At 40.4% G+C, this 144,179-nt stretch overlaps 1 protein-coding gene across 1 annotated transcript; it reads left to right on the top strand.

Moving 5' to 3' along the window:
• Positions 1 to 34,942: 34,942 nt before the first annotated feature.
• On the top strand, positions 34,943 to 99,685 carry RP1 (RP1 axonemal microtubule associated). Its single transcript, XM_057532169.1, has 7 exons — positions 34,943 to 35,063; positions 41,002 to 41,141; positions 47,632 to 47,725; positions 51,675 to 51,827; positions 90,428 to 91,066; positions 91,740 to 91,914; positions 94,059 to 99,685. Exons 4-7 carry the CDS (start codon positions 51,708 to 51,710, stop codon positions 99,683 to 99,685), a joined length of 6,561 nt encoding a protein of 2,186 aa, XP_057388152.1. The 5' UTR covers positions 34,943 to 35,063; positions 41,002 to 41,141; positions 47,632 to 47,725; positions 51,675 to 51,707.
• The last annotated feature ends 44,494 nt before the right edge of the window (positions 99,686 to 144,179 follow it).

The following is a 144,179-nucleotide window of genomic DNA, read 5'->3' as shown; positions in this document are numbered from 1 at the left end:
TTATGTTGTGTTTTCATTTTCATGTGTCTTGAATAATTTTCTAATTTCTCTTGTAATTTCTTTTTTGATTCATTGGTTGTTTAAAAGAGTATTGTTTAATTTATACAATTTGGTGAATTTTCCAGTTTTACTTTTGTATTGATTTCTAAGTATCCTGCCATGGCCAGATAAGAAACTTTGTATGATATCTATCTTTTTAAATCTCTTGAGGCTTAATTTGTCATGTAACATATAGTATATCTTGGAAACTGTCCCATGTGCATTTGAGAAGAATGTGTTTGCTGCTGTTTTTGGGTAGAGTGCTCTGTATATATCTGTCAGGTTTAGTTGGGTTTTGTGTTAAGTCCTCTATTTCCTCACTTATTTTCTGTCTGGTTGTTCTATTCATTATTTTAAGTGGGGTACTGAAATTTCTACCTATTGTTGTAGAACTATTTCTGTCTTCAATTCTGTCAGTTTTTGCCTCATCTATTTTGATGGTCTGTCATTAGGTGTGTAATTTTTTTTCATTTTTTAATTTAAGTATAGTTGATGTACAATATTACATGAGCTACAGGTGAACAACATAGTGATTCACAATTTTTAAAGGTTATACTCCGTTTATAGTTACTACTATAAATACTGGCTATATTCCCTGTGTTGTAAAATACATCCTTGTAGCTTATTTTATACATAATAATTTGTACCTCTTAGTCCCCGACCCCTATACTGCCCCTCCCCACTTCCCTCTCCCCACTGGTAACCACTAATTTGTTTACTATATCTATGAGTCTGTTTCCTTTCTGTTAGATTTCCTAGTTTGTTGTATTTTTTAGATTCCACATATAAGTGATATCATACAGTATTTGTCTTTCTCTGTCAGACTTATTTCATTTAACATAAGTCCATCCATGTTGCTACAAATGGCAACATTTCATTCTTTTTTTTTTTTTTTAATGGCCAAGTCGTATTCCATTGTGTATATGTACCACATCTTCTTTACCCATTCATCTGTTGATGGATACTGAGGTTGATTCCACGTCTTGGCTATTGTAAATAATACTGCTATGAACATTGGGGTGCATGTATCTTTTCGAATTAGAGTTTTTGTTTTTTTCAGATGTATACCCAGGAGTAGAATTGCTGGATCATAGGGAGGTGTGTAAATGTTTTTAACTCTTATATCTTCTTGCTGTATTGAGCACTTTATTAACGTATAATGTTTCTTTTGTCTCTTTTAACCTTTTTTGATTTAGTCTATTTTGCCTGATATTAGTGTCACCACTCCTGCCCTCTTTTGGTTGCTATTTGCATGGAATGTCTTTGCCATCATTTCACTTTCACCCTGTTTGTGTCTTTGGATCTCAAGTGAATCTCTTGTAGGCAGCAACTAGGGTCATGTGTTTTTATCCATTCTGCCAAGGCTGTCTTTTGATTGGATAGTTTAATCCATTTACATTTAAATTAGTTACTGATAAGGAGGGACTTCTGTCAGTGTGCTATTTGTTTTATATATGCCATATAGCTTTTTTGTTTCTCATTTTCTGCATTACTGTTTTCTTTTGTGTTTACTTATTTTTTTGCAGTGAAATGTTTAAGTTCCTTTCTCATTTCCTTTTGTGTATATTCTATAGCTGTTTTCTTTGTGGTTAACTCTTTAGGATTTGCCATCCTAGAGTTATAACACTCTAATTTGAGTTTACGGAAGATTAACTTTAATACCACTCAAAACTCTGCTCCTTTACAGCTCTGTTCCCACCTCTTCAGTTGCTGATATTACAAGGTTTTATCTTTATACACTGTGTGCCCCTGAACATAAACTAATAGTTCTTTAAAATGCATTAGTCTCCTAAATTACGTAGAAAACAAGGTTTGAAATTACAAACCAAGGACTTCCCTGGTGGCGCAGTGGTTAAGAATCCACCTGCCAGTGCAGGGCACATGGGTCCAATCCCTGGTCCAGGAAGATCCCACATGCCACAGAGCAACAAAGCCCATGCACCACAACTACTGAGCCTGCGCTCTAGAGCCCGTGAGCCACAACTACTGAGCCTGCGAGCCACAGCTACTGAGCCTGCAACGAAGAGTAGCTCCCACTCGCCACAACTAGAGAAAGCCTGTGCTCAGCAACAAAGACCCAACACAGCCAAAAATAAATAAATAAATTAATTAAAAAAAATAAATTACAAACCAAAGTTACTATAATACTAGCTTTTACAACAATAAAGTTTTTCTTTACATGTATTAGTCTTTTAAATCATGTAGAAACAAAAAGCACAGTTATAAACCATTGTTACAATAACACTATCTTTTATAATTGCTCATGCATTCACCTTTACTGAGATCTTTCTCCATGTGGTTTTGAGTTACTGTCTAGTGTCCTTTCATTTCATCCTGCAGGACTCCCTTGAGCATTTTTTGCAGAGCAGGTCTAGTGGTCATCAACTCCTCAACTTTTTGTGTATCTGAGAATATCTTAATTTCTTCCTCACTTTCGAAGAACATTTTTGGTGGATATAGGAGTCTTGGTTGACAGATTTTCCTTCTTGGCCTACTGTCCTCTGGCCTCCAAAGTTTCTGATGAGAAATATACTCATAATTTTATTGAGGATCCTTTGTATGTAATTATTTGCTTCTCTCTTTCTGCTTTCAAGATTTTCTCTTTGTTTTGGCTTTTAAATGTTTAAGTTGAGCTTCTTGGATGTTTATTTTCATGTCTTTCATCATATTTGGGAAGTTTTCAGCCATTATTTCCTCAAATATTCTCTCTGTTCCTTTCCGTCTCTCTCTTCTCATCATGGGACTCCCATGATGCATATGTTGGTCTGCTTGATGGTGTCCCACACTGGTCCCTGAGGCTGTATTCACTTTTCTTTAATCTTTTTTCTTTCTGTTCCTCAGCCTTAATAATTTCCATTGTTCTATCTTTAAGTTTACTGTTTTTTTCTTTGCCTGCTCATATCTGCCTTTGAATCCATCTAGTGTATTTTTCTTTTCTGTTATTGTATTTTTCAGATACAGAATTTCTTTTTTTTCTTTTGTTTAGCTTTTATATCTTTTTATAGATATTTCCATTTTATTCACACATCATTTTCTTGACTGTTTCCATGTCTTCCTTTGGTTTTTGAGCATCTTTAAAACAGTCATTTCATAGTTTTTGTCTAGTATATCTGCCATTAGGCCTTTTTCAGGGACAGTGTCTGTTGATTGATTGATTTATTTTCCTTTGAATGGGTCATAATTTGCTTGTCTTTGTATGCTTTGTGATTTTTGTTGAACACTAGACATTTGAGTAGTGTGGTAGCTCTGGAAATCAGATTCTCCTCATTCCCCAGGGTTTGATTTTTCAAAAAATCAATTAATTAATTATATTAATAATTAATTAATAATCTATTACTATTAATTATTATATTAATAATCTTCATTGCTGCACATGGGCTTTCTCTAATTGTGACATGCAGGGGCTACTCTTCATTGTGGTGTGTGGGCTTCTCGTTGTGGTGGCTTCTTTTGTGTGGAGCATGGGCTCTGGGTGCGCGGACTTCAGTAGTTGTGGCACACGGGCTTAGTTGCTCCATGGCATGTGGGATCTTCCCGGACCAGGGCTCGAACCCATGTCCCCTGTCTTGGCAGGCAGATTCTCAACCACTGCGCCAGCAGGGAAGCCCCCCAGGGTTTGCTTTTTAAAAAATGTATTATTATTTCGTTGTTGTTGTTGTTTTTTGATTGTTATAAGCTGTCTTTGTGCTGAAGATCAGCCTGAGGTGTAAGCTGAATGTCTTCTCAGCTCTTTCCTGAGCCTTTCCTTGGGCATATATGGTCATTTTCTAATTTTTCATGTATACACAGTTGATTTTGAATGTGTTAGTCATTCATGTCTGGCTCCCAAAAGGAAAAAGCAAAAAATTAAGGAGGGGAAGGGGCACTGGCATATTAAATCTCCCAGAAGTCATTTCAGCCAGAGGGAGAGGGGTTTGCACCAACCAGGGGAGGTGGAACAACAAAGGTTGCCAGCTTCATTGTCTTACCTCTGTGATCAGAAGGAGCAATCCATGATCTGAGCACAGATCCCCAATATCTGTAGGAAAGAATCCTTTTGTCCACCCTTGCTCCCACAGGCTGTGTGTGAGCTGCTCCAGGAACACATGCACAGCTGTCTGCAATGGAGGAGGGGGATGGGCAGCTAGTACTGTGCCAAGAAGTGAAACTGACTGAAATTAATAGCAATTTACTGTCCAAGTCTTCCCCTGGAAGTAGCAAGCTTTTAATAGATTCCAGAGTTCAAAAATAGTTACATCAGATAGATTTGGCCAGTGTCGTTGTTGTCTAAGTGGGGAGACAGATTCCTGATGCTTTCTACTCTGCAATCTTCCCAGAATCCCCTCCCTCAGTTTTTTTTTTTTGTGGATTGTGCTTTTAGCATTGTATCTAATAAGTCTTTGACCCAGGTCATGCAGGTTTTCTCTATTATTTTCTTCTAGAAGTTTTATAGTTTTAAGTATTACATTTAGGTGTATGATCCATTTTGTGTTAATTTTTTGTATATGATGTGAAGATCATTTTTTTTTTTTGCCTGTGGATATCAAATTGTTTCAGACCATTAGTTGAAAATGCTCTTCTTTCTCCACTGTATTGCCCTTGCGCATGTATCAAAAATCAGCTTTCTGTATATGTGTGAGTTTATTCCTGGATTCTCTATTTGTTCCATTTATCTATTTATAAAAATACCATGCTGTTTTGATTAATGTAGCTTTGTATTAAGTCCTGAAATTAGATTATGTTCATCTTCAAACTTTGTTCTTCTTCAGAAATGTTTAAGCTATTCTAGGTTCTTTGTATTTCCATATGTATTTTAGAATGAGCTGGTGAATTTCTACAAACTAGTCATCTGGGATTTTCATTGGGATTGCATTGAATCTGTGGGTGAATTTGGGGAGAATTGGTACTTTAACAATATTGAGTCTTCAAGCCATAAACAATACGTATCTTCCAATTGATTTAAGTCTTCTTTAATTTCTGTCAGCAATATTTTCTAGTGTTCAGAGTATAGGTCTTTCACATGTTTTATCAGATTTCTCTCCATCATATTTTTTTTTTTTTTTTTTTTATAAATTTATTTATTTATTTATTTATTTATGGCTGTGTTGGGTCTTCGTTTCTGTGTGAGGGCTTTCTCCAGTTGCGGCGAGCGGGGACCACTCTTCATCGCGGTGCACGGGCCTCTCACTGTCGTGGCCTCTCCCGTTGCAGAGCACAGGCTCCAGACGCGCAGGCTCAGTAGTTGTGGCTCACGGGCTTAGTTGCTCCGCGGCATGTGGGATCTTCCCAGACCAGGGCTCGAACCCGTGTCCTCTGCATTGGCAGGCAGATTCTCAACCACTGCGCCACCAGGGAAGCCCTCCATCATATTTTTGATGCTATTGTAAATAATATCTTTTTAAATTTAAATTTCTTATTTTCCATTGCTAGTATATAAGAATACAATTGATTTTTGTATATTGATCTTGTAACCGGAAATCTTGCTAAACTCACTTATTAGTTCTCTTATCTTTTCTGTAAACTCTGTTAGATTTTCTATATCAATGATTATGTCATCTGTGAATACATAAAATCGTACTTCTTTTTTCTAATCTGGATGATTTTATTTCTTTTTCTTGCATTATTGCACTGGCTAGAACTTCAGATATCATGTTGAGTGAAAATAGTGAGAGCAAATATTCCTGCCTTGTTTCTTATCTTAAGGGAAAAGCATTCAGACATTCAACATTAAGAATGATGTTAGCTGTAAGTTTTTTTGTATATGTCCTTCATCAGGTTAATAATGTTCCCTTGTAACCCTAATTTGTGAGATTTTATATTGGGAATGGATACTGAATTTCATCAAATGCCTTTTTTTTTGGTATATGTGAGATGATTATACAGTTTTTCTTTTTTAGTTTGATAATATCATGAATTGATTTTTAAATGTTAAGATAGCCCTGTAGAGCTGGAATAAACCCCACTTGGTCCTAATGTGTGATGCATTTACTGTATTGTTGAATTCAATTTGCTGAAATTTTTGTTTAGAATATTTGCATCTATGTTCATGAGGGATATTCATTTGTAGTTTTCCTTTCGTATAATGTCTTTGATTTTCGTATTGGGTAAATGTGACTTCATAGACTGAATTGAAAAAAATTCCTTCTTCAATTTTTTGGAGGAGTTTGTTTAGAAGTTGCATTCTTTCTTCTTAAAATTCTTTTGGTAGAATTCACCAGTGAAGCCATTTGATTATATAATTTTCTTTGTGGGAAGGTTTTAAACTATAATTTCAATTTCTATAAAATATTTAGGATATTTAGGTAGTCTATTCCTTCTTGAGTGAACTTTGGTGATTTGTGTCTTTCAAGAAATTTGTGTATTTCATTTAATTTGTCAGAAATATTGGCCTAAAGGTGTTTGTAATATTTCCTTATTATCTTTTTAATAGTATCTATAGTAATAACACCTGTCTCATTGATATTGGTAATTTATGTTCTCTTTATCTCTCTTTTTCTGATCAATCTGGCTAGAGGTTTATCAGTTTTATTGACCTTTAAGAACCAGTTTTTGGTTCAATTGCTTTTTTTCCTATTGTTTTCTGTTTTTCTAGTTCATTAGTATCCACTTTTTTCCTTACTGCTTCCTTTCTTCTGCCTACTTTAGGTTCAAGTTATTCTTCTTTTTCTAGCTTCTTAAGGAGGAACTGAGGCTTGGTTTCTGACTTGGAAATTCTCTACTATCTTAGCACTCTGTTGCCTTCAAGTAGAAATGCTGTTCCCGATGTACCTAGTCTGTAGTCACTAGAAATGGATGCCCTAACTGCTCTCTTTCCACATCTAGGACTTCAGGTGTTGGAGGAATAAGGCTTTCAGGTTTCTGTGTCTTGGGAAAGAGTATCAGAATTAAACCTCCAGATGATACAGAGTGATGGAGATGCCCGCTTAAGGCAAAAGTGGAGATGAAGGAGAACATTCTCCTGTTGCCGATGACCAGAAGCTCCAGTAACCCTGCTTTGCTGCCAGGGAAGAAGCAGGTGGAAAGAAGGGCACCCCTGCCTGTCCCTGGCCGGAGCCAGGCCTCTTTTAGGCATATATTCTCACATTCACATATGTAGCTGTTGGTGGGTATCTCTTTAAACAGACTGATGGTTACAGAAGAGAACTTGAATGAAAAAATATTCGGAAAGCTGCTGCTTGCCAAGTTTTAAAAACAATGAGAGAACCTTGCAGAAAATTTCCAGCGTAAGTTCATTGTTCAAATCACCAGCATTTCTGATTCTGAATCTTCAGCTCACACAGAGGAGGTGATCCCTCCTGAGCCCTGCCTGGGGAGGGCGGCTGGGGTAAGAGTGTGAGCGCGTCAATCAGGAGACCTTTGAGCTTCACTCCAGCCCTCAGACATTTTGCCTCTGGGTCCTAGGAATCACGCTGGGAGTTGTGTCCGCCAGTATCTAACCGTGCTCTGCCTTGAACGGCTGTGAGATAGGAAGGGAGAAAGCAGGTAATCTTGTTTTAAGAGCAAGAGGTTAGGAGATTTTTAGGTGTTTCCAGACTTGACTGCTTATTCAAAATACCCAATGAGCTTGTAAAAAAATACAGCTGCTTTAAAAAAAAGTTTTTTTATTGGAGTATAGTTGATTTACAATGTTGAAAAAATACAGATGCTTGAGATGTACCCTCCTCCTGATGTTTCCACCTCAGGCCCCAAGCTCCTGAGTCAGACCAGGTATATGTATGTGTGCGTGTGTGTGTGTGTGCATGCGTGTGCATATATTTCTGCTAGTGGTGTACAACAATCACTTATTATTATTATCATTACTATCACTACTATCTTTTTGCAGTTCTGGGGGTAGACTGAGCCCAGCTAGGCAGGTCCTGCCCTGGGTCTCTCACGTGGGGCAGTAGGAAGCAGCTGAGGCTGGGGTCATTCTGAAGGCTTCCTTCCTCACATGTCTGGACCGTGGCTCAGGACACCGACACTCGGCTTCTCCTTGTGGCCGGGAAGGAACCTAACATTTTTACCAACTCCCCAGGGTGATTCTTGATAAGCTAGGCAGTGATTTATGGTTACTTTTGGGAACTACTGGACAACACGACCTTTTTAGTCCCTTAAAGTTGTAAAATTCTAGAATTCAAGCCATCGCTTTTCTTTCGACCTAAAGAATATCTTCTAAGAGAACGCAGGTGTTTCTCAAAGCAAAATGTCTTGTTAAGACAAAATTTCCAAATATAAGCTTATCAGAAACTCTAACAAAAAGCTAAGAGAATGCAGTCTGATGGAATTCTGTTTACTCAGTTGGACATGCCTTTACTGAGTCATGCCCATGACAGACACTGTTCTAGAAGAGGGTGTAGCATTGTACTTATTTCATGGCTGCTAAAAAGGTTACACGTTATCCAGAGTAGTAACACATTGAAGCTGGTTCTGTATTTCCTTGGGACTCCCACTCCTCCTGCTGCCTGTGGGAATTGTGAGTCTGGGGCAGAAGAGGAAGTGAGAGCCTTTATAGCGAGTGGAACTTCCTGTGGGGCTACCTGCTGTGTTTGGCTCTGGACTGACTTGTATGTTGGGCTGAGACTAGACATAACTATAAAAGCATCAAGTCTGGGGATGTTTTACTCTTCAACATTGTCGGGTGGGGTCCACATGACCAGTGCATTCGCAAGTTTGTGTCACCCACCTCACAGGCATCTGCTTCACTGTAACATGACGCTTAGCATTTGGGTCCGGTTGATATCCTCACTAGATAGACATTTTGGACCTTTCTAGAAAACACTTTTAACTAGTTCCTAATTAACATATCATAAGGCAAAATCTGGTTCTTCTTTGGGTCTTCTGGTCATTTCAAGCATTAAAAAGAAAATTCAGGGAAGCATAGTAGTCAATTGTTACTTCTCATCTCATTAGTTTACAAGCATAAGTTGATGGCAGATATCATAACCTTTTTTTTTTTTTTAATTTTTGGCTGTGCCACAAGGCACATGGGATCTTAGTTCCCAGACCAGGGTTCGAACCCGCACCCCCTGCTTTGGAAGCACAAGTCTTAAACACTGAACCACCAGGAAAGTCCCTGTCATAACCTTTTTAAAAAAGATGGACAGCTCCCAAATTGATTCTTACTGAAATGAGTTTTTAAAAAGAGAAACTAGAAGCTTCCTTATATTAAATGGAAATAGGGCCAACTTAGTAAAACCTAAGTAAGGCCGAGTGATGAATAACAATGTTGTGGTATTTCATGTAAACAAACAACTCTGTTGTTTAATGATTCTCATTTCCTAATTTAGAATTGCCACAATATCTAGGAATTCTCACTTTCTGGTGTAGAATGAGACAATTTTATGGGTTTCCATGATTCAGTTTAAAGCAAAAGGAAATGTGTTATAGACATTTTCCTTGAACATTTTCCTTCTGGGCAGGAAGTGGACAACGTCAACCGAAAACGCGATCATCAGATGGAGGAAAACCTGCCAGGGTGACAAAACATCTACCTCCCCTCTTGATGTGCTTTCTTCTTTAACGTTTCTTACTTAAAACTCAACCAAAGCTCAGTGGCCCTTCAATATCAGGGAGAAAGCGGTCGGACTGCAGCTGAAAGTGATTAGGGAGGGAATTGTGTGCTCGCACCCTAAGCCCTTCTTACTGAGATAAGAGCTTCAGGAGCTGCTTTCTCTTCACAAACAAAAGAGAGTCCCATCTCTAGGAGCAAAGGTTAGATAACAGCAAGCTCTGTGGCTCACCTTTGGGTGCCTTTAGGTAAATTTCATCTGAATTTTTCCATCTTTATAATGTAGATAACAACATTGAAATTTCTGGAACGCTAACATGAGTTAATTTATTGGAAATTTTCTTAAATTCTCAAAAAATACTGTACACATCTAAGACAGCAGTACTCAAACCATCCTAATAAAAAATGATTTCTGTTTTATTTGATAACAGTCTCATATTTGCAAATAATTCTCTATAAATTCAGGTCACTGAAAGCAATGCAATATTGGAGGAGCTCAGTTTGGGTGTTTAGTCTGCATTTCTATGTGTTCTTAATTCTGATTTTTCGTAAGTTTCTTTTTCTTTTGTTGCTAAAAATACAGCTATTCATTAAATAAATAATTATCAATACCTATTATGTGCAGGACTGTGTACAGTTCATTGTGGGGCACACAAAAATGATAAAACACTGTTTCGATCCTCACAGAACTATTCACATTTTCTGGGAACTTTACAGTTTGTATCATTAAACTGACTTGTAGATTGCATAGGTATGCTTCCTGAAATCATTCCTTGTGTCATGAAGAAAACTGATCGTCACTTGTCAACCGAGGTTTTCAGTGTAACAGTTTTCATCAGATGTGTTTCTTAGAAAGGAAGTTCAAAAGGACCAATTCTGTTAGATTGCTGACCTTGACCTCCTGTGGCCAAAAATCCTGTTTCCCTGTGTTTTTAAAGGAAACACGTTTTGAGAAAAGCTCCCAATCCCAGATTCAGTGGTTTTCCTTAAAGAGAGACAACAATGGAATTCTGGGAGAGATCTGACATAAGCGGATTCATCTGACCCCTCTCAGGAGAGAGCAGTGTTTGTTTACTCTGCTCAGAGAGCTATATTTCTATGCATGTGCTATTATTAGAGCCCTTTGAAGTAGAAAAGTCATATGTCACAGGCCTCCTTGTGATTAAAAACTTTAAGGCTGTTTATCTGATGTGTACATAGAGTACATAGGAAAGGAGAAACACCTGTTTGTTGAAAATGGACTCAGAGGAATTAGTGAGCACACATTTGCAAATGTTGATTCTCCGTACAGCGTCACATTTGTTTATCTTACATCATAGGCTGCTCTTTGGATATAGGTGGTTTTAAAGAGGAAAATATGAGTGCATCAGGAAACCAAGAAATGTATATAAAAAATTTGTGTGGTATCTGAAACTGTGTTGGGCTGGAAGGTAACCAGGCCTAATGCCTGCCCTGATTATATATATTGTGAACATCCAATGAGAGAAGCCATATGAAGTTGCTTTCAGGGCATAGCTATTGAAAAACTAAAAGATTTCTTATTTCTCTGGCTCAATCATCACTAATTTATTTTATTTTATTTATTTAAAAAAAGTAATTAATTAATTTATTTTTGGCTGTGTTGGGTCTTTGTTTCTGTGCGAGGGCTTTCTCTAGTTGCGCCAAGCGGGGGCCACTCTTCATCACGGTGCGCGGGCCTCTCACTGTCGCGGCCTCTCTTGTTACGGGGCACAGGCTCCAGACACGCAGGCTCAGTAGTTGTGGCTCATGGGCCTAGTTGCTCTGCGGCATGTGGGATCTTCCCAGACCAGGGCTCGAACCCGTGTCCCCTGCATTGGCAGGCAGACTCTCAACCACTGTGCCACCAGGGAAGACCCCACTAATTTATTTTTAAACTCTTTTAAAAATTCAAAACAGAAAAGCTCAAAATACTTTTTAATTGTTTTAACCTGATCACAGTGTGTCTTAAACTTTTTTGCACATAAATTTATATCTCATTTTTGAAGGGCCTATGTACTATTTCCTTGTGTGAAAGTAAAAATCCATGTCCTGTATTGATGGATATTTAAATAATTTTGTTGAACTACTAAAAAGTCAGAGCCACAGTGAGTATTCATCGTCCATATACTTTTTTTTTTTTAAAACCTTTTTTTTTTTTAAGTATTTATTTATTTATGGCTGTGTTGGGTCTTCGTTTCTATGCGAGGGCTTTCTCTAGTTGCGGCAAGCGGGGGCCACTCTTCATCGCGGTGCGCGGGCCTCTCACTGTCGCGGCCTCTCCTGTTTCAGAGCACAGGCTCCAGACGCGTAGGCTCCGTAGCTGTGGCTCACAGGCCCAGCTGCTCTGCGGCATGTGGGATCCTCCCAGACCAGGGCTCGAACCCGTGTCCCCTGCATTGGCAGGCAGACTCCCAACCACTGCGCCACCAGGGAAGCCCCGTCCATATACATTTATTCATTCTCAAACATCTCTTATTGAAGGTAAAGTGTGTGAAAAGAAAGGAAAGATTTACTCAAGATGATATGCTGTTGAAGATGGGGGCTAATTATGTTTATAGTTATGGAATAAAATTTTGTATCAGGCAATAAGAAAGTTAACTGTAAGGGTAAATACATTTCAGAATGTTAAAGACAATCTGTCTTAACATCTGCCTCTAGGAAGATGGAGTAGACAGCTTTTTCCCCATTCCTCTTGCTAACTAAAAGCACCAGACATTTTATATAACAAATATTAGAAGACTTTGAAAGATGGAGAACAAAAGGTAGACTGGCTAAGGACCTTGGGACCTAGGTTTTACTTTGTCTCTTGTATCCCAGATCAGGCATCAGAGAAACTGGCAACCTGGAAATACCAATGGACTCAGACTAAAAAAACCTCAAGAAAAGTCTGCAATCTCTACACAAAGGACCAAGACAAGGGCACCCTAGCAAGAAAACTGTTAGATAATAGCTGCTCTACTGCAACCAAACACCACAGAAAAAATTGTCGTCTCATCTCCCCTCCGTCCCCCCCATTGCCCTGCCAGCAGAAGCCTAGACTTCCATCCTTGCCATGCTGTAACAAGGTGCCCCACCCACTGATGTGGCTTGAGTGAGGGCTGAGTGGGGTGTTGGGACTCTTACACCCCACCCCCACTCCCCTGCAGTGTCAGTGGAGACAGCACGGGGTGACTGGATTTCCACCTCCCTCTCCTGTTGGTGTGGTGTCAGAGGAAGCCAGGTGAGAGTCAGGGCTTTCACTACTGCTAAGTGGTAATGAGCCCACCGTCCACAGTTTGGATGCACACCAAGTGGGGAGCTGGCCTGAAGAGCCTTCCCCCCAGGTGTCAACAGAAGCGAAATAGAAAACTTGGTATTAATGAGTGGCACCTTCCTTCCTCCACCAGAATGGTGTCAGAAGAGACCTGCTAAAACATAAGGTTTAAATAAGATCCAGACTCTATCAAATAATACCCAAAATGTCCAAAGTTCAACTAACTATCACTAATTATAGCAAGAACCAGGGAAATCTCAACTAGAATAGAAAAGGCAATCAAGGAAAGCCAAAAATGAGTTGATACACATATGAGATTTATCTAACAAAATTTTTAAGGCAGCCATAATAAATACGTTTCAATAAGCAATTGCAAAGATACTTGAAACAAATGAAAAAAAAAAGTCTCAGCAAAGAAATAAGAAATCTCTGAAAAGAAAGAGAAGATATAAAAGAGAACCAAATGGAAATTCTGGAACTGAGAAAGATAATAACCAAACATTTAAAAAACAACCAACCAACCAAATAAACAAACCAACAAAACAACAGCAGAATAGGGTATACAGGTGGAGGAATATATGAACTTGAAGACAGAATGATAGAAATTATTTAATCTGAATAAAAAATAGAATGCTAAAACAATTAATAGGGCTTCAGTGGCATGTGAGACTATAATAAAGATCTATTATTCATGTCATCAAAGTCCCAAAGGGAGAGGAGAAACCAGGTGAGGTTGAAAAGTATTCAAAGAAATAATAGCTGAAAAGTCCCCAAATTTGGCAAGAGACCTAAACCTACAGATTAGAGGAGCTGAGAAATCCATAAACAGGATAAATTGAAATATTTCTGTGCCAAGACATATCCTAGTCAAAATTCTGAAAACTAAAGACAGAAAACTTGAAAGCAGGCAGAGAGAAATGTTGCATTACCTATAGGGCAGTAACAATCCAAATGACAGTGGATTCCTCATGAGAAATGATGGAGGCCAAAAAGTGTCACAGCATTGCCAAGAGCTGAAAGAAAAGAACCACTAACCCAGAATTCTATCTCCAGTGAAAATATCCTTTAGAAATGAAGGAAAGAATACAGAGAAAACCACTGCACCCCAGACTGGAGAGACAGACAGATGAATACAGAGCATTATGGCTTCTTGGAGCAGAGACTTCAGTGCTAGGGAAGGAAAACCTGAAATGTAATTGGCAAATTGCAGGAGGCTCTATGTGATGACTCCAAGAGTTAAAAACTCCAAGGAGACCCACGATTTTGTGAGATTTACCTCCAGGAGCTTGATTCCCATCTATCAAAGAAAAATCCCCTTGTGCTTCCAGCAGAGGAAGGGAAAGAGGAACCATTCTGAAATACACCAGATCACTCTGATTTCTTTCCAAGACCTGCCCTCAGGGGAAACTAGTTAACTAGAGCCTAACCAGATGAGATATTATCAGAGGCTAACTGACTGGGGGAGGAGATATACCCAACTGCAGCCTACTCTAGCCATCCTGTCTCGTCTAAGGGGAGAGAAAAAAATGAGAAACTCTTGTGAGGTTCATGGTCCAGAGGCATAGGCTCACTAAAAAACTGAAACCTAATCATGAAACTATAGAACACTTCTCTTCTTCCCACACCTCACCACCACATTACTAAAGGTCTATTTACAGCAGTTACTTTCATCCAGTACGTCATCGAGCTATCAAGAAAAAATTACAAGACATATTAGAAGGCAAAAATATGAACAAAGAACAAGGGCAACAAATAGAAACAGTGACAAGTATGGTGGATATTAATCCAACTATATCAATATATGACTTGAACGTCAGTGGTGTAAATGCACTAATTAAAAGACAGATTATCAGAATGGATCAACTATATGTTGTCTACAACTATGTGTTGTCTACAAGAAACCCTTTTTAAATATAAAAACAAACATAGATTAAAAGCAAATGAATGGAGAAAAATATACCATGCTGACACCAATCAAAAGAAAGCAGGAGTGCTATATTAATTTCAGTCAGAGTGTAGACTTCAAAGTGAGGAAAGTTATCAGGGATAAAGAAGGGCATTTATAATGATGAAGGTGTCAGTTCTCTAAGAAGACATAACAAGCCTTAACGTGTATGCACATAACAACAGTGTCAAACTATGTGAGACAAAACCAAATAGAATTGCAAAAAGAAATAGATGAATTCACTATCATAGTTGACAATTTCAATACCCTTCTATTAGAAATGGACAGATCCAGCAGGCAGAAAATCAGTAAGGACATAGTTGAATTCAACAACACTATCAATCAACTAAATATAATTGACATCTATAGACTACCTCATCCAGCAACAGCCAACTATACATTCTTAAGTTCACATGGAACATTCACCAAGGTAGACGATATTCTTGGCAATAAAACACAGCTTCTCAAATTTAAAAGAATAAAAATCATGCAAAATCTTCCCTCAGAAGGAATTAAACTAGAAATCAATAACAGAAAGATAACTGGAAGGTCCCCAAATATGTGGAGATTAAAAAGCACACTTCTAAATAACATGTGTGTCAAAGAAGAGATATCAAGAGAAATTTAAAAAATATTTTGAACCAAATGAAAATAAAACCACAACTTATCAAAATTTGTGGGATGCAGCAAAAGCAGTGCTTACAGGGAAATTTATAGCACTGAATGAATATATTAGAAAAAAAGAGAAATCTAAAATCAATCATCTAAACTTCCATTTTAGGAAACTAGAAAAGAAGGGCAAATTAAATCCAAAGTAAGCAGAAGAAAAGAAATAAGACTTAGAGCAGAAATCAAGGAAATTTAAAACAAAATCAATAGAGATAATCAATGAAACTAAAAACTTGTTCTTTGAAAAGATTGATAAAATTGATAAGCCTCTAGCCAGGCTAATTACGGGAAAAAAAGAACACAAATTACTAGTACCAGAAATGAAATAGGGGGACATAACTACAGATCCCATGGAAATTAAAGGATGATGAAGGAAAACTATGTACAACTCTATGTCCACAAATTTGATAATTTAGATGAAATGAACAAATTTCTTGAAAGACAAAATCTGCCAAAATGCACACAAGAAGAAATACATAATCTGAATAGGACTATATCTGTTAGATAAATTAAAAAATTTAAACAATAATTAATAACCATTCAAAACAGAAAGAACCAGGCCCAAATGGGGTTTGTTGGTGAATTTTACACCGGACACTTAACAAAGAAGTTATACCAGTTCTCCACACTCTCTTTCAAAGGATAGAAGCAGAGGAAATACTTTCTAACTAATTCTATGAGGTCGGCATTACTCTAATACCAAAACCAGACAAAGACATTGCAAGAAAAGAAAACTACAGACCAGAATTTCTGATGGACATAGATACAAAAATCTTCAGCAAAATACTAGCAGATCTAATCCAACAATCTATAAAAAGATTTATACACTATGACCAAGTGGAATTTAATCAGGTATGCAAGTCTGGTTCAGCATTCAAAAATCAATTAATGTAATCCATTACATCAATAGGCTAAAAATGAAAAATTACATGATCATAGCAATAGATGCAAAAAAAGATTTGACGAAATCCAGTGCTCGTTCATGTTAAAAAATCTCAGTTAACTAGGAATAAAGGGTAATTTCCACTTGATAAAAGAGTATCTACAAAAAACCTACAGCTAACATCATACTTGCTGGTGAAAAATTTAAAGGCTTCCCACTAAGATCAAGGAAAGTACAAAGCAAGGAAGTCTCCTCTCACCACTCCTTTTAAACATCGTACTAGAAATCTTTGCTAATGCAATTAGTCAAGAGAAGGAAATAAAACATATACAAATTGGAAGGAAGAAATGAAACTGTCTTGGTTTGCAGATGACATGGTAATCTATGTAAAAAACCTGAAAGAATTAGCAAAAACAACTCAAAAAACAACAAAAGAAAACAAAACAAAACAAAACTCCTGAAACTAGTAATCAATTATAGCAAGGTTGCTGGGTATAAGATTAATATATAAAAGTCAATTGCATTCCTTCATCAAGGAATAAGTGGAAATTGAAATTAAAAACACAAAATCATTTATTTACTTTAGCACACCAAAAAATAAAATAGATATAAATCTAACAAAATATGTACAAGACCTATATGAGGAAAACTATAAAATTCTAATGAAAGACATTAAAGAATAACTAAATAAATGGAGAGATATTCCTTGTGCATGGATTGGGAAACTCAATATTATATTGTCAGGATGTCAGTTTTTCCCAACTTGATCAACAGATTTAATGCAATCCCACTCAAAATTCCAGCAAGTCACTTTGTGGATATTAACAAATTGATCCAAAGTTTATTTGGTTGTTTAGTTTTTCCCTTATTATTTACCTATCCAAACTTCTAAAGGTGGTTAAGCCCCTCCCTAACTAGATCCTAGCACATGAGCCCTGAATGAATACATTGTAGGAATTTGATACATTTCTGAATAGAAAGTGAATATAGTGATAAATAGTTGGCACTTTTTAAAGAAGAATTTAAGTTCTTAGAGAGCAGGGATGACTTTAATAAATTGATACATATTTATTGAATGTCTTCTTTAAGCTCACAATTATGATGATGTGAGGAATAAAAAGATGTTAATATATAGTTGAAAGTTAAGATGGGGAGGAAAAAGTATTACATATAAAGCACTGATAAAGAACTCAAGGAAATATACAGTGAATCTTCCTATTATATGATATTGTGTGGATTTTGTATGCTTTTGTATAATATGTATTTAAGAAATTGCTTGTAACAATTGACACAACATTTTTTCTAACATAAAAACAGAATCATCTTCCAAATCATATGCTAGATTATGATATGACTGTTGGGAAGTGGCATTGTTCAATATGATCAGCATTATTATTTATATTTGAGAAAAGAAAATTTATCTTCTTATTGTTGAGCTTTTAGGTCACATAGAACATTAAATCTCATGAAATATTTAAAAAATTGGACTCAGAATTGGTATGCACCTTATTTTTTATACTATCTTTTTGTAGTGGTCGTATAATATTACACAATGTTGCTAGCCCATTAATTTATTAAACCATTTCTCAGTTCCTGACTCATAGGTGGTTTCTAGTTGTTGAGTTAAATTTTTATATTATTCCAGTTAAATATGACTATTTAAATATAGCACAACTAGGTAGAGTTTATGGAAGAAATATAAGATGGTTCATCACTAGAAAATGTATGAAGTTTATTCATTATTTAAAAAATTTAAGGGGAAAAATCATGATTATATCAATAGATGACAAAAGAAAAGCAAATAGTCAAATTTAGAAGCCAATTTTAATTCCTTTTTTAAAAAAGGTTTAAGAAAAATAGGAACCAAGGAAAATTACCTTGGAAAGAAAGAAACAAGTTATTAGTTGCAGATGATATAACAAATTTCCTAAAAGTCTAATAGATTCAACAGAAATTGTTAAACTATTAAGAGAATTAATAAGGTGGCTATATGTAAGACAAAATACAAAATAAATATTACTTTCCTTTTTATTAGCATTGAACAATTAGAAACTGAAATGAGAAATTTATATTCAAGATACTATCAAAATTAGCCACTAAAACACCTAAGAAGTATTTAATAAGAGAATTATATATTTTTATTAAAGGAAATAAAAGGACTAAAATAAGTAGACATATCATAATTCCTCATGGAAAGACCAGTAGCATATAGATGCTGCTTCCCCTCAAATCAATGTACAACTATAATGCAAATCTGACTAGTATCCCAAGGAATTATTTTGGGAAATAAACAAGTTGATTCTAAAATTTATTTGGAAGAAAAAGTGTTTGAAAAGAAGAATCATGAGGAGGAATTTGCTTTCTAAAATATTAAAATATATAATTATTTACATCAAAATAGTTGGGTCATCGTACAAAAGCAGATAACTATATCAGTGGCACATTAAAGCGAATGCAATAGACACATTTGTATATGTGGGTTTAATATTATGATAATGAAGGTATTTTGAAGAAAATAAAGTTACTCCCACATTGCACACTTATAAAAATTGTAGATGAATTGAGCATCGAAATGTAGAAGAAAAACTATATTGTTATGTTAAGGTAACTATGTTTAGCAGCAAAAATATCTTAAGATCACAGTAGCTTAACATAGGAGAGCATCTTGATTGTGCAAAGTCTGAAGTGAGTTTGGAATTCTCCAGGGCACCCCTTCGGGTATTGATATTGAGGCTGTTTCCATCTTCTATGCAATTTGGAATATGTGGTTTTGAGCTGTGCTACTGAAGGAGAAGAGAGAGCTGGAGGGTCAGACAGGGGTACCCATGGTCAGGGGTAGAAATGGCAAAGACTGTGTGAGTAGCTTCTGTCCACATCCTGTTGGCTGAACTAGTCATATACCTAAAACCTAATTCTAAAATGTGCTGGAGCCCATGGAGATTTAGTCAGGATTAAATGTGTACATCAAAAAAGTATTATAGTCAAATTTAGATACACATTTTTATAACCTCAGGGTTGGGAGAACATTTCTTATGATTGTCTGGAAAAGCAAAAACAATAAGAAAAAAATAGATTTGACTACAAAAGAGTTTTAAGGCGTTAAACAGTGAAGGATGGCAAAAAAAAAAAACTTAAAAGAAGCGACAGATTGAGAGAAGATATTTGGCACATACATAAATGGCAAAACATTAAAAATTCCTACTGTGCAGTTTTTATAAAGAAAAAATGACAAACCAATTAGAGAAGACAGCAAAGGATATTAAAAATTTAAAAATGCAGATGGTCAGTCACATATGTACAAGGAAGTACATTGCAATATTCTTGGTAAAGGCATGAAAACTGAAAATAATTTAATTTTCAGTTGGAGTCTGACTGAATTGCATATGGTGTACCTGTACAGCAGAATACCATGCAGTCATTAAAAGAGAACAGGCTAGGGGCTTCCCTGGTGGCGCAGTGGTTGAGAATCTGCCTGCCAATGCAGGGGACACGGGTTCGAGCCCTGGTCTGGGAAGATCCCACATGCCGTGGAGCAACTGGGCCCGTGAGCCACAACTACTGAGCCTGCGCGTCTGCAGCCCGTGCTCCGCAACAAGAGAGGCCGCGATAGTGAGAGGCCCGCGCACCGCGATGAAGAGTGGCCCCCGCTTGCCACAACCAGAGAAAGCCCTCGCATGAAATGAAGACCCAACACAGCCAAAAATAAATAAATAAATAAATAAATAATCCTTCCCTCTACTTAAAAAAAAAAAAAAAGAGAACAGGATAGATCTCTACACTGACATGAACAGATGCCCTTGTTTTACAAGGGGAAAAAAAGAGATGTAGATCACTATGGGCAATATGATTATAATTTGGGGAAAAATTAAAATTAATTGAAAATGTTAATAATATAGATAGATGATTGATAAATAATATAGATAGATAAATTAATAATACAATATAATATGACAAAAGAATATGGGAAGAATATGGACAAAACTATCAACATTTTTTTTTGAAAAGCAAAGGAGGGGACATTCACTCTAATTCATACAGTTTTCTAAGTGGTAACTTTGATCTTTTTGAGTTTTTCTGCATTGTTTAAATAAAAACCCATCAATGATATTAATTAATTAATTCATTTATTCCTCCACTCATGTACCTGTCCATCCATCTATCCATCATCTACCCATAATTCCATTCATTTGTTTTATCGTAACCAACCAACAGTTAATAAGGACCAATTTTCAGACATCGTGTTCGCTGTGCACGTTGCAATTAACACTGGGTTGAGCTCAGCTTGGAATAAAGAGGATGCCCAAATGTTGTTTCCTCTTTCTTGTTGACCATTGATTTAAAAACAAACCAACAAAACAAGAAGAGTCTGGCCCTGGGCTTCTTGAGCGCACCATCTGGCGTAGCTTCCCTCGCTTCTAACCTTTGTCTGCCCTGTTCATGACAGATTAGTGGGGAACATCCTTTATAGTAGGAAATGGAGGTCAATAAAATTTGCACCAGGCTTTCCAATTTAGTATCATCCCAGTCAGGACATCCCAAAATAAAATTTGTTTCAAAAATAGATCTAGGAGGAGAAAAAGTCAGGATTGAAAACAAACAATTAATCCTCTTATGTCATTGATTCTGTGAGAAAGCCAGATTTCAAAAAAAAAATCAGTTTCTTGTTCAGGTGCAATGATTTTGCTGGTCGAAAAAAAGCAAAAGAACAAAAATAGTGCAGAGGGTCCAGTGTGGTAAACGATCCTATAGAACAAAACAGGAAGTTGTTTAATGGAAGAGAGTAACTGACCTAAGAGCCTGAGATGTGAATGGCCCCTTGGATGCAAAGGTTTTTGCATTTCCAAAGTGTTGTAGTGATGCTTTATTGATCAGCACTGAATTGTACACCATGTGCTCTTTTGTGGCGATCCACTGGCTTATCAAACAGGTGAAGAGGTGGAGTATCCACTATGTTGAATTATAAAGCGTTCCAGCTGTTACATAGGAGAGGGAAACACATCAGTCTCTGTTCTAATACATGTATTCAATACTTCTGCATATACATATTTTTGTGAGTGCATGCATGTGTGCATGCAATTTTGTACTGTAGGGATATTTTTTTAAACTGAAGTGTAGTTGACTTGCAATGTCATGTTAGTCTCAGTTATACAGCAAAGTGATTCAGCCATATAAATATATATACATATATATATATATGTACATATATATATATAAAACTTTTTCAGATTCTTTTCCCTTATAGGTTATTACAAAATATTGAGTATAGTCCCCTGTGCTATACAGTAGGTCCTTGTTGTTTATCTATTTTATATATAGTAGTGTGTATATGTTAATCCCAAACTCCTAATTTATCCCTCCTTGCCCTTTCCCCTTTTGGCAACCAGAAGTTTGTTTTCTATGTCTGTGGGTTTATTTTTGTTTTGTAAATAAGTTCATTTGTATCACTTTTTTTTTTTTTTTTTTTAGATTCCACATATAAGGGATATCATATGGTATTTTTTTTTTTTTTTTTTTTTTTTTAATCAGGATCTTGAATCAGATGCGTATGTTTGATTGATTGATTGATTGATTTTGGCTGTGTTGGGTCTTCGTTTCTGTGCGAGGGCTTTCTCCAGTTGTGGCAAGCGGGGGCCACTCTTCATCGCGATGCGCGGGCCTCTTTCGTTGCGGAGCACAGGCTCCAGACGCGCAGGCTCAGCAGTTGTGGCTCACGGGCCCAGCCGCTCTGCGGCATGTGGGATCTTCCCAAGCCAGGGCTCGAACCCGTGTCCCCTGCATTAGCAGGCAGATTCTCAACCACTGCGCCACCAGGGAAGCCCTATCATATGGTATTTGTCTTTCTCTGTCTGGCTTACTTCACTTGGTATGATAATCTCTAGGTCCATCCATGTTGCTGCAAATGGCAGTATTTCATTCTTTTTATGGCTGAGTAATATTCTATTGTATATATATACCACATCTTCTTTATCCATTCCTCTGTTGATGGGCATTTAGGTTGCTTCTGTCTTGACTATTGTAAATAGAGCTGCAATGCACACTTCTGTCTTGAGTATTGTAAATAGAGCTGCAATGCACACTTCTGTCTTGACTATTGTAAATAGAGCTGCAATGCACACTTCTGTCTTGACTATTGTAAATAGAGCTGCAAGTCACAATTACAGTATGCTGCACTGCATACTGTAGGGATCTTAATTGGTTTTATGTGCAATTGGACAGACATCCAATACCAACTTGATTTTTTTTCCTTGTTATAATCTTAAAAAGAATAGCTTCATTATAGAAATAAATATATTTTCCTATTTTTTCAAACTGTTGGGGAATGTACGTTCAAAAGGTATAGGCTTGAAAGGGAGAAAAATATTTCTTCCCAATATTCCATATGGTTGGTTCTTCTTATAGTGCTAATCTGGGAAAATATCCACCTAGAGTAGTTTCCTGTCAGAGAGCTTGTCTCAATGCCAAGAAAAACTGTCACTCTTAAAAATTCTCCTCACACAACAAAGAGAATTGGATATTTTAAGTCCATACTCTGATAATTCAGGCAAAACTTCTCCTTAAATGAAGCAAAGGCGAGTCTGTAGGAAGCTGCTAGGAGAGGTTTTATTTTTATCTTCTTTCCCGTTTTCCAGGGGAGCAAAGGAATGCTCCACGAGATTCTGTAACTTGTGCAAGATAGAGCTGGTTAGTAGCAGAGCTGATCTTAAACCAGATAACGCCAACCTCCAAACTCTGGCCAAATGTGCTCTTGAAGTATGATCCAAAAAGCTTATTTATAAGATCTGTCGACCTCTGTCCCCTGTGATCTCAGCTGTCTGGACTGACAGACTCAACTTGAGCTCACGTAGACAGCAGGGAAGTGATTCCAGGATTGAGGAGTTAGGATCCTTGGAAGAGAAGGGTGCTGCTTTGTTTTGTTTTGTTTCGTTAGTTGTTGTTTTCCTGGGGTTGGCCCTTGTCATCACTTTCAAATACACAGAGGCTGTCTTCTCTAAGTTCGTCCCTGAGAAGGACCTTTCTTGCTTTCTACCTTGCTTTTCTGGGGCTGTGGGCAGAGCCTTTGCTGGAGGGGAAGGGGACCGGGCATCCCTGAGGACCTGCCCTGTCCAAGGAGAGAAAACCAAGCAGATGGCAGCTGACACGTACAGGGCACTTTGTAGGAACACTGGCCCCGAGCAGGCTTCCTGAGCTGCAATTTGGGGTCCCTCCCTTGCAAGGCAGCCCAGAGGCGTCTGATGACTTGGCTGAGAACCAGCGGGCTGGTAGCCAAAGGGCAGTAAATCAAAGTGAAAAAGAGGTGATATTTTAAAAGCAAACGACACTTTTGTTTGTTTGTTTTAAAGGGCAGAGAGAAATAAGTTTTTGTAATGGTAAAAGGGTAGAAGATATAAAACAACACTGCTATAGAATAATTCAAAGTTATTTGTTTGTAAAAGCCCTTTCTGGAATGAGTATGCTCTATTTTTATTAAGCAAGATTCTCAACATTTCTCTAGATGAGGATGTGATTTTTACCTGGAAATTGGTGATCCAGTGTTAATGAGGTTCTTACCACGTTAAATTAAACAGAATACTCTATTTCGTAATGTCCTCGGGGAGGTTAAAATGTTTTCTGTGTAAAATTTCTGGAGCCAAAATCTTTCTTTTTTTTTAATCCTAATTCAAGGTATGTTTCTTCTGTCCTTGATGAGTTTTTTCAGTTGGACACTCTAAGGTTGGAAACATGTTTCTAAATACTCACCTCCTGCAGTCCACTGAGGATGGCTCTGTGTCCCAGAGGAAGACTCTTGGGGAAATCAGAACTGGGTCTCAAGAAGCAGCATCACAGGACCGTGGATCTGGGGCTGCATTTCCACAGAACCCAGGCGACACCTAGGCATTCACTTGTTTATTGTGATCATACCTTTAAGAGTTTTTAATTACAAGTATAAAATGTTTCCAGAATATAAAAAATGTGTATAAAGAGTAATATCATGAACACGCACTCACCACCCTTTAGTGAAATACGACATTACACTAATTATAAGGGAAAAATACAAAGTCACCGAAGCATAAATTGAGAGCAATACATGACAGAGTGAAAAGAACACTAGCTTTATTGTTCCTTTAAACTTACCAGTAACCTTTATTGAGCTCCTGCTTGTGCCAGGCATGGAGGTGGCAGAGATGATGAATACCCTTGCTGACCCAGGTGTGATGGGAGACTCATACAAAAAAAAAGAGAAAAAACCACAACGTAATACACGCCAGCCAGGAAGGGCTACGGCAGGTAGGCGCTCTGGGAACTAAGGGACCACAAAGAAGGAGAATCTAACTGAAAGCGAAGGTGGGGATGGAGCTGAGAGGTCAGTAAAGGTTTCCCAGGGAAAGTGATCCTTGAGCTGGGTCTGGATGAAGAGGGTTTAGCCAGGACCCAGGAGGAAAGCTGTGTCAGGCAGGGAAGCAGCATCTGCAGGCTCAGAGGAGCGCTCACTGGCACGCAGAGCAACTGCTAGGACTTAGGTTGGCTGGAGGGGGCTGTGCTACGAGCTGGAACCATCAGAGGGGGATTCAGATCGTCCCATCTGCACGTTAGAACAAGCCCTCTGCTCAGAGATAAGGTGGTGGTTCTTACCTGGAAGTGTCCAAGGAGGGCTTCAGAGGTTCTGTGAACCCTTTGAAATTGTATGTAATACGGTAGAAATATGTGAGCGTGTGTGAGTGTGTGTGTGTGTGTGTGTGTGTGTGTGTGTGCGTGTTTTCCCCTGGGAAGGTCCAGCTCTCTCCTTCCATCTTACAATGTTTCTTAACTCTCAAAGAAGGTAAAGATCTCTACTAGGCTGGAAGAAGGTGGTCCGATTGGAGGGTTATTGTAATAGGTGCGATGACAAGTGATGAAGTCCTGGATTGAGGGACTGACCCTAGGGCAGAAGGGAGGACAGTTTTGGAGATAATTAAGGGACCTACTGACAGGATTTGTTATCTGATTGGATTTGCAGGGGGAGGAGGAGGGCGCAGTCCAGCGCAAGGCCTCTCAGACTTTAAGGGGGTCCCGTACTAGATTCTGACCAGTAGGTCTGGGGAGGAACCAGAGACCTTGCATCCATGGCAAGGTGCTTGGTGCTGGTGGCCATGCCGTGGTCAGGGGCTACCCTGTGAGCAGAAAGACTCCACGTCCAGGTTTCTCAGCCTCGGCTGTTGACTTCTGGGGCCACACGATTCTTTGTCGTGGGGGGGGGTGCATCCTGTGCATTGCAGGCTGTTTAACAGCATCCCTGGCCTCTGGCCACTGGACGACAGTATCACCCCCCCCAGTGGAACAACCCCAAATACCCTGGCATCACTAAATAGGGGGTGTGGGGCACTGCTCCAGGGGTTCACAGCCCTGATAGATAAATATTAAAATGGTCTGGGGAGCTTCAGGACTTATCAATGCCTGGCCTCACCCAGACCGATTGTATTCTAATCTCTGGTGGAGGTGGGACAGGACACTCAGGCAGCTTTTGGAAAACCTGACGTTCAGCCAGCCCTGCAGTTAGAGGCTGTGCATCAGGCCAGGTGCACAGCTGATCCCTGTGCAGGGGGCAGCAGGTGGAGGGAGGGGTGAAGATAAGATTCCAGATTTAAATGCTGATGAGCCTGACGTGCCTGGAGGTCATTTAGAGGAAGAAGATGCTCATTTCGATTTTCTTGGTCACTGACAAGCTGTGTGTCCTTGGGCCAAATATATTCCCTGGCTTTTATTTTCCTCATCTGTCCACTCTGATAATATCTACTCCGTCTTAAGAGTTGATGAAAAATAAGATACATTAATGGATGTGGAAGAAAGTAAAAGCCATCTCACACTTAAACACACACACACACACTCAGTTTAAGATGGATCTTAAGAATTTTATTTGAAAAAAACATGGGACAACATTTTATCGTATCAGGGCAAGGAGTAATTTTTGGGGAAAAAGAACAACAAACACAAAAAGCACAAATCATAATTAATAAATTCAAGTAAATTAAAAACTAAAATTTTAGGACATCAAAAGGCACCATCAGCAGAGTTAAAAGACAAACTAAAAACTGGAAAAAATATTTGCATTGCACAAATTGACAAAGCTTTAGTATAAAAAATATGCAAGGGCTTCCCTGGTGGCGTAGTGGTTAAGAATCCACCTGCCAATGCAGGGGACACGGGTTCGAGCCCCGGTCCTGGAAGATCCCACATGCCGCGGAGCAGCTAAGCCCGTGCGCCACAACTACGGAGCCTGCACTCTAGAGCCCGAGAGCCAGAACTACTGAGCCCACGTGCCACAACTACTGAAGCCCGCGCGCCTAGAGCCCGTGCTCTGCAACAAGAGAAGCCACCGTAATGAGAAGCCCCCGCTCCTCACAACTAGAGAAAGCCTGCACGCAGCAACGAAGACCCAATGCAGCCAAAAATAAATAAAATAAAATAAATTAATTAAAAAAACATATAATAAGTTCCTAAAAGTCAAGAAGAGAAAGACAAACAACCCAAGAGAAAATAGGCAGGAGATATAAATAAGAACCAAGGAGAGGGTGTTGGAATGGCCAATAAACATAATGCAAGAGGCTCCCCCCGCCCCCCTCCAGTTTTTAGGTAAATAAATGCCAGTTGAAAGCGCAGTGTGTATTATTTCTCATCCACCAGATGGGCAAACATTTACTGAATTGTAAGGCAAAAACTCAGGCTGCTGGTGAGGGTATCAATTGGTACTACTACTTTCTGAGCAATTTGATAATATTTAATAAAATTAAAGATGCCCAATAGCCTATAGGTATACTTTTATGAAAATAAATAAACTATAGCTTTAAGTATTAACATAGATAAATACCAAAGGTGATGTTGGGCAAAACGGTAAGTTACAGAAGTGTACAGTCTCCTGTTTATTTAAAGTGTAAAAAATACAAAACAGAATTATATTTTATTTACAATTATATGTATTCTTACTTAAAAAAATGCACACATGGGAATATTTGAAACCAAATTGGGGATATTGGGTCTCTGCAGGGGAGGGAGAGGAATGAGATTGGGAGGGTGACACAGGGTGAGGAGGCTGAATAACTTGCCCCTTCCCACCTCGTCAAACAGCGAGAGAATGGCAGAGCCCGGATTCACCCCGGGCTGTGGTCCAGCCCCTGCACTCTCATGCACTGCATCCCTTTTGCTCTGTGGTACATCCTTCTTTTAAGCTCTCATCCCCATATTTAAAAGAAGAACTTTTTCTGGAGGAACTGTTGTGCTCAATCTGTTTACAGTGATTTAATGGAGGGAAATTACTGGCTTTGCCAAATAATCTTTTCACTTGTGTGACTTAATTTTAAAATATTTAAATATTAAAAATATTTCAGGCACAGCATATCAGTACCAGCATATGGTGTAATTGTGACTACTACATTTTTAAAAACTATATTTAATGTATAACATATTGACAAAGATGTAATTCCCTATCACTGAAGGTTAAAGATTCAGTACAATTATGCTTCTTAAGTTTTTAAAAAAATCATCTATTTATTCTTTTTTTATACCCAGCTTTTTTATTTTCCTACTCTCACAAAATTCTAGTCTAATGAGGTTACATTTTATGAGCTTTACAAAAATTTTTTGTACTGGACGGAAGAAAGAGGTCCGTAAGTCTTCAGTCTGAGCCCATGATATGGTTTATTGGCCCCTAAAAGTGTTTGAAATGGGAACCAACATTGACATGGAGCTTCACTATTTTGAAAATTTTCTTGAATATGTTCTAGCCCTTGAGACTCTTTGAGGTCAGCAGGTGCGTATCGTTACTCTCATCAATTTTCGAAGAGACTAAAGCGCAGTGGTTTTAAGTGATTTGCTCTGAGACCCACCGATCTTGTGGGTCTGACTTCCATGTTCAGCCCCCGCTGAATTCAATGGCAGCTTCAGGGGAGATCTCACAGGAGAGCCGCCCGGAGGAGCCCAGTCGACCCACGGAGCTGCGAGATCATGTTACATTGTTGTGTTAAGCCACTAAGTTTGGGGGTATTTGGTTACGCAGAACAAAGATGGCAACGTGGGATTTGCTGACCACGGAGCGATCTCAGTGGACCAGCGGGGATGGAGTGGAGTGGGGTGCAGAGGGCGAGGGGTACGGCGTGGAGTCGGGGACTGTGGACCCCTCTCTCAGGAGCTTCGCTGCGAAGGGGACAAAGACATGGGGGGAGAGCTGAAGCCGGACTTGGGAAGAATTGAGGGGTTTCACTTCCTTATTAAAGATAGGTAATTCCAGAGCATGTTTGATACGACAAAGGAAGAGGACAGCAGACCTAGGCTGTAAATGGAATTCCGAAGTGGAAAGGCACCGGGCCTTTGATGGAGTATTTCGCTGAGAGCAGGAGGTGGAGCGTCCAGGATGGTACAGAAGCACGTGCCTTGCTCTTTGGTGGTTGGAAGGTGCGATCCCCCTGCGTGATGGTCCCTGTTTTCTCCATGACGCAAAGTTAACATCCGATGGGGAAGGGATGTGTATTTTTATAAGAAGTTTGAGCCAAGAGGGACAACAAAAGGAAGGAAAAACTCTCCCTATTTCATTTTTATTGTATGAGTTGCTCAGGCTCCAAAAATACTAGTGGCCATTTTTTTTTATATCAATCAAAAAATATTAAAATTTGAATCAGAGCGCAAATATATTTTTCTTACACTTTTACTAAGCTAGGTTTCTCAATTTACTGTATTCTTAAGATTCATGTATTTTCAAATTTTTATGTTCAGTGAAAAAAATATGTAAGTACATTCCAAATTATAGTGTTCTGAATTTTTAAAAATGCAGTTTATTAAGAAATTATCACATGGAAGGGCTTGTCGTTTATGTTTAGTAATTAGAATCCCAGCCCCTACTACTCTTCATTTTAATGGGGTTTAGAATGAGATTTTCATGAGAGCCAGTGCAGTGTTCATACTTGTCTATGGACACGTTTGAATTGTGTAAAGGAAATACCCATGGATCATCAGGCTTTTAAAAAATCATGTGTGTTGGAATACCACCGCTGAGTCAGGTAAGATACGCTAGAGGCCATTACGTGCATCTTAGAGTATTGTTTTCTCCTTTTTTGTGTGGGATTTGAGATGTAGAGTTTTGTTGGATCGCTTGTAAGAGTTGGTCAGAGTATAAAAGTGTCACGGTAAGTAAGAAAATACTCATGAAACAGTACATTCACGTCCTTGTAACTTTCTTTTTCTTGTTTTTGAAGATGTTTGTTAACAGAGATGAGGATTTTAACATGCTTTATTTGGAAGGAGGAAAAACAGAACAAACTAATTTTGGTTTCCATTAGTGCTCATGATGAGGGAGAGTTGTCTGTGTGCAATTCCACACTTCTGGTCCCCAAATAAGCTACTCAGTGACAGGCTGCAGCTGTGTGAGCGGTTAGCCTGGTCCCCTGCGAGCATCCTGTTGTTGTTTTTATGCTTTCAGGGTTATCCACATGGAGGAGGTCTGAGGAAATCAGACTGCACACAAGTGTTCTGAACGGCTTTTACTGCTAGAAGGTCTCAAGGTTCTAAAGCTTATTTTTCTGAGTTAATATTTTTGAGAAAATGGAGTAGGGTTCTAGTTTTGACCCTGAATGTGATACTGCAGAAGCCACTTTGTAGAATGAGGGGCTGTGTCTCTTCCACTTCTGTGATTCCAGCCCTGTATAAATCAAATTCCATATATCACCCAAATACCGGAACTAACTGCCAAAGTTATTCTGCATTTGCCAATCTGACTCACACTAAAATATTAAAACCCAAAAGTTGTTGAGCAAATAAAGTATTTGAAATAAAAGACTGGAACGAAAAGGGGAAGGACATCTTGACCAGATTCATCAGAGGAGCTCTAGGGTTCCACTTTTGAAGGGTATAAAATGATGTCTCATTGGTATTGTCTCAGGTGATCATGAATTAGCAAAATCGAGGAAGGACCCGTGTGTCTGACAGCCTGTGTGCCCAACCATGGCATCCAATAAGGTTCCTCTTTGAGAGAAGCAAGGGCCATGGAGGCCCAGCTCTCACCAGGCACGTGAGCCAATTGTTCAGTTTAGATTTTACAGACTCAAAAACCCGAGGAAGATCCTGAGACTTATACTGTTGCTGTTTTAACATTGCAGTTTGGAGGATTTCCTAGTATGTTGCTTAATTATGCCTCAGTTTTCTCACCTGAAATATTATGAAGTTTATAACATAAATATTATAAGGTAGTGGTACCTACTTCATAGGACTATTTTGAAGATTAACTGAATGTGTTTGTACTATAGGTAAAGTTTTTAGTATTAATATTATATATTATTATTGATCCCCAGTACTATTTCCTTCCTCTTTGAAATAATGTGTATTATTGCATCATTCTTATATAGGTTTTTGTGTACCTGTAAACAATATGTGCTTTAAAAATTTATGTAATTGTCGTAATACATATTTTTTATAACGTTCTCAGTCTGCAAAATGTTTTTGAGATTTGTTTATATTGATATATGTACATCTAGTTTATTGATTTTCCCTAACGCATGACACAGAGTTTACTTACCCATTGCCGTATTGATGCACATTTAGACACTTCATTTATTTGAACTCAGGGTACCAATGGTTATCTCTAAGCTGTCTATCTAGAAGTGGATTTGTTGGGTCATAGGAATTGCATATTATCAACCGTAATAGAAATTGCCACATTGCTTTCCAAATTAATCAAAGTCACAATTCCAACAACAATGCCTGTTGGAGAGTTCTATTCTCTCCTCTATCAACATTAGTATTGTGTTTTTGCTAATTTGATAGCTGTGACAAGACAGCCTGTGGTTTTATTTTGCATTTTCCTTATGAATGGAGAAGGCTGGGCATCTTTTCATACTTACTGGCCTCCTGGTGTCTTCTGTGTCTTGCCTCTTTGTCTGCTTTGCCATGTTTCTATTTAGTTGTTTCTCTTACCCTTTTGATTTGTGGATCTTTATACTCATGAAAGTATGGTCAATTCTCATTATTCTCATTGTTCTAGAAAGTCACCGCGAACACTGAATTAGCGAATACAGAACCATTGCTTCTAGAAGAAATACGGGGTCAGGTTCTTGTGAGCCTTTGGCTGCTACATTTTGGTCAGCAGATCAATACATAACCTTGTTTTATGTGTGTTTTTGTTTAAAGACACCCCATTTATATTGTTGCTTCATTAATATTGAGCTCACAAGCAACAGCCCCATAACTCATGCCTGAACAAAGCTTCTCTAATACATGTATTACATATGTTTTCTCCTTAAGTCACATCACAGCCTTTTTGCACCTAGGACACTAGATAGCACTTCAGCTTGGGAGACACTTAAAAGAATGAATTCACCAACAAAAGTCACAAAATGAGAAACTATGGCACTAAATAGACTTCCAAAAGGACTCACGTACGGTATGAGTGTTGAAGCAAGAAGGCGGAATGTAGCCTCGTTTGGCCTCCGCTGGGAATGCATGTGTCAGATGAGTCAGAATGTTCACTTCTCTGTGCATGGCTGGAATGGCTACGGAAGCACCAGAAGTATGGATTTGCGGGTTACTAATAAATATTAGCAAGCAGGTGCATTCACAAACATGGAATCTCCAAATAGCGAGGACTGACTGTAGTTCTTTGTCCATTGTACACAATTCAAATATTTTCTCCCAGTCTGTAATTTTTTTACCAATGTTTATGGTGTCTTCATATGGAAGATTTTATTTTCACTTTGTCAATTTTACTAATCTTTCTTTTTTATGTTTTATGAGTTTCATCTTGTTTTAAACAACTTTCCCTACCCTGGTGTCAGGGATGTATTCTCATATATTATGTTCTAAAAGTTTTCATAGGTTTGCCTTTCCCATTTAGATCTTTATTAGGATTCCTTCGAGTAGAAAATGAGGTAGGAATTGGCTAAACCATTTCCTGAAACGATATATTGAATAAAGCTTTTGATTAGATTTGCAATGCAATTTCCATTATATACCAAGTTCCCGTATATACAACAGTCTGTTTCTAGTCCCTCTATTCTTTTTTTTTTTGTTTTTAAATTTTTATTTATTTATTTATTTATTTATGGCTGTGTTGGGTCTTTGTTTCTGTGCGAGGGCTTTCTCTAGTTGCGGCAAGCGGGGGCCACTCTTCATCGCGGTGCGCGGGCCTCTCACTATCGCGGCCTCTCTTGTTGCGGAGCACGGGCTGCAGACGCGCAGGCTCAGTAGTTGTGGCTCACGGGCCCAGTTGCTCCGCGGCATGTGGGATCTTCCCAGACCAGGGCTCGAACCCGTGTCCCCTGCATTGGCAGGCAGATTCCCAACCACTGCGCCACCAGGGAAGCCCTAGTCCCTCTATTCTTTTCCAAGCTTATTTGTGTATTCTTTCATGAACTCTACACTTTTTAAAATTTATTATAGCTTTATGATACGTCAGTATTTGGTAGGGAATTTTCCTTCTTTCTTCCTTCACTTTACTCTCCAAAATTGCATCTTACTTCTTCAAATGAGTTATTAGAGTTGTCTTTGAAAAATGTGGTTAGTATCATGATTAGAATAACATTACATTTATAGATCTATTTTGGGGAAATTATCATTGTTATGATGTTGAGCTTTCACGAACATAGCATTTTTCTTATTTACTTAGGTCTTCTGTAATAGCCTTCAAGAAAGTAACTGCAATTTTTCTTAATACATATCTTATACATCCTTTTTTAGATTTCTTTATGGGTACCTTGTAGTTTTGGTTGAACTTTGAATGAAGTTTTTAAAAGATGACATTCCTGATAGATTTTTGCAAGAATTTAGTAAATCATGAACTTTTATTCAGCAATATTGCTGAAGAACTCATTAGTTCTAATAGTTTGTCTATAGATCCTCTTGGATTTTTATGTAGACAATTATATTGTCTATAAATAAAAATACTTGTGTTTCCTTTTCAGCACTTGGTAATATTTCTTATTCTTGTTTTATTCTGTTGGCTAATATTTTTACTTTGGTCCAGCTGTGCACCTGCACTGTATCAGCTCTATGTCCTCAAATGATCAGTTGGAACTAGGGTTGTCCTCCACTGATGGTCTGCATTGAGCTTCACTACTACAGAACTCTGGAGGACTCTTTGAGTTCATATCACACGCAAGTTACTTAACTACCTGTGCCTTAGTATCCTGACTGATAAAATAGGCATAATAATACTGTCCTCTTGATAAGGCTGTTTTTAAATAAGTTAGTACTTCTAGTACCCTTAGAGCAGGGGAGGCGGGAGTTGTTATTTTGTGGGTATAGTTGCAGTTATGCTATGAGTTCTAGAATCTGCTGTACAACATGGTACCTGTAGTTAAAATATGGTGTTGTGCATTCAGAATTTGTTAAGAGGGCAATACTCATGTTGTGTTCTTACCGCACATACACACACACACAAAATTAAAAAAAAACACAACAACAAAGGGATACAAGAAAACTGGAAGGTGATGGATGTGTTTATTACCTTGATTGTGGTGATGGTATCATGGTGTTTGCATATGTCCAAACTCATCAAATTTTATTCATAAATATGTGCAGTTCTTTGTATATATATCAATTATATCTCAATACAAAAACAACCAAAATGCCATTATAGCAGCACCTGACATGTATAAAGCTCTCAGTAGATTTTATCCATTAGTACTATTGCAACTGCCACAACATAAAACTGAGATCAGCCGACAAGCTTCCTTTCTCATGCTATTCCATCTGTTTTTGATATCAAGGTTTATAAACGTCAAAAAAATGAGTTTAGTCTTCATTCTTTTTCTGTTTTCTTGAGTGGGTTAATGTAAAGATAGGAATTATCTATTCCTCAAAGTTTTGGTGAAACTCGCCTTTAAAACTGCTTAGGCCTGGAGATTTTCTGACATTGATGACTCATTCAGTTTCTTTAATGTTTTATGTCTATTCATATTTTCAGTTTCTTTTTGAGTTAATTTTGGCAATTCATATTTTCCACTCCATTTAAGTTGTCAGGTTTATTGCCATAAAGTTGTTCGGAGTATTCTTTTATGATGTCTTAAAGTTTTACTGTATCTTTTATGACCTGTTTTTTTCATGGAAAGAGTAAAATCTGTTTTATTGGTTTGTTGCAAAGATTCAGTCTTTGCTTCTATCTATCCCTCTTTTCTTTAATTTCCTCTTAGTTCATCATGTTTCATTATTTATTTCATTTTCCTTTCTTTGGGTTAACTGTGTTCTTTTAGGGACTCCTAGAGTTGTATGCTTAGCTTGTTCATTTCCATTTTTCCTAGTATTTATACTTAAGCATGTACATTCTCTCTGAATATTGATTCTGTGGTAGCCCACAGAGTATTACATGTATTTAGCTTCAAGTATCACCAAGAATTTTAATACAAGAAGCATTCCCTTCCCACCATCCCCATCCCTATTCTCAGCCCACAAGGGCAACTAGCTTTCAACTTTTTAAACAGTTTCCTTCGTGTTTATCTCTTTATTTCTAATTAACGTGATGTATTCTCATTGCTTGATGTTTCAGTTTATTATCTACTGACCTCCTGCTGTGGAAGATAATAGGTGCTCCCACATCCTTCCTCTCCCTATGTCCTCCTAGAGAGTCAATGTCACCATTTTACATTAAATCGATACTCAGTGTTTACACTATTGTATGGATATATAAGTATGATTCACGGAAGAGCTATGCAGTATACTGTGATTACATTTCCTGTTTCGCAATCTTTTCCCTCCCTCAAGTTAATAATAGGCTTTTGATTTTTGTTTTCCTTGGTTTTCTACTTTCTTATCCTTCTTTCCTTCCCAAGGTCTCCTCCGTAAGTTTAAATCTCTTCTCACTGGCCACACACATCAGGTATGTGATTGATTTTATCTCTTTCTCAGAGATAACCCTCCTAGAATCCCGTCTGCTTCTTCCAGTCTTTACTTCTTGTGCTCTAGGCCTGCTCTGGGGATCCTGTCCAGGGATTTCTTCTCTTCACTGTTATGCCAGGGACCAGTGGCTTGAACACCAGAGAAAGGCAAAGGGGACCTTCTCCAATGTTCTGCCACTGGTCCCTGCATCTGGTTTTCCCCCTCTGTTTATGCTATTGTTTTGATAAGACCGCATTCTTCAGCAGCTTCCTGAGAGGGGTGCGTATTATTCCTGATCATTTCATGTGATTCTTAAAAGTGTCTGAAATATATGTAGTTTTTATCTGTCTCTATTACCTGCCTTGGTGTGGGTCTTTTTCTTTTATTGTCCTGGGAACTTAGTAAGCCCATTCAGTTTGGAAACTCATTTCGTTCAGTAGTAGGGAAATTTCTATAATTATTTCTAGGATAAAACTGTCACTATTTTTTATGTCTTTATGGAAAAACTATTATTCAGATGTTAGCACTCTTGAACTCATCCTCTGTTTTTTCTACGTTTCTTGTCCTTTCTCTCTTATTTTCCATCATCCTATTTGTGTGAGTGTGTGTGTGTATATATATACATATATATGTATATATATTTACATATTTAAAAGTATGTATTTATATTTATATAACACGTTTATTTGTGTGTGTGTGTGCATGCACGTGTGTGTGTATATGCAAATGTGGTGATGGAAAAAATAGATATCACTTTCACCCTCACTTAAATCTAAATATTTAGTAATTTTTCTTATGATTTCTCCTTTGGTCCATGAATTATTTAGAAGTGTGCTTTGTAGTTTCTAAAGAAAAGTATGTGTGTTGGGGGGGGCATTGGCAACCTTTTTGTTACTGATTTTTATTGTTACTGAATTTTGATCCAACAATGTGGTCAGTATATAATTTAAAAAATATGTATTGGGGCTTCCCTGGTGGCGCAGTGGTTGAGAATCTGCCTGCTAATGCAGGAGACACGGGTTCGAGCCCTGGTCTGGGAGGATCCCACATGCCGCGGAGCGGCTGGGCCCGTGAGCCACGGCTGCTGAGCCTGCGCTTCTGGAGCCTGTGCCCCGCGACGGGAGGGGCCGCGATAGTGAAAGGCCCGCGCACCGCGATGAAGAGCGGTCCCCGCACCGCGATGAAGAGTGGCCCCCACTTGCCGCAACTGGAGAAAGCCCTCGCACGAACCAAAGACCCAGCACAGCCAAAAATAAATAAATAAATAAATAAATAAAATTAAAAAAAAAAAAAATCTGAGACTCAAATTTCAAAAAAAAAAAAAATATGTATTGAATTTCCTTTTGACTTAATGTGTGTTTATGTTTAACTTTCCTAATATCTCATGTATGCTTGAACCAGAGAAATATTTCCTATTTGCTGGGTGCAATATTTCACATGTACTTCCCTTAGATCAAGCCTATCAATGGGGAAAACATTTATTAATATTTTGTCATCTTGATCTGCCATTTTCCAAGGAGACTTGGTTCGGTGCTCCCTTAATAGTCCCTGTGTAGCCCCTTCAGTTAATCACTCCTTCTACCTTTGACTCCTGGAAACCACTGATGTGATTTATGGCTGCACCGTTTTGTCAGAATGCCATAATCTTACAGTATGAAGTCTTTCAGGACCGGCTTCTTTCATTTAGAAAAATTTATTTAAGGTTTATCCTTGTTGTTGCATGAGTTGACAGTTTGCCCTTTGTGTCCGAGTAGTGTTCTGGTGTGTGCACAGACACAGTTTGTTTATCCAGCCACCTGTTGAAGCACATTTGGGTTGTTTCCAGTTTGGGGATGTGAATAAAGCTGTTAGAAACATTTGCACAGAGGTTTTTAGGGGAACACATGTCTTCAGTTCACTTGGGCAGATACCTAGGAGTGGGATTTCTGGGTCCATGTGGTAAGCATGTATTTAACACTGTAAGAAATTGTTAAACTGTTTTCCAAAAAGGTTGTGTCATTTGTGTTCCCACTAACAATGAGTGAGGGTTCCTGTTGCTCTGCATCTTCACCAGTCTTGCATGGTTAATTTTTAAATTTTAGCCATCCCAGGTATGTAGTGGTCACAGTTTGTGATTTTAATTTAACTCTTTTTTTTTTTTTTTTTTTTGCCTCACCATGCAGCATGCGGGATCTTAGTTCCCTGACCAGGGATCGAACCCAGCCCCTTGGCAGTGAGAGTGCAGAGTCCTAACCACTGGACTGCCAAGGAATTCCCTAATTTAACTTTGTTAATGCATCATTTCATATGCTTATTTGCCATCTGTATATTCTCTTTGGAGAAGTATCTTTTCATGTATTTTGCTCATTTTTAAAGGGGGGTTGTTTCTTATTGTTGAGCTTTAAGAGTTCTTTATATATTCTGCATGGATATGAGACTTTTATCAGATATAGGATACATAAATAGTTTTCTCCAAGTCTGTGGCTTGACTTTTCATTCTCTTAACAGTGTCTTTTACAGAGCAAAGGTTTCAAAATTTTTTAAGGGTACAATTTATCAAATTTTCTATTATGACCCATGTTTTTAGAATCACATCTAAAAACTTGTCACCATACCCAAGTTCACACAGATTTTCTTCTCTGTTTCTTCTAGAACTTTTAAAGTTTTAGATTTAGAATTAGGTCAATGATTTATTCTGGGTTAATTTTTGTACACGGTATGAGGTATGTGTCAAGGTTCTTTTTAAAAAAAATTATTTTTTAAATTTTTATTTATTTATTTATTTATTTTATTTATGGCTGTGTTGGGTCTTCGTTTCTGTGCCAGGGCTTTCTCCAGCTGTGGCAAGCGGGGGCCACTCTTCATCGCGGTGCGCGGGCCTCTCACTATCGCGGCCTCTCTCGTTGCGGAGCACAGGCTCCAGAAGCGCAGGCTCAGTAATTGTGGCTCACGGGCCCAGTTGCTCCGCGGCATGTGGGATCTTCCCAGACCAGGGCTCGAGCCCGTGTCCCCTGCATTGGCAGGCAGATTCTCAACCACTGCGCCACCAGGGAAGCCCCTAAAAATTTTTTAATGAAAATATACATATATTTTTAATTGGGGTATAATTGTAAGATTCTTTTCTTTTTTTTTTTGACTTTTTTGTACATGGATACTCAGCTGTTCCAGAAACATTTGTTGAAAAGATAAAACTTTCTTCATTGAATTGCCTTTGTACTTTTGCCAAAAGTGAACTGTGTTTGTGTGGGTCTATTTCTGGGCTTTTTATTCTGTTCCATTGTGAAATGCACATACTCTTTCACCAATATCATACTGTCTGGATAACTGTAGCTTTATCATAAAATTTGAAATCAGGTAGAGTGAGTCCTCCAACTTTGTACTTCTTTTTCAGAGTTGTTTTGGCCTTCCTTTTTCCTTTGACATTCCATCTAAATTTTAAAATTAACTTGTCTACATTTACAAAAACTTGCTGGAATTTTGATTTGGATTGTACTGAATCTATTTATCAGTTGACAAGATGGATATCTTAAAATACTGAGTCTTTCAATCCATGAACATCGTAGATCTCTTTATTTAGATCTTCTTTCATTTCTTTCATTAGTGTTTGTAATTTTTAGCATACAGACTCTTTTATTAGATCTACACCTAAGTATTTCATTTTTAGTGCTATTAAAAATGGTATTGTTTTTGGAATTTTAAATTCCAATTGTTTATTGTATATAGGAAGATGACTGACTTTTATATATTGGCCATGTATCCTGTGATCTTGTTAAATTCACTTTTTAGTTCTAAGAGATGATTTTGTAGATTGGGATTTTCTTCAAGACCGTTATGCCATCTGAGAATAGAGGCAGTTTTATTTCTTTCTTTCCTATTTGTATGCCTTCTCTTTTTCCTGCCTATTGTAAAAACTTCCAGCAGAAGTTCTAGGCTTCGAACAAGATATTGATACGGAACAAGAGTGGTGAGGGAAGATATCCTGTCTTTGTTCCCATCTTAGAGGGAAAGCATTCTTTTTTTTTTTTTTTATCATTGAGGTTAGTTGTAGGTTTTATGTAGATATGTAAATGCTTTCCATAAGGTTAAGGAACTTCTTTTCTATTTCTACGTTGCTGAGAGTTTTTATCACGAATAGATGTTGAATTTTGTCAAATGCTGTTTTTGGAAGCTATCAAGATATCTATATGGTTTTTCTTCTTCAGTCTCTTAATATCATGAATTACATTAATTGATTTTAAAATATGTTGAACAAGCCTTGTATTCCTGGGATGAATCCTGCTTGATTGGCATGTATAATCTTTTTTATATATTTCTGGATTCAATTTTCTGAAGTTTTGTTGAAGAAATTTACATCTAGGTTCACAAAGAATAGTGGTTTGCAATTTTCTTTTCTTGTAATATCTTTGTCTGGTTTTAACATTAGCTTAATTCTGGCCTCATACAATGACTTAAAAAGTGTTTACTACTCTTTTTTTTTTTTTTCTGGAAGAGATTGGGTAGATTTGGCATTATTTTTTTCCCTAAATGATGGTGCAATTCACCAGAAGCCATTTATGCTTGGGGTTTTCTGTGTGGAAAGGTTTTCAATTACAAATTCAATTTCTTTAATAAATATAGTACTATTCAGACTCTATTTCTTTTTCAGTGAATTTTGGTAGTTTATGTCTTTCAAGGAACTGGTCTATTTCACCTAAGTTGCCAAATTTATGAATCTACAGTTGTTTGTTTTATTCTCCTGTTATCCTTTTAGTGTCCGTGAGGTCAAGAGTGAAGTTCCCTCTTTCATTCCTGGTATTGTTATCTATGTCTTCTCTCTCTTTTTTTTCTTGGTCAGACTCACTAGAGGTTTACCAATTTTATTGATTTTTTTTCGAAGAATCAGTCTTTGGTTTCATTGGTTTTCTCTATTGTTTTTCTGTTTTTTAAAAAAATTTCTTTAAAATTTTTTTATTTTTTAAAATTTTTGGCTGTGTTGAGTCTTCATTGCTGTGCGGGCTTTCTCTGGATGTGGCGAGTGGGGGCTACTCTTCATTGTGGTGCATGGACTTCTCATTGTGGTGGCTTCTCTTGTTGCGGAGCATGGGCTCTAGGCGCGTGGGCTTCAGTAGTTGTGGTGCACAGGCTCAGTAGTTGTGGTGCATGGGCTTAGTTGCTCCGTGGCATGTGGGATCTTCCCCGACCAGGGATCAAACACGTGTCCCCTGCATTGGCAGGTGGATTCTCAACCACTGTGCCACCAGGGAAGTCCCCTGTTTTTCTGTTTTTAGCTTCATCGATTTCTGTCTTCATCATTATTCTTTTATTCCTTCTGCTTGCTTTGGGTTTAATTTACTTTTCTTTTTCTAATTTCTTAAGGTGAAAATTTAGGTCAGATCTTTGTTCTTCCTAAATCTAAGCATTTAGTGCTATGAATTTCCTCTGAGCACTGTTTTAGCTGCATCTCACAAATTTTGATGTGTTGTGTTTTAATTTTTATTCAGTTCAAAATAATTTTCAATTTTGGTTGAGACTTCCTCTTAGAACCATTTCCCCCAGTATTTGGGGTTTTGCCCAAATTTGTTTCTGTTATATTGTACTTTTATTTAAACTATCAATGAAGAATATATTGTTTTCTTAAACATTCAATTATCTTTAGAGCAATTAAAGTAAGAAAAAATATTTTATTTTAACTTTGTATTTTCCATTTCTCTTTTTTTGGGGGGGTGTATAGTTGTTTTACAATGTTGTGTTAGTTTCTACTGTACAGCGAAGTGGAGTGGAGTTCCCTGTGCTCTACAGCAGGTTCTTATTAGTTATCTATTTTATACCTAGTAGTGTATGTATGTCAATCCCAATCTCCCAATTCATCCCACCCCATATGGTCCATTTCTAATACTCTTCATTTCTTTGTGTAGATCCAAGTTTCTGACCTATATTGCATTCCTTCTGACTGAAGAACTTGTTTTTAACATTTCTTGTAGAGCTGCCACCCTGCTCCATCTGCTGTCTCCAGGGTCTCCAGGTCTCCCTCAGCCTCCACACTCAGCTTTTAGCACGTTATTACAAGTATCTAGCTGAATCTTCTTATTGGCTCTACGGCCTCTGACAATATCTGCCCCAGGTAAGGAAAAGCATGGGTCCTGTTTCTCACTGCAGGCACTTGCCTCTTCGAAGATTTCCAGTTAGCTATTTGCTCTTGTGACCTTAGTTCTTTAAGGGGGACAAGGAAAGTAATTAATTTGCAGTTTGTCCAGCAGTTTTCTTGTTGTCAGGGTGGGTGTGACTCTCGTTCCAGCTCTCTGGGTCGCCATGCTGAATCTAGAAATCCAAAGAATCATTTTTTGAATTCCTACATTTCATATTTTTTTTTCAAATATTCTTGATCTTTTAGAATGCTGTCCTGCCTTTTGTTATTGCTTATGTTCTTTTGTTAATCCATGCAAGTTTAAATGTACCTTTTTTTAGTGGTGTCTTTCAGGTTTTTCCATTTCCTCTCATTCTTGAGTGCTGATTCTTCCTGCGTCGAGTCTGCCCATCTGTCTTTCACGGTGCTTCCTCATGTAGCTTCAGTGGCATTTGCGTGCGGAGTTTCGATCATGTCACTTTGAATTTTGATTTGCTGTCAGCAAGGACTATCCTTTCTACGGAGGATCCATAATGCCACGTGTTGTGCGCGTTTTCCTACGGAACAGCTTTTCATTTGTTTTTGCGGGGGTCTCAGGATTTCACTGTCCTGGACCAGTCCTCATGTTTAGCTCTTGAGTGCAGCTCCTGCTCCCTTTGGGTGGTATACATTCACGTCTGCACAGGGTATAGTCCGAGGTTTTGATTTCTTGCAAGTCATTTTTTTAATACAAGGTACCTGGAGACTGGAAGTTTCCTTGCTGCTTCCTGGGACGAGGACACAGAATTTTCTTGTCTGCCTCTCAGGCTGGCCAGCCTTTTGACACATCTGGGTCTTGAGCAGCTAGCTCAGTACCAGTTCCCCCTTTCTTTCTTCTCCAGTCCTCTCCCCGGAATTAAAATCCCAGCTTTCAGGCCAAGTCTGAAATCCTTGTGGGTCTCCATGACAACAGCGTCTACACTCTGTTCTGAGGCTTCTCTTCGTTTCCGGAGCCCAGGAATTTCTATCCCCCAAGTACACTGTTAAGAGAAAGTGATATGATACCAGACAATTCTATTAGTTTGTTTCTAGAGGGTCCTTCCACTCCTCACCCCCAGCTCCTCCTCCTGTCAGCTCAATCGGCCATGTGGCTGGAAGCGGACTAAGCACAGCTCTCATGTGACTAGAATTTGGGTGACCCCCCCCAAATGCAGTGTGTCTCCCTCCAGTTTCCTTAAGAAAGAGAGATTCAGGTCAAAGCCAGTTTGAACCCTCACCCTCCTTAGTTATATGGATTATAGAATTTAGTGATATCTAATTTCTCTTCTTGACCACTTGAATGATTTGTAAATACGATGGCTACACACGTTTTTTTTTATTGTCCGTATGACAATGAAACCAAGGCATTTTGCTTTATATTCAGGGAGTTCATATTAGATCTTTAGTTATTTTAATGCACATTTAAGTACTACCCATGCTTACCAAAGTCAACTGACTTTCTACTTACATTAAGAGGAAATGTATGAAAAAATGTCACTTCCCCAATATCACCGGCAATTCCTACTGGTGATGCTTTTTCAAATTCCCAAACAGTCACCAGTTGAGGAGCATTCTGAATTAAGCATCTCAAATTTCTGCACTTTGCTTTCAAGAAGAATGCTCTACCCCTCGATGATGTTCTAGAGATGCCGCCAATGGAAGATGAAATGGAGGAGAGACTTAAGATATTCCTAGATCATTACCTTAAGTTCCCCAGTGAAATAAAAAGAGAAATGTTAAGTGAAAACATTCTCCTTAGTAAGGGATTGCATTTCTTGTTATTTCATTAATTACTAAGGTACTGACTGTATACTTTTTACTTTAATAACTTTCCTCCAGTAAAGGGCAGACCTCCAAAAGGAATTTACTAGGTAAAGTGACCGCTCTTTAATATGTAAGATGTGGTTTATTTCTGTGACCCCTCGAAGCAGTTTCATGGAGCGGTAAGCTGCAAGACAAGCATCATAGCCAGCTGGTGTAAGAAGTGGAAACACTTTGCACGAAGATGCTGTTTTATCAGCCAGTCTTTTTCTCATCTGTAAAGTTAAGGTGTTCTATTACATTCACTCTAAGTTTGTTTCAAGGCTAAGAAAGAACTATAATCAAAGTTCCAGAGGCGTTATGGGGTTGAGATGCTCCAGTTTGGGAGTTTATAAATTGATGGTAGAGAGGATTGTCAGATAAAATGCATCCATTTGGTTCCTGAGAGGAAGTCACACCAGGTCTCACTCCTGCCTGCTCTTCTTTCAAAGCATCCATCGCAAGAGTTTTAGGAACACGTACAACTACTTATTCATACATCAACCTCCTTCCAGACAGTGAACCTCTGGGCAGGATTCCATTCTCACTGTTTTCGAGACATACCACCGCTGTGTGTGCGTAGGCCGTGTAAATGACGGCACGGTTTTTCTCATATTTGCCCTTTCAGGTTTTGAGCTCTGAGTTTGGTTTAGGAAACACAGCCATACTCCTGATATTACGATCCCAGGGGACTGCTGCTTCTCATTCTTCTTATTGCAACTTTCAGCTCCCTCTTACCACCTCAGCCCCGACAGGCCCTACCTGTACAGCCTCAGCTGATCCCTACCCCCCAGCTCAGACTGAGACAGGATCATTTAAACTCACATCAAAGACTCATGCCTGATTGTGTGTTTGAAACACATCCTTGGTCCCAGCTGTCTCATACCCTAGAAGGGAGTAGAAATCTGAGTGGATTGGGGAAGGCAGCATCACGTCACACCTGGAGGAGGTGGGATCCAGGTGTGGGAGAAGCAGGCCAGCGTGACCATGGTGTTAGTGCTGGCATCGGTCCTGGGGATCACGAGGAAGCCGCCTGGCTAGGGCAGCACTGCATCCTTCTTTATAGACGCCCATATTAAATCCAGGATTCCTTAGAGCTAATTTCCAAATCATGAGCAAAAGGAAAGGGAATTTTCATTTCGGATGTAGAACTACGGATGGAAGAAAGTATTATAAAAATTTTGTCTCTTTACCTAGGTAGCTCATTAAAATTTTTTTTTTCTGGGCCATGCAGCGAATGGGTGGTGTTCCATTGATTGAATTCACAGTGGTGAGCCAAAGGAACAGGGCCAGTCTGATTTACTTTGAGACATTATGAGGAGAAAGGATTCACTGTTCAGATCCAGAGAGCGAGGTAAATACCCTCTAAGCTCGCAGGTGCTGTTTCGCCCTATCTGTCCGTCCAGCCTTCCGCCCGTTCAGCATCTCCGCGCTGCAGGTGCACTGACACGTGTGCACCACAAGATGGAGCCCTCACAGCAGCTCATCTCCCAGGGCTTCCTTCCACCCCGTTCACGCTTTGGAAAGCGAAGCAAACAGGGCCGTGAGGAGGCGCACAGGCCTTGAGTGGATTAGAGACTGTTTTAGTCATTGTTCCTGAGAGCAGATCTGTCCTCGGCCCGATCTCCATCAACGTCCTCATCAGCGTCTTCCAGGAAGACACGCTTTAGCAGGAGGGCGGGTGACGCAAAACCAGGGAGGAGCATGGGGGCCTCTGGACATATCGTAGAGATTCGGGGGGCTCTTCCGTGGGCTGCCAGTGGACAGGGATGGAGGCCCAAGTTTGCCTTTGATGGAGACGCAAAAAGAGCTTTGGACAGTGAAAGGGCAGGTCTGGACGGGCGCGTCACGATAGCTGTGACGCCGATAAGCGCACCGTCTCACGCAGTGCTCCTCAGCGTGTGGGCCGTGGACCGCCCGCGGGAAGCGGCGTGCTGTCTGTCCTGGATGAGGGCAGCCGCTCCTGCCAGGTGCTACTGAAATTCATCACGAAGTACATCGCTTAGTGGAGCCAAACAGGTAAAACTTACCTGGTGAGGGAAGCAGGGCACCCACCTGCATCCCAGCACCAACTCTTCCTCTTGGGAAGGGCCTGCCTTTGAGCAGCACTGAATTGCAAAGGCTCCTTGGTGTCAGTACTGGGTACTTAGTACTAACGGTGCTAAATAGGTTAAGCGCATCCTCACCTTTGGATAGCGGCACAGTGGACTAGGGCCAGTGTCGTGGAAGGTGGCCGTTCACGTGTTGGACCAAACTGCCTCGCTTTGCTCATCTGATGGGTGGTAGCAGTAATATCTAACCCGAAGCGCTGTCACGCTGGAGGTCAGAAGCATAACGCAGGCAAAGTTCATGACGCGTTTCTCGGCACGTGGTACAAATGTGCTTAGTCCCTGCAAGTGAGAATGAGTGTGCTTCTCCTTAATACCTCTTGGAGGAAAATACTGTTGTTTTCCCTGTTTCGTAGATGAGGAATTGAGCTGAGTTTCAATGAAGCTTAACAGCGTCCTGGGGTCATGCCGTTCCTGCGTGTCAGGGCCCAGGCTTAAACCCAGGGATTTTCTGACTCTAGATTCCAAACAGGTGCTTGTTGATCATAGCACACTGCTCGTTCCTGGCTGGACTAGACCAGTGGCTTTTAAATTTTTTGACCAAAGCTCAACTGTAGTCATAACCTAGTACCACCGTCGCCCACCTCCCCCCAGGTACACAGACACATATATAATCTGAAACAAAACTTACGTGAACTAATACTTGCCATTCATAAATGCAATGCACTCTGATATCTTCTAGTCCATTTTATTTCATTTTTAAAGAAAAAGCTGGTGGTGACCTATTGAATTGATTTCCTGGCCCACAGATGGGCTGGAACCCACAAGGTGAAAATGCTGTAATAGCAATTTCTATGAACTCTTCAGTTCTAATTTTTTCTGATTCTCCAAAAAACAAAACAAAACAAAAAACACAGACAAAAGCCTTCAAACCCAGTTCCCTTCATCCAGAACAGAAGACCTGAACTTGGGAGCAGTTCACATGGGAAAGAATAAGGATTTTAGCCAAGGCTGAGTTGCGGAAACACTGAAAAGGTGAGGGCAGAAGGCTTGCCTTCAAGGCCCCCGCAGGAGCCCTGCATTCCCTCTGGGTGCCAGGTTTTAGGAGAAATCAACCACCTGAACACATTCGGAGGACAGGCAAGGTGGAGCCGGGTCTGAAATTGTTCAAGGAGCCAGGCATGTTTAATCTGATTTTGATGGGAAAGAGTCTCTAAACCATAAAAAAAAAAGTCTATTATGATAATAGGTCTCTAAGGTAGTTGAATAAGTCTTGGCCCGGCTGATGCATTATATCACATCAAGCTTATTTTTATTGGGCTTTTCGATTTTGGTGTCTAAACTGAGAGTCATGCAAAATGATTGTTACTGCGCTTCCGTCCTGGGAAAGGCAGGCAGGAAACCGTCCCTCCCAGGGTAAGTGGAGGAGCTCTCAAGCTCGCCCTTGGCCAGACGTTTGCCCAGCTTCAAAGGGGTTTCAGAGGGCGGGACCGACTGCAGCCCCGGCCGTGCCTTGGGACTCAGACGTTCCTCTCCTGGAACCTGGCCCGCCCGGCGGGAAAGCCCCCTGTTCCTGATGCTTTGGGCTGGTGGGAAGCTCTAGCTCGGTTGTTTCCCTCCCTCCTGGGCTCCAGCCGAGAGCCCATTCCCCGTGAGTCAGGAAAGGAGGGAGTGAGAGGCTGAGCGGTCCCTCCCCGGGTTTCACGGGGCCTCGGGAGCGCCCGGGGCTGGAATTCCCCCTGGAAGGTGCCTCCAACAATAGAGGTTTGCGCTGTGTGGCCCGGTAGGGCGTTCTGCTGGAACAAGCAGCAGCAGGTTTGTTGGTAGTTTGTTAGATTCAGGAAGGAAAGGGGAGAGGGGAGTCGAGAATGACTCAAAGGCTATGTGGTTGGGAAACCTCGGAGCAAAATCAGGCCACCAGAACACAGTGGGAAATCTGAAGTGGTACAGACCCGGGGCGGGGGGAGAGGATGCAAGTTTGGACGGTACTTCGTTTGTGGCTTAGAGTCGGAGCTGTGTCCTGAAAGTCTGTGTTCATGAAAGAGGGAGGGGTTAAAATAACCTGTAGATCTTGCTGCCCAACTGTTTACCGTCCAATGTTAAATCCTGGTCCTTGGGGCGAAACGTGGTCATAGTTAAGGGTGAAGTGGGTCTTAGGGATGTTGGAGTTGGGCTGCTGTCCTGGATGGCATTCATCTGCTGGCATCCTGGATTGAGTTCCACTTTTAGGATATAATTAACACATGCATTTTTGGTGGTTCTTTCAGTAGACTTAAAATGAACGGGTTAACGAGGTGCTCTCTGAAAACGGCTGTCTTCATTTTATTCTGCTCTCTCAGGTGGGGAGAGAACGGTGGCCCCCCGCAGCCCTGCACCCATCTAGTTGATGGAGATGAAGGGAGGGGCTGCTGAAGCAGAGGAAGTTGTGCGCATGCGCGCCTCGGGGCGGAGTCGGGAGGGACGAACTGATGGAGCGAGACGCTGACAAAAGCATCACTTGTCACCTATCGGGCATGCCCTATGCACTGAGCAGTGTTCTAAGCACTGTATATGATGGTCTCATTTGATTTCAACAACCCAATTAAATGATTACTATTAATGCCCTCCTTTTATTGTTAAAGAAACTAAAGCACAGAGAGGCTAGCGGATTCGCCCAAGGTTGCAGAGCTGGGATGGCCTGACCACCAAACGGCACCGTGAACACTTCCCAGGCAGGTACTGTCCTCACCTGGCTTGATAAACCGGCAGAAGGCAGGAGAGTCAGAAGCTGGAGAGACTGTTTTCTAGGGGGGACAGTACTGCTTCGAGTGCCCGGGGGGTAAGTTGTGATCCAACATCAGGGAAAGACACACGCTTCTCTCATTTTCCAAAGGCCATGGGGAAGTCAAGGCTTTGGGTGCTTCCACGGGGAGCGCCATGGCCCCCTGAGAAGCTCCACACCCCGGAGCGCCGGCAGCCCTGCGGTCGAGCCGCCCTCAAGCGCTCATGAGCAGTGGATTTCTGCAGGGAAGCGGGGTGGACCATTCCGGGGGATGGCAGAGGAGGGCACTTAGGAACTGGCCAAGGACCAAGGTTCTGCAGCAGCTCAAGGGACACCATCCAAGCTAGCCGAGCTCAGGAAAATGCAACCTACTTGTTTCCACGGGCAGGTGAGGTCCGGAGATGTGCTGAAGGGGTGAGGAGCCTCCACTCTAGAAACAAATCTTTATTCAGTTTCTTTCTGTCAGTTCCCAGAACCTGTTCAAAGCACAAAGGAGGGGACATTTTCTATCAGGAAAGTAAGCTCACCTCGGTTGTCAAGGGTTTTTGGAGGGACAAGAACTGTTTGGAGTCTGCTTCTCAGCCAGTCTTGTGTCCCCAGAGTCAAGGGCACAAAACAGATGCTCAACCAGTGTTCCCCAGCCTGAGCATTTCACACGCGAGAGGAACAGGCCGTGTCCGGTTTTTAGGGGACAAATGTAGGGCTTTTCCTTGAAGCTGTTTAGATGCTACATGAGGAAATGCAAATAGGAAACATCTGACAGTAAAACAACAAGCAATTATTACATAAAGATGAAAAATTCAGTCCCTGGAATAGAACTGCACATAGAGATGAGACGCAAAGCTTAAAGCCACGAGAAGGAGAAGAGAAGCAACGGCACCTTCAGATACTGCGGAGAAATGGCCTTGGAGGAGAATTTAGGTTTTACAGTCTTCACCCCAAATTCCAGTGTCCCCTCTTGCTCTGACCCTCTGTCTGTCATTTTTCAGTCTGCAGCCCGTCGGTGTTGGTGATGCCGCCACTGCCTGGACCGTGAGGGGCCTCGTACCCTCAGTGCCAGGGCTGCGGCGCGGCTGGACCACCAGGAGGGTGGGTACGGGGCAGCACGTTTTTGGTGTCTGCGTGGTTCCTTTGCTTGGCAGGTTGGAGTACAGACCAGAATGTTTTCCGTTTACTTTGCTTGTTGCCTCCTTCTTTGTTTGAGTTGCCCTTGAGATTCTGACTTCACTGTCTGGTGAAGTTGCTGATTTTTTAAAGTCACAAGTTATGCGTTATGTAAGAGGACGTGGAAGCATTTTACTGGGAACTCTTTCAAATAGTCACTAAACGACTAATTCTAATTCAGGGAAGATCTAGTGGGCCTGCCCTCCTAATGATTGATACTTTGCTGGGAGCTTTCGATTATATTGTTCAAGAATCAGAAAAAAAATTCCTGCAGGGAGGGATTATTAGCCCCATTTGAAAACTGAAGTTTAGAGAAATTAATTGTCTAATCCTTTTACTGAAAGAGGCAAATGGTCCACATATGTGATTTCTTTAACAGCTGCAAAATAGATAAATAGATGAATAAATCCATAAATACAAATATGTTCAGTACCTAACACAATTAAAAATATTCTTCAGAACATGTCTGGAAAATAGGTCAGAAATAGTGTTTCATTCTATATCTTGTGGTACATTTCGGACAAGGTGGAAATTAAATTGTTTGCACACCTGCATATCAATGGAAAAACTGAACACTTGGAGATTACATTCTTACAAATAAATTAGTAATATTGTTTCAGCAGCACTAAAGGCTCCAAGGAGAATAAAACAGAGTGACCTGCTGCGCAGTGACTGGGGTAAGGTGAGCTGACATTACAGGGTGACCTCAGAAGGGCTCTTAGCAGAGACATCAGAGCTGAGACCCAGCTGGGGAGGAGGAAAGAGCCCTGTGTGTGACTGGGGAACAGCACCGGGGCATGCAGAGCCCTGATGGGGTCAGGACTGGGCAGGGAGCGGGCTGGGCAAGGAGGGGATGAGAAGACTTAGCACCATTTGAAACAGTGTTACTTGTGAAATTACTTGTGAATTGTCTACCATCCTCTAAGAATGTAAACTCCAAATGGCCAGGGACTCATCTGTTTACTCTTGTTTCCTGCTCTAATCTAGCACTGGCACGGCATCTGGTACATAGGAGGTAGGCAGTAATATTACTCAATGAAAGAAAAAAAATGTTACTGTAGTCAAGTCTATCCAACCCAGGTCCTTACTTTGCAGACGTGTTACATACTCAGCAGAGGTGAAGCTACTTCCAGCAGGATGGGACCTGCCCTGGGTTTAGGCTGGTCGGCCTCTGATTCTCCACTGCACCATCCTGCCCGCTGCTGCTTAGCGTATCAAAAAAAACAAAAAAACAAAAACAACGGTCAGTGTTTCTAAAGGCACAGGTTCTTCTGGACAGAATTTCTCATTCTCCGGAATTGACATTCTAAGTTACATTCAAAGGAACTTTGTTTCTTGTGTGTTCCACTCACAAAAATGATATTTTCTGTATCAAGGAGGAAAGCAAACAGACTGTGCCTTTTCTCTGAGCATTAAAACAAATATAAGACCACAACACAATAGCAAAACACCCCGAATAAGCCACTTATAAAGTGGGTAAAGGATTTGAACAGACATTTCTCTGAAGAAGAGATACAAATGGCCAACAGGGATATGAAGTGGTGCTCAACACCATGAATTATCAGGGAAATGCAAATCGGAACTACAACAAGCTGTCACCTCACACGCGTTAGGATGGCTATTATTTTTTAAAAAGTGTAGGTGAGGTTGTGGAGAAGTGCAACCCTTGTACACTGTTGGTGTTAAATTAAAATGGTGTCGCTGCTATGGAGAATTGTATGGAAATTCCTCAAAAAGTTAAAGCTAGAACTACCATATGATCCAGCCATCCCACGTCTGGGTATTTATCCAAAAGAACTGAAATCAGATCTCAAAGAGATATCTGCCCTCCCATGCTCATGGCAGCTCTTTACACAATAGCCAAGATATGGCAGTATCCCAGGTGTCCATTGACAGAGGAACGCATAAAGGACGTGAAGTCCATACACATATGAAAAAAGAAGAAAATCCTGCCATTTGCAGCAACATGGATGAACCTGGAGGATGTTATGCTAAGTGAAACAAGCCAATTACAGAAGGACAAATACTGCATGATTCTACTTACATGAGGAATCTAAAATAGTCAAACTCATAAAAGCAGAGAGTACAAGAGTGGTGGCCAGGGGGTGAGGGAGGGGAAAGGAGAGCTCTTCAATGGTTGGAAGGTGTCAGCTCTACTGGATGAGTGAGTTCTAGAATCTACCGTAAAACATGGTGCCTGCACTTTACAGTGTGGTGTGCACTTCAAAACGTGTTAGGAGGGTCGGTCTCATGGTGAGTATTTTTACCATAAAACAAACAAACAACAAACAAACAAGAAACAAAGGGACACAAGGAAACTCTGGGAGGTGATGAATCAGTCTGTTCCCTCGATTGTGGTGATGGTGTCATGGCTGTTGTGCAGATGTTCATACTCATCACATTGTACACATCAGATATGTGCAGCTCCTTGTGTATCAGTTACTCCTCAATAAAGCTGTTAAAAAAACATGAAAGAGTACGAGACCTTCAACCAGGGGTTCTGGTGACCGAAATGAAGGTACTGAAGATGACAAGGGATTTATCACCCTCTGGGGCCCCTACCTCCCTGGGCTACTGGCAGCGCTCAGAGCTCCTCTCTGCCTGGGCTGAAGACATACTTACATGGGTGTTGAGAGAGTGACAAGTGAAGCTAATGCTTGCATATTAATAGTCTAGTACAAAAGATTACTGGCTTGTGGACTGTTAGAAGTCAGGGTTTTTGTTTTTTTTTCCCCGCAGGCCCACGTCTTAAATGCAGCAGGCATTTAACAGATGTCGGCTGAGTTGAACCAATCTACTTGTTATGGGGACTTGACTTCCACTTCATGGTGTCGTACTCAACGAAAACATAGTTTTCAAGATAAATATTCAAAACATCAACTTCAAAATAAGGTAAAAAGCTCCCATGTTCACATGCCACATTCTATTTGTATGCCACAGACGATCTATTGAACAAAATGGGTTATTTTGTTGGCCATTTAATAAAGTTTTATTGAAAGTAGATTATTTGGTTGCATGGTAGAGGCAACTAGAAAGGAAAAGCAGTTATAGGTGCTGTAGTCTGGATGTTTCTTCATCAGAATAAGGAGAATGTGCTCTCTGATACATCCTAAAGCAGTTATAGGTGCTGTAGTCTGGATGTTTCTTCATCAGAATAAGGAGAATGTGCTCTCTGATACCTCCTGACTGTCGTGACTCTCGGGCCAGCTCTGGTCTCGGCTAGTGTGCGCCCGTGAGTCACATGCGGTGCTTGCCGTTACTCCAGGGAATCCCGGTGACGAAGCAAACGTCATGTTCCCTCCGACCAGCAGGACCAGAGCCAGGTTTACTCCCAGGCGGTGTCCCTGAGCCACAGGCTCCCTGGGATGCCAGGCCCTGGGCTCTGATGCTTCCTTTAAGAAATTCTGGAGGCAACTGAGGAACTTCGTTTTGGAAATTACAGGTAAAATATATGCTTTTTTTCTCCTTGCCCTTATAAAAACAGGAAATGGTAATTAAAATTTTAAGCTTTATAACTGGGTTTTTAAAAGGGAGGATGTCTTAAACTGGTATTGAAATGTGGAAGATTGCTTAATTGTGTGGCAAGTACGCCAATGATGGTAAAGAAAGCCGGAAAGGCCGGAGCTAAATCATTTTTTGTCTTGGTTGCTGTGGGGAATGAACTTATTTTTCTTGTGGGGAACTGTTGCAGATGTTTCTAAGGAATTCTAGCTTTCAGAGATTGTTTGGACAACTGTTCTCAAGTTCAGGAACCTGTGGGCCGTGCACAGGACTTGGAATCAATCCTCAGGGCCCTCGGGGACCAATGGAGGGTGGTCAGAGGAATAATATGATCAGCCTTAGGTTTTAGAAAGAATAACTGACATTTTTTAAACTATGGAGGCAAACAGGAGAGTGACTTACAGTAGGGCCAGACCAGACGGAGGCCTGACGACCAGTGAGGAGGCCGTGGGGAAGTCTGATGTGGGTTGACTCCTAGGGAGGCGAAGGGCCGGATCGGAGAGCATGGAAAGAATCTTCAGAGCACGAGAAGGAGCAGTGATGCGTGTAGGGACTCGGTCTCCAGCAGGAGAAGGCAGAGTTTGACACGACTCTGCGGTTTCTAACCTGGATGACATTAACTTCTCATGTTCTTGCAACTGCAGTTTTTCATGTTCAATGAGTAACACTGAAGCGGCAAACATATTCCTAGTGTGCAGAACAGGTGAGTTGAGAGGAGAAGCTTCCGGGGCATCCTGGCGAGAACGTGGGACGTGGAGTGGGGGGCACCCCCTGGGTGTGTACCTGCGGCAGCCTGAGTCTGCTACGGGAATGTTAGCCGCTGTCTTAGAGGTTTTTCTCGCTGTCCAAGTGGAAGCCCACTGTCATTTCGATTAAGCTCCTAGCTGCTCTGTCTGCTGTGGGGCTGCAAGGAGCATCGGAAATCCACTCCCCACCTCCTCCCCCGCCAGCTCACATCAAATGCGGACAGACCAGAGCCTTGGGCTCTTCTGGCCACAAGAGCGCCGGTGGGAAGCCCCCCTGCTCTCGCTCAGGGCTGAGTTCACTGGACACGCTCCTCAAGGGAGGAGGATGTGGCTGGTGTGGGTTTCCCGTGAGGCAGCATCGCAACGTGGTCCAGGGTGCCTGCCCCAGTCCTTCACCCAGGGCGGATCCTTTCTTCTCGTCCTCCTGTTTCCCAATCCGTCAGTTGGGAACAATAACGGTAGGGCTGCGGAGGGCACCACGTATGGTGGTCAGTACCTTGTGAGGGCCCAACACGTGAACAAAGATCTCGTTTCTTCTGGTCTGGTAGGTCGACGTCATTCAGGTGGGGAGACCCACAGGGCCAGTGGCCCATCTGGTGTCATCGCCATGTGGTGGCATTCAGTGGCTTTATGTGGGGCTAGCGCGGGAGCCTCCGCGTGGGCACGCGGGCTCTAGCACCCTTCCCCCAACGCCCAAGCATCGGGGACGGGGCCACTCCGCATCCTCAGGAGGTGTGATGCAGAGTTTGGATGCTGAGAGACCACAGCGGATTGCGGGGAGCGCCAGGCAGGGAAACTATGTGAGCCCCGTTATCCCAGGAGCTGGGGATCCTCAGAAGAGGGTTTTGTCAAGCTGGCCCCACTGAGCTGAGCAGAAGCTTCTACTCCTGAACTTGTTAATAAATCCCCAACCTCCGTATTTCATCTGGCATACCTGAAATTAATGGCATAACACTTTCACAGGAATATACCATGGAATCTCTTTCTTCCTTTTGGCCAAGCAGAGTTTATATATTTAAAACCTGTGATGTGGGTTCTGAGTAAACTCAGAGTGACTGTTCAAGTTAGTTGCCATCAGCACCGTAGCAACAGGTGTTCAGTGTCTGTTGACATTTACTTTCTTTAGTCTCAGACAGATTTCATAGCAACATAACACAAAAGCCGAATGGCATCCCTGGACACTTGTAAGCACAGCGAAGGCCTGGATATACCACAGTGGAAGGATTCCTCAGTACAGGGAAACGCCAGAGAAGTTTGGCAAACATGACTTAACCTGTCAAGCCGTGTAGAAAGGGAACATCGCAGATGGTCAGCTTATAAAAAATAAACTGTGGCTTTTCAGGTGATTAATTGGCAGAGTGTGTAAACTCTGGCCATTGGATTATCTTATTCCAGGTTAATCTACATAATCACAAAATAATTTTAGCAATTAGAAAATGGAGAAAAGATCAATGACAAATATCATTGCTGGAACATTCTATGAGGAATGTTGGTGAATGCCATATTCCAATTATTTATATATCCTGATAACATATGAATTAATACCATGGTGTTGTACATACAATAACTATACTCAGATAATGAAAATACACTCAAGTATAAATTAAAATAATTTTTGACTTTTTTTGAGAAGGTATTTCAAATTTTTATGGCATCTCAGGGGCATTAACATAAATATCACTTATCGCAATAAAGTACCGTAGCTACAGAAAACATATGAGATTGGCTGCCGAAGAATAGATGGTCCCCTAATATACCTAGAGAAAGATGAGATCTTAATAGCTAGTATTAAGTAATTTAAACTGAAGCTTTCTGAAATATCCAAAGCTTCCACAGAAGCTTTCTGAAAAATCACAGTTTTAAATCAAATGATTTAAAACTCAGAGTTTCAAATTTCTTGTCTTAATTACGTTCATCTATGAAACTAGTGAATATGGGTATGACATTTTTACGCCCATTAAGAAAATGATGACTGATTGATGATTGCTTTTTATTAAACAATTAATAAAGCTACCTGACATTTCAGAGAAGGCATCTTTGGATATTGCAATGATAACATTTGTCTATGATAAATAAGCCAGTCTCTGAAAGAAAAGAAAGATTTTTAGTAATGTTAGAGCTGGTAAAGTGTCACTATACATTTATAATAGTCATCTAAGATTTCAATATTTTTTTTTTTTAAATCCATCTTGATAATGTCTTCCTTTTTATTTATTTATTTATTTATGGCTGTGTTGGGTCTTCGTTTCTGTGCGAGGGCTTTCTCTAGTTGCGGCAAGCGGGGGCCACTCTTCATCGCGGTGCGCGGGCCTCTCACTATCGCGGCCTCTCTTGTTGCGGAGCACAGGCTCCAGACGCGCAGGCTCAGTAGTTGTGGCTCACGGGCCCAGTTGCTCCGCGGCATGTGGGATCTTCCCAGACCAGGGCTCGAACCCGTGTCCCCTGCATTGGCAGGCAGATTCTCAACCACTGCGCCACCAGGGAAGCCCTAAGATTTAAATATTAATTGATCAGAAAAGCATTTTCATAGCAGGTACTAGACACATGGCATCTTCTTCAACATAGAAGAGAAAAGCAGGGTTTCAAAGGTCTTTGAAGGTCCCCAAGGGAGTTCTGTGCAAAGAGCACAGGGCCAGGCAAACATCTCCTATTTCTACAGATTTTGCCCTGGCTGGTGATGCAGGTGCTTGTCAACAGGCCTAACCCTAACCCCAACCCTAACCTAACCCTAACCCTAACCTAACCCCAACCCTAACCTAACCCCAACCCTAACCTAACCCTTTCCGAGGCCCCTGTAGGCTCTAACCCTAACCCTAACCCTAACCCTGACCCTGAACCTGACCCTAACCCTAAACACTCAAGGTGGCCCAGCAGTAACTGTGGACTCTTTCCCTTAAGTCTGCCCCCTGTTATCTGCCCCCTGGTCTCACCACTCTGACAAGGAAGGAAACCAAATCCCAAGAAAGAAAGAGGAAAACATAACTGGATTCCCTTTAAGCCCAGGGCAGAAGGGTCAGCCCGGGGGCTGGCTCTGGTTGCTGGGGGGCTTCCTAAGGAGATGGGAGATTGGGGGCAGGCCCAGAGGGGGGTGGTCCTGGACCTCCCTCACCCTCCGCCCCCCCCGGTCACACTGGGAAGCTGGGTCCTGAGATATGCTTGCGTGTTGGGATGGGCCTCTGAGAACCCCCGTGCAGAGGACTGTCTTCCCCCCCCCCCCCGAGTCTCCATTTCCACGTGTGTGATGCAGAACAAGGACGTCTCCTGTAGGCTTGTTTGATTTTTAAGAGTCAGCACATTTTAAATGCCTTACAAGCATTAGCTGTTGTTATATCTTTTTTAACAGTTAAATCTTCACGCCATGACCCCAAGGCCCATACATTTGTTCAACAAATGGAAAGAGCAGGAAAGGACTAACCTGTAAGCAGTAATGTTGGCTATTTCATCAGAAATGTGAGCTCACCGCAGGAGGAGCTACCTCAGGTTACGTTGATGAGACAGACTTGATGGCCAGGGCTTTTCCTCACAGAAATGGCGACTCTCCTTAGAACATTCCAGCCCAGGTCTTCTGTGGGTGGGGCTTGAGGCTTCCATCCTGCCCTGTATTCATGACGTCAGGGCCGGAAGGCACAGGGAACACACAGCGTTCCGTGCACAGATGTTCATTAGTGGTCTTCGGCCTCTGGAGGCCTGTTTTTGAACGCAGACTTTTTGGCCAGGAGGGTTTCTCTCATTCGGTCATTACGGGGTCTGATGGCCACACTAAAATGGATGTTGCCGTTCTGGGGGGACAGAATGGTGAGGGGTGAGGCAGAGGGGTGAGGCTGGGCTCTGGAGCCAGGGCCTGGCCTGGGTCTGAGACCCGGACCCATGACTTCCTGGCGCTGCCTGGGGGAGTTTCTCAAGCTCTCCGAGCCGCGGTTTCCTTCCTGGTACAGCAGGGAGGGTAGAGGAACTGACCTCGGATGGTCGTCGCGAAGGAAAGGCGTGCCCAGCGAGTGTTAGCCGGGGCCGCGTGTCACGTCACCTCCACGAAACCTTTCTCCACAGCTGCCTTCTGAGGTCAGGTCCGCCCCCAGGGCCCCGGAAATGGCCATCTAGTGGCGCCAGCAGAGCCTGCAATGACAGGGCCCTAGGACACTAGTACAGGTGTCCACCTAACAGGACACTGGGCCCTGAACGAGCCCAAGCAGGCAGGCCTGTCTGGAGCCTGGGGCCCCCCAAGCCCGGCTCTGTGCCCCCGGAGAGCATCCGTGGGGGACCGCGTTCCTGCCAAGCCCGCCACTACACGTCTTCTGCTGGCGGAGTGGGTGAGCTCCCTCCTGCCCAGACAGACGCAGCCCTGATGCCCGCGCGGAGCCCCTGCACGCCGACGGACCGCGCGCGGGCTTGGCCTGCTCAGGTTTTAGCTGCTTGCGACGGGCACGTCGTCCTGTGCCCGGCAGTCTTCCTGGCACCTCGCACAGCGAGGGCTCACAGTCAGGGCTCTTCTTTCCCTAAGAGGCCCGCCTAGGAGGCCCCGCTCTACAGACATCCTCCGCCACCCGTAGACCCCGTCCGCCGACACACGCACGTCCGCTACCCTTCCTCCTGGGACGCTGGAGGCCCCCGGCGTCCCCGCCCTGCTGATGCCCGGACGAGCACCCACACGTTGGAGGAATCAGCCACCTCCCGAGCTCCGCAGCTTCTGCCCAGCTCTGCCCATCCTCAAGGAGCCGGGCCGGGAGCGCAGAGCACGGCCCGCCGCCAGGACTCGGCCGTGGGTACCCGCCTCGCGTCCGTGAGCTCGGCCTGCTCAGGACACGGGGCTCTGGGAGCCGGGGAAGCAAGTTCCGAGGTTCCAAGTGGACGTGGGCTCCGAGCACAGCCCCCCTCACGGACCCGGTGAGCGCCGCGGACCGAGCCGCGTCTCTGATCTGGTTTCGTGGTCTGTGCAGCGGCGCTAAGGTCCCATCGCAGGCCCTCCCCTCGGCCCTCCCTCCCAGGCAAAGGAAAGCGCACCTTTCAGGCTGTGGAGGATGCAGGAATCCCAAGGAAAGCCCTGCCTCCCCCTCCCCCCCGCGGAAGGACTGGCCAGAGCAGGTGCGGCCCAGATCAAAGCCGTCCACTTTGAGCATCTCCTTCTTAAAATAATTTAAAATTTGTATTGGAGTGCGGTTGATTTATAACGTTGTGTTAATTTCTGCTGTACGGCCAAGTGAATCAGTTATACATATACATGTATCCACTCTTTTTTAGATCCTTTTCCCGTGCAGGCCATTACAGAGTATTGAGTAGAGTTCCCTGTGCTCTACAGTGGGTCCTTACTAGTGATCTGTTTTATATATAGTCGTGTGGATGTGTCAGTTCCAGTCTCCCACTTGGAGCATCTCCTCTTGGTGGCTGCTTGTACCTTCCTTCCTAAGAGCTGTCTTCATTCAGTTGGCTCCTTTCTCCCTATCTGAGCTGTGACTTTGTGACCTAGGCTGGCCCAGGAGAGCTCCAGTGGTGGCCGGGCAGTAGAAAGGGTCAGCGCTGAGCTCAGAGCCCCTACCATCTCCCCAGACCCTGGGCCTCCCCTCCTTGTTCCAAAGTGAAGGGGAAAAGATAAGAGATTACATGCTGAGGAGTTATCTACAAAGGGCTCAAATCAGCAAGTGCTACAAGCCACAGAGACAAAACAACCTTACAGGACCAGGAAAGTGCTGAGGTGCGTGGGACTACCAGAGGAGGGTTCCAACGCCCAACGGGGTTGGGGATCCTGGCTGAGTCCATGGTGGAGGTGAAGCTCAGGGGCTCGCCTGGTCCCACCCTAGTGCAGGGAGAGGGGTTAGAGCTGACCGGTCCCCTTGCAAGTTCTGCCTGGAGCTCTGGGCCCACCCTTTGTCCTGGGTTTTCCCTGATTTTCTTACAGTTGATCTGAAATCCCTGTAGCTCAAAAGGCAATCTGACTTCTGCTTCTCCAAAGACAAATCTCAAGGGAAAAACTCTTCAATATAGGCAATTATTTTGTCTCCTTACATCTAAGTGCCTATTTGACATATTTTGTCAAACTTCCTTTAGTCACAGAATGTAATATTGTTATTCATCAGTTAAGGTCTTTACACATACAGAGAGATGCCTGCACCTGGCAAAATGAGTAGAGAACTTCCATTATATTCTGGTAAAAGGGCCAACTTAATATGGGCATCAATACCTAAGCAATTTTTTTTTTTTATAGCTTTAGATCCAAATACCTTTCAGGAAACTACAAAAGGCTTTATTTTTACAGCTTAATTCAAAGCTTATCAAGGTCACAGGCATTTCACTTATTATCAGAGGGCTTCCTGAGGAAAAGTAGAGTAAAAATAGAGGCATGCAGGTGGCACAACTTTACTTTTTAATAGGTGGGAAGGAGAAGGAAGAATATTCCTACTGGTTTGAGGTAATTATTTTCAGTGTAATGGTCTTTGAATGCAGTAAGCAGTGGGAAGCAAAATGACCTCACTTTGTAGATTCAGGAAAAAAAAAAATCACTCTTGTGGGAGAGGAATCTATTATAAAGTATTGGATTTGAGAATGTTTCACAAAATTTCAGGGTCCTCTGAAGCATTTCTGTAAAATCTTTAGGAGTAATGTCTGTGGTTGGTGTGATGTATCTGTGATTATTGCATTAGATCAGACATTGCTGAAACATCCAAACTATTTATTTTACTGTCTGAATGTGTGTATTGGGGGTGGGGGAGGTGGAGGGAGATTTGTTTCAAGCCCAGTGCCTGGCACACAGTAATGCTTCTCTCAGATAATTCTGGCTGCACATAACTGAAACATGAAAAATAGATATAAATATGTTTCTTTCTTATTAAAAAATATGAATCCACAGTGCAGGACTGATTTGGTGGATCTGCAATGCGAAACTGAGGATTCTTCTATCTTTTCACTCTGCTGTGACTGGCTACCATTCCCTTGGACCGCCCTGTGGCCCAAGATGGCTGCTGGAGCTCCAGCCATTGAACCGCATTCCAGGACAGAAAGGAAGAAGAAGGAAAATGAAAAGAGAATCCCTCCGTATTTAGGAGTCTTCCTGAAAGAACCATACAACACTACTGCTTCCAACTCTGTGGTTAGACCCGGAAGCAGATGGCTGTGATGGACACTGGCAAATGTGCTTGGCTTAAAGTACTTAAAGGGCTGGAGTATTAAGAAAAAAAATGAATGTGAAGAGTATGTGCCTGGCACATACTAAGTACTCAATAAATATTAATGGTAATTATTAATAATGCAAAGAGCAGAACAGAAATCTTAAAAGTGATGTGGAAAATCCAGTGACCCACATGCCTTTATTCCTGGGTTATCTTGAGGGCGGGGAGAGGGCAGCTAGTATCACAGTATTAATCCTTGCAGAGTGTGGTCGTCCTTTTTCAGAAACCAGTTTGATCAGTATTTAATGGTCTGTGTCTCTTTCCTTTCGTATAGTTTGCAGTATTTGTCAAACTGTTCTCAGCGATTTTCAAACAAATAAGCAAATGCACAGAACACGCCTTCTCCCAGAAACCTAACAAGCAAACGCTGTTGAAAAGGAAAACTGACTTTCGGTCTAGATGAAATAGTCCGCACTTAGTCATCAGTTCTGCCTTTGGCCTGCTATGTTGAAATAGGAAACAGAAAGGATGCCATTAGGCCCAACAGAAATCCAAATATAACTGAGGTTTGGAAGTGACTCATCAGCGGAGGGTTCCTTTATGACCTGTGCTGCTGCCACTGCTCCAGACATTGCCTCCGCAGCCCCGTGTGGCCTTGACCAGATGTGTCACCAAGAGCCCTCTGTCTCTCCTCTCTGCCCGGGTAGGCGGTCCCCTCCCCTGGACTCACTCTGTGCTGGTCCTGCTGGCACGTGACACCTCCCTCCCCGACCCGCTTTGCTGGGGTGCTGACACCTCGCCCTCATTCCTGTCCCCTCCAGCCCTCCCCTGGCCCACGGACCAGTCCAGTTTCCCCAGGGTGGCCTCTGTGTTTCTGCAGCCTGCACCACACTGGTAATTACTTGCTTAGAGCTGATCTTCCCTGGGAGACGTGATTTCTGGTCCCAGGGACTGTGTCTTCCTGTTCACGGCTGTGTCCCATACCTCGTGTCCCCTCCCATGGCCGTAGAAAGGTTCCAAGGCCAGGCATGGACTCAGGGCCTCTGTACAGTCCACGCCTACATGGAACCTGGGGAGTTTGGGTGGGAGGGCCAGTGAGATCAGTTAGTTCACCCAGCCTTTTTCAGATGAGGCAACGGTACTAGTTTGGTGGGCCTCTCGAACAAAGTGCCACAAACTTGGTGGTTTGCAAAACAGAAATTTACTGTCTCACAGTTCTGGACACTAGAAGTCCAAGGTCAGTGTCAGTGCGGCTGGTTCCTACTGAGACTGTGAGGGAAGGGTCTGTTCCCTGCCGCTCTCCCAGCTTCTGGGCTTTGCTGGCAGTCTCTGGTACCTTTGGCTTATAGAAGCATCTTCTGATCTCTGCCTTTATCTTCACATGACGTTCTCCCTGAGGGCCCGCCCGTGTCCACATTTCCCTCTTATGAGGTCACCAGTCATACTGGGTTAGGGCCCACCCTAGCACCTCATTTTAACTTGATCATCCGCAAAGACCCTGCTTCCAAGGAAGGGACCATCCACAGGTACTGGGGGTCAGGACTCAACATCTCTTGGGGGGAAACAATTCAGCCCAGAACGATGACAAAGTTCATCACACATTGTCCTCTCTGTTGAAAGATGATGCTACTTACCCACCATTTTAAAAATCTGGGGTGGGGCTTCCCTGGTGGCGCAGTGGTTGGGAATCTGCCTGCCAATGCAGGGGACACGGGTTCGAGCCCTGGTCTGGGAAGATCCCACATGCCTCGGGGCAACTGGGCCCGTGAGTCACAACTACTGAGCCTGCGCGTCTGGAGCCTGTGCTCTGCAACAAGAGAGGCCGCGATAGTGAGAGGCCCGCGCACCGCGATGAAGAGTGGCCCCCGCTCGCCGCAACTAGAGAAAGCCCTCGCACAGAAACGAAGACCCAACGCAGCCATAAATAAATAAATAAATAAATTTTTAAAAATCTGGGGTTTTGTTATTTCCCTAGGTTTAGTCTTATTTGTGTGGTTTTTTTCTTTTTTTTTGTGAGCAAGAACCGTAAGTCAGAGGATAGCCTGGGTTATAAATTAAGAGGTTGGTTTGCTTGGGTAATGGAGCTTGTTTGCTAAGTTTGGAAAATTGTCTTCATATGATGCTTTCTTTTTTTTTAAATTAATTAATTAATTTTTTTGGCTGTGTTGGGTCTTCATTGCTGCGTGTGGGCTTTCTCTAGTTGCGTCGAGCAGGGGCTACTCTTCGTTGCGGTGCACGGGCTTCTCATTGCGGTGGCTTCTCTTGTTGCGGAGCACAGCTCTAGGCACATGGGCTTCAGTAGTTGTGACTCGTGGGCTCAGTAGTTGTGGCTCGCGGACTCTGGAGCGCAGGCTCAGTAGTTGTGGCGCACGGGCTTAGTTGTTCCGCGGCATGTGGGAGCTTCCCGGACCAGGGCTCGAACCCGTGTCCCCTGCATCCGCAGGCTTATTCTTAACCACCGCACCACCAGGGAAGTCCCCATCTGGTGCTTTCTACTGACATTAGACCCACTGGGTTCCAAGAAGGGCAGCCACTGGAGTGCCTTTGTTCTCATGGATCGATAAACAATTATTTAGAGAAAGTGACCTTGTCCACAAGTTAATGAAAGTCACCCAACCTTTGAAATTAAGAGTAATTCAAGTTTTGCCCCATATTAGCTGTGTGGCCCTCAGCAAGTCGTTTCACTGTCTGGACATCAGTGCACTGTCTGGGACGTTCTGGCACTGGATCAGGTAACCTCTAAGGACCCCTCTGGCTGGAAGCTTCTGTGGATTATGTGGTTCTTTCAGTGTTGAAAGCAGAAAAGTTCTGTGAGGAATTGGACTGTGCAAGTATAGAAAGGGATCAATCAAGCGCTTTTCCTATCCATTATCGGCAGTAGACATGAGCTGGCTCTAGCCTCAGCACAGAGGGAAGAGGCTTGGTCCCTGCCTTCGTCAGCTTTTATGTGCTCAGCGTCTATTCCCTGCAAGGGACAGCCCAGCACACGGGACACGTGCCCTCTGCTAGCAGCACTTCTCCCCACCCGACCCCAGGGGCCACACGCTGGTGGGTTTGTGGTGTCAGAATTCTCAGGGGTTGAATGTGTCATTTTCATCCTCACAATGACCAATTTTTCAGACAGTTATTTCTGTAAGTCTCTGATAACATCTTCAGGAGCCTAATCCGAGTTTTTCCTCGTACAACGGAGCCTTCAGGGTGTAATACGCTCACTCTTGATAATCTTGGCATAAAAACTCCTGCTAATGATAGCATCTTTACTATAAATAGAGGTTTTTAGATGCCCTCTCCCCCTATTGTCCTATCTCTTACAATACTCAATGCATCTTAACCCTTTTTCTTTATTTCGTCATAAAACCGTGACCCTTGATGGTTGGTAGGATAACACAATAGGCCAGATGTCTTAACCATGTTTGGATAAATCAGTCATCACCTTCTTTTTCCAAGAAAAATGAGGCAGAGCAGCTTGAGTGAGGCGTAGACTCTGCTTTCCATTCGGTCTTTCCAAAGCAAACAGAAAAAAGAGGTAACCGTCTGCTAGCTGTGCCGGGTCAGTTGTGAGGAATCGGGTTTAAGGATGTGCAACCATCGTTATTGTGACAAGAGAGGGAGGCCACACTGTCAGTGTTTCGTCTCATTTAAAATTGAGACTGAAAATAACCACCTCAGGAGAAAAGAAGATTGATTCATGACCTTAGTTCTAGTTTAAGTTTGAGGGGAATATAGATTTTATATGAAGCTGGGGAGACAGGCTCTCAGTACAGTGGCCTTTCCCTCAGATTGAAGAAAGCTTAGATTTACATTTAAATAGTATGTGATTTCAGAACTTTGCTTTTTACAAAAACATATGATCTATGATGATGAGGCAAGGGGTGGATTTGTAGCAATGCACCAGTAGAGTCAGTCCTCAAAGTGTCTCGTGTTCTGTGATGTACATCAGTCACTGGGTTAGGTGTTGAGCATGCACGATATCATTCAGAGCAAAACAACCTTAGGACATCAGAACAACTCCAGTTTACAGACGAAGAAAATGTAACATAGAGGGGGTTAAATAATCTCATCTTCGTCCAATTAGGAAATAGTATGCTCAGGATTCCAGCTTGCAGTAGGACCATTTGACTCAAGCTCTGAGCTCTTTCCGAAAACTCTGATGTCCTATTAATAGGGCCTTGATTTGTGTAAATGCTGCTGTCACACAGCTTTCCGGGCGTGAACATCAGATGAGTACAGAGCCCTTGTTCTGACGTGGATTCCCACGGCATCATTAATCTAAGCCAGGCCAGTCCTGGTGGAGTGAGAAGGAGAAGGATTGGAAATAGGCCGTCAGGGGCAGGCAGGGATGCAGGAAATGCAGTTCCTCAGAGTACTTTTAGGAGGATCCTGAAAATACACACATCATTATGATAAAAGGGAGAATAAAGGTGTCATGAACAATTTATGAAATAATGCCACTGGGGGCCTAAGGAGGGAGAGATCCTGGCGCCAAAGCCGTTCTGAACTCAGATCCACAGATGGCTATTGACGGTGGTGGGCTGTATCATGGGGCGAGAGGGTAAGGGCAGACCTGTTAGAGGAAGGGGCACGGGGGATGGGCCTGAAGGATGGTCGGGGTTTGGGTAAGAAGAAGCACGTGTGGGAGATGGCATTCCAAGCAGAGGGAATGATAAGCAAGAGGCATAAGAATGGGAACCTTTTCTGTAGAGAAGCACCGCTTGGGACAAATACTGGGAAAAGCAGCCCTAAGCTCGTAAGACTGGGGCCTGGGAGCATTGCCATCCAGGGATTTCAAACTTGAAGCCCATTCCTAGCTCACTGGGAAGCCTAGGAATGGGCCTCAGTTTGTCTATGATGTTTTATTGACACCTTGAGCATATGCCCATGTTTCGGTTATTTTTGCTACGTGATGAACCACTCCGATGCGAGCTAACACACTGACTTAAAACAGCAACAACTTATTGTTTCCCGTGATTCTGCCATCTGGGATTGCTCAGCCAGGAAGTAGAAATTTGCCCCAGAACCCCAGCCTGGTGTTTGGGGCCCTGTCGCCTATTTTGAGGCCTCCTTTATGTTTTGTGCCTGCCCTCCTGCTGAGAGTTTGAAATAACAGCCAACCTGTCAAGGGGTTCCCCACCAAAATCCACCTCTGGGGATATTTCCACAATTCACATAGACATTCCCGTTGCTGTCAAGCACAGAATTTATAGAAAAGAGTGGACATGGGACTTTCCTGGCGGTCCAGTGGTTAAGACTCTGCCTTCCACTGCAGGGGGCGCGGGTTCGATCCCTGGCTGGGGAACTAAGATCCCGCATGCCACACAGAGCGGCCAAAAAAAAGAAAAAAAAAAAGAAAAAAGAAAAAAGAGTGGACATCTTGAGGACCAGTTTGATTCTTGTATCTGGAGCTGTCTAATTATGGGCTTTGTCCTAAGGCAACACGCCTCCACTTTTAGATGAATTAAAGTAGCGGATGCACAACTGTGGCTCGGGGATTCTGCAGGATCACATCTTTCATTCCAAAACTCTATTCCACTAGATGATGGTCTTCTGATGACTTGGAATTAAGGGTCCTGAGTTAGTTGTTCCCTAAGGTACCAAAACTATGGAGATGGAGAAAAGCCAGTGAGGCAGTCCGGAAAGAGCAGTGTACTCGACAACTGGAAGCACGGAAAACGTCCAGTTCTGTTGCACCTTGACTGACTGGTGAGAGGGGAGTTCTTTCTCACCCGAGGGTGTGGACAGAGAGAAGGAAGACGCCGCTTTCTCAATCACTCTTAGCTGCTTTAGGAAGTTCCCAGCCTATGTGCTGTTTGCACGTCCTAAGGAGAAAATGAATGAGCGAGTGTCAACCTCTTACCGCTGATCAGTGCTGGTGAGCTGGCAACAGCTGTTCGCCTAACAAGTCCATCAGCAGCTGCGCAATTGAATGTTCCTGCTTCTCTTGCATCACTTAGTGGCAACCTAATTGACACCGTGCCTCTTCTCAACGCTTTAAAGACATTCTTCAAAGGTACAGTAGATACCAGGAAAGTCATTGTCAGCTATGTTAAAAAAAAAAAAATGATGCCACATGGGTGACAAGGACAAGATTCTAACTTACAGCTCCCCATTTTTACTTGGGATCAGAGTGTAACTGATCATCTTTGTGATGGATGTGTAACACTTCTGGTCATATCCAAAACTGCAGGGAAAATGGTAGAAGTCTGGAAGTGAAAACACCGGGAAGTGATTTATTTCAGAGCCAGAGCTAATCTCTTTCCACTTTGGGTCCGGAAATTCCTGGGCTTTGCGTCCTTGATAAGACTCCAGGCGGCCCCGCAGGCCGACAGGGGTGTGGCGGTAAGGCGATCTAGGTGTGGATGGTGTTATCAACAGCCCCAGGTTAAGTGTGACAGACATTTCTGAAAACCTGGCTTGATTCAATTGATCAGAATATGTTTTAGATTTCTTTGCAGTGCTGTCATTTCCAGTTGCTCTATCTACTATTCTACAATTTTAAATATGAAATGCAAGCTTCTTTAAATAAGAGAAAGCTATCTGAGAGGATGGGAAAAAACTGCCTATTTTTTGGTGTAAAAAATCTCAGTTATTCATATGTGATTTCCATGTAAGGGAGAAAACGTCACTGTCGTATTAACTAAAATATAAATGCAAGAAATAATGAATCTGCATTCAAAATTTATAGCCCATGTGGTTTTCCTTATATGAAAAAATACTTTTCTCCTTATGCAATGTTGAGAAAAATGTACTATTAAATTCACATTCCCTTCTTACCTGGTACGTATGTTATGGAGCAGTCAAGAATGTTATAAATTGCTTATTAATAATTACGGCTAACATGATTTCTTAGTAGGTACTGTGCTACTTTACTGTGCTATTTAATCTCAAAATAATACCGTAAGCCATATACCACGATGACCTCCCCATACTGTAGATGATGAAGTGGAGGCTTACACTGTGTCATCACCCAGGTCGCACGGCTGGAAGGTGTACAGGTGAGGCTCAAGTACAGGTGTGCCTGTGTCAAACCATGCCTTTAATCAGTGTACTCCGCCAGCCTTACACACGGTGCCTAGATGACCTCAGACTTGGGTAAATTCCGTTGATGAGAAGCTTGGCAGACATTTCCAGAAAGCAGGAGGTGGAAGCATTTTCTAATTATAGAGGGAGGAATGGCTCAGAGTAATCAACTAATTTCTTAAAGAATTTTAGTTGACACAGCTCAGTTGAAATTTTACAAAAGCAATTCTGTATTTCATTTCTTTTTACCTCTGATTTTTGCTGTGGAAGTGAAATATTTTAGAATTTCTAACAAAGGTCCTAGGATGATGTCATACTTCTCAAGTAAAAATATCCTCTATTATGGCTTCACAAAGTGAGCTGCTGCGTTCTTTTGTCCTGTTAATCAGAGGAAGGACTCCAGTTTGCTAAGCACAAGACACGGTGCTGGAAGCAGGTCACTTCATTTAATTCTCACCCGTGCTGTGTGAGCTGGGTGTGAGTGTGGCCATGTTTCAGCTGAGGAAGCTGTCTCAGGAAGGCTAAGTGCCTTAACAGGAGTTGTACCTACTGCAAACCACAGGGCTGGGATTCCAACTCTGCTGCATGCCCTTCTTAGAAATAGATTTATTGTCCCTTGAAAAGCGAGGGAAATCCGATTATTTCCCCATATAAGCAGATTCTTAATTAACCTTCCAATTCTCTGTTTCAGTGCTTCATCTCTGTGGTTGGGTTACAGAGTCAATATGAGTCCCAATTCAAAATCTGCTGCAGCTTCGAAAAGCTGCGTTGTCTGTTGTTTCAAGAACTGCCAATCTAATCAACGTAGCTTTGTCTAGGAAGCTGAAATCAGGGCCTGAAGTGTCCAGATTTCCATTCTGTGTTATCTCAGTAGACACACAGCTGCAAATCTGTAGCTCCAGGCGGGCTCCTTTGATGATTCTCGACATTTCCCTCCAAATGAGAGGGCACACGGAGCAAGCTTCTGATGGGTCTAGTCAGCATGTTTTACGCATAAAGATTCCAGAGGCTGAAACGTAGGCTCAGTTCCACGGGCCGGAGAGCAGAGAGGTAGCAATGACTCGCCTTCCTGCCAGGCCTGCTCCTGCCCCGTCACTTTGGTTTAACGAAGGTTGGGTGTCAGGGAATTCCAACCCCCCTCCCTTCGTTAAGTCTGGAGCCTTTGGGATCATTGAGTCGACTGCAGGAACGAGTCCTAATATTCCTCGTAGAAGTTCTGGGTCAGGTTCTTTAAAACACCCCGTCCCATTCGTCTGTTCAGCTCCTGAATCAAAGCCCTGGACGGTCCAGGGTCCCTGAAACCTCTGTGGAGTGGTCAGCGGGCTGCAGGCTGAGTATCAGGTGCTGCTTCTTCGTCCTGCTCTCTCCCCAGTTAGGGGAGCTGGGCTCTGTCTCTCCCATCCCGTACCCCGGTGTCCCCCGAGCCTCTGCGCGGGGTTCCGCATTTCTGTGAGTTAACACCAGGCACCAATCTCTTCCTCACCGTCAGCCTGCGAGACTCCCTTCCTTCTCTCCAGAACCCCTAGAGGCAGCTCATCTCCTGGGAAGCGTGGAGCTCTGTTTCCTCCTCATCCTCACATTCTGCCTGGTTCAGGAGATGCCTTCCGATTGGACTTGACCAAGGGCTGACACTCTCTGACCAAGCTGCTGTCGTAACGGCACAGGGCAGCAGAAAAAGCAAGGGTTTGAGCCAGATGGACTTAACTGAGACACTGGTTCCAATCTGCACTGAACTTGCCGTTGGACCCTAGACAAGGGCTCCGTTTCCCCAGGGTTGTTGTAACGTCTGAGTCGATGCATATGAAGCCCCCGGCGTGAAACCTGGCGTGTGTTAGCCATCACTACTTGGTAGCGTTGATGATGTCTTTTCAATGAACTCTTTGGGCAGTTACAAATGTAACTCAGATGTTCTTAAGCCGCCCGGGATCGTTGGCAACACTGGAAACAAAGAGAACTCAAGTTCTCCTGTACCAGCCCAGTGATCTTTAGAGGATGCCTATCTTGCTTTTGATGAACTTTCACCTTTCTTAGGTATTTTAGAGGTAGATTGACAAGGAAGAGAAAATTCTCCCTTTAGCACTATATCTGGATGTTCAGCCAGGGAAGGCCAAGGGAGCCTTTGGAACTTACTGGAATGTTGGAAATTTAGGCTAAAGGGCTGGAAGTCTTGACAACTTGTGAAGGTCCATTAGACAGCAGGATGATTTTACACACGAAGGGCCTAGAGTCAAGACTTTTGGGTCATCGAAAATTAGACCGACAAACACTCATGAATGAGCTCTGCTGGCCCGGAAATGACCAAGGGCCGGAGGACTTTTTCTGTTTCTAATTTCTGTGAGTCTGTGGAAAGGTCTCTTTCTTTTTTGTATTTTCTAATATATGTATATTTTTTCTTTTAGCCTTCTTGGCACTTTTTTCCCTCACATATATTTATAGATTCTACTTACAAAGCTTAAAATGACAACAAAAATGCCATTTCATACACTAAGTTTAGTCCATTTTAAATCCTGTCTTGCAAATTTCTCCTCCTACAAAGCAAAGCTGTCCCATCCCGTTGCCTTCTGTCTGTTGCTATTTTTGGATTACATTTACAGAAGAGTTCATCCACCTTTGATAAGGAATTTAATACCATTGGCAGGTCCACTTGTGACTTTATCCCGTGACTATAGCTGCAAATTATGGTGCATCTTTCCATTTTAGTTATTCCCTGGGACAGAAAGCCAGTCCAAAGGCAGAAGAATACTTTGTGTTATAAGGACTAGAGAAGGAATTTTACAGAAACAATGTTCCCAGGGTGGACGATGCTTTCAGGATGGCATGTCACGGAGGAGTGCGATTGGTCCTGACGTACGGAAGGGAGTTGGGTGCAAAAGAGCAAAAACGAGGCTGGAGAAGCCAGGGAGAGACCAGGAGGGGACTGAAAGGGGCCCAGAGGAAGCTGATCGTGGCATCGAGGTCAGAGTCAGGCTCAGAACCTGGGCTAGTGCAGGAAGCAAGTTTTGAAGGTTAGAAGAAGCAGGGGGGCAGGAGTTTAGGAAAGCAGTTGCAGTATTAGGATCTCACCACAGTAGGAAACAGGACCCAAGAAGGAATTGGACAACAGGCTTTGGTAACAGAAAAGGCTTTGGACATGAAACTGACATTTCAGTTTAGCCTGAAGTTTTTTTTAAAATTTATTTTATTGAAGTATAGTTGATACACAATGTTGTGTTAATTTCTGCTGTACAGCAAAGTGATTCAGTGATACATATATCTATATTCTTCTCACATTCTTTTCCATTATGGTTTTTCACAGGATGTTGAATATAGTTCCCTGTGCTATACGGTAGGACCTTGTTGTTTATCCGTCCTATATATACTGGTCTGCATCTGCTAACCCCAGACTCCCAATCCACCCCTTCCCCGCTCCCTTCCCCCTTTAGCCTGAAGTTTTGTAACTGGCACCTTAGGTCAGAAGGTGCAGGTGTAGGTAGGTGAGAACATTGGGAGAAATGTCATGGAGGGGGATTTGCAGGAAGAAAGACAGTGGCTTATTTTACAACATCTCCAGATATAGGTCTATCTTGATTTCAATATCCCTGGATTTTCAGCTTTTATTCAGATACTGGATCTTCTCTCTGGGAAGGAAGATGAAAGGGAATTAGGCAAACCCTGCTGGAATGTCTACCATTTAAAAAGTACTTGGGGACTTCCCTGGTGGCGCAGTGGTTGAGAATCTGCCTGCCAATGCAGGGGACACGGGTTCGAGCCCTGGTCTGGGAAGATCCCACATGCCGCGGAGCAGCTAGGCCCGTGAGCCACAACTACTGAGCCTGCGCGTCTGGAGCCTGTGCTCTGCAACAAGAGAGGCCGCGATCGTGAGAGGCCCGCGCACCGCGATGAAGAGTGGCCCCCACTTGCCGCAACTAGAGGAAGCCCTCGCACAGAAACGAAGACCCAACACACCCCCCTCCAAAAAAAAATTAATTAAAAAAAAAAAAAAAGTACTTGGCTTGGCACTTTACGTGCGCTCCTCGTCCAACTGTTACCGCAGCCTATGAGATACTTATTTTTACCTGTTTTTCATAGACGGTAAGGTAGGTTAAGTTCACCCGAGTGCACACGGGCTGTTAGTAGTGGACTTTTTTTGGGGGGCTGTGCTGTGTGGCACACGGGATCTTAATTCCCCGAGCGGGGATCGAACCCTCACCCCCTGTGGTGCAAGCATGGAGTCTTCACCAGTGGACCGCCAGGGAAGTCCCAGTGGTGGCCTTTAGCCATTGATTCTAAAATCCTGTTCTTTTCACCTTACATGCTACTTCCTTTCGGTGCCCGGTGGCTCTCACTAAGTATTACATGCTGTCGACGTCCTGTCTCCCTGCATCTCTTTCTTTTTCTCCTACTAATCTCTTAAAATCCACTTTTTTATGATGTTTAAAAATAGGCTTTATTCCTAGAGCAGTTTTATGTCCACAGCATAGCTGAGCAGCAGTACAGAGATTTCCCATTACTGCCCCAGTACCTGCCTATCAAGGCTCCGGCCTCTGTTCCTGCTGCAACCAGGGTGGTCTCTCCACAGTGTAAACCTGAGTTCCTCACCACAACAAACCCTGAAACCCTTGCCACGGCCTGGAGCCCTACACGCCTCCGGGCCTGGAGGCCCAGCGCCTCCTCCTCCTCTGATGTTACCTTTCTTCACTCTCCACTGGGCTCGTATTTTCCAGCCTCTCTGGCCTCATTTCTGTCCCAGGACCTTTGCACGTGCTGTCCCTTCTGTTTGGCATATGTTTCTTCTACACCTTGGAATAGTTTTTTCTCCTTCAGATTTAGTTTCATCTTACACATCCCCTTGTCAGAGAGGATTTCCCCAAGAAATTGACTGATCTTCATCACTTTCTACCAAATTACCCTGCTTTATATTTTTCAAATCACTTCTGTACCTGAAATTATCTTATTTACTAATTTTCTGTTTTTTTTTCCTTTTTCTTTCTTGCTGTCTGTCGTTCCATCAGTTAGCTTTTACAGCATAAAAAAATCACCCCAAACTTAGTGGCTAAAACAAGCATTTATTTATATGCATATATATATATATATATATATATATATATATATTCTTTTTTTTTTTTGGCTGCATTGGGCCTTCATTGCTGCATGCAGGCTTTCTCTAGTTGTGGCGAGCAGGGGCTACTCTTTGTTGTGGTGCGCAGGCTCCTCATTGCGGTGGCTTCTCTTGCTGCAGAGCATGGGTTCTAGGTGCATGGGTTTCTGTAGTTGTGGCACACGGGCTCAGTAGTTGTGGCTCACAGGCTCTAGAGCGCAGGCTCAGTAGTTGTGGCGCATGGGCTCAGTAGTTGTGGCTCACAGGCTCTAGAGCGCAGGCTCAGTAGTTGTGGCACACGGGCTCAGTAGTTGTGGCTCACAGGCTCTAGAGCGCAGGCTCAGTAGTTGTGGCACATGGGCTCAGTAGTTGTGGCTCACGGGCTCTAGAGCGCAGGCTCAGTAGTTGTGGCGCATGGGCTCAGTAGTTGTGGCTCACAGGCTCTAGAGCGCAGGCTCAGTAGTTGTGGCACACGGACTTAGTTGCTCCACAGCATGTGGGAGGGATCCTCCCAGACCAGGGATCGAACCTGTGTCCCCTGCATTGGCAGGTGGATTCTTAACCACTGCGCCACCAGGGAAGTACCAACAAGCATTTATTAAGCTTACAGTTCTTTGGTTGGACTGGGCTCGGATGGGTGGTCTTCTGGGTTAGACTGGGCTTACTTAAGTGTCTGTAGTCAGGTAGGCGGCTCTGTTTCTGAGGGTCAGCTGGCTGTTGGCTGGGGTGACTGGAGCATCTGGGCTAGGTTTCTCGCATCACCTGGCAGGCCAGCTTGGGCTTATTCATGTGGATAACAGAGGATTCTCAGGAGAGCTGCGTGTACCCGTTCTCTTGAGGTTTAGTTTTGGTGCTGCCATAATGTCCTTCTGCTTCATTCTCTTGGTCAAAGCAGCCCAAATTCAAGCAGTGAGGAAACAGACACCACCTCTGATGGAGGAGCTACAGATCACATTGTAAAGGGGTGAGGATGTAGGGAAGGAATAAAGGTACTCATTTTTGCAAACAGTCTACCGTAACAGTGTATATTTGCAAATCATTTTAAATTATTCGTATCTGCAACTTCTTTTGAGTTTGGGAGATTACCCACCTTACGAATCTTTGTTGGGCAAAGAGTATTTCTTCCTGTAGGAGCCGAACGAGCTACATATTTTCTGTCTACTTTTTTGCACTAAAGGCATAGGTACTTGTGCAGGTTGGCAGTGAGCAAGGTGAGAAAGCAGGCTCCTTGGGGACCTGATTCTCCAGTTAGGGTGACAGCAAAGGTGACTGTGCTAGGTTGGTCTTTTTTTTTTTCCACACACACAGAGATAAATCAGCTGACACCAAGCATTGTAAATGGATGACCACAACAAAAGCAACAATGATTGCAATTACCAAACACAAAACACACTCATACTATGTCATAATATTGACATTCAGTCCAGTAATCCTCCACTGTAACAGCTCCTTTACTTTGCAGTGAAAATTGATTTGTATATTTTTTGCCTCTGAGTCCTTGTGGGATATTTTTTTTTTCATTCAAACAGAAAGTCACAAAAATTATAATCATCCTCATCAGTTCACTCAGTCCCATGTAATTAATTTTTTTTTTCATCTTGATCTTTTGTTAACACTTTTATGAATTCATCAGTTTTCCATTAGAGTTCTGAAAGTGCTTATTCATTCAGTTCAGCAGTATAGTCAGTTACCTAGGTTGGTCTTATTTGCAGTACGATTGTGTTCCTGGTGGGAAATTGGCAAGCTTACCAGCCATGGCAGCTTGGGCTCTGTGGCATGCAGGTGATTTCTTCTTTGGGCCGGTATGATGAAAGGTTTTGTATGTTTGTTTCTGAAACCTTAAGTTTCAGCTGTCTTCTTTATACCTCTCAGAGATTCTGTGAGGCATTCAATATTCTTTCGATAGACTCCTTTTGTGTGTGATCCCCAGGATCAGATTTAGTTGTTTGCCAGGGAGGGTTCTGTTCCAGAAGTTGGTGTCAGGAATAGGGTTAATTCTTCTTACATAATGAGAAGAGTCAGGAGGTTACCAGATTAGCCCAGCTGCTCACGGAGCCCTCAGGACCACGCCTCTCTTTCTACTTGGCCATCCTCTGTGTGTTAGTGTTTTGTCTTCATATGTGTTGCCTCTTAGCTCCCTGTACTACTTCCACGTTCCAGGCAGGAAGAGGGAAAATGGGGTGGCACCTGCTATGTCTGTTTCTTTTGTCGAGAAAGCCACAGTTTCAACAAGTGCTCCTTCAGATCTTCCCTTACACAGCTTTGGCCTAAACAAGATGACCTAGATTACTGACGCGAGAGACTGGGAAGTATCTGGCTTCTTAACCTCTGGGAGGAAGGTATGAATGGAGAGAGCTTGGGAATGTGTGCTGAGTAAAATGATGACCATTGGCTGCTGCATCATTAGCTTCCCCCTTTAGAAGGGCGGTTCCTGGCAGGTAGGGTTGAACCTCGCTCATTGCTGTCTCTCCCGCGCCTAGAACAGGGCTTGGCAAACACAGGACCTCAAAATTCGTTGACTAACTGGTTTTTAATCTGCTACCAACAGCTGGAGATTCTTTCTTCAAAATCTGTCCTGTATTTTGCTTTCATTACAGAACCCCTATTTTATCCTAGGCCAATTATTAAAGATTTATTGATTAGAGATTTGTTTCCATCCTATATTTCTCTCCCCAGTCTTTTCCACCCTTTGTCTACATTACATTCTGCCACTAGAAGATCATGTTGCATGCCATTTTTGTCTCGTCCTTTTCTTTCTCAAAAATCCGTATTAGTTCTGTGGTAGTAAATGCAATCTCTCAGCCTGGGAGGCAACTGCTTGCATTAGCTGTCTGTTACCTCCCCACAGCAGCAGCTTACTTGGTAATCGCTCCCAAATACGGCTAATCTCTCGGCCATCTGGTGTAGGCCGCCATATCCAGAGTATGCAGAGGACAGGCTGCACGGCTCGCTGGGCCAAGACAGAAGGCTGTAGAGGGAAGCGAGTAAGCGAGACCTGACTTAGGAAGACCCTCAGCGTTAGGACGGGCTGCATGCTGCTCTGTTGGAAGGGGTGGGCAGTCGCCATTCACCTTGACCTTGTGCTTAGTCTGCAGTCTCATTGGTGGAAGTTATAGCAGGCAGGGGATCTGATTGGGCTGCAAGGCAAGGGCCATCTCTGTCCAATCAGTGGGGTCCACTGCAGTCTTTTTGCCCCAGAGAAGGGGAGCATGAACCAAAGTCAAGAACAGCAGATTGAAACACAGTCTGGCCCACAGGGAAGGCTGAAGTTCAGGGCCCTGTCGCTGAGCAGGCACTCAGCCATTCTTAATCCTCTAGAGAGGATGAGACCATGGAGGGCCAGCCTCGGGAGGCTGGATCTGCCCTTTGCTGGACCTCAGTGTGGCAGCCAGACCGAGTCAGGTCAGGCGGGGACTGGTAACCCCACCCGCCTGCCTTCGTCTTTGTACTTAGACAAGTGTTGCACTTTTTGTTAGAAACATATTCTTTGCTGCTGTGCTTAGAGGGAGATTCTGAAAAGCCATGGGGGACAATTCTGATACATCTCAATTTATTTGATGAAAAAAACCTTGAACCATTTTTATAACGAAACATTACAAAATTACAATATAAAATTGTCCTGCTGTTTTTCAGGCAAAATTAAAATTTCAGTTTCAAACTTTGATTAAAACTCCAGTCTGTGATTACGAATTTATCCTCCCCTTTCCTTAGAGGTACTAGGATGGAAAGAACTGAGAAACACAGAATTCGAAGACAAATAAAGGGCCACTAGAGGGCCACTGCAAGTATTATGAAAGTTGTTAATTAAAGATGTATGTTTTTACTTATACGCGGAATCTAAAAAAACAAAAACAAACAAATGAACAAATATAACAAAACAGAAACAGACTCAGAGATACAGAGAACAATCTAGTAGCTGCCAAAGGAGGGAGAGGTGGGGAGAGGGACAAAATAGGTGAAGGTACAAACTACCAGTTATAAGATAAATAAGTCACAGGGATGTAATGTACAGAAAAGAAAATATTGTCAGTATTTTATAATAACTTTACATGGTGTGCAATCCCTAAAAATACTGAATCATTATGTTGTATATCTGAAGTAAGTATGGTAAGTCAACTACACATCACTAAAAAGTACACATGCTAAGAATTTAAACTAGAAATCAGAAATTTCCATTTTTAGAACAAATTGAAAAGACCGTGTTTGAGATTTAAAAATATTTTCTTTAACAGGAAGGGAAAGCTCCTGATGATAGAATTAGTGGTAAGGATTAGCATGAAACTGCTATTTGGAGAGAATATCCAAATGACTTCCTTTTTAAGGTAAAAATGTCAAGTCAGTCGAAAAGAATTTCAAGGTGTTTTTCTCACTTTTAAAAAATAACCAACATCTATCTTAAAATAAGTAAATCTTTTTGCATAGTGCAGTTTTATTCAGGAATGTCTATGTCCCCTAAGCAATAAAACATCTTTCCACAGGCAGTTGTTATTTTAAAATAACAACTTAATCTAAACACATGGACCGAATGAAATTTTCCACTTTCATCTCTTGTAGCAAGTTGGAATCTTCGAGCATCTAAATACTTCCCTGTGGCAGCGTACCAAGAACACACCATGGGATATTTACCTAAAATTGCTTTTTTTAAACTGGCTGTTTCCAATCATTGATGTGAAATCCCAAGAACTGCTTATCAGCTGAGAGAGCAAAATGTAAACTGAGGATCTACTTACCTGATTTTTCTAAGCAGAGGTTTTGCTTTATTGTTCTGTCAAGATATTTAGGAATACGTTTTTTGGATTGACTTGTCTCTAACCTTAGCTTGGTTATGTACATTTTGATGATAGCTGCATTTTCTGTCACTAATAATGAAGTTATTCCTTTTTTGGTAGAGTAAAATATACCCCTTTACAGTGCTTTGAGCACTCTTGAAGATTTTATGGAAAAGGTGATTTATCCCTGACAGGCAAATTTTTTAGAGCAACCTATTCTTTTCAGTCTTTCATTAGTAAATAGTACTTACCAAATTCTGACCAAGAGATTATAACTCATTAATTTGTCCTGAATTAGAAATAAATATTAGTCACAGAAATGATAAACTTCAAGTCAGTATAGTTTAAGAAATTCTTGAAATATATAGAATTCTGCTTCAATAATACTATTTCTCCATAAGACTATAATAGGCTTGAACACATTTTAATCAGGATCATTTTGAATTTTATTTATGGTACATCTAGATCAGTTTCATCTGGTCAGCCAGTGATAGAAATGTGAAATTCCACTGTGAATTTGGGGTCTTTTTGTTATCTCACTATAACTTAGACTATCAAGTCCATCATGGGCTCTGTCCATATCACAACTGTAAATACTGTATAACTGCTAGAGTTTGCTCGTTTCATTACATGAATAATATTCACCACTTTCCCAATGATTTCTCTCAATGATCCCAAGACACAAATTACAGCCCCTACTTGAATGCCTCTAAAATCTCTCTTCTTCTGATCTCTCACCCAATCTTGAATGTCATATTAATTACTGCTTTTTGGACATCACTACCTGGATCGTTTCTGTGACCTCAAACGAAGTATGTTAAAAAAAACCCGCAGTGGTTGAGAATCTGCCTGCCAATGCAGGGGACACGGGTTCGAGCCCTGGTCTGGGAAGATCCCACATGCCGCGGAGCAGCTAGGCCCGTGAGCCACAACTACTGAGCCTGCGCGTCTGGAGCCTGTGCTCCGCAGGAAGAGAGGCCGCAATAGTGAGAGGCCCGCGCACCGCGATGAAGAGTGGCCCCCGCTCACCGCAACTAGGGAAAGCCCTCGCGCAGAAACAAAGACCCAACACAGCCAAAAATAAATAATAAATAAATAATAAATAAATTAAAACCACATTTAAAAAAAAATGAAATGGAATGGATTTAGACAGTTCCTGACTTAACAGTCTCTCCTCTTACGTAGATTTATTGTTGTTATTGACACTACAGTTTTTTCCAGGCTTGAAAAACTTGAGTTACCCATTTAAACAAGGATACAGCAAATACTTGATAAAAAGCCAACTCCTGTTGTCATCTTTGTTCTGCCTGCTTCACACAACTTTTGCTGAACTATGCTTTGTACTGGCTTCTTTAGTTACAGTAGATTATTCATTTAAAGGATTAAATAAATTACCTATCTCCTTGCCTTCCACAATCGACCTATTGTTATGTTATTTTGGGTCTACCTCTGAAATTTTTGGAAATAATTTCCTTCCTTTCTATTTCTATTCTCATTACTCTAAGTCAGCCCTCAGGAGCTCTTGATTGAACTATTTTTAGGGCCACCTCCCCAGTTTCTGTCACCACAGCCTCCTCCCTCCAAATCTGACTTAGCAATGTCAGTGACATGTTGGGTTCTGATGTTGTCATTTCCATGCTCAAAAGTCTTCAGTGCATTTCCATGTTCTACAGAATAGAATCAAAACTCCTTAGCCAGGCATTTAAAAAATTTTATTTTATTCAAGTATAGTTGATTTACAATGTTGTGGTAATTTCTGCTGTACAGCAAAGTGATTCAGTTATACACATATATATACATGTATATATATACATTCTTTTTCATATTCTTTGATTTATCACAGGATATTGAATAGAGTTCCCTGTGTTATACAGTAAGACCTGTTGTTTATCCATCCTATATATAATAGTTTGCATCTGCTAATCCCACACTCCCAACCCACCCCTCCCCCACCCTCCCCCTCCCCCTTGGCAACCACGAGTCTGTTCTCTATGTCTGTGAGTCTGTTTCTGTTTCACAGATAAGTTCATTTGTATCATATTTTAGATTACACGTGTAAGTGATATCATGTGGTATTTGTCTTTCCCTTTCTGACTTACTTCACTTAGTATGGTCATCTCTAGGTCCATCCATGTTGCTGCAGATGGCATTATTTCATTCTTTTTTATCTTAGCCAGGTGTTTTTGATCCTCCACAGTATGCCCTCAACACACATATAGACTTTAACATTAGATAGAGAACATTACTGAAAAGTGGTTAAGAGGTTTCACTATTTACTAATTATGTGTCCCTTGGTAAAATACTATTCCTTCCTTGATCCTGGTATTCCTAGCTGGAAAACAGGGATAATAATAGTACATACCTCATAGAGTTGTTGTGAGGATTGAATGAAATAATTTAGTTAAAGCATTAAGCATGGTTCCTGGCACAAAGTAAGTAATCAATACACTTTATTATTATTATTACTGTTACTATTATTGTTCTTGTTACTACAGCACTGCTAGATGGGTAGATAAATAGATGCTGTTTATACATGGAATTTGGTATCAGTTCAGTTCTCCTCTATAAATTTTAGAAGCTGGAATGTGAGTCTGCTACAGCACTGGGAATTATGGCTCCCATGTCATTTAGTTCCCGTGTATTTCTCGTTAGCAGTTATTTCCAGACGAAGGCCTATGCCTGTTGTGTTGTATGGAGCATATTAAAAATTGATGTGACTGCTTGCTTTACAGGATTAGTAATAAAACCTAAATGTCCATCAATTGGTGAATGGATAAACAAAATATGATATATTCATACACCACACCACCACTCGGCAATAAAAAGAAACAATGTACTGATATATGCTAAAACATAGTTGAGCCTCAAAAACATTATGCTATTGATAAATAAAGCCAGACAGAAAAGACTCCATATTGTATGATTCCATTTATATGAAATGTCCAGAATAGGCAAATCTGCAGAGACAGGAAGTAGATTAGTGGCTGCTTTGGGGTATGGGTGGAAATGAGAAATGACTGCAAATGGGGACAAAGTGTCCTTTTGGGTTGATGGAAAAGTGTGTGTATTGTTCTCTGTCATTTCATCACATGTGTAACCACCCCACAATCAAGACACAGAACTGTTCAGTCACCACACCCACCATTCTCCCACACCATCCCTAACCCTGACGACCACCAATCTGTTCTGTAATTTCGTCATTTAAAAAATGTTATATAAACAAAATCATACAGTATGTGAGGCCACTTACCTTCAGTCTAATTATTGATATCTTAGGGCTTAAGTCTGCCATATTATTTTTTATTTTTTGTTCTCTTTGTTTTTTCATTTCCCTATTTTCTCTTTCACACCTTCCTGTGGGATACATGAATGGTTTTTAGAGTTTCATTTTGCTTTTTCTATATTGTTTTTGAGCATATCTCTTTGTGTATGTTGGTGGTAGCTCTAGGTATTACACTGTACATATATAATTATAAGTTTACTGATGTAGACATTTTACCAGTTTAAGTGTAGAAAACTTAGCTCCCCTTAACCTCCCCCATTTATATTTGTTTTAATAGTTCCTTTACATACATCGAGAACCATGTAAGACAGTATTATGCTTTTTGCCTCAACTGTCAAACAGAATTTAGAAAATTCCAGAAAAGGCAAGTCTATTGTATTTATTCACATTTATGGTCTTTCTGTTGTCCTTTCTTCCTTCCTGATAGTCCAAGATTCTTCTTTTCATAATATCCTTTTTATAAGTTAACTTTCTTTATAAATTCTTTCAGAGTAAGTCTGCTGGTGACAAATTCTCTTAGCTTTCCTTCATCTGAGCATGTTTGGGTTACTCTTCGTTCCTCAAAGATATTTTCACTGGGTATAGAACTCTAGTTGACACAGCTCTCATTTTAGTACTTGAAAAATGGTTGTAACTTCCTTCTGGCCTCTGTGGTTTCTGATGAGAAATCTGCTGTCATTCAAATTGTTTTTGTCTTGTACGTAATATGTCATCTCTGGTTGCTTTCAAAATTTTTTCTTTGTCTCTAGTTTTCTGAAGTTTGATTATGATGCATCTTGGTGTGAATTTCTTTGAGTTTATTGTCTTTGGGGTTCAATCAGCTTCTTGTATCATAGTTTTTCTGTTGCAAGATATGGGAAATTTTCAGCCGTTATTTCTGGGAATATTTTTTTTCAGCCCCACCTACTTTCTCTTTTTCTTCTGCAACTCTTGATGACCCAAATGTTAGCTCTTCTGTTACAGTCCTAGAGGTCCCTGAGGCCCTGTTAATTATAAAAAAATCATTTTTTTCTGTTGTTCAGATTCCAGAGATAAAGAATCCATAAGTTCTGAATTGTGCACCATTCTGAGTAATGTGATGAAATCTCACACCGTCAGCTCCATCCCACCTGAGACATGAATCATCCCTCTGTCCTGTGTGTCCCACCCATTAGTCACTTAGCAGTTGCTTGGTTATCAGGTCGACTGGCATGGTATCACAGTGCTTGTGTTCAGCTGACCCTTATTTTACTTAATAATGGCCCCAAAGCACAAGAGTAGTGATGCTGCAATTCAGATATACCAAAGAGAAGGTTCACCAGGAACCACATTGACTGATGCTTTGATCTTGGACTCCCCAGCCTCCAGAACTGTGAGAAATGATGCCTGTTGTTTAAACCACCCGCTTCATAGTATTGTTACAGCAGCCTGAACTATGACAGATGCCTGTTTCAAAGTCCAGGAGATCAGTAGTGTGGGAAATTGTTTCCAAGGTAGAGACCATCCAGGTTTAACATCTAGTAATTTAACTTCATCAGAATGGACCTTACACCGAATTCCATGTGAGTTGGATGGGAATGACAAAGGGCATGTTCCATACTAACTGCTCCAAATGATTCTGCTTCCTGAGGAAATCTGAGCCCTTCCCTGGGCTCCTTGGATCTGCCTAGAGAGGTAAATTCTAGCAGTTAAAATGAGGCAGGGTTCTTCAGGCATATATATCTCTATAACACACTACATTAAACCCAAGCAGAGGATCATTCCTTTCGCAGAGACTTATCGAGTGTCTGGTGTGTACGAGGCACTGAGCTGTTTCTAGAAATTCTGAGGGAATAAATTAGTTACACTTCTGGTGCTTAATGAGTGTATTGACTAAGAAGCCACCAACGGCAGTGTGGTGACAAGTGTGAGAGAGTATATATTTATACAGATAAGTGAGCACAGTGGAGGGTATCTATTCAGCAGAGAATGCTTGTGCAGTGGGAAGGCAAGGGTGCAAGAGAGGTTCCTGAGATGAGCTGAGTATTGAAGGAAGGGATGGAAAGGTGGCTGGTAGTGTAGGGCAGGGGGTTAGGGCTAGAGAAAGCATACGGAGTAAAAGATACAATGTGTGCAGAAACGTGGAACCACATTTAAGAAATGTCAAGTGATTCAAATTGTTGAGTAAGACACATGAGATGAAATTGGAAAAGTAAGCTGGAGTCAGACCACAAACGGTGTGGTACAGTAGGGTGTGGGAGTATTTACTAAAGGATGTGAGAACAATGGAAGTGTTTTAAAAGAATATTGACATGGCAAAATAATAATTTACATTTATTGAATACATTAGGACATTAGACACTTTGCCTAACATGTAATATATATTTTAGTCTTCCCAATGAGCCTAGAAGGTGGGTGTTTCCCGCTATTTTACGGCCAGGGAAACAGTCACAGAGAAATTAAGTAAATGGCCTGGAAGGAAGAGACAGGATTTGAACTGAGGTCTGACTTTAGAGCACATATGCTTAACCTCTGTGCACTGGCTCCCCGCGGTCTGGCTCCTTGCTCAGTGGTGACCAGACAGAATGGAACAGAGATCCCCAGGTGATCTGTGTGCATGATCAAGCTTGAGAAGCAGTGGTTTAGACTTCCTACAGTGGCATCTGCCAGAGACAAGGGCATCCACATGGTGGCAACAGGTGTATTGGTCCCCGTTCCTGACTGGAGTTATGGGAATGGAACGTGTGTTAGGGGAGATGCTTGGAAAGGGAGGGCCCCTTCATGCTGACTTATATGTATGAAATTTTACTTTTTCTAGAAGTGCCCCAAAGGAATTCCTTTAGTTGAAATTCCTTCGTTGTTGAAATAGAAGGAAATGGATGTGAATTGTTTTTTTTTTTTAACGAAGCCTCATTTCTTTTTTTTTTTTTTTTTAATTTTATAGCTACTTTTTTTTTAATTTTTTTTAATTTTTTTTTATTTATTTATTTTTGGCTGTGTTGGGTCTTCGTTTCTGTGCGAGGGCTTTCTCCAGTTGTGGCAAGCGGGGGCCACTCTTCATCGCGGTGCGCGGGTCTCTCACTATCGCGGCCTCTCTTGTTGTGGAGCACAGGCTCCAGACGCACAGGCTCAGTAGTTGTGGCTCACGGGCCCAGCTGCTCCGCGGCATGTGGGATCTTCCCAGACCAGGGCTCGAACCCGTGTCCCCTGCATTAGCAGGCAGATTCTCAACCACTGCGCCACCAGGGAAGCCCGGATATGAATTGTTTATCCGACATGGATTATAGGATTCATTAGTCCTTAGCTATTTAAGAGCAGATTATATCTAACTCCAAACTTTTAAAATTTACACTTCAATTTTGAGCTGGTAATAATGCCATTCATGCCTATTGCTACCCTGTAAACATGCATTTCTTTAATGATGCAATTGCCCTGTCTTTGTGTGATGATGATGGTTATAAATGGAGGTCTGTATCAAGTTAAACACTACTGTTTTCTCTTATCTACTCCCCTCCCTTCCCTCTGTCTTTCCTTCCTTCACTCAGTGCCTCTCTCTCTCTGCCCTCCCTCCCTCCCTCCCTCCCTTTCTTACTCGTTTTACTTTTTAATTGGTCATTTGTTACAAAGGCAGCATTTACAAGGCAAACTGTGCAGCTTTATAATCTTTTTCCTTTTGTGATCTGTTTGGAGGGGACGTTTGGCAGCACAAGTGTGAACCTGGTCCTTCTTTCCCAGAGGACCTTGTCTTTGCGGTTCAGAGCTGAGGCGGGAAGCCTGGTAAATCTGATTAGGTGAGGTGTCTTCAAATCAGATTAGGCTACGGGTAGCCATCAGAGGCAGTGCATGTCATCTGGGGACTGCATGTGTGACAAAGTCCTGAAACATGTTCAAACCCCATGATGATTAAGCAGAGCGGTGGGAGAGCTGTGTGTGCAGAAGTGTCACATCACTTCTGGGTGGTGCCTCTCTCATTTGTCCTGTTATGCTGAGTAGCCAAATTGTTACATTTACAGCCATTTTCATAGAACTACACTGATACCATAATAAGCAAGAGTGCTTACATTAAAAACAAAGGCTGTTTGTGTATTTTGGAGATTAATCCTTTGTCCGTTGCTTCATTTGCAAATATTTTCTCCCATTCTGAGGGTTGTCTTTTTGTCTTGTTTATGGTTTCCTTTGCTGTGCAAAAGCTTTGAAGTTTAAGTAGGTCCCATTTGGTTATTTTTGTTTTTATTTTCATTACTCTAGGAGGTGGGTCATAAAAGATCTTGCTGTGATTTATGTCAAAGAGTGTTTTTCCTATGTTTTCCTCTAAGAGTTTCATAGTGTCCGGTCTTACATTTAGGTCTTTAATCCATTTTGAGTTTATTTTTGTGTATGGTGTTATGTAGTATTCTTTTTTTTTTTTTATAAAGTTATTTATTTTTGGCTGCGTTGGGTCTTCGTTGCTACGCCCTGGCTTTCTCTAGTTGTGGTGAGTGGGGGCTACTCTTCATTGCTGCGCGTGGGCTTCTCATTGCGGTGGCTTCTCTTGTTGCAGAGCACAGGCTCTGGGCACACGGGCTTCAGTAGTTGTGGCTCATGGGCTCTAGAGCGCAGGCTCAGTAGTTGTGGCACACAGGTTTAGTTGCTCCATGGCATGTGGGACCTTCCTGGACCAGGGCTCAAACCCGTGTCCCCTGCATTGGCAGGTGGATTCTTAACCACTGTGCCACCAGGGAAGTCCTGTTAGGTAGTATTCTAATTTCATTCTTTTACATGTAGATGTCCAGTCTCTTATTGAAGACACTGTATATTCTTGCCTCCTTTGTCATAGATTAGGTGACCATAGGTACGTGGGTTTATCTCTGAGCTTTCTATCCTGTTCCATTGATCTATATTTCTGTTTTTGTGCCAGTACCATACTGTCTTGATAACTGTAGCTTTGTATTATAGTCTGAAGTGAGGTGTGGGGGTGTGTGTGGGGGTGTGTGTGTGCACACAATGGAATATTACTCAGCAATAAAAAGGAACGAAATTGGGTCATTTGTAGAGATGTGGATGGATCTAGAGTCTGTCATACAGAGTGAAGTAAATCAGAAAGAGAAAAACAAATATATATTAATGCATATATGTGGAATCTAAACAAATGGTACAGATGAACCTATTTTCAGGGCAGGAATAGAAACGCAGATGTAGAGAATGGATGTGTGGACATGGTGGTGGGGAAGGGGAGGGTGGGATGAATTGGGAGATTAGGCTTGACATAAATACACTACCATGTGTAAAATAGATAGCTAGTGGGAACCTGCTGTATAGCACAAGGAGCTCAGCTTGGTGCTCTGTGATGACCTAGATGGGTGGGATTGTGGGGGGGAGGGAGGCCCAAGAGGGAGGGGATATAAGTATACATATAGCTGATTCAGTTCATTGTACAGCAGAAACTAACACAACATTGTAAAGCAATTATACTCCAATTAAAAAAAAAACCTAGAGTTTTAAAAGTAAAGCAACAAAACATAACAAAACAAAAGCAAAAGGCTTAGGTCCTTTTCTTTTTAATGACTACCATGAGTAAATACTGACTCAGACTTGCTTATCAAAGAATGACAAAATGTCATTTTTAGCAGCGTAACAACTTTTTCTCTTTAATAAAAATAAATGAGGACTTAAGGCTGTCTGGGAGGGAAATGCTTATGAATTGGCGAAGTATTTTCTCCTGAGAATGATACTAGGTAAACAAGATGCAGTGCAAGGGCAACTAATTAGGAAGATTTCAGAACTGCGGAGCATGCCGGGAACTGGCTTGTTTCTGGCTATGGTCCCCTTAAGGTGAATTCTGTCTGGTGATTAGCATCACCTCGGATTAAATTAATTGGCTGTACTCAATCCCTGAGTGAATACACTAAGAATAAATCCAAAGACATTAGTTTCTTTGCACGAAACAAGCAGGTTACATATCCGGTAACATTTATGGGAATCATTCAAACAACTTAACCCATCTTTTCCATTATAAGGGAAGTTGCAAGTTCTGGTAAGTACAAAACTATTTAAAATCTTTATTTTGAAAATAATCTGTTTTAGCCAGTTGTACTTTATTTTACATATCTAGCCTACATATTTGTGTTCTGTATGTAACCATTAGAAAAACAATAAACACTGCTAATATTATCTTTACCTAAATATGCAAGAAACCTTCACAATATGCTGATATTAAAGTAGGAGGGAACTTCAGTATCAGGAAATCAAGCAATTCGAGTGTATTAAAACATGGGTAAAGTTTTGTTTTCTTCTGATTATAAAAGCTCTGTTAACTCTTTAGAGCAATCTGGGCAACACCTCAAGAAGGAGGAAGCTGCTTGTGCTTCAGCAGTGCTGAGGCTGCCGTGTGCTTCTCTTCTGAACCCTCAGCCCCAAGGCTGCCCCACAGCGTTACGACCTGTGAGATGAACTGCTTTTTCTTGCAGCATCAGATCTCTGAATTGCTATAGAACATTATGAATATACCTCTCTTATGTTTTGTTTTCTACTTCATTTTTCTTTCTGAATTGCTTGAATTCCTACTACATGCTAGAAAAGTAAATTAAAAATATAATTAGGACATGATGCACCTGCATCTTGTGAATCCGTCATCTGTTTTGTCAAGTGAGTAGTGGAGAGAAGGTACAGCCCTCTTGGTAGAGGCAACTATTTAGCTCTGAGCAGCACAGATGATTCAGACCAATGAAGGCACGGATCAGCATAACAATGGTTGAACCTAGTGAAACAAGGGTGTTAAAAAAAAAATCCGCTTTATGTTAAAAAGCAACGCAAGTATCCATGACAGGTCCGTGGTCTGATTGTAGGCAATGAAGAGCTTGCAGAGAAGTGGGGATGATATCGATAGCAAGCGTCAGGCCATTAGAAGAAGATTTCAATATAATTTGGGCTGGAGGCAAGAGACTGTTAACTGGGTCCTTTGCTACCTCTAGGGCAGTCAGTGGTGAGGAAGGTAGAGGGCCTTAAGATCCTAGCTTCCTCTTTTCCCTCTGTCCACCTCCACTTCTCCTCCCTCAGCATAACCTGCTGGGAGAAGAATTAGACCACGTTAGGTACTCAGTTTTTTTGCTCCCTACATAGTCCCTAAGTATCCTACTGCATTATCCGATTTCAGAGGGCAAAGAAGAAACCTTGTTATCTAAAATGTATGTAAAGAAACATTAAAAAAATTTCCATCCAAATAATTCCGATTAGTCTTTGAAGCTGATTACGAAAGGTGCACAACTAAGACAGGGTAGCTAAAAGTTGTGGAGGCGGGTAGCTCTGTTTCACTAAAGCGGACGCCCTACTGTCAAGGCTGACTGACCGCGTCGCTGGTCTGCTCGCGTGCCGTAGCAGAAGCTGCACTAATCCCTGCCTTCTTCCTGGAGGGCATCCCCCCACTCTGTGCCCCTGGCATCGCAGCTGTACACAGCTCTTCCTCTGGAGACCGCCACCTCTCCCCAGCCTCAGCATCTCTCCTTGATGTTTTCCTTGTACCCTGACTCCTCCTCAATTGTGCTACTGAATCACTCTGTGATTTTCCCATGGACACCGTAGGACATACATATGATGATGTCAAGGCAAAGGCTGAAACGATCCCTCTGGAACGAATCAACTTTGCACTCTGTTCCCCAGTGATGATACGGTGCGCTGTATGCACGGAGATCCTTCTATTCACCCATAATACTGACTCTTCACCGTGCTCGGTGCAATGCCCACCTCACCCTAGGCTCTTAAACCTTACCCACACGTATGCAACATCTCAACACTCTCCAAAACTTCCCCCAGTGACTCCTAGGAGTTCCCAGAGATCCTCTTACATGCAACTAGGACCAGAGGAACTTGCATTTCCATTTTGCTTTTGCTACAGCTTCCTCATCAAGGTGCCTGGCAACTACCCTGCTGCAAGTACTTGTTCTGTAAATGCTCCTCCACTGCTGGGCATATGGCATCTTCCCAGGATGTGGTAACTTTAGCTTCTTCCCTTCATGCATCAGGTTCAAAACCAATGATCAGGACGGGGCAGCAGTGGGATAGGGACAATGGGGGCCATTTCTTCCCTCCAGTTGACCCTATCTTCCATGGTCTCCTTTGTGGTCCCAGCACAAAATCTCCTTTCTCTTATTTTAGCCCAAAATGAAGAAATCAAAACGAACAAAACCCCCAAAACAAAACCCTTAGCGTATCAGCTCACATAACTGCGTTCTCAACATGACGACCAGGTCAACAGCTCTCCAAATAGTGAGATCCAGGCAGAAAACTACTGGAATTAAAAGCCTCACTACGCACTTACATATAGGTAAATATCATTTCCAAAATTAGGTGAAAAATGTGTCTCAAACATTATTCATGTAAAATATTTTCAATTAAATACTAAGTAAACCAACCTAAAAAGTAGTTAGAGGCAAAGAGTTCTGAAGTCTTTTGTTTAAATACTGAAGGAATTCATCGCTTTCACAGTCGGTGAGGGCCTGGAGAGTCAGGGCGTGGCACAGTTTATCAGCTGAGGATGAGGGGAGATTGAGGTTTTGCTGACTCCACTGCAAAGCTGGATTCCCCAGCTCCTGATGCGCATGCCTGCTACAGCTGCCTTTAGTGTCTTAAGAATTGTTATCATTACTTTAAACTGCTTGGGAAGAGAGAAGGGGAGACACATCTAATTTCTAGGCTGATCTTTGAATGCAGTTTCCTAAGTTACATATAAATGAGATTTGTAAATCGTATTGGAGATAAATGAAGAGTCTTAGACAACAGCTTGCAAACATTTAAGTAGGTGATTTGGGCCAGATTTATAGCTGATTTATAATGACAGACATGCCTTGTTCATCTCTGTAATACTGATCATATTTATTTAGTTTGTTCAATTTGTCTTCAAGGCTGCAGGGCATTCTTACTCTGTCAAAAGACACGAATAATTACATTGATTTAAAACAACAGAAAATAGCCACACTATGCTACCAATGAAAAACAAGCCCAGCATCAGATAAACCCTCCCACAAGCTGCTCACTTGTCAGTCAGACTCTGGCTTCACTTGGAAGGTGGAAGAGAAAAACCTCAGTGATTGGTGAAAATGGCTCTTAAATTCCCTCCTGAAGTTCTCACTTTAGAACCACCACGGGGAGCAGTAACCAGATTGCACCATTTTAAGCAGCCCATAGTAATGTCATTCATTCTAAAAATATTTGTTTAGTGCAGCGTTTCCCAAAGTAAGATTAGTAGTGTGTTAGATAATGTACCTGCATGTTCTACAATCTGTAATGGAAACATCTTACACTACCTTAACATGGCCCTTAGTTAAGGATATATATGATACATTCCTTCTAGAATTTAATGTCAGGAGCCAATTTCCTCTAGATGAGTTCATTTGATTCCATCCAACAGACAATTTGAACTTTATAAACTTTTCCTGTTTTCTCCCTTTTCTTTAACTGCCGGAACATGCAGAACTAAATTGATCAGTTGCAAAACTCTCTTTTCTCATTGGATGATGGTTTCTGATTTTATTTTTTTTAACTGTTCGATAATACCTGCTAATTTTAAAGATTCACAACATTTGGCAATGTATAAAAAACACAAACATTATCCATAGCTCTGCCATCAGAGATAACCACCATCAACAATGAGCTATGTATACTTCAGACTTTCTTCTAGTATAATAAATATTGTACACATTGGCAATGGCATAGCATGTGTATTCTATAAGCTGCTTTTTCGCTTAGTAATAAATAGGTCATGACCATTTTTCTATGCCAATAAATAAAGCCGTGTTCAACGGCTCATCGTTTTCCATGGGTGTATACATCACGATTTATCTACCTAGGCCCTTATTAGTGTCTTTAGGTTGTTTTTAATGTTTCAATGATAAATACCGTTACTTAACTGCTGCTTTTATGTCTTATTTTAAGCCCCGAAAGTTATCTTTCAAAATAGGTAGGTATAATGAATGAATGAATGAAATTCGAGGAACAGCTATCGGTAGCTGGCTTTAGCATTAGCACCTATTCTTCACGGTGTGAAGATGAATAATTTCCTTCCCTCTCCAGGTCTCAACCAAAATGAATGAAACTCCTTCCACCAGTTTTTCCATGATTCGTCGGATTTCTTCTGAAGGTCAGGTTCCTTCTCCTCGCCAGCTGGGCGTCACTCAGCCTGTCGTGGCCAAAAGGATCAGCTTCTACAAGAGCGGAGACCCGCAATTTGGCGGCGTCCGGGTGGTGCTGAACCCTCGTTCTTTCAAGACATTGGATGCTCTGCTGGATAACCTGTCGGGGAAGGTGCCCCTACCCTTCGGGGTGAGGAACATCAGCACCCCACGAGGAAGGCACAGCATCACGTGCCTGGAGGAGCTGGAGGACGGCCAGTCGTACCTGTGCTCCCACGGCAGGAAGATGCAGCCGGTGGACCTGGACAAGGCCCGCCGGCGCCCGCGGCCCTGGCTCAGCAGCCGGGCCCTCAGTGCGCACGCGCACGCGCAGCGCGCACGCGCCGCCGCCGCTCCCGCCGCTCCCGGCATGCTGCGCGCGCCGCGGCGGCTTGTGGTCTTCAGGAATGGCGACCCGAAGACAGGGCGCGCAGTCTTCCTGAGCAGGAGAGTCACGCAGAGCTTCGAGGTCTTTCTGCAGCACCTGACGGAGGTCATGCAGCGCCCGGTGACCAAGCTCTACGCCACGGACGGAAGGAAGGTGAGCGTCGTGAGGGACGTGATGGCGGCCCCGGGGAAGGAAGGCTTTTCCCGTGCCTGTGCGTGTGCGCGTGTGTGCATGCTCCCTGCTCATGGAGGGCGCTGGCTCTCCCCGGTGGCTGTTCTTCGTTTCCAGGTCAATGCAACGAGGCGTGGGCCCCGTGGGCCTCTTTTTTTTTTCCTCGCACGCCCAGTTCCCCGAGCCTCGCGTTATAGAATGTGTCGGCACAGAATCTGTCTTGACGATATTTCTTGAAAAGGCGTGGCCAAGAGTGACATTCTGTTGGGTACAGAAAGCTTTTCCTGTGACCTGCGTGTCACTTTCCCGGTCCCGGCGTGTCTGTCAGGCCCTTTCCCAGCTGGATGCTTGGGGGGGGAGGACAGGGGCAGTGCTGTGTATCCTTTAAAGGTTTCTTTGGTTACGATGGCAGAAGACCGGTCGGGCTGTGCCAGCTGTGGGCTGAAGATGGGCGTTGGTCTAACACCCCCTTCCCCTCTCGCCTTTGGTTCTTCGGTATTTTGTATATGTCATTTGGTGCCCAGTGAGTGGTGAGTGATTATCACTTTCCAACCCAGGAGGCTGTTGAGTTAATCAGTTATAAACTCACCGTACGGAAAGAACAAAACTTCATGCTGCTCATGTCAGGACCATAACTCTGATTTTTTTCCCCTAGGTCCCCAGTCTCCAGGCTGTGATCCTGAGCTCTGGAGCTGTGGTGGCAGCAGGAAGGGAGCCATTTAAACCAGGAAATTATGACATCCAAAAGTACTTGCTTCCTGCTAGAGTACCGGGGATAATCTCTCACCGTGTGTACCCCAAGGGAAATGCTAGGTCACAAAGCAGAAAGAGTAAGTCACTTAAATATATAGCTCTTATTTTTAGCACTGAGTTTTTTTTTGTTTTTGTTTTTTAACCTCAACAACAACAAAAATTCATCTTAAATGACCAATTTCCTTCATCACAGAAAAGGAGAGGATCAAAACATTCTAAACTGAAATTCGTTATATTTGTAGCTGGAGAGAGTCGTAGAGATCATCTGATAAGTTTTTTTTTTTTTTGATAATTTTTTTAAAAGATTTTTTGAAGTCAGTCAATGATGTATCTGTTTAAATTGATGAGGTTTATCTTTTTGTTTGTTTTCTGGTTTTGTTTTTGCATCTTATATCTAGATAAAAGATCGAAGTGCCACCATTTCTTGATTTAGAGAGGAATTCTAAATTCCGTGGAATATGTGTAAGTGACACTCTGGTAGTTGCAGAGTTTTCTCTAAATAATACCATGCAGATCATAGCTGAGCTCAGGTTAGTTGATCAATGTATTTAAAAAAAATCTCTGGAAATTCCCTGGCTGTCCAGTGGCTAGGACTCCACGCTTCCACTGCAGAAAAGAGGGCACGGGTTCGAACCCTGTCCAGGGAACTAAGATCCTGCATGCCGCACTGCGTGGCCAAAACAAAACAAAAAAAAGAAACCTCTAACTACATACATGCTCTACTTTCTGAACTTATTCCAGTAAAAATCACAGGCCCTTAAATCCACTTTTTATTTATTTAAAAAAAAAGGTTCATATAGCCAGTTCATGCTGGTTAACAGTACTCTGGGTTGATAGTTCCTTAGGAGATGCCGTCCAATGAGACGTTATCCTTTGGATAGGGGAGGAGGAGTGCCTCTTGACACCCAAGAGTGTGGGATAGGCTGTAAATTCCCTTTCCAGGCAGAGCTAATCTCATTATTCACAGTGCTCAGTATTTTAGCTCCATGCGAACGTGTTGATTGCCATTTACACTTCCTTTTTAATTTTTATTTTATGTAAACATGGAATGATACACATTTTAAGTGGTGTTAATTCCTTTACTTATTGCTGAACTAGGCAGACTCAACTATTCCTTACTGTCGTTCTTTAGTTATTTCATGGATATACTAAATAGCCAACTGTTCATGTGTCTGTTTCGTAGGCATCAGCTGCCCAGCATCTTACGTGCAGGGTAGTGCTAGTTCACCTTGGTCATTTCATCAAAATGATTTTATTGTCTTCTGTCTGATGTGGGTTTCTGAGCATGATTTTTAATGGCTTCAGGGAATCTGAGGGCTTTGTTAAGTTTTACTTTAAAAAATGATGAGTGAGACATTTTCATTTATAATTTTGGTGAAAGTATACTAAAAATAAGAGGAAGTATCTCTGGGCTTATACTTTGAAACTAAAGGTATTTAATTGATGGTAAGCATGTGCACATCTATACAAACTACTAATTTGACTGAGTTTAGAAAGCATGAGTTCCAAGGTTATCTCTAGAGGTACACGTTAAAAAAAATACTTAGATATCTGGGTCTTTGACTAGCTCTGTTCTCTTTTGTGGCTGATATTAAATTAAATGCACTGATTATACAAAATGAATGCTAAATTAATAATTATTACTAGATTAACCTAGCCTTTAAAATAAATTCTAAAAATGTTTTTACTTTCATAATGGTATAGATATCTCACTTTGATATACACAGGTAGGAAAATGAATACCATTGTAAATTATTACTTGCTTATATGAATAGATAAGCAGCACTTGGTTAGACCCCAATTTCAGTACTGGTGAACAGAATAAAACAACAAAACCAAATCCCACAAAAATCTCTTTATTTTTGCTAGAATCCTTAGCAATTTCTACTTTATACTTTCCTTTTTAAAATTGCCTTATTAAACTCGTTAAGATTAAAATTCTGTGAATTTCCTCACTGAAGTAGAGTTATAAGTTCTCTTTTAAAGAGTAGTTTGTAGAAGTGTACCAGATATTACAGTGAACTAAATTGACCAATGAATATATAGAGGTGAGAAACCTATTAACAACATCTTACTATGAAATTTAGAAAATATGGTATTTTTCATACTAATTATTTTTTGTTTTCTTTCTTTGCTGCCTCTTCTATTGGATATTTATAACTTCTCTGTCTTCCACATTATATTTTGATGTGGGGCATCTTTTACTTTTAAAATCTGAAAGTGAGCACACATGTACCTTCAAGCCCAAGGTCTCAAATTTATTCTGTTTCTTCTGACAAAATGCAGAGTAATGATTGCTACTCAGACCATTCTTTTGCTTCTGAAAATTACTTGGCCTTAGAAAAAAATGATTCTCAGAATTTATTGATATATCCTTCTGAAGATGATGTTGAGAAATCGATTATTTTTAATCAAGATGGCACTATGACAGTTGAGATGAAAGTTCGATTCAAGATAAAAGAGGAGGAAACCATAAAATGGACAACCACTGTCTGTAGAGCTGATCTTTCTAATAATGATGAAAAGAGTGAGATAAGCAGTGTCCCAGGAAGAACAGATGATGGATCATCTGGTTTAAAAATTACAGCATGTTCATTGTCTGCAGATGTCTCACCTCTGGAGAAAGGCAATAATCAAGAGGGCAGTTTGGCAGAGGAGATCAACAGTCCAATGAGAGATCAGGATACTGAAACTTGCAATTCTGCTAGTTGGGAGAACACTGCTATGGACACAAATGCCACCCAGGGAACTCAAGATCAAGCTAAACATCATTTTTATAGGCCCCCTACACCTGGACCAAGGAGAGTCAGGCAAAAGAAATCTGTGATAGGGAGTGTGACCTTAGTATCTGAAACTGAAGTGCAAGAGAAAATGATTGGGCAGTTTTCCTATAGTGAAGAAAGGAAAGATGGGGAAAACAAATCTGAGTATCACATGTTCACACATTCTTGCAGTAAAATGTCATCAGTATCCAACAGACCGGTACTTGTTCAAGTTGCTAACAATGAGCAGGTAGAGTCATCTTTAGAAAGAAAAAAGGAAAGCAGACTGCTCAAATCAAACACAGTAAGCACTGGTGTTGTAGAAATTACAAGTCAGAAGATGTTAGAGATGTCCCATAATAATGGCTTACCACAGACTACGTCAGAAAACTCAGTTGTGGAGGAAGGTATAGTCGATAGTGTAACAGCAGACAACAAAACTAGTGTCAAGAATTTAAGAACTTATGGTAACACCAATGATAGATCCAGTCCTTTTTTAGCAGATGCAACTCATTCTTCAGGTAACAACTCTGGAACTGACAAAACTATTTCAGAGACCCCAGCTTCAGTAGGATCCTCTACTGTCACCACAAGAATTGAAAAACTAATTAGTGAGTTTTCTCAGTGTGGTTTAACAGAACTTCCAGAAAATGAAAAGCAGATTTCATCATCTGTTGCCAGCAAAAAGAAGATGAAATCTCAGCAGCATGTGATAAATTCCAAGCATCAGGGTGGGGAGATTGCAAGGAAAGGAATCCCCAGGAAGAGTAAGAGAATAAACACAAGAGGTAGAATTGCACAGGAAACCATACTGCAAGATTCACGTAGTCCCCTTAAAGGAGAGATACTTTGTGAGAAAGACCTCCATGCAAGTGATATGGTAATTGAATCAAATTATTTTTCTTCCAAAAGTAATAATGCTGTGAATTCCAGGAATCTCCCTAGAAATAAATTAAATACTATTCATAATCCTAAGCTTCAGGGACTTTTAGCCAAAAGAAAATCCAGACCACTAAACAAAGTAAACTTAGGAGGACCTACAAAAAGAGAAATTGGTCAAGGAGAAAAAGTGTTTTCCCATAATGAATTTAGATATTGCAAAAATACTTTTGAAAATCAAAATTTATTTCATATGTTTAACTTTCTTGAGCAGAAACCCAATGCTTTTTGTGGACCACAGGCTCTAGCAGAAAGAGCATCTTGGTATTTGAGAGGAACGTCAAAGAAGAGTTTAGTTTCAAAAGTTAATAGTTCACACATAACTTTAAGAAGCCAGAAAAAACAAAAAGGGGATAGGTTGAAATCAGATACTATTGTAAGTAAACAACATGTCGCAACCAGGGCAAATTCCTTAGCTTCTTTGAAAAAAGCTGTTTTTCCTGAGGCTATTACCCATCATTCAGTTCAAAATTATGTACAGAGTTGGTTGCAGAATATAAGTTCAGATTCAGCTTTGCAACCTAGACAGTCAGCTCCAATATGCACAAAGGAAAGGAGTGTGGTAGGTTATAACAACAGTTGTTTTCCAAGAAATAATTCCCACAAAAGTTCTGGAAAAGGAAATAATTTTGTCCTGGAAGGTAATAAACATATAACTGAAAATGCCAGTTTGACAGGAGATAATCTAGGGAAAGAGGTCGGTACATCTTTTGACAAAGATAACAGTGAAGAACTTACCAAAGATCTCTATGGGAGCCAGGTTGAATCTCTGAAGGATGCTTACTTGCTTTCCATTCATGAATATTGTACTTTGTCACAGTCAGCTATTGATGATGCTAATACTAAAAGTCAGGTATCTGCTGAAAAGTCAGGACAAGAGGTAAACCTTGTTTACAAAGACATAAAGCTAGCTACAAAAGGGCAAAGTGTAGAGGCTGCCATTCAAGTAGATCTTATGGAAGAGGACACTCCAAAACACCTGTTACCAGTGTGGTTGCTTCGCCAACTGCAAGCTTTAGTTCCTAGTAGTCACAAGACTCAGAATGGAGTTGTTCAAATGCCAGGTTCACTTGCAGATATTCCCTTTCCTTCTCCGATATATAATTCATCCACTAATGTTCTTCTAGCTTGGCTCCTGGTGCTAAATCTAAAGGGAGGTATGAATAGCTTCTGTCGAGGTGATGCTCATAAGACTACCAGCAGAACTTCAGAAATACTTGCGTTGTTGGAGGTTCTGAAGCATGTTGCCGTCACAGAGGAAGCGGATGACTTGAAGGCTGCTGTTGCCAGTTTAGTGGAATCAACCACAAATCACTCTGGACTCACTGAGAAAGAACAGGACATGGTTCCAATAGATCTTTCTGCAAATTGTTCTACACCCAACATTCAGATAGTTCCTAAATGCATTGAAAATGAGAAAACACAGAAAATCTCCTCTTTAAATGGAGGCTGTTCTGCCAGTGAGGACAGTGTCTCTGAAGTCTGTGTTTCAGAGGTGACTTGCTCTCCGTGTGAGATGTGCACTGTGAATAAGACTTATCCTCCAAAAGAGACTTGGAACCTCAGTGATAATTCTTTCCCCAGTGATGGCTGTATCACGGATCAGACCTCCACGAATAAGGCTTGTTTCCTAGGAGAGGTCTCTTCACTTACTGACACTGTGTCTTCTCATGAGGCTTGTGCTTATGATGAAAACCGTATCTGTGAGACGGCTTGCCCAGTTGATGAGGCCTACATTCCCATCAAAGTCTGCAATACCAGTGACTTTTTAAATTCCAAAGAAAACACATATACTGATAATTTGGAATTGACCGAAGAGTTAGAAAGAGTTGGTGAAGTTCAGAAAGACCTAAATATTTTGGCAGACACTGGGTGTAAACATGGCTTTAGTATATTGGTGTCACACCAAAATGTCAGTAATTTAAGCCATGGTGGCTTTTTCCAAGATGCAACTGAACCAGAACTTCATAGGAAACATAGTTCTCTAGATGAATTTAAAAATTGTTCATTAAAGAAATTTCAGGATAAAAATGCATATACATCTTTTGATAAGGAAGACTCAAAGACTTCTGAAGAACCAGGCTCAATAACCAACAGCATGACATCAAGTGAAAGAAACATTTCAGAATTGGAATCTTCTGAAGAATTAGAAAACCAGAACACTGATATCTTTACTACAAAGGTAAATTCAGGAGAGCGAGCTACTGAAGAATTGATCCAAAAGGAGTTAGAGGCTAGTAAAAATTTGGAATTGATCAAAGTCTCTAGCAGGAACATTACAGAAGAAGAAGGAAGGAATGGTGTCATTTGTGAGACAATCAGTAGGAGGCTGGCAACACCACCATCTTTAGTATTTTGCTATGATTCTAAGCAAAATACTGAAAAGCAGCTCATTGAAGGAGAAACTGAAATGAGAGTAAAAAAGATGGTGGAAAGCATGGAAACTGGAAGTTTTGCAGAGTCTCCCCTTAATTTTAAAAATGACTTCAAAAGATCAGGGACTTCTGATTGGTCAGATTATAGACAAGACAGTGAGAATGAACAGTCATATAAAACATCCAGTGATGGCCTCAGTGACGGTGGTGAGGAGATGGCCCAAGAGAAAGAATATAATAAAGGATTTGTTAAAAGGACAATAGAAAAACTTTATGGTAAAGCAGAGATTATGAAACCATCTTTTTTTGCTGGGTCTACACACACATCTCAGGTTTGTCCTTATGATTCTATGGAATTTCGGGGTGCTGGGAAAGTAGGTCTTTATGATTCTGCAGGTCAGTCATTTGGCTCTTCTGAACAGGTATCTAGTAATTCAACTGTGTTGCAGAAATTTCAGGAGGAAAGGCGAGATAAATGTGATTTTAATAATGTGAGGGCCAGTTACCATGGGGAAGACATTGTGGAACATGGTACTGAACAAAATGGTCATAACAGAATTCTCAGAGACATGGAAGAGGGGGTACTGATTGACAAGGGCAAGTGGCTCCTGAAAGAAAATCATTTGCTAAGAGTATCATCTCTAGAAAATTCTGGCATGTATGGCAATGCAGACACCACATCAGTGGATACTCTACTTGATAATAACAGCAATGAAGTACCGTATTCACATTTTGGAAATTTGGCCCCAGGCCCAAACATGGCAGAACTGTCCTCTTCAGAATTGGAGGAACTGACTCAACCTCCTGAACTGAGATGCAATTATTTTAACATGCCTCATTGTAGCGACTCTGAGCCTTTTCGTGAGGATTTGCTGGATGTTCAAAATAAAACTTGTTCTCAGGAGAGAATACCAAACCACCATGCAGAGGAGAAGGGTAATCATAGGTCAGAGAGAGTATGCACATCTGTCACTCACGTCTTCACATCTGCTGGTAACAAAGTCCATCCTGTCTCTGATGATACTATTAAAAACCAACCATTGCCTGGTAATAATGTAATTCACAGTGCACTTCAGGAAGGTGACTCTTTGGATAAACTCTATAATATTTGTGGTCAACATTGCCCAATACTAACTGTTATTAACCAGCCTGTAAATGAGGAACACCGAGGGTTCGCATATTGCAAAGATTCTGATATTGAAAATTCTTTGAGTCTCCAATTATGGATGAAAATACACCCATGTTTACTACAGTCAAACAAAAACATGTTCAGAGATAAGAACAATAAAGCAAGTAGTAGAAAAGCATTTATTGATGATGCCATTGGCAGTACATTTGATTGGCTTTATTTTAATAGCACATTTGACTTGATGGATAAAAGGAGAAAGTTAAAAAGAATTAACTTCTTGGGCTTAGAGGAAGAAAATAATTTAAATAAGTTTCAATCATATTTAAAGAATTTCTTGCACACATTGTTGCTAGTTGTGGGTCATGTGAATTCAAATACACAGAACCCCGGAAATCAGACAAGTGAAATCTTTGAAGTAGTTGATGAGAATAACAACGTACTAAATAACAGATTCCAGAACTCACGAACAAATCTCAACCAAGTAGTAAGAGAAAATAACTATCATTGGTCCTTTGAAATGCTTGGCCAAGACTACCTATTTTGCCAAGTTGAGGCATCCTTAGATATCAGCAACAGAAGCATATTAGAAATATTTTATATTTTTGAAGATGAAAATCTTTTCATTTGGGAAGAGGAAAACTAATTAAATTGAACTGATCTTGAAAGCCGTGATGAATGAGAAGCTCTCTCATTTCAATATCAGCACGGCCTTTCTTCATGAGAAAGATGAAGCACATGGGATGGATGTGGATTAGATAACCTCTAAGAATTTGCCACTTCAAAATGAGCTTACCCTAGAAATCTTGCCACTGGATTATCCAACTTGACTTTCACCATTTCTGTGTTCTTCATTTTTTCAGCAATTACAGACTCAGTTTCTATTCTGTTATTTTTGAAGTTTCTCTGTGTTTTTTTCTTGAGCATGTATAATTTCTTGTTTCTGTTATTTTTCTCCTAAGACATCATAAATGCCCTGAGGACAGGAATTATATCCCCTCCTTTTTGTTATGTTGTCAGCTTAGTGCAAAATGTGTATTGAAGGTATTGGTGAATTAATGGAATAGACATAGCCTCAGATTACTTCATTTATTAATTTCAACTGCTGATTTGATAAAAGTATGATTGTAAGATCTCAACAAAAATCTCATAAGTTTTTTTTTGTGTGTGTGCCAAATGTGTTGAATCTAGTTTCCTCAGAACATCTGTCTAATGTACTTGCAAGCATTTCCATGGGAGAGGATTCACTGTTTTTCCTCATGACTAGAAAAAGATGCTCTACTACTAAGCTGGCTCTCCAGTACTTTGCGTAGAAATTAATGATCTCTTAAACATTAGTAAAATGTCAAGAAATTCAGATAGGTCAGAAAAAAATGGAAAAGTGTAAGGCATGCTCTGTGAAGAAAAATGAAAGGAACTGGAATGATTTAACTTGGAAAAGAAAAGAGAAAGGTGACTTCACCCAGAGTTCTCAAAATTGAAAAAGAACTGCTGTGGAGAGGAACTTGACAGATTTCTTTCTGTGTCCACCTGCATTAATAAAATATTTAGTTAGATATAAATAAAAACATGTTGCTTAGAAGGATAAATAAATTTGATTAGACTAAGAACCATAAATTGTCTCTTGAATACTTGTTATTTTTGTCTGGGGCTTAACCAGGGAATCTTTTAAGTTTCCTTGTTCTTCATGACTATTTGATGGTATAGAAACAAGTCTTATAAAACGTGGAAATTTATGTCTCTTGTCTGGAACTGACTCAAAATAGAAAAATTAATGTTTTTGGAGCCACACACGGAGGTGCTAAAATAACATGAATTTGGCGTTGGGGAACTAAAAGTAATTACCTATATAAGGAATACCTTTGGTTTCAGTTCAGCATGAGTCATAAATCCATAAAAACTTATGAGTTGCCATTTAACCAGAAGAAGTCTACCCCTACACAGAGGAGGGCTTTTCTGCATTGTGATGCACTCTTCTAATTGAAATATGGAAGTTGTGATGTTATGTAAGCTTCTGTAATGAGCAATGAGAAATTTTGGCGAAATAAAAGGGCTAAAACTGTGGAGATATACATGCACTTAGCGTTACTGCACTTTGCAGATACTGCGTTTTTCACAGATTGAAGGTTGGTGGCAACCTTGTGTCAAACAAGTGTGTTGGGCACATTTTTCCAGCATTTCCACATGTTCCCTTTGTGTCTCTGTGTCACATTTAGGTAATTCTTGCATTGTTTCAAACGTTTTCATTATTAATATTTGTTGATTTGTGATTAGCGATCTTTGATAATACTACTGCAGTTTTTTTTGCTTTGTATTTTAAAATTATGGCATGTATATTATTTTTTAAAGATGTAATGCTATTACATCTTAATAGGCTATGGTGTAAACATAACTTTTATGTGTATAGGGAAACAAAAAAATTTGTATGACTTGCTTTATTGTGACATTCACTTTATTGCAGTGGTCTAGAACCGAACCTGCAGTATCTCCCAAGTATGCCTATGATAGAAAGGGGAGGAGAATTAACACTAAAGTTGTGCTAACTGTATACCAGGGGCTATGGTAATCTTACAGATTTATTATCTGTAACCCTTCCTCATAAAGATGCTGTGAGTTTGGCTTTGTTGCTCCCTTTTTATAGATGAGAGAACCCAGAAGCAGGGAGGTAGAGTACTTTTGTCGGTGGTGCACAGTACATATGTCAGGATTTGAACCCAGTCCCTTTGTGCTTGAAAGTCAATGCTATTTTTACTACATTTTTATTCTTCTCGTGTGAGGAAGAAGGAGTAAGATGTTTTAAAAATTATTAGCACTCTCCCCAGAGCAGAGAGACAAGGAAATTATTTTTCTTTTTAATTTGGAAGGAGTGATATTTAGATGTACCAAGGAGATTGGGGAAATCACTCACAACAACGAGGAGTTTTTAGGAAAATGTGGCATGTAGCATATGGTTTTTAGTAATACTACATCAAATGATGTCCTAGGAGACCCAGACGATATTGGGAAGAAGAAATTGGGAGTGACAGACATGAATGGGTAATACACGACTGTGTAATGTACTTGTCTAAAATGAGCATGTTCAGAGGCATTGAATTCTGTCTGAGCTTTGGAACCAGGTCTTACTCATGTTGATATCCCAGATCTAGCGTATTACTTGGGACGTGGTAAGCACCTAGTAAATGTGTGTTGAATGAATAAGAAGTGCTTTTGAGCGCTCTTTATTAACTTCGAATCCATACATGTAGAAAGATATGTAAAGATGCTGAAGGATAGAACTAAGTTTCTTATATTTTTTGAAGCAATATTCCAATCTTTAAAAGAACGTGAAAATTATTTTTTTCTTTTAAACATTCGAAGGATTTTTTTTTCCCACAAGGCTTACATTAAAAAAAACCTTGAAACGCTGTGAAATTTAGAAGACCAAATGAGACATTAGAGGAGATTTAAGAATATTGCCCAGACCTGCGCGCCTTCGAGACAAGTGCTTGCGGCAGAGGAAGGGACGCTAGCCTGCTGCGTTCAGGGGAATGGCCCCAGGGCGGGCTGATGCAGTTCCCGCTTGCGCCCACCAGATGGCAGCTGTGCCCCGTGCGGCCGGGAGCTCAGGCCCCCTCGGGGGGAGGCTTCCCGGGCTCGCGGGAGCACCTGCGGCGCCTCAGGCCCGGGGGGGGGGCGCGGGGGGGGGCAGTCCGGGGGCTGTTTGCTGCTGCTTCAAAGAGCTGAGGACCCAGTTGTGCAGGCAGCCCCAGGTCTTAAAGCCCGGAGGTATAGAAGTGTTCGCAATGAAAGGAAAGGCACTGTCAGCAAGGAGTCTAAGTCCGCAAGTGGAGGGGCTACGACGGGGAACGCCGGCTGTCAGGAATCCTCGGAGTCGGCGCCAAGGAAAGCCCGGGGAGAGCGGGAGCAAAAAGCAGACGGACCCCGACGTCGAGCGGAAGCTCAGGTAGCGAGCTGTTGGCCCGGCGGGTAGGGGTCGCTCCCGCATGAAGCTGTCACCTCTCAGTGATACGCAACACGTGCCCCATTTTCAAGGTTTAGACTGGGGAGTTGACGCCGTGGTCCAGGCGGGCGGCGCTCGATTTGTCGGCTTCCTCCTCCGTAAAATGGGGCCCCGTGAGGAGCCGCCTCGTGAGACGGCGGAGGGGCTCTGGCGAGAGTGGCTGTGAGGCTCGAGGCCCAGAGCCTGGCCCGGAGCCCCGGCTACGTTTCGCGGCCCCCGGAGGCGGTGCTCCCCGTGCGGCCCCCCTGAAGGCACCTTCCGCCAGGGACTCTCCGTGCGGGGCCCAGCGCTTTTCAAGCTGCCGCCTCGGTGCGGGGACCTGGAGCAGCGCCGCGAGAGCAGAGCTGGCTTCTCCTGGGTGTCAGCTCTGCTGTTAAAAGCCAGGCGTGGGGGGGGGGCTTGTTGCCTGGGGCGGTTTCCCTGGGCTCGGGAGCTCGACCCGGGCTTGCACGCCTTGCTCCCCGGGGGGGCCTCCATGGCTGGGAGGTCCCTCACACTTGGGGGTCGCCACACCGGGGCTGGGGGGTGGGTTCTGACTAGACCGCATCTCTGCCCCTCCCACCTGACTTGAAGTGGTCTTTTCTTCTTTGTACCCTTCGTTGTAGAACACCTGTCCCCCTAGCCTCCAGGGCTTTCTCAGAGATAATCGCTCTGTGTGTAGTTTTAGTGTTGGTGTGTCTGTGCGAGCAGGGGAGCGCAGGATCTTCCCGCAGGGAAGCGCAGGGTCCCCTGTGGAACCCCAGTTCCACATCATTTGTATGATATCGGGAACTCTTTTACAGTCACAGTTAAACACAGGACGATTAGACAGTGGAAATTCTCAGTCAAAAAGATAAAGTAATCACGTGAAGAATGACTTGGGCCAGCGGAAATCTCTCTAGTTTTGTTGTTTTGTGCCTTTGCGTACTTTCGTCCGATTCACCCACTAGTATGCACCAGTGTGCACGCTGAACTCTGTCCTGCGTGTCACAGAACCTACGCTCCCCCTCTCAGCCTTCCAGAGGTTATGGTATAGGATGGCCTTGTGGGGTTCAGGGTGGTGCTCTCTTCCTTCCGGAGGTTCATAGGGAAGGTAGCGTGATTGGCAGTCCACCGGGCGTAGTTATAATGTAGACCTTGACGGGGGTCAACAGATGGGCTTAAGCTGACTGATACGAAGAATGTGGAATGTCTCGGAATGTCTAGAAGGAACTGACTTAACCCTTGAGTGGCCTTGAGCGGGGTGGGAATGGGGTCCATCCACAGTGACTGCCTAATTGCAGGCACTGCAGGCACCGCATGCAGCCGTGCCCGCTGGTTTCTGCCGGGCGAAAGGAACTAGCGCCAGAGGTGGGCCTGCACTGCAGGTGAGCCGGCTCAGAGGTTTTACTTCTTTGGATGACAAACCCTTACCCTTGCATTTTAATTTTTTAATTAAAATTATACATGTATAAATAGTTTTTAAAAATCAGGTAGAAGTACAAGGCTCAAAATAAAAAAATGTAGACCACTTTCCGACCCTTTACATACATAATTTCCACTCCACAGAGGCATTTACCTTTAAAACTTTTAGCTCTTTCTTCTATTTATGTATGTCTAAGATACTGGTATTTTTTCAATTTTAGATTTTGTCTGTCTGTTGATATCCTCCACCTCCCACCTTCTACTTCCTGTCTCTGTTCCTCCCAATAATGTTATAATTAAAAAAACAATCACTATTCTGAATTTTATTTTAATTACCATACGAATATTATTCCTGAAATGAACCTCTTAGTGTATTCTGACTATATTTCCTTTCTTGAACTATTCTTTGTTTTCCCTGAACTTTAAAACTGACTACTGCTCATTCATTACCAAATCCTTTTCCATGGTGGTAAATCTCTATCATCATAGAAGTGCGTATCAGTTCTTCCATTGGACCATTTTTTTTCCCCCTTGGGGCATTAGTTGTCTTGGAGACTTTCTTCATAAAGCCCCCTCTCACCTCACCGGACCCCTCCTCATCCAAAGCGGACTGTTTGATCTCCAGGCCTGCCGCACAGCCATCAGCTTGAAGCTTTCCTTCAGCAGTATCCTGGGAATCTCGTTTCCTTCTCGGTATTGGATGTCCTGTTTCTGAAACCCATATCTTACTATTAGTTTAGGCCTCAGTTTTGATGGAACGAATTTTCTGATGGTCTATAAGGAAGAATGCATGGAGGAACTTTTCGTGTCTTAAATGTTTGGAACTGCCTTTATTCTATTCTCATGCTTAATTGATAAAAATGATATAGCATTACCTGTTGGAAATAGCATTTTTCATTTGTCTTCTATCTCCTAATCCCAGTGTGAAAAGTGCTAAGCCATTCTCATTCCTGCTTCTATGTGTGTAACTTCCCCACCCTCCCTTTCCCAAAAGCTTTTAGGACCCCCCGTTTATTCTGGTATTCTGAAATTTAACATAGATGCACATTGATTTAGGCATTGTTTTCATTTTTTATACTAAGCATTCAGTACCCATATTCTTCAGTTCTGGAATTTGTTTTATGTTATTTCTTTGATTCCCCCCCCCTTCTGTTTCTTTGTTCTTTTCATTTTAGAAATCCTACTATGAATATTCTCTGAAGATGATGCACCTCTGATTTAATCTCTTAATTTTCTTTTGTATTTCCTTTTTAATCATTTAAAAAAATAAACCTTATTCAGATATAATTTACATTCAATAAACCCCTCAATTTCAAGTCTACAATTTAATGGTTTTTGAGATAGGCAGCCATATAACTACCATTATTATTAAGGTATAGCACATGTCCATCACCCCCAAAAGTTCTTTTGTGCCCCTTTGCAGTCAGTCCCCTTCCCCTTTGCCAGGCCCTTGGAAACCACTGATTTGCTTTCTGTTGCTATAGTATTTTTCCTGGAATTTCATGTAAATATAATCATATGATATGTAATCTTTTTTTAAAAAAACTAATTAATTAATTAATTTTTGGCTGCATTGGGTCTTTGTTGATGCACACGGGCTTTCTCTAGTTGCGGCGAGCGGGGGCTACTCTTTGTTGCAGTGTGCGGGCTTCTCACTGCGGTGGCTTCTCTTGTTGTGGAGCATGGGCTGTAGGTGTGCGGGCTTCAGTAGTTGTGGCTCGCGGGCTCCAGAGCACAGGCTCAGTAGTTGTGGCACACGGGCTTAGTTGCTCCGCGGCATGTGGGATCTTCCCGGACCAGGGCTCGAACCCGTGTCCCTTGCATTGGCAGGCGGATTCTTAACCACTGCACCACCAGGGAACCCTGATATGTAATCTTTGATGTCTGCTTCTGTCACTTAGCAAAATGCTTTTGGGATTCATTAATATTGTTGTTTGATTCAACAGTTTGTTTTTCTTCTTTGTTGAATGGTATGCCATTATATGGATATACCACAATTTGTTTATCCATTCACCGATTAAAGGACACTTGAGTTATTTCTGGATTTTGGCTATTATGAATGTAAATTATATAAACATTCATGTACAAGTCTTTTTACAGGACATATGTTTTTATTTCTCCTAGGTAAACACCTAGCAGTGAAATTGCTAGGATGTATGGTAATTTAACTCTATCAGAAATTGCCAACCGCTTTCACAAGTAGCTGTACCATTTCACATCCCCACCAGCAATGTGTAAGAATTCCAGTTGCTCTGTATTCTTGCTTGCACTTGGTGTTGTCATCTTTTAAATTTTAGCCATTCTAGTTTGTGTTTAGTGATATCGCTGTGGTTTTAATTTGCATTTCCCAAATAACTATTGACGTTTGCCATTCATATGTCTTTTAGGGCACAGTGTCCTTTCAAATCTTATTTTCTGTTGGGTCTTTGCAGTCCTGGAGTGGTAAGAGTTCTTTATACGCTGTGGGTGTAACGTATTCAGATCTATGTTTTGCACATATTTTCTTCCAGTCTGTAGCTTGCTTTTAAATTTTCTTATTGGTGAGACTTTCAATTAGCAGAAGTTTTAAATTATGGTAAAGTTCTATTTATTTTCTTTTTATATATTTTATAAGCTATATGGTTTATATCTTTCAAGTCCTATCTAAGAAATCTCTGCCCAATGATAAGACTTTCTATGTTTTCTTGTGGGAGTTTTACAGTTCTAGTTCTTATCTTGGGTCTATTTGACTCATTTAAGGTTATTTTTTGTATATGGTAGTAGATAAGGGCCAAGGTTCATTTTATTTCATATGACTATCCAATTATTCCATCACCCTTTGTTGAAAAGACTATTCTTTTCCCATTGAAATACTTGGAATTTGGAATTGAAAAGTCTAGACTTTTGCTGAAAATCATTCACCCATGTATGTGTGGGAGTATTTCTGCACTCTCTATTTTATTTCACTGATCTGTGTGTCTATTTGTATGCCAAAACACACTGTCTTGATTACTGTGGCTTCATAATAAGCCTTGAAACCAGGTAGTGCAAAATTTTCCAACTTTGTTCTCTTTCAGAATTGCTCTGTTAGTCTATCTTCTTTTGTTTCCCTCTTCAAGACCTGCTCAACCAGCTGGAGACCAAAGCCCTGAGTGCCTAGCTTGGAGTTCTCCACCACTGCCAAGTACGCAGCCAGGGAAGTAGCCTTGGGCCTTATACTCCGGGTGTAAATAGAAACCATGAAGAGATACGGGAGCGCAGTCAGCTCAGTGCTCAGAGGCAGTGTGCAGACGAGTGCCACAGAGAACCACACACAGCGACCCTGCCCATGTGTCAAGCCGTCCATCATTGTTTTGGACTCTCACGGTGGCGTTTTGCTACTTAGGAGCAGAAAGCTAAAAGAAAGTCTTTTCTGGCAGGACTAGAGAAACATTTCTCTTCCATTAGTTTTATGTCTCCTACTACTCAGAAGTTATTTATTTTACGGCTGCTTCTGATTTCACACAATCGGTCTTCTTCAAACAGTAGTAGCTGCGATGCAACACTCTTTTTGTTGCCTTGCTTGGAATAAGATTTCCAATGGGTTAATCACAAGTATTTGTGGTTTATATTTGGCTAACACCCACCAATATAAATTTCCTTATAGACACCCCTGTCATCCAGCGACATACGTAACTATATCCTGAGGCTGATCCCCTTTTTTCCATGTTTCTTACTGCTATGTGCATGAATTGCAATCATTCAGGTTGTGTAGACAGAAACAGGCACTATTTCTCTAACTTCATACTTCAGGAGATTAACTTTCATTTATGTAAACATTTTATTCTTTGAAATTTATAAAGTTGATAACAGCATTTATACATAATTCTTTTTTTTTTTTTTTAAAGGATTTTCTTATTTATTTATTTTTGGCTGTGTTGGGTCTTCGGTTCGTGCGAGGGCTTTCTCCAGTTGCGGCAAGCGGGGGCCACTCTTCATCGCGGTGCGGGGACCGCTCTTCATCGCGGTGCGCGGGCCTTTCTCTATCGCGGCCCCTCCCGTCGCGGGGCACAGGCTCCAGACGCGCAGGCTCAGCAATTGTGGCTCACGGGCCCAGCTGCTCCGTGGCATGTGGGATCTTCCCAGACCAGGGCTCGAACCCGTGTCCCCTGCATTAGCAGGCAGATTCTCAACCACTGCGCCACCAGGGAAGCCCCTATACATAATTCTTAAGCGAGTTACTAGCCTATTTCATTCTTCCCCAACTATTTTTTTTTCATTATTGCCTTCTACTAGTGAGAGAAATTAAGTACTAAGGAATAATATTTTGTTGGGTAAGGTTGAGTTTAGAAGAGCCACACACCATTGCAATATTTAAGCTTTTCACCCTCCAAGAAGCAGTTTTCCTCCTTTGGGAGTGATATTGCCCTTGCTGCGAAGGCGTGGTCTACTTTATAGAAAAGAGGTAATTCTACAGCGATTACAATGATAATAACTTTCCTTTGCTAAGTGATTTTCATGCACCAGATACTGTACTATGTGCTTAACAAATTTTAATCTTGTATAGCTCTCATAAAAACCTGAGTGTATAACTTCTGTTTTCTAAATGAAGAAACTGAGATGGAGAGGTTGTTACCTCATCTAAAACATAGTTTCAAAGTGTGAATCTCAAGGTGGTTCAGCGTGGACATCAAAGGTTCTCCCGTTCTCTACTCCTCGCAATGATACTATACAAATTAACTGAAAAGTCATATACGTGGATCTAAAAAAATGATACAAATGAATTTATTTCCAAAACAGAAACAGACTCACAGATTTAGAGAATGAATTTATGGCTACTGGGGAAGCATGTGGGGGAGGGATAGATTGGGAGTTTGGGATTGACACCTACACACGGCTATATTAAAACAGATAACCGACAAGGACCTGCTGTACAGCACAGGGAACTCTGCTCAGTACTCTGTAACAACCTAAATGGGAAAATAATTTGAAAAAGAATAGATATATGTACATGTATAATTGAATCACTTTGCTGTATGCCTGAAACTAACACAACATTTTTAATCAACTATATTCCAATATAAAATAAAAAAATTTTTAAAGTTGTGTCATTCTGTGGCCAGAGATATACAATTTAGTGTGGGGCTTCTAGGAGTGCTTCTGTCCTAACATGCTGTCTTCTAGGAGTGCTTCTGTCCTTCCTGTTTGGCACTGCTTGTAGGTGACTATATATATATATATATGTATATATATATGTGTATATATATATATATATATAAAATGTATATATATAAATTATTTGTTTTAATATATTTATATTCATTTATTTATTTATTTATTTTTGGTCTGTGAATTGCTAATAGTTTACTGGGAAGAACACTTGACAAGTGATGATAAAGAACTCTGAAAATATAAAGGATAATTCTAGAGAGGCTTTTTATAACCACAAGTTCAAAACATTTTGTTCTGGAAGAATTCAGATGCCATTTTCCTATATCCCGATACTCCTAAAGAGCCCTTCATCTATAATAGACAATTCATTATTTAAAGTTATATCTATTTTTCCTTTTACATATTTGCCTATTTAAGAAGGTAAATGAAATATGGCACATGATAAAAATCAAAAAGAGGAGACAAAAATAAAATGAAAAATCAACCTGCCCCCAGCTCCATCTTCTAAATTCTACTCCAAGATAGTTCCAATTTCCCCCTAAATTTTAAATGCATTTGTTAGCATGTGTAAATATATCTGGATATCCTTTTTACTTACAAACTTGAGAACGTAGTATTCAAATTGTGCCGTATTTTGCTTTAGTCATTCTTTTCTTTTCTCTTTTTAACGTCTTTATTGGAGTATAATTGCTTTACAATGTTTTGTTAGTGTCTGCTTTATAACAAAGTGAATCAGCTATACATATACATATATCCCCATATCTCCTCCCTCTTGCATCTCCCTCCCACCCTCCCTATCCCACCCCTCTAGGTGGTCACAAAGCACCAAGCTGATCTCCCTGTGCTATGCAACTGCTTCCCACTAGCTATCTGTTTTACATTTGGTAGTGTATATATGTCCATGCCACTCTCTCACTTCATCCCAGCTTACCCTTCCCCCTCCCCGTGTCCTCAAGTCCATTCTCTATGTCTGTGACGTTATTCCTGTTCTGCCCCTAGGTTCTTCAGAACCATTTAAAATTTTTTTTTAGATTCTATATGTATGTGTTAGCATACGGTATTTGTTTTTCTCTTTCTGACTTACTTCACTCTGTATGACAGTTTCTAGGTCCATCCACCTCACTACAAATAACTCAATATCATTTCTTTTTATGGCTGAGTAATATTCCATTGTATATATGTGCCACATCTTCTTTATCCATTCTTCTGTTGATGGACACTTAGGTTGCTTCCATGTCCTGGCTATTGTAAATAGAGCTGCAGTGAACATTGTGGTACATGACTCTTTTTGAATTACGGTTTTCTCAGGGTATATGCCCAGTAGTGGGATTGCTGGGTCGTATGGTAGTTCAATTTTTAGTTTTTTGAGGAACCTCCCTACTGTTCTCCATAGTGGCTGTATCAATTTACATTCCTACCAACAGTGTAAGAGGGTTCCCTTTTCTCCACACCCTCTCCAACATTTATTGTTTGTAGATTTTTTGATGATGGCCATTCTGACTGGTGTGAGGTGATACCTCACTGTAGTTTTGATTTGCATTTTTGTAATGATTAGTGATCTTGAGCATCCTTTCATGTGTTTGTTGGCAATCTGTATATCTTCTTTGGACAAATGTCTATTTAGGTCTTCTGCCCAGTTTTGGATTGGGTTTTTTGTTTTTTTGATATTGAGCTGCATGAGCTGCTTGTAAATTTTGGAGGTTAATCTTTGTCAGTTGCTTCATTTGCAAATATTTTCTCCCATTCTGAGGGTTGTCTTTTCATCTTGTTTATGGTTTCCTTTGCTGTGAAAAAGCTTTTAAGTTTCATTAGGTCCCACTTGTTTATTTTTGTTTTTATTTCCATTTCTCTAGGAGGTGGGTCAAAAAGGATCTTGCTGTGATTTATGTCATGGAGTGTTCTGCCTATGTTTTCCTCTAAGAGTTTTATAGTGTCTGGCCTTACATTTAGGTCTTTAATCCATTTGGAGTTTATTTTCGTGTATGGTGTTAGGGAGTGTTCTAATTTCATTCTTTTACATGTAGCTGTCCAGTTTTCCCAGCACCACTTATTGAAGAGACTGTCTTTTCTCCATTGTATATTCTTTCCTCCTTTATCAAAGATAAGGTGACCATATGTCCATGGGTTTATCTCTGGGCTTTCTATCCTGTTCCATTGATCTATATTTCTGTTTTTGTGCCAGTACCATACTGTCTTGATTACTGTAGCTTTGTAGTATAGTCTGAAGTCAGGGAGCCTGATTCCTCCAGTTCCGTTTTTCTTTCTCAAGATTGCTTTGGCCATTCGGGGTCTTTTGTGTTTCTATACAAATTGTGCAATTTTTTGTTCTAGTTCTGTGAAAAATGCCATTGGTAGTTTGATAGGGATTGCATTGAATCTGTAGATTGTTTTGGGTAGTATAGTCATTTTCACAATGTTGATTCGTCCAATCCAAGAACATGGTATATCTCTCCATCTGTTTGTATCATCTTTAATTTCTTTCATCAGTGTCTTATACTTTTCTGCATACAGGTCTTTTGTCTCCTTAGGTAGGGTTATTCCTTAGGTAAGTATTTTATTCTTTTTGTTGCAGTGGTAAATGGGAGTGTTTCCTTAACTTCTCTTTCAGATTTTTCATCGTTAGTGTATAGGAATGCCAGAGATTTCTGTGCATTATTTTGTATCCTGCAACTTTACCAAATTCATTGATTAGCTCTAGTAGTTTTCTGGTGGCATCTTTAGGATTCTCTATGTATAGTATCATGTCATCTGCAAACAGTGACAGTTTTACTTCTTCTTTTCTGATTAGGATTCCTTTTATTTCTTTTTCTTCTCTGATTGCTGTGGCTAAAACTTCCAAAACTATGTTGAAGAATAGTGGTGAGAGTGGGCAACCTTGTCTTGTTCCTGATCTTAGTGGAAATGGTTTCAGTTTTTCACCATTGAGGATGATGTTGGCTGTGGGTTTGTCATATATGGCCTTTATTATGTTGAGGTGAGTTCCCTCTATGCCTACTGTCTGGAGGGTTTTTATCATAAATGGGTGTTGAATTTTGTCAAAAGCTTTTTCTGCATCTATTGAGATGATCATATGGTTTTTCTCCTTCAATTGGTTAATATGGTGTATCACATTGATTGATTTGTGTATATTGAAGAATCCTTACATTCCTGGGATAAATCCCACTTGATCATGCTGTATGATCCTTTTAATGTGCTGTTGGATTCTGTTTGCTAGTATTTTGTTGAGGATTTTTGCATCTATGTTCATCAGTGATATTGGCCTGTGGTTTTCTTTTTCTGTGGCATCTGTGTCTGGTTTTGGTATCAGGGTGGTGGTGGCCTTGTGGAATGCGTTTGGGAGTGGTCCTCCCTCTGCTGTATTTTGGAAGAGTTTGAGAAGGATGGGTGTTAGCTCTTCTCTAAATGTTTGATAGAATTGCCTGTGAAGCCATCTGGTCCTGGGCTTTTGTTTGTTGGAAGATTTTTAATCACAGTTTCAATTTCAGTGCTTCTAATTGGTCTGTTTATATTTTCTATTTCTTCCTGGTTCAGTCTCGGAAGGTTGTGCTTTTCTAAGAATTTGTCCATTTCTTCAAGGTTGTCCGTTTTATTGACATATGGTTGCTTGTAGTAATCTCTCATGATCCTTTGTATTTCTGCAGTGTCAGTTGTTACTTCTTTTTCATTTCTAATTCTATTGATTTGAGTCTTCTCACTTTTTTTCTTGATGAGTCTGGCTAATGGTTTATCCATTTTGTTTGTCTTCTCAAAGAACCAGCTTTTAGTTTTATTGATCTTTGCTATCATTTCCTTCATTTCTTTTTCATTTATTTCTGTTCTGATCTTTATGATATCTTTCCTTCTGCTAACTTTGGGGTATTTTTCTCTAATTGCTTTAGGTGTAAGGTTAGGTTGTTTATTTGAGATGTTTCTTGTTTCTTGCGGTAGGATTGTATTGCTATCAATTTCCCTCTTAGAACTGCTTTTGCTGTATCCCATAGGTTTTCGGTCGTTGTGTTTTCACTGTCATTTGTTTCTAGGTATTTTTTTATTTTCTCTTTGATTTCTTCAGTGAACTCTTGGTTATTTAGTAGTGTATTGTTTAGCCTCCGTGTTTGTATTTTTTACAGATTTTTTCTTGTAATTGACATCTAGTCTCATAGCGTTGTGGTCAGAAAAGATACTTGATACAATTTCAATTTTCTTAAATTTACGAAGGCTTGACTTGTGACCCAAGATATGATCTATCCTGGAAAATGTTCCATGAGCACTTGAGAAGAAAGTGTAATCTGTTTTAGGATGGAATGTCCTATAAATATCAATTAAGTCCATCTTGTTTAATGTGTCATTTAAAGCTTGTGTTTCCTTATTTATTTTCATTTTGGATGATCTTTCACATTGGTGAAAGTGGGGTGTTAATGTCCCCCACTATTATTATGTTACTGTCAATGTCCCCTTTTATGGCTGTTAGCATTTACCTTATGTATTGAGGTGCTCATCTGTTGGGTGCATAAATATTTACAATTGTAATATCTTCTTCTTGTATTGATCCCTTAATCATTATGTAGTGTCCTTCTTTGTCTCTTGTAAGAGTCTTTATTTTTAAGTCTATTTTGTCTGATATGAGAATTGGTAGTCCAGCTTTCTTTTGATTTCCATTTACATGAGTATCTTTTTCCATCCCCTCACTTTCAGTCTGTATGTGTCCCTAGGTCCCTGAGGACAGCATATATATGGGTCTTGTTTTTGTATCCATTCAGCCCATCTATGTCTTTTGGTTGGAGCATTTAATCCATTTACCTTTAAGGCATTTATCGCTATGTATGTTCCTATTACCATTTTCTTAATTGTTTTGGGTTTGTTATTGGCAGTCTTTTCCTTCTCTTGTGTTTCCTGCCTAGAGAACGTTCCTTTACCCTTTGTTTTAGAGCTAGTTTGGTGGTGCTGAATTCTCTTAACTTCTGCTTGTCTGTAAAGTTTTTAATTTCTCCGTTGAGTCTGAATGAGATCCTTGCTGGGTAGAGTAATCTTGGTTGTAGGTTTTTCCCTTTCATCACTTTAAATATGTCCTGCCAATCCCTTCTGGGTTTCAGAGTTTCTGCTGAAAGATCAGCTGTTAACCTTATGGGGATTCTCTTGTATGTTAGTTGTTGCTTTTCCCTTGCTGCTTTTAATATTTTTTCTTTGTATTTAATTTTTGATAGTTTGATTAATATGTGCCTTGGCATGTTTCTCCTTGGTTTTATCCTGTATGGGACTCTCTGCACTTCTTGGACTTGATTGACTTTTTCCTTCCCCATATTAGGGAAGTTTTCAACTATAATCTAATATTTTCTCAGTCCCTTTTTTTTTCTCTTCTTCTTCTGGAACCCCTATAATTAGAATGTTTGTGGGTTTAATGTTGTCCCAGAGGTCTCTGTGATTGTCCTCAATTCTTTTCATTCTTTTTTCTTTATTCTGCTCTGTGGTAATCATTTCCACTATTTTATCTTCCAGGTTACTTATCTGTTCTTCTGCCTCAGTTATTCTGCTATTGATTCCTTCTAGAGAATTTTTAATTTCATTTTTTGTGTTGTTCCTCATTGTTTGTTTGCTCTTTAGTTCTTCTAAATCCTTGTTAAATGTTTCTTGTGTTTTCTCCATTCTATTTCCAAGATTTTGGATCATCTCTACTATCATTACTCTGAATTCTTTTTCAGGTAGATTGCCTATTTCCTCTTCATTTGTTTGGTCTGGTGGGTTTTTACCGTGCTCCTTTTTCTGCTGTGTATTTCTCTGTCTTCTCATATTGGTTAACTTACTGTGTTTGGGGTCTCCTTTTCACAGGCTGCAGCTTCGTAGTTCCTTTTGTTTTTGCTGTCTGCCCCCAGTGGGTGAGGTTGGTTCAGTGGCTTGTGTAGGCTTCCTGGTGGAGGGGACTGGTACCTGTGTTCTGGTTGGTGGGGCTGTATCTTGTCTTTCTTGTGGGCAGAGCCATGTCCAGTGGTGTGTTTTGGGGTGTCTGAACTTAGTATGATTTAGGCAGCCTCTCTGCTAATGGGTGGGGTTGTGTTCCTGTCTTGCTAGTTGTTTGGCATGGGGCATCCAGCACTAGAGATTGCTGGCCGTTGGGTGGAGCTGGGTCTTAGCGCTGAGATGGAGATCTTTGGGAGAGCTCTTGCCAATTGATATTATGTGGGGCTGGGAGGTCTCTGGTGGTCCAATATCTTGAACTTGGCTCTCCCACCTCAGAGGCTCAGGCCTGACACCCGGCCAGAGCACCAAGACCCTGTTAGCCACATGGCTCAGAAGAAAAGGGAGAAAAAGAAAGAAAGAAAGAAAGAAAAAATAAACAAATAAAATAAAATAAAGTTATTAAAATAGAAGAAAATTATTTAAAATAAAAAAATAACAAAGTAATAAAAAAAAGAAAGAGAGAAAGAAGATAGCAACCAAACCAAAAAACAAATCCACCAATGATAACAAGCGCTAAAAACTATACTAAAAAAAAAACCCAAAAAAAACAAATAAAACGGACAGTCTGAACCCTAGGACAAATGGAAAAAGCAAAGCTATACAGACAAAATCACACAAAGAAGCATACACATACACACTCACAAAAAGAGAAAAAGAAGATACATATATATGTAAAATAAAAAAAAAAAGGAAGAGAGGCACCAAATCAAGAAACAAATCTACCAATGATAATATGCTCTAAATACTAACATAAGATAAACATAAAACCAGAAACAAATTAGATGCAGAAAGCAAACCCAAGTCTACAGTTCCCAAAGTTCACTGCCTCAATTTTGGGATGATTTGTTTTCTATTCAGGTATTCCACAGATGCAGGGTACATCAAATTGATTGTGGAGATTTAATCTGGTGCTCCTGAGGCTGCTGGAGAGATTTCCCTTTCTCTTCTTTGTTCGCACAGCTCCTGGGGTTCAGCCTTGGATTTGGCCCCGGCTGTGCATGTAGGTCGCCTGAGGGCATCTGTTCCCGCCCAGACAGGACAAGGTTAAAGGAGCAGCTGATTAGGGGCTCTGGCTCAGTCAGGCTGTGGGGAGGGAGGGGTATGGAATGCAGGGTGAACCTGCGGTGGCAGAGGCCGGCGTGACGTTGCACCAGCCTGAGGTGCGCCGTGTGTTCTCCCGGGGAAGTTGTCCCTGGATCACGGGACCCTGGCAGTGGCGGGCTGCACCGGCTCCCGGGAGGGGCGGTGTGGATAGTGACCTGTGCTCGCACACAGGCTTCTTGGTGGTTGCTGCAGTAGCCTTAGCATCTCATGCCCGTCTCTGTTGTCTGTGTTGATAGCTGCGGCTCGTGGCTGTCTCTGGAGCTCGTTTAGGTGGCGCTCTGAATCCCCTCTCCTCGTGCACCCTGAAACAATGGTCTCTTGCCTCTTAGGCAGTTCCAGACTCTTTCCCAGACTCCCTCCCAGCTAAGCGTGGCGCAGTAGCCCCCTTCAGGCTGTGTTCACGCAGCCAACCCCAGTCCTCTCCCTGGGATTCAACCTCCAAAGCCTGAGCCTCAGCTCCCAGCCCCCGCCCGCCCCGGCGGGGGAGGAGACAAGCCTCTCGGGCTGGTGAGTGCTGGTCGGCGTCGATCCTCCGTGCGGGAACCTCTCCGCTTTGCCCTCCGCACCCCTGTCGCTGCGCTCTCCTCCGTGGCTCCGAAGCTTCCCCCCTCCGCCACCCACAGTCTCTGCCCGCGAAGGGGCTCCTAGTGTGTGGAAACCTTTCCTCCTTCACAGCTTCCCAGAGGGGCAGGTTCCATCCCTATTCTTTTGTCTCTGTTTTTTCTTTTTTCTTTTGCCCTCCCCAGGTATGTGGGGAGTTTCTTGCCTTTTGGGAAGTCTGAGGTCTTCTGCCAGCATTCAGTAGGTGTTCTGTAGGAGTTGTTCCACATGTAGATGTAGTTTTGATGTATTTTGGGGAGGAAGGTGATCACGTTTTACTCCTCCACCATCTTCTAGTCATTGTTTTAAAATTGTTGTATTGTGTAGCATTTCATTTTGGCTGTTCCATTATTTCTTTGACTCATTTTGTAGTAAAAGATATATGGCTGTGTCCAAATATTCACTCTTCCAAGGAGTCTTTTGAAAAATGTTCTTATTACACATAGTTTGGTATCTTTGTGAGTATATTTGTACAGTAGATCATAGCAGTAAGACTGTTAGATCAAAGGGTATGTGAATTGTGAATTTTCATAGATATTGACAAATTGCCCTTCAAAAGGCGTACAGGAAACTACATGAGGCCAAACAGTGTGTGAGAAGGCTCACTCTCACAGCACTAGATATTCTAAAACTAAAGATTTTGCCAATCTGATACATGAAAAGCCATGTCTTGTTTTGATTCGCCTTTCTTTAGTTACAAGGAAGTTGAGCATATTTTCTGTTTCTTTGCTACTTGTGTGTGTGTTTTAATGAATTTCTTATTCATATTCTTGCCCATTTCTCTGTTGTGAAATCCATGTTTAGTTTTGCTTTACTGATTGTACGAGCTGCTTGCAAATGAAAGAAATTAATCGTTTTTCATTTGTGTGGCAGTTTTTTTTTAACCCCAACTTAACCAGTTTAAGTTATGGCTTTTACAAGTTTTTGTTTATCGCTGTTTAAAACAATCAAGTGTATTCAGGTATAACTTATATAAACAAAATGCACGTATTTTAAGTCTACAGTGTGATGAGCTGACAATCAAGTTCACCTGTAGAACTACCACTTCAGTCAAGACGTAGAATACTTCTGTCATTCTGAATTGTTTCTTCACGCTTTTTGCAGAAAATTCCACCATCCCTAGCCCTAAGAAAGAACTTATTTGCTTTTTGTTACTGCAGATAAGGTTGCCTTTCCTAGAACTTCTTGTGGCAATCGTAAAATGTATACTCTTGTGACTAGGATTTTAATCAGCATAAAGCTTGATATTCATCCAAATTTTTCTATGTATCAGTAGTTTATGTCTTTTAATTGCTGAGTTGTATTCATTTAGGTAGCACAGTTTGCATATATAGTCACTTTTTGTATTAGTTTCCGAATACTGCTGTAACAATTAACATAGAATGGCTTGCAAAAAAGGAATTTATTCTGTCATAGTTCTGGATGCTAGAAGTTGGAATTCTTCAGCTTGCAGCTGCGTATTTGCAATCTCTGCTGGCATTCTTCTCTCTGTCTCTGTCTCTGTGTCTCCTCTCTTTTTAAAAGACTAAGCCTGCCCTACTCAAGTGTGACTTCACCTTAACTAATTACATCTGCGACGATCCTGTTTCCAAATGAGGTCACATTCACAGGTACCAGGAATAAGAACTTGAACATATCTTTTTGGGGACACGGTTTAACTCACAATAGTTCTCCTTTTGGTTCTGGAAATTCATGCCTTTCTCGTATGCCAAATGCATTGATCACATCCCAACATTCCCCAAAGTCTTAATCATGCCAGCATCAACTTACGTCCAAAATATCACTTATCATATAATATCATATAATCATCTCAAAAAGTTTGGAATCCCATATTTGATATCTAAATCAGATATGGGTGAGACACTGGGCGTAATCTATCTCAGGCCCAAATTCCTCCTCATCCACAGACCTATGAAACTAGGAAACAAGTTATCTGCTTCCCAGTTACAATGGTGGGACAGGCATAGACTAGATATTCCCATTCCAGATGGGAGAAATTAGAAGGAAAAAGGCAGTCACATGTCGCAAGCAAGTCTGAAACCCAGCAGGGCAAACTCCATTAGATCTAAGGGCCTGGAATAATCCTCTGTGGTTTACTGCTTTGTTCTCTGGGCCCTGCTGGGGGCAGCAGCCCCCTCCTCATGGCCCCCCAGGGTGGAAGCCCTGCCCCCTCAGCCCACCAGGGCAGTGACTCCACCGTCTTTGCCCTCAGAGTCATGCTTCCTTTATTTCATCCCATTTCTTCCCTTTTCATCTGCTGTAATGAAATTCTTGAAAACCTTGCTGGTCTTCAGTGGATGTCATGGGTGTTCACATCATTAGACACAAGAGTTCTCCACGGATCTCTTCCTGGATAACTCCTTCTCTATTCCTGGCTTCTGCTGAGATGGCTGAGTGGATCCTAAGTCACAGGCCCTTGGCTCTGTCTCCAGAACAGGATATCTGGATAGGTTGAGAATTTTCCAGATCATCAAGTGCTGGTTCCTTTTTGCTTAACAATTTCTTCCTCAATTTATCCCTTTCCTCTTGAACTTTTACCATCAGCAGCAAGGAGAAACCAGGGTGCACCTTCCACATTGTGACTGGAAATCTCAGGTAAACATGTAAGTTCATCACCTATAAGTACTATTTCCTCCACTGAATAATAGAGCACAATTCAGTCAAGTTCTCTGTCACTTTATAATAAGAATTGCCTTTACTTGAGTTTCTAATAAGAGTGTTTCTCATTTTCATCATTTCCAATAATAAGTTTCTATCATGAATGGGTATTTAATTTTGCCAGCTGCTTTTTTTTTGGTATCTATTGAGGTGATCAGATACATGTTCTCTTATTCTGTTAATGTAATGAATTACACTGATTTTTAAATGTTAAAAAGCTTTGCATTCCTGAGATAAACCTGAAGGTTGTGGTTGACTTGATTTCCTAATATTTTTTGTTAAAATATTTTCATTTATGTTCATGAGGGTTATTTCTCTATAGTTTTCTTTTTATGCCTTTGTCTGGTTTTAGTATCAGAGTAATGCTCATCTCACATGATGAGTTGGGAACTCTTCCAAAGGATTTGTGTAGGATTGGCATTATTTGTTTCTTAAAGGTTTGGTAAAAAATTCACCATCTGGGACTAGTTCTTTGTGAAAATGACTTAACTTTACATTTTAATTATTATTTTTTAAAAGATAAAGGGCTATTGAAATTTTCTAGTTATTTTGTGTGTGTTATGGTAATTTGAATCTTTCGTCAAGCTATTTGTCCACTCCCTGCATCCTGTTTTTCTCCAGCCCATTTACTCACCCCTTCAACCCACTCTTTCAAATTGGGGCCTAATAGGGTATGAATATTAACAAGGTTTTTAGAATTTTATCTACTCACCTTCTTTCTCCCATAATGTTGCTGAGGAAGCTGTGTTAGGTGCCCTATAAATTCCTGAAATTGTGTCTCACTCTTCTCTTGGCTTCTATTTTACAAAGATTATAGGACAAGGTTTTGTACCTTCTTTGTTTAATTTCTATTGATTTTTTTTTTGGCCAGTTATTTTTTTTTAATTAAAAAACAATTAGTTTTGCTAACTTTTCTGTGACCTGGGCCCACTTCACCAAAATCCTACCTTAAGAATTTTCTGATATTTCTTCCTTTTTGGTGTGTTGGCCTTCCTACCTCATATAGATTATAGGCTAATGGAGGACCAAGACATCATTCTGTGATTTCCATCTAGCCCCCATGACACTGGACACCCAGTAGTGACTCAATGACTTGTTGGCTATCAATTGACTGAAGATATAAACTAAAAGATGAATCTCGGTTCATGATCTTTAGATTCTGCTCCAGTTTTTACAACACTTCCTCCCAAGGTTAAGGTTTTAATGATTTAAAGAGGTAAATGGTTTAAAAACATGTGGTTGACTTCCCTGGTGGCGCAGTGGTTAAGAATCCACCTGCCAATGCAGGGGACATGGGTTTGAGCCCTGGTCTGGGAAGATCCCACATGCCACGGAGCAACTAAGCCTGTGCGCCACAACTACTGAGCCCACGTGCCACAACTACTGAAGCCTGTGCACCTAGAGCCCGTGCTCCTCAACAAGAGAAGCCACCATAATGAGAAGCCCACGTACTGCAACGAAGAGAGACCCCCATTCACCGCAACTAGAGAAAGCCCATGCGCAGCAACGAAGACCCAACACAGCCAATAATAAATAAATAATAAAAAAACCAGAAAAACAAAAAAACAAAAAGAAACGTGGTAAACAGACATCATATTTCATTATTTTCATTTTTATTTCTATTCCTATGCAGTTCATCCTTTTCCATCTTGGTTGTTGGAAAATGCAATTTCTTTCCCTATTGATTTGGTCCTTGTACATTTAGCAAGTATTGATTCTCCCCTGAACTCTTTTGCTGCATTTCTAACAGAGCAAAAGCTGAAGAGCTTTATTTCATTTTATTCAAACAAGCACTAACATACTAGTTATTCTACATAAAACAGCTAGGATTTTCCTAGCTCTATAGTTTGTAATTGCAATGTAGCTGCTTCTGCTATTGTTAAAGATAGCCTATTCATCTCTTTCAATTTTTTAAAATGATGTTTTTATTTACTAACTGATTGTCTACCAAGATGATTTGGTAGCCTAACATGGCTTTTTACTATGTGTTGGAAAAATAAAGTAGAATTTCCTGTTTTAAAGTGGATTTTTAAAAATAGACATTCATTTAACATATATTTATTGTACCATATAAGTAAAATTTAAATCTAGAATTTGATTGCTATTTGAAGGATCAAGATGGGAAATACACTTTAGTTCAAATATGGGAGAGAGAAAATCACAGCCTAAAGAGTAGAATGTTATTTAAGTCCATAGTTCTGAATTTTACTGCATCATATTCTTTCTTCTTTAATATAAGCTTGAGTGTGTTACCATAATTTCTCATTACTTCAGTTCTCTTACTGATCAGCTCTTGATGTTCACTCCAAAGAAACCTGGCAAAATTAAATTAAAATTGTAGGAAGTAATATCATACCACTATCAATGCGTTACAATGTTTAGTTAATCTCAGTTATGTTCACCAGGAACCATACATTTTCTAGCACTGTTTTTATTTGTTGCTGGATGATACAAAATTTATTTAACATTTGTGGAACTCAGGCTAATTTATCTATTAATTAGGAATACTTAAAACAATAAGTGAAGAAATTGTACCAGATGACTTTTGAATTCCTAACTTATCTGATTCCAAATTTTATGTTTATATAAATTATTACATAATTTTTAATTTTGGAAAAAAAACACCTAAACTCAAAAGATCTTAAAAGGTGTAATTCTGAATGCACATATTGGTTTGGCCAAAAAGTTTGTTCGGGTTTTTCCATAAGATGTTACAGAAAAACCTGAATGAACTTTCGAGCCAACCCAATATTATATGTCAGAGCTAAGACTATTGGAGATATTTTGTTAAGATGCTGGGAACTTAAGAAAATTATATAGTGACTCTCTTGTTGTCCAGGCATGATCAACTATGACAACTTTATTAAAGATCTTCTAGAAATATTCTCCCAGTTACACTGTAGGACATAGTCATTTTATTGAGTATTTATTTATTTATTTATTTTTAGAAAGGATATTCTTTTTTTTATAATTTTTATTTTTTTAAATTTTATTTTATTTTTAAATTTTATTTATTTTTGGCTGTGTTGGATCTTCGTTGCTGCACGCGGGCTTTCTCTAGTTGCGGCAAGCGGGGGCTACTCTTCCTTGCGGTGCGTGGGCTTCTCATTGCGGTGGCTTCTCTTGTTGTGGAGCACGGGCTCTAGGCATGCGGGCTTCAGTAGTTGTGGCGCATGGGCTTAGTTTCTCCGCGTCATGTGGGCTTGAACCCATGTCCCCTGCACTGGCAGGCAGATTCTTAGCCACTGCGCCATCAGGGAAGCCTAAACTCTCCCAGCTTTATGATGACCTGTTCTTCTGAGTCTTCCATTTTTATAAGTTGTTGTAATTCTCTGTGTTATTTGTGCTTCTTATAGGTGGTAAATGGAAAGTTTCCATAATCACCAGTGACTTGCCAAATGTTGGGACAAGCTCACAGATTTATATTATATTTTATGGACATCATAGAAGTTCAGCCCCCATATATCTTTATGGAACAGATGGAGCTCGATTTCATGGCCATGAAGACATATTTACTGTAAGTAATAAAACTGAGTAAAACGTGGTAATATGAGGGAAACAGCTAGTAGGTAGTTTGGAATGACTGCAATCTATGGAGTTGAGTGCTTCCTTTTATAACAATGTGTCCTGTAGAAGATCAATCAAGAGTAATTCATGGCAGTTTTTGCTCAAGTGGATTAAAACACCAGTAAAACTGCAATACAATAAGAGACAACAGCTAGAGAGAAATACTGGATGACCAGCATTTGCTGTTTGTATACTCATGGCTGTCAGGAGCAAGGGCTGTGCCTTTCCATCTGAGGCTCTAACAGATAAGCCTGAAAGTCAAGGTCAAAAAGGGAGAAATAAATGATCAAGTAAAGGAAGGCAAAGAAGTTGTCATCACGTTATTAGGTCTTGGCTGGACACATTGAGATCAAGATCTAGGGAGAAACAGAGGTTGCAAAGTTGAAGCAGGGGGGACCCGGGTCACATTGTTAAACTAGAGACAGAAAGACTCGCAATCAAAGGCAGGACTTGATGTGAGCCCAGCACCTTGCACTTCAGGTGCTTAACGATGTCTGTGGAACCAACGACTGGAGGTACAGAGGGATTGACTAGAACCGGGTAGAGACAGAGAATAAAGTCACAATCAGAAAAAAGGGTCCTTAAGTATCTTTGATCTTCACAGAAACCCCTTCCATGTGGTCCTGGGTGTTTGATTTACTACTACAACCTGTGTACTCAGCCCACATACGTCACAGAAGAGGTTGAGCTATCCAGAATGAAACTAATAGTTGAATTTGAACTGTTCTTTCCATACTTTCTATATGAGTCAGTATTTGAATAAACTCTTTCTTGTGTCAATGGTCATTAACGAGTAAAAATAAAAAACGAAGATTTTGTTGTTATTTTACATGAGTAAGAAATAGTTTTAGAGGTGCTTGTACCAAAAGAGTCTGAGCTGTTTTTGTTGTTGTTTTACTATTTTATTGTTTCACATTTACTTTTAAATCAAATTATACCTTCACATGGTGTAGGGTTAATCATTAAATTTAAGGTGAATTCTGTAGTAAGATAGGAGCACCTACAACCCCCATTCCCTTTTCCTCTCCCACAGGAAACCATTTTCATAGTTTGATGCTTCTGTTTTTCTTAGCACTGCTACCTGCATTTCAGCTGTTTGTGTTGTCTTGGTCTCTCTTGCTTGACCCTGGGATTGCTACATTTATGTCTTGTTTGTAGAAGTGATGGCATCATTAACTTTAGTAATTTGTTGCTGATTTTGATCATAGTGTTCATTTATTCTCATGAATTGTTTTATTGTAAGGCTTTTTAAGTAAGCTTTTGTTTTCCCCTTTCCTTTTCTTTTTCCTTACAGTTTCTTTGTATAGATCTTTTCTTTCCTTTTTTATTGTGGTAAAATCTACAAAACAAAACTTACCATTTTAAAGTGAACAATCCAGTGGCATATAGTACATTCACAATATTGTTCAATTATCACCACTACCTAGTTCCGGAACACTTTAGTCACCCCAAAAGGAAACCTCATTATGCCGTCCCTCCCAATTCCCTTTTCCCCAATCCCTAGCAACCTCTAATCTGCTCTTTGTCTTTAAGGATTTGCCAATTCTGGATATTTTATATAAATGGAATCATATAAAATGTGGCCTTTTGTGTCTAGCTTCTTTCACTTAGCATGTTTTCACGGTTCGTCCATGTTGTAGCATGTGTCAATACTTCATTCCTTTTTATGGTTGAATAATATTTCATTGTATGGAAATACCACATTTTGTTTTTCCATTCATCTATTGATGGATATTGGTTTTTTTCCTACCCTTTGGCTATTGTGAATAATGCTGACATGAACATTTGTGTGCAAGTAATATTTTTTGAATCACTTATTTTTGGGGTTTTTTTTTGAGTATATATCTTGGAGTGATATTTCTGGGGTCTTATGGTAACTCTATGTTTAACTTTTTGAGGAACCACCAAACTCTTTTCCACAGTGACTGTACCATTTTACATTTCCACTGGCGATGTATGAGGATTCCAGTTTCTCCACATCTTCACCAACACTTGTCAATTTTCGAAAAAATTCTAGCCAAACCTTATTGGTATGAAGTGGGGTCTCATTGTCATTTTGATTTACATTTCCCTAATGATTAATGATATTGAGTATCTTTTTATGTGCTTGTTGGCCATTGGTGTATCTTCTTTGGACATATATTTATTCAAATCCTTGGCCCATTTTAATTAATTAATTAATTTCTTTTTTTTTTTAACATATTGATTGTAGTATAGTTGCTTTACAATGGTGCGTTAGTTTCTGCTTTATAACAAAGTGAATCAGCTATACATACACATATATCCCCATATCCCCTCCCTCTTGCCTCTCCCTCCCACCCTCCCTATCCCGCACCAAGCTGATCTCCCTGTCTTGGCCCATTTTTAAATTGGTTTTTTTTTCTTTTTGTTGTTGAGTTGTAAGAGTTCTTTATATATTCTGAATACTAGACCCTTATCAGAAATATGATTTTCTCCCATTCTGTGGGTTTTTTCATTCATTTGATAGTATCTTTGGATGCACGAGAATTTTTAATTTTGATGATGTCCAATTTATCTATTTTTTTTATTCCTTTTGTTTTTGGTGTCATATCTAAGAAACCATTGCTGAATCCAAGGTCATGAAGACTTACCACTTTGTTTTCTTCTATGTTAGTTCTTTGATCTATTTTGAGTTACAGTTTATATATGGTATGAAGTAAAAGTCCAGTTTCATTCTTTTACAGGGACATGCCTAGTTGTCCTCTCTTTGTTTGTTGAAGAGACTATTCTTACTCCTATGAATAACCCTATGCCTTTGTCAAAAATCAACTGGCCATAGATGCATAGGGTTTATTTTTCAATTCTATTCCATTGATCTATGTATATATCTTTATGCCCGTACCCCACAGTTTTCAATACCATAGCTTTGTAGTAAGTTTTGAAATCAGAAATTTTGAGTCCTCCAACCTTGTTTTTATTTTTTTCAAGATTGCTTTGGCTATTTCTGGCCCTTTGCAATTCCATATGAATTTTAGGATCAGGTTTTCCATTTCTGCAAAACAGGCCATTGAGATTTTGATTATACACTGAATCTGTAGATCACTTTGGTAGTATTGATATGTTTTCAATATTAAGCCTTCCAATCCATGAACATGATATCTTTATATTTATTTACTTTCTTTCGGTGATATTTCGCAGTTTTTCTTGTGTAAATCTTGCACCTCCTTGGTGAAGTTTATTCCTAAGAATTTTATACTTTTTTGATGCTATTGTAAATAGAATTGTTGTTTTAATTTCTTTTTCATATTGCTCATTACTAGTTATAGAAATGCAACAGATTTTTGTGTGTTGTGTTTTGTGTGTTGTGAGTGTTGTGTAACTTTGCTGAATTCATTTTTTAGCTCTAATAGTTTTTTTTGTGTGTGTGGAATCTTTAGGATTTTCTATATATCAGATCATATAGTCTGTGAATAGAGATCGTTTTATTTATTCCTTTCCAATTTGGATGTTTTAAAATTTCTTTCTCTTGCCTAATTGCTATATCTACAACTTCCAGTACAATGTTGACCAGAAGTCATGAAAACTGGCATCCTTATCCTGTTTCTGATTTAGGAGGAAACTTTCAGTCTTTTATCATTAAGTATGATATTACTTGCTGGTTTTTCATAGATGCCCTTTATTATGTTCAGGAAGTTCCCTTCTATTTCTAGTTTGTTGAGTGTTTTTAATCATGAAAATGTGTTGGATTTTGTCAAATGCTTTTTTTTTGCATCAATTGAGATGAGTTTTTTTTTCCTCTTCATTCTATTATGTGGTGTATTACATTGATACTTGTATGTTGAACCACTCTCCATTCCTGGGATAAATCCCAGTTGGTCAGGATGTATAATCCCATTGGTCAGAGTGTATAATCATTTTATTATGCTTCTGGATACAGTTTGCTAGTATTTGTTGAAGATTTTTGCCTCTATATATTTTTCTTTTTTTTTTATATTAGTGCATTTTTATTTTTTAATTTTTTTAAACGTTTTTATTGGAGTATAATTGGTTTACAATGTTGTGTTAGTTTCTGCTTTATAACAAAGTGAATCAGTTATACATATACATATATCCCCATATCTCTTGCCTCTTGCATCTCCTTCCCTCCCACCCTCCCTACCCCACCCTTCTAGCTGGTCACAAAGCACCGAGCTGATCTCCCTGTGCTATGTGACTGCTTCCCACTAGCTATCTATTTTACATTTGGTAGTGTATATATGTCCATATATACACTACCACTCTCTCACTTTGTCCCAGCTTACCCTACCTCCTCCCTGTGTCCTCAAGTCCATTCTCTAGTAGGTCTGCATCTTTATTCCCATCTTGCCCCTAGGTTGTTCATGACCTTTTTTTCTTTTTTTTTTTAGATTCCATATATATGTGTTAGCATACGGTATTTGTTTTTCTCTTTCTGACTTACTTCACTCTGTACGACAGACTCTAGGTCCATCCAGCTCACTACAAATAACTCAATTTCATTTCTTTTTATGGCTGAGTAATATTCCATTGTATATATGTGCCACATCTTCTTTATCCATTCATCTGTCGATGGACACTTAGGTTGCTTCCATGTCCTGGTTATTGTAAATAGAGCTTCAATGAACATTGTGGTACATGACTCTTTTTGAATGATGGTTTTCTCAGGGTATATGCCCAGTAGTGGGATTGCTGAGTCGTATGGTAGTTCAATTTTTAGTTTTTTGAGGAACCTCCATACTGTTCTCCATAGTGGCTGTATCAATTTACATTCCCACCAACGGTGCAGGAGGGTTCCCTTTTCTCCACACCCTCTCCAGCATTTATTGTTTGTAGGTTTTTTGATGATGGCCATTCTGACAGGCGTGAGGTAATACCTCATTGTAGTTTTGATTTCCATTTCTCTAATGATTAGTGATGTTGAACATCCTTTCATGTGTTTGTTGGCAATCTGTATATCTTCTTTGGAGAAATGTCTATTTAGGTCTTCGGCCCTTTTTTGGATTGGGTTGTTTGTGTTTTTGATATTGAGCTGCATGAGCTGCTTGTAAATTTTGGAGATTAATCCTTTGTCAGTTGCTTCATTTGCAAATATTTTCTCCCATTCTGAGGGTTGTCTTTTCGTCTTGTTTATGGTTTCCTTTGCTGTGCAAAAGCTTTTAAGTTTCATTATTGCCTCTATACTTATAAGTGGTTTTGTCTCTAGTTTTGCTTCATTTGCAAATATTTCCTCCCATTCTGAGGGTTGTCTTTTCATCTTGTTTATGGTTTCCTTTGCTGTGCAAAAGCTTTTAAGTTTCATTATTGCCTCTATATTTATAAGTGGTTTTGTCTCTAGTTTTCTTGTCATGTCTTTGTCTGGCTTTGGTATCAGAGTAATGCTGACCTTGTAGAATGTGTTAAGAAGTGTTCCCATCTCCTCTGTTTTTTGGAAGATTTTGAGATGAGTTGGTATTAATTCTTCTTTAAGTATCTGGTAGAATTCACCAGTGAAGCCAACTGTCCTAGATTTTTCTTTGTTGGGAACTTTTTGATTACTGCTTCAGTAACTTGTTACAGACCTCTTCAGACTTTCTTTTTTTTTTGTTTTGTTTGAGTACATTTTGATAGTTTGTGTGATTCTAAAGATTTGTCCATTTCATCTAGGTTATCTAATTTGCTGGCATAAATTGTCCATGATGTTCCTTTATAATACTTTTTATTTCTGTAAGGTTAGTAGTAATGTCCCTATTTTCATTTATAATTTTAGTAATTTGAGTTTTCTTTTTTTTTGCTTAGGCTAGCTAAATGTCAATTTTGTTGTTTGTTCTTTTCAAAGAATCAGCTTTTGGTTTCGTTGATTCTACTGTTTTTCTATTCTCTATTTTATCTCCATTCTAATTTATTATTTCCTTTCTTCTGCTAGCTTTGCATTTAGTTCACTCCTCTTTTTTCTAGTTCCTTAAGTTGTAAAGTTAGGTTATTTATTTGAGAACCTCCGTTTTCTTCCTCCTCTTCCCACTTTCCTCCTACTCGCACCCTCTTCTTCCTTCATTCTCTTCCTCCCTTCTCCTCCCCCTCCTCCTTCTCCCTCTCCTTAGAGTCTCTGGATTTATTGGATCAAAATCTCCAAAGAAGTTTTCTCTCACAGCAAGCTTGCCAGTCTAGTTGATGGACATTCACCTGAAATGGTTTCCTCCTTTTAAGTACATTCATATTTTATGGGTTTACAGCTAAAATTTCCCTGTGACCTCTGCTTTCAGCATATGCACTGTGTTTTTGTATGTTTTTTCAATCATCTCAAGGTATTTTTAAATTTCCCTTGCAATTTCTTTGACTCATCCGTTGCTTAAGAGTATGTAGGTTAATTTATATGTATTTGTGGATTTTCCAGTTTTCTTTCTTGTATTTATTTCTAGTTTCATTTCATTGTAGTTAGAAAAGATACTCTGTATGATTTCAGTCTTACTCAATTTTCAAAACCTCTTTTTTGCCATAACGTATAGTCTATCCTGGAGGATGTTCTATGTGTGCTTGAGAAAACTATGTATTCTTGCTGTTGTTGAGTGGAGCTTTCTATAAATGTCTGTTAGATCTAGTTGGTGTATAATGTTTTTCAAGTCCTCTATTTCCTTATTGATCTTCTGTTTAGTTGTTCTTTCCATTATTCAAAGTGGGGTATTAAAGTCTCCAACAATTATTGTAGACTATTTCTCCATTCAGTTCTGTCCATTTTTGCTTCATATATTTTGGCACTCTGTCATTAGGTGTATAAATTTTTATAATTCTAAGATCTTGTTGATAGATTGATTACTTTATCGAAATATAATGTCCTAATATAAGGTTTTAAAAACATGGATTTTGTGAAATTACATTGAAAGAAGTTCTCTTGGTTCCTTTATAGATCACAGTTGGAGACATTGGTACACTCTTTAAGATTCGTATCGGTCATACGAACTCCGGAGTCTCCCCTTCCTGGCACTGTAAAGAGGTAAATACATATCAATACTTCCATCCTTTGCAAGATCCTCATAAATTCTGCTTAAGAATCAAACCTCAAGGGGGCATTTCACACCTATTGCGAGTGGATGGAGTCAAACCTGGACTTTTTAGTCAGTGTATTCCTCAAGGCAGCAGCATCGTGTGCCCTTATTAATAATTGTAATCCCTAATTAATTGAGGGAAGCACCTCAACCAAACAATCCTTTTGCCTCTTTGCAAAGAAAAGAAAATACTTGGGAATCTGGATAAACTCACATTGCTTCTTGATATGGTTGCAATAATGATGAAAACGTGACTAGGAGGTTGTTACCTGCTTCAGAAGGGCTGTAAAATAGCCCATTCTTGTTGGTGAAATAATTAGCAACTAGACTTGAATGCCAGCCCTCAAATTTAGTCTACTCATGCTAAGTGAGATAATGCCCCCTGAGTACTTTTAGGAGCAAAAAGAGGCTTAAATTTTCTACACTGTTCAGAATTTAAAATTTTACTTATTACTGTGATTGCCAATATTGCATGTCTTTAACACTGGATATCATGCAGCTCGTAATCCATTTTTGTGTATGGTGTATTTCCCTCTTTTGTCATTTCAGAATAAATAATCTTTAAACAAGTTCTCAAAATGCAAAGAACACCTAGTCAAACCCCTGATATTCTTGGCAAACTTGTTCTACAGTTTTATAATACATGAGAAAATTAATGAAAAATTCATGGAAGATGAGTAATCCCTTAAAAACATATTTTTTCTTTCATTAGCAGAAATATACAGTTGTTAATAATGCCATCTTCCTTACATTAAAGTCACAAAAGATCCTGAAGCAGAATGAATCAATGAAACTCACTTTATGAAAATACAGAATGTAGATGTTAGATTTCAAAATTACTACCTGGCTTCTATATGAAATAATTTTCTCTTTTATGCTATTGATATATAGAGCTTTTGAAGTATAGTATTGAAACTGATATGTAAGTGATCATATATGATAATAATATCTTTTACTTTTTCTCTCCTGGTAAGCTAAACTAATTTATGAAAATTAACACTCATCTCATTTGATAAGTAACCAAGAAGCAATATTATATTCATTATGAAACTGGGATGCTGAGACAGTGGTTAAGTGATCTGAAGAAATTATATAATATTGCAGAGGAAAGACAAAAAAATCAGGCTGAAAATTCTTGGTGTCTTTCTCTCTATGGCGAGTACCCTGTCATTGCAATGCCACGCGTTTGCCTGAGGTTTACCTCACCTGTCCTTCAGGACCAGTGAAGAGGAGATATTCTTGATCCGAAGTCTTATTCTGAGTATATAACGCCCATATATAATCTACCCATTTGGCAAAATTAAGATGCTAGATAATGAGTTTAGAATTTTCTGTTGAATTTTTATAATACAGTTTAGAAGTTTGAAATTTAAAATTTTAAGTAAGCCAACTTGTGCCTATAAGTTGAAGGGATTTGAATTAAAACACTGAGTCTATTATAGCAATAATGATACAACATTTCCACAGTCCATAAAATAATCACATTACTTTATGAACTTAATCTTGATTCTTTAAGTTTAGTTAAGGAAGATTACAAAATAAAACATTTTGAATGGTGATTTTTTTGTATTTCTCAAATGATCTGCCTTGGACTGTAATCTAAAAACCAAATCAAATAGTGGTGGCAGCAGTGTCAACCTTGCAAACCAACGGTAATTCTGTGCAGCTCTCAGGGAGCCTTTCTAAAGTGTGATTGCTCCAGAATCACACTTGATGTGAATTTATGAATGCAAATTTCTGGGCCTTACCAAGACCCACAGAGATAGTAAGTTTAAGGATTGAAAATCTACCTTTATAACAACGTGATTTTCTAAACACATTAAAGTTGAAAATCTCTGATTTAAGGCATTTTAAAGACAGTAAGATTAATTTAACAGATAAAACAACACCTCACAGAAGTTTTTAAAAGAATGATAGTACCGGGCTTCCCTGGTGGCGCAGTGGTTGAGAATCTGCCTGCCAATGCAGGGGACATGGGTTCGAGCCCTGGTCTGGGAAGATCCCACATGCCGCGGTGCAACTAGGCCCGTGAGCCACAATTGCTGAGCCTGCGCGTCTGGAGCCTGTGCTCCGCAACAAGAGAGGCCGCTTTAGTGAGAGGCCCGCGCACCGCGATGAAGAGTGGCCCCCACTTGCCGCAACTAGAGAAAGCCCTCGCACAGAAACGAAGACCCAACACAGCCATAAATAAATAAATAAATAAAATTAAAAAAAAAAATGATTGTACCCTTCTCATGAAAGGCTAGATTTTAGAATCAGAAAACATATTTCTACTTTTCGATGATTTTTGGCATTCATCTGAACCTATCAGAATTTATTAACATCTTTAAGCCCAGGATGAATGGATTAGATATAATATGGTATAATAGGTACCCAAATAAATAATTATAGCTTGAATTTCATTAATTGCTAAGGACCCAAGGAGGGAACTATATTAATTTGAATCTGTAGTGCATGGAATCTAAGCTCATGCTAGTATTCTAGAAAATCACTTTAAAGTAAAAAGAAATTCATTACTAAGAGGTTGGAACAGGGAAGTAATAGATTTTTAAAAATTGTAAATATCTCTTTCTAGATAGGAAAATATTGATGACACTTAGAAAATTTGGGAGGAAATTGGCATGTCTAGCATTTCAATATGGAGAAATTAGAAATAGAAAAATTTCAAAATAGAGAAAAGAAATGCCATTGTACTTGAGATGGCAATAAAAGAAGAAATTAACACTTTTCTTGTCAAGTATTCAACGACTTCTAAAAAAAAGGGAAAAGGCCTTAAGTGTCAGGCTTGGACAAAAATTTTTATTTGACTCTTTGATAAAGTATTCTTACATTTTTTATAAGTAATATTGTTGCTGTTATAGACACAATTGTGGGACATGAATGCTGGAAGACAGTTTTATATACCTGTTCAACGATTGTTGGCACGCGATCAAGAGGACAGGGAAGTCTGTTGAGAATTTCCTGTTTTAAACAAAGGGCAGTCCATCCTTCCAGGTAGGGAAGGTCCACTCCAGGCAGCACAAGTAAAACTTGTTTGCCTAAATGCTGAAGGACAGAGAAGTTCAATACGTGTTGAGTAAATGAATAATTGAATGAATGAATGATTAAGGAACTGCTTATTTCTCGCCAATTGCCTCTGCTGGTGTGACAGCTGCATCTAAATATTTTTTAGTTGTTTCATGTAGTGGCATTCAGGAATATGTTCTTGTCAACAGTTAACCCTGTAGGAATGTCAGCTGAAATGCCTCCTAATCAAAAAAAGAAAATTAGGGCTTCCCTGGTGGTGCAGTGGTTGAGAATCTGCCTGCCAATGCAGGGGACACGGGTTCGAGCCCTGGTCTGGGAAGATCCCACATGCCGCGGAGCAACTAGGCCCGTGAGCCACAGCTACTGAGCCTGCGCATCTGGAGCCTGTGCTCTGCAACAAGAGAGGCTGCGATAGTGAGAGGCCCGCACACCGCGATGAAGAGTGACCCCCTCTTGCTGCAACTAGAGAAAGCCCTCGCACAGAAACGAAGACCCAACACAGCCATAAATAAAAAATAAATAAATAAATAAATAAACCCAAAGTTTAAAAAAAAAAAAAAAGAAAATTAATTCTTAGAAGGTCATGAGAAAATTGAATGCCCAATGAAGTTATTCCTGGGTTAAAAAATGCAAAATCAGTGTATGCTTTCCTTATCAGGCTCAATCTCATTTTTGAAAATTTATCTATTTGATTAGGAAATGAAAACAGAACTGCTCAATGACTTCCTAAGCTTTTGGCCAAAAGCAGAGGTGTGTTTAAGATGCGTGTAAATGTGGCTGAGGAATAGGCTGTGCTCAGAGTCAGTCGCTGCTCGTGGCCACGAGAATTCAGGGCGACTCTGTCCAGAAGAGCTGTTTGCTCTTGTGTCTGCTGGCTTCTGCTTTGGAAGAGAATAGGAGAAGGATATATGAGAATTATTATATGGGCAATTGATAAAAACAGATTTTTCTCCAGTTCACAACATTTTCCTTTAAAAATGTGATATCTTAGTTTTCTAAAGAAATAAATACTATGTAAAGATTAAGAAAAGCTCCATAATGTCATAGAATCTAATATTAGGTTTAGATTTATAATAACTTGTATAACTTAATAGGGACCATGAGCTGCTAAAACATTTGCAGAGACTGATGATTCCTTTGTGGTTTTTAAATAAGGTGTAATAAACTCTTTGTTAAGTTTCTGAAGTTAAATTTTTAACTTTTGAAAAGATATGAATAGTTCCATTTGCTGAAAAGTGAAGGCTTGTGTGAGCACTGTTCTCGTCATTCATAAGCATTTCCCTCAACATTTATGAGTATTTTTCTCAACACTCTTCCTCCTCAGCCCACACATTCACCTGGTAGGAGGTGTTCGCCAGGTGCCCCATTCTACTTACTGTTAGTAATAGATGCAGAGGTCACTTTTGCTTCTTCATCTCTCATTTTTAAAAGAAAAAAATTTATTTTATATTGGAATATAGTTGATTAACAATGTTGTGTTAGTTTCAGGTGTACAGCAAAGTGATTCAGTTATACATATACTTGTATCTATTCTTTTTCAAATTCTTTTCCCATTTGGGTTATTACAGAATATTGAGCAGAGTTCCCTGTGCTATACAGTAGGTCCTGTGTGTGTGTGTGTGTGTGTGTGTGTGTGTGTGTGTGTGTATATATATAATTATTATTATTTTAAATTGTAACAAATACATAACATAAAATTTACTGTCTTAAACATTTTGAAGTGTACCTTTCATTTAAGTATATTCACATTGTTGTGCAGCAGATCTCACAAAGCTGAAATTCTGTTTCTTCTTGTGTGAGCTTTGACACAGTGTGTCTTTCAAGGAGTTGGTCCACTTCATCTAGGTTATCAAATTTGTGGACATAGAGTTTTTCATGGTATTCTTTTATTATCATTTAAATTTTCCATGGGATCTGTAGTGGTTCCCCCTGTTTCATTTCTGATGTTACTAATTTGTGTCCTCTCTCTTTTTTTCTTAGTTAGCCTGGCTAGAGGCTTATCAATTTTATTGATCTTTTCAAAGAACCAGCTTTTGGTTTCATTGAGTTTTTTCTATTGATTTCCTGTTTTCAATTTTATTTCTGCTCTAAGTCTTATTTCTTCTTGCTTACTGTGGATTTAATTTGTTCTTCTTTTTCTAGTTTCCTAAGGCAGAAACTTAGATGATTGATTTGATTTTAGATCTTTTTTATTTTCTAATGTATGTATTCAGTGCTATAACTTTTCTCTAAACACTGTTTTTTCTGCATCCCACACATTTTGCTAGTTGTATTTTCATTTTCATTTAGTTTGAAACATTTAAAAATTTCTCTTGAGATTTCTTCTTTGACCCATGTGTTATTTAGAAGTGTGTTATTTTATCTCCATACATTATGAGATTTTCCAGTTATCTTTCTGTTATTGATTTCTAGTTTAACTCTACTGTGGTCTGAGAGCCAACAATGTATGATTTCTGTTCTTCTAAATTTGTTGAGGTATGTTTTATGGTCCAGACTGTGTCTATCTTGGTGAATATCCCCTGTGAGCGTGGGAAGAACGTGCATTCTGCTGTTGCTGGATGAAGTAAGCTATTGATGTGTATTATAAACTGTTGATCAGTAGTGTTACTGAGTTTACCTATGTCCTTATTGATTTTCTGCCTACGGGATCTGTCCATTTCTGAGAGGGGTGTTGAAGCCTTCAGTATGATAGTGGATTCATGTATTTCTCCCTGCAGTTCTATCAGTTTTGCCTCATGTAGTTTGATGCTCTGTTAGGCACATACACATTAAGGATTATCATGTCTTCTTGGAGAATTGACCCTTTCTTTATCATGTAATGCCCTCTTTATTCCTGATAACGTTTCCTGTTTGACATCTGCTCTGTCTGAAATTAGTATAACTGCTTCTGCTTTCTTTAGATTAGTGTTAGCAGGGTATATTTTTCTCCATCAATTTACTTTTTTAAAAATTTAAAACATTAAAAAAAATATTTATTTTGGCTGTGCCAGGTCTTAGTTGCAGTACGCGGGATCTTAGTTGCGATATGCGGACTTCTTAGTTACGACATGCAGACTTCTTAGTTGCAGGATGCAAACTCTTAGTTGCAGCATGCATGCAGGATCTAGTTCCTTGACCAGGGATGGAACCTGGGCCCCCTGCATTGGGAGCTTGGAGTCTTACCCACTGGACCACCAGGGAAGTCCCTCCATCAATTTACTTTTAATCTATGTGTGTATTTATTTTTAAACTGGGTTTCTTATAGACAACATATATATGGGTCTTATTTTTTGATCTACTCTGGCAATCTCTGTCTTTTAATTGGTTCTTTTAGACCATTGATGTTCAAAGTGATAATTGATATAATTGGATTAGTATCTACTGTATTTGCTACTGTTTTCTTTTTGTTGCTCTGATTCTTTATTCCTATTTTTATCTTTTACTCTTTTTCTGTCTTTCGTGGCTTCAAGTGAGCATTCAATTGAGAAAATCATTCTATTTCTCTCCTTTTTTAGCATATCACTTATACTTTTCTTCTTTAACTTTACTTAGTGGTTGCGCTAGAGTTTGTCAATATACAGTTAATCCAAGCCCACTTTCAAATTACACTAAATGTCTTCATGAGTAATGTGAATACCATATAACAAAATAATCTATTCTTTTCCTCTTATCTGTTGTATCATTGCTATAATTCATTTCTCTTATATATAAACAAATGTTATGTATACATACATGTAGATAATTGTGGTATTATTCCCCAATTCTCCTGCTACTGTTTACTTTTCAGAGCCTTCATGTAGCTGCTCCACGCATTCTGTCAAGATTTTACGGCTGTATTTGGTGAGACAGGCTGAGGGGAGTGTGTTACCCTATCTTACCCGGACCTGGAGCTTTTGATTAGATATGTGTAAATTTTCTGTCACATGAATAATGCTTGGCATGTAAAGCTTAATTTTCTTTTGGTGTCAGTGACAGTATATGAAGCGCACGTGGCAACAGGTGAGCTTTGGAATGCTGGAACAGTAGCAAATGACTACATTTCTATCTGTGGGGAAAAAGGAGATACAGGATCCAGACAACTAGTTCAATCAAAGAGCTCCTTCAATTTTTTTTTTTTTAGTTGTGGCACACGGGCTTAGCTGCTCCGTGGCATGTGGGATCTTCCCGGACCAGGGCTCAAACCCATGTCTCCTGCATTGGCAGGCGGATTCTTAACCACTGCGCTAACAGGGAAGTACCCCTTCAATTTTTTAAGAGGACAAGTAAGTGACCAAAAAGTCCTTTGTCTGAATTTTAAAAATTTGTAGTAAAAAAATAAAATAAAATTTGCTGTCTTAACTACACTTCATCATTGAACAACCCAGGGGTTAGGGGCGCTGACCCTCCACACAGTCAAAAATCCACGTATAACTTACAGTCGGCCCTCCTTATCCAGGGTTCCACATCCGAAGATTTAACCATCTGTGGGTTGTGTAGTACTGTAGTATTTAGTATTGAAAAAGATCTATGCATAAGTGCACCCATGCAGTTCAAGCCCATGTTGTTCAAGGGTCAACTGTACTTCTAAGTGCACAGTTCAGTAGTGCTAAGGATATTTACCTTGCTGTGCAACAGACCTCCAGAAATTTTTCACCTTGCAAAACTGAAGCTCTGCACTCATCGAATAACAGCTCCTCGTTCCCCTTTCCCCCATCCCTTAGTAACAACGATTCTACTTGCTGTCTCTCTGAATTTGAATATATAATCAGAATCATACAATGATTGTCTTTTTGTGAACTAGCTTATTTCACTTAGCGTAATGTCCTCAAGGTTCATTCATGTTGTAGAATCTAACAAGATTTCCTTCCTTTATAAGTCTGAATAATATTCCATTGTATGTATACACCACATTTTCTTTATTCATTCATCCATTGATGGACATTTTGGTTATTTCAAACTTTTTTGTTTTTTTAACTTTTTAATTTTTTTTGGCCACACCAGCACGTCTTGCAGGATCTTAGTACCCTGCCCAGGGATCGAACCCGGACCCACAGCAGTGGAAGCACAGAGTCCTAACCACTGGACTGCCAGGGAAGTCCCTCAAACTTTTGACTATTGTGAGTAATGCAGTGGGTGTCCTCTGCATACCATTGAATTGGTATCCTCAGTTCAATTCTTTTGGATATATACTTAGCATCAGGAATGCTGGATCATATGGAAGTTCTATTTTTAATTTTTTTAAGGAAACAGTATACCGTTTTCCATAGCAATTGCACTATTTTACAATCCCACCAACAATGTACAAGGGTTCAAGTTTCTTCACATCCTTGGCGACACTTGTTATTTTCTGTTTTTTGACAGTAACCATCCTAATGGGTGTGAGGTGATATCTCATTGTAGTTTTGATTTGCATTTCTCTAATGTTAAATTAGGTTGACATCGTTTCATATGCTTGTTGGTCATTTGTATATCATCTTTGTAGAAATGTTTATTGAAGTCTTTTGCTATTTTAAAATCAAGTTATTTATTTGTTGTTGAGTTGAAGGAGTTCTTTGTATATTCTGGATATTAATCTCTTGTTACATATATGATTTGCAAATATTTTCTCCAACTCATATAGCTTTGTGTTGCTATTTATTATCCTTTTTATTTTTTTTCAACTTGAAAGACTCCCTGTGGCATTTCTTGTAAGGCAGTCTACTGGAAATGAACTCCCTCAGCTTTTGTTTTATCTGGGAAAGTATTAATTTCACCTTCATTTTTGAAGGACAGTTTCATCTGATATAGAATTCTTAGTTGACAGGTTTTCCTTCCAGCAGTTTGAATATATTATCCCATTGCCTTCTAGCCTGCATGATTTCTGCTCAGGAATCCACTCATAAACTTACAGAAGCTCACTGGCAGATGATGAGTCACTTTTCTCTTGCTGCTTTCAAGATTCTCTCTTTGTCTTTGACTTTTGACAGTTTGATTATAATGTGTCTTGGTTTGGGTCTCTTTAGGTTTATCTTAGTTCAGGTTCATTGATCTTGAATTTGTATGTCCATAAAAGCTCTTTGCCCCTTTCTCTCTCTCTCTTCTCCTTCTGTGACTCCTACAATGCATATACTATTCCGTTTGAGGGTATTCCAAAAGTCCCTTAGGTTCTCTTCACTTTTCTTCATTTTGTTTCTTTTTCTTCCCGTTTTGATGGAGTCCCCTCTTCATTATGCATTGGACTGGGTGCTGCAGCTTCTTATCTGGTGTTCAGAATTTTCACAGAAGTATTCTAGTCCATACACTGTGCTTAAAATGGTGTCTCCATGAGGAATGAGGGCTTGCTTCTCCTTAGTCCACCATCTTGCTGAAGTCATTCCCAATTGTCTGATTTTTACACCTACTTTTATATTGTTAAATGAGGATTACTATATACAGTTGACCCTGAGCAACACAGGAGGTTAGGGACACTGACCCCCGCGCAGTTGAAAATCTGCATATCACTTTACAGTTGACCCTCCACATCCGTGGTTCCGCATCCGAGGATCCAACCAACTGCGCTGATTGTGTAGTGCCGTAGTGCATGTTTATTGAAAAAAATTCATGTATAAGTGGACCCGTGAAGTCTAAACCTGTGTTGTTCATGGGTTGACCGTATAACAACTTTCATTGTCAAATTTAGAAACTGAATATGTTATTTTTTTTTACTATTACTAATATTAATATGTAAGTAATATTTAATTTTTTTTAACTGAGTAAATTATAGAGGGCCCATTGTATTTTAGTTATCTCAGCTTTCTGTGATAATCTGAATAATTTTAAGTATATCAGCATATTTTCATTACGTTTCCTCTTTTTTTCTTAGCATTCTCTACATCAATCATCATAAATATTGTAACTCAATGATTTTCTTTGCTAGTATTTTCTATTATTGCATAGGATGTCCTCCTTTTCTAGCAGATCTCTTTCATGATAAAGAGATGGCAGTGTTATCCATTAACCTTTATCAGGCATTGACTGTATTCTTTGTAAATAAATGCTAATGGATTTATCTGTTATTTATATTTTTTATAGTCCACTTATGCAGAGGCAGAGTGATTGCAAAGGAAGGTAGTATGATTGCATATCAGAGGAACTGAGCTCTAATACTGGTTCTGTGCCTCACTGTTCTTTATCTGTAGAGTGGATATGTTTTTTTCTCACTGAGTGACTTTTAAGGATAAAATATCGCTATGTGTGAAAATATTTCAAAACATATAAGACACTGAAATGCAAAGCTTATTTATTTTTTTAAAATATTTATTTATTTATTTATTTTTGCTGTGTTGGATCTTCGTTCCTGTGCGAGGGCTTTCTCCAGTTGCGGCAAGCGGGGGCCACTCTTCATCGCGGTGCGCAGGCCTCTCACTGTGGCGGCCTCTCCTATTGCGGAGCACAGGCTCCAGATGCGCAGGCTCAGCAGTTGTGGCTCACGGGCCTAGTTGCTCCGCGGCATGTGGGATCTTCCCAGACCAGGGCTCGAACCCGTGTCCCCTGCATTGGCAGGCAGATTCTCAACCACTGCGCCACCAGGGAAGCCCCAAAGCTTATTTTTTGTTTTTGAATTATTTTTCAACCGCTATGCTACATCATGTATTTTCTTGCATTTTAACCTGTATCATTATCGTAGGTTTTATCAAAAGAACTCTGGCTCCTCACTTTTACCCGTATTCTGAATACACAAACCATTGGAGCACAAACATGAACAGTTTTGATTGTAGCAGTGCATGGGGACATTGTTCCAGATAAATGTTATAAATTTTCAATAATTTTTGCATCAATATTCTAAAATTACTTTAGAAACATTATTTTTGCAAATGACCCATAAACATTGCTAAAAAATTCCATTCAGGACAGATAAGAGTTTGTTGAATTCAAATGAGTGGAAACATTTAGTATATAATTATTACATTTATGTTATCATTATTTGAAAACATTTGTAGAGAGTCCTCAAATTTATGCTTTTATAATGAAAAACAGGCAAGAAGGAAGAATTAGAAAACTTGTTATTATGTTCTGTAAATTAATATTATTGTTTTACCTTTACTTTCTTAATTTAGACAGATTTGTGTATTTACTGAATGAACCTAATCCCTTTCACAGTGAATTTTTGCTGTATCTTAATTTATACTCATTAGAAATCAGACTCATAGTCTGGATTTAACTATACTTTTTTGATTTGTTACAGATTGACACCTTCTCCCTAGAAGCCATGCACCTTGAGAATTTGTACAAGATTGTCATAGGCCACGATGGGCTTGGACCAGGTAAGAGTCTTCCATAGGTAGATATTCAAGGTCTGATTCTGCTCTGTTCATGTGAAGCCCTGTACAAACCTAGAAAATAATTGTGGAAAACTCGTAACGAACTGATCTCTAAGTATTGACTATCTGAAATTAAAATATTGTCCCAAATATTCTTTAGATTTTAAGTGGATGTATTGTTTTTCAAAATTATGTAGGCTTTTTCAAGTGGATGCTCTGCCTAGAAAGCTAGAAAGAATGATGCGTAAGAACTGGGGGAATTGGGGATTTCTACGCTGTGGCACGTGGCAGTGTTCCAGAACGCTGCTGGTGGACATAGCGGCAGTGTCCTCCGACGGTGACAGTCCGTTAAGTGCTAATGACGGTGCCTGCAGAGGCACCTTCCGGAGACTGTCCTGGCGGCCTTGCTGTGTTTTCTGCTGTCATTTTGTTCATGCTTCTATCTCAGTTTTCCCATCATGTTTGTGAGATGACCAGTATTTTCATTTTCTGCTACTGTGTAAGATTGCCATAAGATAAACAAAATCCTTTAACGAAAGTGCATATACCATAAAAAGGATAAAAAAACCCCCCAAAACATGAAACAAGACAATAAGCTCTTTTACTTAAAAGTGTCAACATATACCTTTCAAAATGTTAAGAACAAAGTTCTCATACCAATTTATAGTGGACATGTGTTTAAATAATGAGGAAATCAGCCAGTTGGCAAAGCTGGTTCAAAGGAGGTTACACAAAACTGAAAAATATATACTTATAACCAGTGAAAACAAAAAGAATGATAAATAAGATTGATAAATTAAATTAAAGATATGGCTAATGTCCTAAGATAATAAAAACATAACTTTGAGGTTATTTTCTCTCTTGGGCAAAATTCATTTATATTTTGACCAGACCCAAGTCTTTTGCATCTTATTTTTCTGTCAGTTGACAACTAATTTTACAGAGTTTGGGCTCCGATCCACAGTAAATACTAAGGTAATATTCCATTTCTGCAGGGAGTCAGGCAGGCTTGTAGGACAGTGAATGCTCTGGTACAACAATAAAAGGATGTGTTAATGTGCCCAACTAACACTTATATGGCAACTAATTCAATTTTGTAAATATATTTGGTGGACCTGCTATGTATCAAGTGCTATACTGGGTATTTTCTATGGTAAATATGGAAATAATTTTCTGTTGTTTATAAGCTACCCAGTCTGTGGTATTTTGTTATAGCAGCCCAAGCAGATGAAGACAGTATTTTAATTTGACAGATAAATTTCTCATTTTGCCCTACCCCAAATATCCAAATAAAATTGAATTTATGTTACTTCTGAGGATATTCACTGTTGGTGGCACAATGTGAGTATCCCATGGAGTCTGTATTCTCCAGAAGAACAGCTGTAGACCAGCAGCACTGCTGCATGCATGTGCAGGTATTCAAAGGTAAATGTGTACAGAGTGAATCAAGAAGTATAGTAAAGGAATAATGTATAACAACTAAGTAGGGCTCATGCCAGGAAATTGAAGGATAGTTCAGTATTAGGAAATCTATTAATAAAATACATCACCTCAGAAGGTTGAAGCAGAAAAATTATTCGTAAACAGTCAAATAATACCATTATTAAAAATTCTTTGAAAATCTGGAACAGAAAAAATACTTTAAAATTATTTAACTCAAGATGACCACTTAATAAACAATGAAATCCATTAAAATTAGAAATAACAATAAGGGTTTTTCTCATTATGAGAATAGTCATTCTTTGGAAAGCATTTGTATATATATATTTTTTTAAAGTTATAATTTTGGAAAGAAGAACATGAATTTATTGCTTACAGGTGATAGAAATGTCTAGTAAAATGCAAGGAAGATCAACTGAAAAATGGATGAATGAAGAGAATTTATAAAGCGATTAGAATTTAAATCAATATACAATAACTGGAGGCTGTTTTTCTTACATTGAAAATATGAGATATAAAAGATCTTATTCAGAGTAGCAGCAAAAAAATATAAAATATATAATAATTAACATCAACAATAAGAAATACATGCCCATCTGAATTATTAGACTGGCTTTGTCTGAAAGTCATATTGAGAAGTAACAGGAAGTTCTAGCCAAGAAAGTTTGGTTTATAGATTCTATCCCTCTTTCAGATTAAGTGAACCTATTTGTTCTTTAACGATTTATTTACCAATGATCTCAGCTAGCTGTAGATCCAGTCGTTGTTTGCAGTATTCCAACAGCACTGTTTTTTTGTTTTGATTTGTTTTGTGTTTTGGTGAGAGAGGTGAAGATTTTGTGCTTACATATATTTACATATATAGTTTAGGCCCCAGCTGCCTGTGTCTGTGGTGTATTGGCAGTTATAAAACTACAGAATTTTGTTTAACCAAATTGCACCCAGGTCTGTCCATTTGTTTGGGCAAAAGCAATCTGATGCAAGATTTATTTTTACATAAGATAAGCTCTCAGACTATGATGGAGAGAATCTCCTGCAATGGTTTCTTTACAGGAAGACTAT

This window comes from Balaenoptera acutorostrata, chromosome 17, assembly GCF_949987535.1.
Source record: "Balaenoptera acutorostrata chromosome 17, mBalAcu1.1, whole genome shotgun sequence".
Taxonomy (NCBI): domain Eukaryota; kingdom Metazoa; phylum Chordata; class Mammalia; order Artiodactyla; family Balaenopteridae; genus Balaenoptera; species Balaenoptera acutorostrata.
This window is presented reverse-complemented; position numbering and strand designations above follow the sequence as displayed.

Excerpts from the sequence above, each read along its gene's own strand:
- RP1 (XM_057532169.1), top strand. The coding sequence starts at position 51,708 with ATGTCGGCTGAGTTGAACCAATCTACTTGTTATGGGGACTTGACTTCC. Across the intron at positions 91,067-91,739 it reads ACGCCACGGACGGAAGGAAG|GTCCCCAGTCTCCAGGCTGT; the intron begins GTGAGCGTCGTG and ends TTTTTCCCCTAG. Across the intron at positions 91,915-94,058 it reads TAGGTCACAAAGCAGAAAGA|TGAGCACACATGTACCTTCA; the intron begins GTAAGTCACTTA and ends AAAATCTGAAAG.